Below are 144,179 nucleotides of genomic sequence, written 5' to 3'. Positions count from 1 at the left end.
TATTAAATATTAAGGAAGGAAAATGTTTTTTATAAAGTGTATTTATATTACAAGTGCATAAGTTAAGTATGAAAATATTTACAGGATAAGTGTTAAAATTATAAGTAGAGTAGGACAGAAATGTGCCCTAAGTCCCAAGCAGTGAATTGTGCTAAGTGTTAGAGTTCTAACATAAGGCCTGAGCTCAATTCATGCTAAGTACTAAGGGGCCTAAATTTAAACTACAATGCATGCCAAACAACTAAGTCATTACCTTTTAAAGCCAGAAAGAGAAGTTGATGGTAGGAGAGTTAATAAATAACTGAATAAATTCAAGAGGTACATGCTATAACATTAGCTCTGGACCAGGATTTTAGTGTTTGTCTGTGCAATTAAATATCTGTGTGTTAATATGTGACGTAAATCAGGCATGGTTGTAGGCATACATATATGTACTGGTTGTTTATATGATTACATTAACTATAAACATAATATCTTTAATAAACATATACTATTAGCAAATCACATACAGATTACCATGAATAGGCTAGCGTTACCCATATATGGTGTCATATAGGTAAAGATAGGCCTATGAATGCATAAATTGATACAAATAATGCCTTGGGCCTAGCTAAAGTAATTGTGTCTTGCCCCTGAGTGCTACTAGATAATTGCAGGGCACGTGTCACTCAAAGATTCATAATATGATCTATAAAGTGTTGACTTTATATCAAGCATAGATAGATAGTTGTGGATGCGAAGCATTTCTGTAAAAGTCTCATATGTACGTTCAAAGAATTTGAAAATTGAGGGTCGCATCTCCATAATGTCAATTGTCTTATCCCTTTAGATCCCTGACTTTTACTCCGGGATCTAGAGAGATAAGACAATGACCGTTAAATTGATGTACATCCATAATGATAATACACAAAATTAAGTAGATTTTAATTAGTGGCAAAAACGTTTGGACACTCAACAAAATGGACCAACCAATCAAAATTCAATTAAAGTCCGCAAGGTTGTTAATCCATCGAATGAAATACTATAAAACTTTGGGGACTAGTGTAATGAACAGCCCAATGTCCCCTCCCTCCCTGCTTTTGCTACTTGGGTAGGTAAGTTTCAAATTGTCGAAACCGAAATCGAAAGTTACTGAATTTTATATAAGATTGGTAAAAACCAGGAAGGGAGGAGACATTGGACTGTTATTTTTTACTGGTACCACGTTTTCTCATTTGTTGTTCAAAAACATTTTTAATTTTTGTTGAGTTTTGATTAGTTACAACATTAAGTTCAAACTTTTCAACAATTAATTTTAGTCTATAGAAAAGGAAATTTACTATATCTTAATTTGGGAATATATATAAATTTATTGTTTATTGTCTTATCCGTTTAAATCCTTGATAAATACTTGAACGTAAATCAACAATAATTTATCTGCACATTTTCCTCTAACTAACATAAAAAAAACCATTTGATTTATCCTTGTTAATAACTATTTCAGTATTTTAGTGTTCAGACTGCTACTTTTGTGTTAATTACTGAGGGATAAGACAATGGACATTACGATTATTACATGCCCAATGATAAATAACAAAATATTTAGATATAAATTATGAGTTAAAGAGTTAAGACATTTTTAGTTTGGAACCAAGCAATCAAAGTTTGATAAAAGTACCCAACATTTTCAAGCCAAAAAATAAGATAATGCATAATAAAACATGGGATATCAATTTGATTTGATTGTAATTTTCTCTCTGGTTATAATAAACGAACTGACTAATAAGTAATGTTCATATTAGCAACCTAAATTGACAAAAAAAATTCCCGTGTCACAATATCCACGTATATTCTATATCCATTGACAAGGGGATGTTTCTCTAAAGAAAATGACATAGAGGGTAAGTAGGCAGGGTTAAGACACTGGCTGATAAATTGATAGACATTCTTAAAGATTGATAAACAAAATTACCCTGTTTGTAGTTTATAATTAGTTGTTGAAACTTTTAAACACTCAACTTAATAAATCCACCAATCAAAATTAATTTAAGTCCCCAAAGTTTTAAAGCCAACAAATAAGAATACGTTATTATAAAACTTTGGGGACTAGTATAATATAAAGCCCATTGTCCCCTCACTCTCTGTTAAGTAGGGGAAAATATTTGAGCATTGTTCTTTTGATCCATATGAACAATTATGGACAGTTTATAAATAAAACATGGATATATAAATTGAAGTAAAAATCAGAGGGAAAGTGTTTTTATAGATATATTTATCCTAGGATGTAGGAGGGTTAAGACAACCTACCAAAATAGATTTTGAAAAATCTTTCAATGACCTCTTCAAGGAGATCCATATCAGTCTTTTTATACAGACAGAAAATTAGACTATTTGGTACTTCAGTAAAATACTAGTGACTACGTCTTTAGAGGCCTCTAGGGGTACTTGAGGTAGAGAGGGGGGAGGTTTGAACCCCCCATTTTTTTTCAATTTAAAAAGAATAGTAATAAAAATGATTTTTCTTCGTAAAAAGTTTATACCTTCACAGGACCTATGAGAAGCTACATTGTAAAGAATAACAAAATCGGTTCAGCGGTTAGCGAGATCCTTCATTACACACATAGATCTTTTTACTTTATTATAAGTATTATTTCTTTTTGGTTAGGTATTTTATTTTATATTTGGTTGATTTATTTAAAAATTTCCCCATATTTTGTATTATTATTAATAATATGTCATAAATGGATCAATGCTTCTTTTCAGTTAATGGATATATTATATACGTGGATATTATGACAGGGGAAAAATTGTATTAAATTTAGGTTGCTAATATGGACACCATTTACTGGTCAGTTCTTTCATCCATTAGGAGAGGATAGGCTAAAGGTAGTGGGTGGGGTATATCATTTTTTTAGCCATATGCAAGTTTCACTTTATTAGAGTACATGAAAATCTGATGCAACATCCAATTAATAATATATCGATTTTTCAGTTATATACATTTGAATAGAATCCATTTTAAGGGATAAGACAATGGACGATAAATCAATAAAGGTACCCAACGATTAATAAGACAATAAAAAAACTAGAAGATACGTATTCGAAGGCGTAAGGAAAGTAGGAAAATAGTCTAAGCTATCGAAATCTTAAGCTACAGACAAAAAAAACCTTACTATATGGTAAGGGGAGGGGAAGGGGGAAAGTCAGTTCCCCCTTGCCCCTCTGGTGTGCTGCAGCTGATAAACAATGACACAGGACAATGCCTTTATCTAGATTCTATGTATAGCCCGCTTCTCTTGGGATCGTCAACTGTTGGTTTACCACATATTAAACATTCGATTGTCCCCTCCCTTCCTAAATATTATCCAAGGTTATTGAAATGTTTCATGATAGTTAGAAGATTAGATGTTATGGATTTAATCAGTTTGGACACATACATGCATTTCAGTAAATAATATGCTTTTGAATTGCAGTTTAGCACGCTCAATCACCTAGGGTAGTAAGAAAGGTAACACCCATTAGACAAATAACTCTTTGATTGCATGACCTTTGTCTAAAACTCCTATTGTGCAAGGTAATGAGTTGCACCTGTTTAAGGGCCAAGGCATTCGCCCTACCTAATCTACCCTATGCACGCAACTGACATAGCAGCAGATGCAACCATTTTTGACATGGTGTCGGGCCGAGATTCTAACCCAGCATCTTCCCAACAATGAGTGGATGCACTACATGTTACGACAAAGTTGCAAGTTATAAAACAAGGATAACAACATCCACAAAAGCGAAGCTTCAAATTCAGAGTGTATGTCTTACAAACATTAATACTCGTAGAGTGTCAGACTTGATAAGTAGAACATTAATTTGTCAGTATAAATAAAATTTTACATAAATTTCTTAAATACAGGATACAGTAAAAATTACATACATTAATTTTTAAGATTTGATTATAGAGATGTCTAGCTAATTATATTGTACCTTGTTGTCCTAGGAAACTATATTCCAAAAATCAGATGAATAGGATAATTATATTATACATAAAGTTTTTGTCAATAATGTTAAAAAAAACATGTTTTAAATGGACTGAGTTTGAAATCAATAGGGCTTTTCTAACTTGTCTTAATTAATGAAAATATCTAACGTGACGGACCTACCCTAATTATAGAATAGCCCCGATTTTAAAAATGAATCAATTAGTTTGCAATAAACATATCCCTCCCAAAGTATTGGATAATAATGGAAAATATCTTAGGATTAGTATGATTAACTTTCCATAGTAATGCAAATAATTCATATTTTTTTTTTTATAAATAATCTTTACATTTTGTTATTCTATACTATATTAGCAACATTTTTAGTAGCGAAGCTACTCTATAATTCACTTTGTCCGTCCGTCAGTCCGTCCGTCAGTCCGTCAGTCCGTAACGCTATGGGGGAAATGCGATTTACTCAGCTCCTATAAAAGATATAATGCTGAAACTTTTTGACAACATTTCCATCATTAAGGAGCACAATTAAGTATAAAACATCGATGGCGCTAGGACCACTTTTTAGCAGGTTTTAGGCTATTTTTGTATTTTTCACATTTTTCTCCATATCTTTGGTGTTTATGGTGCGATTTTCAAAATTTTTTCAGTTTTAGATATATAAATTAAATTTCCAGTCATTTCAAAAAAACAACTATGACGGTCAGACTGCCTTTGCGCAGGTTTTAGGCTATTTTTGTATTTTTCACATTTTTCTCCATATCTTTGCTGTTTATGGTCAGATTTTCAAAAAAATTTTAGTTATAGATATCAAAATTAAATTTCCTGTCCTTTAAAGAAAATAACTATGAACGTCAGACTGCCTTTCAGCAGGTTTTAGGCTATTTTTGGATTTTTCACATTTTTCTGGTACGATTTCCAATTTTTTTTCAGTTATACAATATACATATCAAAATAAAATTTCCTGTTGTTTAAAGAAAACAACCATGACGGTCAGACTTCCTTTTTGCAGGTTTTTGGCTATTTTTATATTCTTTACATTTTCCCCCATATCTTGTGTTTTTGGTCCAATTTTAAAACTTTTTTGGGATATCAGTATCAAAATAATTTTTCCCATTGGTATGAGCATCTTTTGTGTAATTTACTTTGACCGTCATCATTTACAAAATAAAACAGGGTATCGTGATTATTTTCTCCAATAAATCAATTAATAAATACACTTCAAATCTACTTGTACATATTACCATCCATGATTTTATTTTTTGTGCTTCGCTACTTATGGATGTTGTCATCCTTGTTTGTTTTATAAATTCTTTCAATTTTTAACATCTACAAAAACCCCGCCCCTCTCGGAGAGAATCGAACCCGCGACATACGAATAAGGTAACCTAAACTCTATAAATGAGCTAAACTTCCCAAGTACTTGATAATAATGGAAAATATCTTAGGATTAGTATGATTAACTTTCCATAGTAATGCAAATAATCCATATTTTTTATTTAATATCTATATTTGCGACAACTTTTTATTTATAAATTCTTCCAACTTTTAACAACTACAAAAACCCCGCCCCTCTCGGAGAGAATCGAACATGGGACATACAAATAAGGTAACCAACATTCTATAAATGAGCTATACTTCCCAAGTACTTAATAATAATGGATAATGTCTTAGGATTAGTAGGATTAACTTTCCATAGTAATGCAAATAATCCATGATTTTTTAAACGAAGCTTTTCTATAATTCACTGTCTGTATGTCCGTCCCTAATTATGTATGGAAAGTTTGATTTTACTGGCTGTTATTTAAAATAGACAGCTAAAATTTTTGGTGAAGATTCCTTGTTATCACATTTTTATATAACATATGAAGATATTTACTTTATCCATTCGTCTATCTATGTTTTTTGTGCTTTGCTTCATATGGATGTTGTCATTATTAATTATCTGTAAATATGCAACTACTATTGAAATAACGAAGACGTACACACAGACAAACATCATTATTCTTTTTATTAAACGCAACAGGATGTCTGCTTATATGTCGATCTTTGTGTGTTACTTTACCCTCCAAAGAAAAATAGCCCCTATGAAAAATACCCCATCAAATTATTATTTTGGTCCTACGACAAACGCAGAAGTCCCAAACGTCGGAGTGGACAAATGTCAGAGTGGACACTTAACCTAACCTAACCAATTTTAGACCATCTTATAGGTTTTTTAAATGCCTAACCCCTGCGGGGGGCTTATTTGTTTATTCATATCTTAACCTAACCTAATCAGTACAGAAATACTTAATAAAAATTAATATTTCAACACTCCTGCGTTTGTCTACTCCGACGTTTGGGACTCCTGCATTTGTCCTGGAACCATTATTTCCTTTAAAAAAAAAGGAAATTAAGAATTCATTTAACCTCTTCCTCTCTCAACCCTCAAGTACCCTCAGAGGCCTAGTAGCCGCTAGTCTTTATACTTTTATAAATGTCATGTGTGGGTTTTAGACTATTTTCAAACAAAAAATTTTTGTCCCCTTGCATCTAGGGGCGTAGCCGCCAGTATTCACATATTGTACATATATGTTTTATTTCTGTAAATAGTATTTACGTTTTGGCACATTGTTCTGCTTCTAATCTTTACTTTTTACACCTTTTATGTTCATTTCATTAAGCAAAAAAAGGGATAAGACAATAGCCGATGAATTGATGTACATCTAAAATTGAATTGATTGAAACGTTTGAACACTCAACTAATGAAACAATTTCAATAAGTTCCCCAAAGTTGTTAAGCCAACAAATAAGAAACGTTATTATAAAACTTTAAGGACTAGTGAAATAAAAAGCCCATTGTCTCCTCCCTCCTTGACACAGAAGACACAACACCTATTTCTTGTTGTGTTTAATCAATCAATTTGTGACATACATGGCTGTTCATCACATCCTTTTGTATCCCTTTTAATCACAAGTTTTTTGGGGGGAGATATCATAGAGGGAATCATTGACTAGTCCCCAAAGTTTTATAATGACGTTTTTTTTATTCCTTGGCTTAATAACTTTAGGGATTTTTATTGAATTTGATTTGTTGGTTCATTAAGTTAATTAGGTTTAGCTTCCAAACATTTCAACCACTATTTGTAATCTATAGAAGTGGTAATTTGTGTATCATCATTGGGGATGTACATCACTTTATCAGCCATTGTCTTATCCCTTTAGATTCCTGCAAGGGAATAGCAAAAAGAGATACATGTCATTGTCCAATCTTATTGTCAGCCTAAGGAGCTTTTGCAGCCGCCTGTAAGCCGTCAAAAAAAACTGCTATTGATTTTGTTTATTATCAGCGGATCCGCCCATTGAGGCCTTTAGGGGTAGGAATGGGGGGGGGGGGAGTTGACTTTCCACTTTATAATAGTTTTTAAAAGAGAAGTAAATAAAATAGTTTTAAACCTTCCTTACTGGGCCTATTAGAAGCTTCACTGTAAAGGAGAAAAATATCGGTTAAGCGGCTACTTAATTCTTTTGGCAACATAGAAAGATAGACTGACATCAAGTTACTTTTATACAAAGGATAAATTAAACTGGTCTAAAAGTCAAAGAGAGTACATAATGGACTGTATACTGGTACCTAAAGTTTATTGAACATATTATTTCATGTATTAGCTCTGTAACCTTTTTTGTATTTTATTAAATTCCTACTGGATTGGTTTAAACTTTTAGTTTTTAAATTTTTCAATCATTTATCTTGTTCTTCAGACGGGTTGAGTTTGATTCTTATAATTTGGGGATGTCAGCGGAATATATACAGATAATTAAATTTATAATTCTTTCTGTGCAATGAATAATGAAAAATATTTACAAAAAATACAAAATAAAGATAGGGTTTTTGTTTGCTGGCGGACAAAGTAAGTAATGGAGTGTCCAAACGTTTCAACCATTACATATAATCTACAGAAGGGTAATTTTGTGTATCATTAACTGGAATGAACATCAATTTATCGACCATTGTCTTATCTCTTTAGATTCCTGGTCTTATATGTAATTAACCCATTAGTGACGAACCGGCTTTTAACGCCCGGTTCCAGAAAATGCCGAAAAAAAACGGTTCTCAGTTTCAGGATTGCATCATTCTCAGTATGAATCCCCCCTCTACTACCCTGGTTTTCATTTCCCCCTGGAGCAGGCAGTTTTGCTTACTTCCATTTGCGGGTATAGATCAACAAAATTTGAAAACCAAGAAAAACGAGGTGATTTTAAAATACCCCTCCTAACTTTTTTGTTTATGAAGTAAAGTTAGTGATTTTTTTCGTGAAATTTAAAGTTTATTGGCAACTACATTCATTTGTGAATTCGTTTTATTTAAATTATTATTTTTTATATGATTTTTTTATCGTTTTTTTACGTTCTATATTGGCCCGGCTCGGCCCAAGTAAAGATACCCGCAAGTTTTATTGCCAGGCTCGGCGCGAGTAAAGATACCCGTCCACATATAATATCAAAATTTTAAAACTTCTAGGAAACGGGCTTTTTTAACTGAAAAGGGTGGCACCTATAGCCAAAACACTAAATGTGATATAAATCGTTTTGTATCTTACTTGTAGCTCTATCAATTTCATGAGGTTATGTAGTTTTCAATTGCGGATCGTATCGTAGTATTAGCTACTCTACAACTCACTTTGGACGTTCAAAAATTACATTTTTAATTTTTTGGGCCAAATAACCCGGTATTTAGGACAAAACCGGGCTTGAATGCCGGGGGAAAGCACCAAAAAACGCCAAAAACGGTTACCAATGCCGAACGGTTTCTTTACTCGCGCCGAACCGGGTTTTATTGCAACTTTCCTGTGCACGCCACTAGAGCAAAACAAAAAAATTGGAATTCCGTTTTTACCATAACAAAGCTTCCCTGAAATTTTCAGCTCGATCGGTCCATAAAAGTGGCGCTCGGCACTAATGGGTTAAGACAGGCAGACAGTCGGACAAAGTAAGTTATAAAGTATCATTACTATCAAATATATATTTATCTTATTCAGGGAGGGAGGAGACAATTGCCTGTTTATTAAACTAGCTCCAAAAATATTATTAAAACTATTTCTTATTAATTGGATTAACAACTTTGGTGACTTTAATAAATTCTGATTGGTTGGTTCAATAAGTTTAGTGCCAAAACGTTATAACCACTAAATGCAATTTTGTGTATTATCAATAAAGATGTACTTTAATTTATCGGCCATTGTCTTATCCCTTTAGATCACTGATTCAGTTGTAATTAGATATTTTCAAGTATTATAAGTAGGTTAGGCAGAAATACAGACGATCAAAATAAGTTATATTTCTATGAAAACTATCTCTATCTTACCCTGGGAGGGAGGGGACAATGTGCTGTTTATTTCACTAGTCTCCAAAGTTTTATACAAAGTTTTTATGATTGGTTGGCTTAACAACTTTGGTTCCTTGATAAGTTTCGATTGGTTGGTTCAATAAGTTGAGTGTCCAAACGTTTTAACCAGTAAATTTTGTGTATCATCAATAAGGATGTACATCACGCTATCGGCTATTGTCTTATCCCTTTAATCCCTGCAATTATCTGTTGTAATTAAAAATTTCTCAAGTATAGGAAGTATCTCTCTCTTGATTCTATTTCAAAGATCAGTTGAGTGTCTAAACGTTTCAACCACAAAATATAATCTACATAATTTTGTGTATCATACATGGGAATATACAAGATCTTATTGGTTGTTTTATCGCTTTAGATTAGATCCCTGGTCTCCTCTGTTTTAATTAAATATTTGTCAAGTATTGAAAGTATCTCTCTCTTGATTCTATTTCAAAGATCAGTTGAGTGTTTAAACGTTTTAACCACAACATGTAATAAAGGAGGGGTAATTTTGTGTATCATCTTTTGGGATGTACATTACGCTATCGGCTATTGTCTTATCCATTTATATCCCTGATCTTATATGTTGTAATTAAATATTTCTCAAGAATTGAAAATATCTCTCTTGGTTCTATTTCAAAGAACAGTTGAGTGTCTAAACGTTTTAACCACTAAATATAATCTACATAAGAAGTAGTTTTGTGTATCATAAATGGGAATATACATCAATATATTGGCCATTGTCTTATCCCTCTAATCCCTGCAATTATCTGTTCTAATTAAATATTTGTCAAGTATTGGAAAGTATCTCTCTCTCTTGATTCTATTTCAAAGATTAGTTGAGTGTTTAAACGTTTCAACCAAAACATGTAATAAAGGAGGGGTAATTTTGTGTAACATCTTTTGGGATGTACATCACGCTATCGGCTATTGTCTTATCCCTTTAGATCCAAGATTTCATCAGCTCTAATTAAATATTTGACAAGTATTGGAAGTATCTATCTCTTGATTCTATTTCAAAGATCAGTAGAGTGTCTAAACGTTTCAACCACAGCGTATATACTAAAGGAGGGGTAATTTTGTGTATCATCAATTGGGAATGTATATCAATATGTTGGCCATTGTCTTATCCCTTTTAATCCCAGCTCTTATATGTTGTAATTAAATATTTGTCAAGTATTGGAAGTATCTCTCTCTTGATTCTATTTCAAAGATAAGTTGAATGTTTAAACGTTTCAACCACAACATGTATAATAAAGGAGGGGTTATTTTGTGTATCATCAAAAGAGATAGACATAAATTTATCAGTCATTGTTTTATCCCTTTATATCCCTGCATTTATATGTTGTAATTAAATATTTGTCAAGTATTGCAAGTATCTCTCTCTTGATTCTATTTCAAAGATCACTCAATAATCACAGGGATGCATAGGATAGGTAAATTGCACATAATAATTTGTTGTCCAAAGCATATTCTAATGATGTTAAAAATGTTTAAAAACTGTGGCAATGGTCGTGCAATCAAAGGGTTGGATGTGTGTATATATTTTTGATTACAACAACATCTATCTTAAGAGGGAGGTGGTAATCTCCTCAAAATTGTTTTTAAAAACCTTAAAAAGAAAGAAAAGTCATAATGGCAAAATATTTTAGAGACTGTTAGACAGATACACAGATATCCTTACTGACATAGAAGGATTAAACCTTTATTTCTCGACAGGTAAGATGCGGGGTTGGGGTGGATATTGGGCTATTCCCCAAAGTTTTATGATAATGTTTTAATCCTCGTTGAGTTGAGTTTTCCAAACGTTTCAACCAATAATTGTAATTGTTTGTGTATCGTCATTGGGGATGTAATTAATTTATCAGCTATTGTCTTATCCCTTAAGATCCCTGATTTCTGGATAATGGACACTACAATGTTCACAGTTCTTCAATTATCTTCAAATTATTTGGGATACAGGGAAAGGACAATAGTTTCCTGGGTTTAAATCTTGTGCCACAGATACATTTAAAAAATATATTTTCAATGCTTATAACATTAAACTATTTGTTAGTTGGGACCGTGGATTCTTGTGTTTAACAAAACTGGTTTTAATAATATTTTCATTTATATGTTATCTATTATCTATTCCCCGACTCCAATGAATTATCTGCTCTCTTGAGCCTCAAATCTTGTCAGCTTTGTTCTTTAAGTAATCCAGGGAAAAGGGATTGAAGCTTAAGAAAGTGCCATGTGTGACGTCATAAAAATATTCTATCCTTGGATCTTAAGGAATAAGATAGGGCACAATAAATTTCTATACATCCTTTGTAATAATTAACAAAATTACTCCTTCTGCAGATTGACCAAAATATTAGTTTAATAGTTGTGACACTATAAGTTTGAACCAACCATTCAAGATAAGCCACGAAATGAAATAACGTAGCAATAAAACTTTGGATGCAAGTTTTGTTTAAAGTCAAATTATTTTGGTTCAATCTTGTAGCTTTATTCTGAAATCATTAATTAAATGTAATAATGTGTTGGAGATTTATCTCTTATTGATTTACAATAAAAACATGATTAATTAAAATCTAGAGTTGTTTTCAAGATAGATAGATAGATAGATAGTTAGATAGATAGATAGATGGACATCTATAAAGATATATACATTAATTAAATGTAATAATGTGTTGAGATTTCTCTCTTATTGATTTACAATAAGAACATCATTAATTAAAATTTAGAGTTGTTTTCAAGATAAAGATAGATAGTTAGATAGATAGATAGATAGATAGATAGATCGATGGATAGGTATTTAGATAGATATATACATTTATCTGTCATTTTATTTTTACATTTTACAATAAAAGTCCGCATGTTAAAATTGTCCTATCTATTACAAACTTTAGATAATGATTCCTGTAACAGCTAGCTTCGATTTTTCTACCGTTTGATATCGGAGCTTTGCTTTTTAAAAATGTTGTAATCCTTGTTTTATAAAATTTTGTAGGCGTAATTGTCAGGAATCTAAAGGGATAATACAATGGCCGATAAATTGATGTACAATCCCCAATAATGATACACAAAATTAACCCTTTTGTAGATTATAGTTAGTTGATGAAACATTTGGACACTCAACTTAATAAAACAACCAATAAAAAATCACCAAAATCCCCAAAGTTAATAAGCCAACGAATAGTAAAACGTTATAACCTTGGGGACTAGTGTAATAAACAGCCCAATGTCCCCTCCCTCCCAGCAGTAATTGTAATTTGGCAAGGTATAAGCCTTTGTCCTCAAGGATGTTAATTACTCCCTATCATTATAACCATCTATATCACTTAAAATAGATAGAATTAATTTATATCCTTATATAAAACTAGCGGCTGCGCCCCTAGTGGCCTCTAGGGCCCATCCCTTCCACCAAAAAATTCAATTAAGTTTTTTTAAAAAAGACATTTTCTCAAAAATTACTATAGACCTTCCAAGAAGTTAAGCCAGTTAATAAAAACTGTTATTATAAAACTTTGGGGAATACACAGTATAATTTACAGTCCACTCCCAATGTCCACTCCCCTATTAACGCATGAAGACAGGGATCTAAAGGGATAAGACAATGGCCGACAAATTTATGTACACCATCAATGATTGTATACAAAATTAACTCTTCAGTAAATTACAATTATGGGTTAAAATGTTAGGACACTCAACTTGTTAAGCCAACAAATAAGGAAACGTTATCATAAAACCTTTGGACTAGTATGATAAACAATGTTCATTCTCTTCTTTGATGATACACACAATTACCCCTCAAGTAGATTATAATTAGTGGGAGATATAATAGGACAATCAACTTGATGAATCAACCAATCAAAATTCGATAAAAGTCCCAAAAATTGTTAGCCAACTAATAAGAAACGTTATCATAAAACTTTGGGGACTACATAGTGTATTTACAGTCCAATGTCCTCTCCCTCCCAACTAACGCATGAAGACAGATATAATCCGTCTAGATGACCAAGACATCAAAATAATATGGATGTTTTTACAAAACAACAATGGATTCAGAATTACTATCTGGATGTTGCATCAGATTTTCATGTACTCTAATGACGTGATACTCACGGCTGGCTTAAATAATGATACCCCCACCCTTTTTATCCCCTCCTCTACTCTATTACCGTATGAACGAACTTACCAATAAATAAAATATACCACATGTTATTTATTCTATATTAACTTGTTAAGTCAAATGCGTTTATTACTGTTTTAGGTCCTTTATTTTAATACAAATAAAATAGTAGAAAAGGAACATTTTTTAATATTTTTAATAAGCTGTTTGTTAAAGTGTTTAAATTTGAAATTTTACCAAAACATAGTAATAATGTTTGTGTAATAAAACAAAACTCCTTCTTCCCTATTCATGAAAAATGGCATAGACAAAACCCCACTTTTTATTATATGCTAGAGGCCTCTAGGGGCATTGGGGTTTTAAAGGGGGATCAGGATTTGAACCAACACTTTAGTTGTTTAAAAATAAAACAAAGAAAGTACCTAACTTTTTTTTTACCAATTTTGGGGACTTTTATGGAATTTTGATAGGTTGGTTCATTTAGTTGAGTTTACAACCGTTTCAACTACTAATTGTAATCTACAGAATGGTTATTTTGTGTATTATCATTGGACATATCAATTTATTGTCTAATCCTTCAAGATCCTTGCTTGGTTTATGAAGGGGTTCAGCTTTTAATAAGAAATGATATTACCAAATCTAGTTTGTCAGCTTTTCATGTTATGCTTTGCTCAGAGATCTAAAGGGATAAGAAAATTGACAATAAGTTGCTATACAACCCTAAAGATTACTTATACTGAAGATTATTGTTATTGGTTCAAAGGTTTGAACACCAACAGATTAAAGCCATTTCAACAATAGTACCAAAAGCATTGACGCCAACGAATACAATAAAGTGGTTATACAACATTGGGTTTCAGTAAAAGACGTCCAGGGGGGGGGGGGGGGTAAAGGGCTGATTACCCCACCTCCCAACGAATTTGGGGGTGCAGTAGGCACCCCCAAATTTCAAATGTAAAACAAATTTACCCCTGCCAACAGATTTCAGGGGGTAATTACCCCCCAAGCAAATTTTACCCCCAGGGAAAAAAATAAAAAGCTTGGACGCCCCTTGTTTCAGTATAATCTTTAGTCCAATGTCCCCTCCCTCCCTGGCTTTGTTTGTGTGTCTAAATTATAAAATCTTGACATGATATCTTCAGAGAAAGAGGATATATATTTTCCAGTATGGCTTCGAAACAGATCAATATCCGCTGGATTAGAAGCGGTTCTCAGCTATACTGTAAAATCACATTACTGACAATTTTCCACGAATATTAAATAAAAACTAATACCAGTTTATTTATCTAATAGCGTCGGGATTTTAAACACAATTGAATCCCTACAAAAGAATATAAAGCAATTTGCTAGCAGAAAAAAGGGTCTCCATCACTTGGGCCAAGTAGTTGTCTGGATTATACGTATATGCTCATACGTTTATTTTGTAAAGGACATACTTACCTTCTAGGGAAGTTATATAGATGCATCACTACTTTCATTGTCGCAATAAAGTTGTAAAGGACGCACATTCTTTTTAGTTTGATTATATAGATGCTTCGCTTTAATCATTGTCACAATAAAATTGTAATGGACGAACATACTTTCTAGTTAAGTTATAGAGATGCTTCGCTACTTTCATTATCGCAATAAAATTGTAAAGGACGTACTTACTTTCTAGGGAAGTTATATAGATGCATCACTACTTTCATTGTCGCAATAAAATAGTAAAGGATGAACATACTTTTTTAGTTTGGTTATATGAATGCTTCACTTCTTTCATTGTAGGAATAAAATTGTAAAGGACGTACTTACATTATAAATAAGATATATATCTCTGCTTCGCTACTTTCATTGTCGCAATAAAATTGTAAAGGACGTACTTACTTTCTAGGGAAGTTATATAGATGCTTCACTTCTTTCATTGTAGGAATAAAATTGTAAAGGACGTACTTACTTTCAAGTTAAGTTATATAGTTGCTTCGCTACTTTCATTGTCACAATAAATATTAATAAAATGGCCGAGAAAAGAAAGAAAAGGCAAAGCTTGGATATGATCAGGGATTTTAAGGGATAAGACAATGAACAATAAATATGTGTAAATCCCCAATGATGTTAAATAAAGTTAAACATTCTGTAAATTAAATTATTGGTGGAAACTTCTAATCAAAAATAATTAAAGTACCGAAAATTTACAAGCAAAAAATGAAAGATTGTGTTTATAAAACTTTGGGTACCAGTATAATTTACAGTCCAATGTCCCCTCTTCTCCCTGGGATAAGATTGATTTATACAGAACCTAATATGACATTTATAATCACGGACATTGAGAGAAAGAGGGGTTGATAAAAAAAATCTGCCATTCAAAAGTAATAAAAAAGTTGCAATAGAATGCATCCTTATAATAAAGTAACAGGATCTGTGTATATCTGTTTCTACTGAAGGATCTTGCTAACTGCTGAACTGATATAGTTCTCCTTTACAGTGTTGCTTCTTTTTAGGTTCTAGGAAGGTTTAAAACTATTTTTGGGGAAGGTACCACCACCTCCCCCCCCCCAAAAAAAAAGAAATAATTATGCCATTGGTTATTGTTTAGGTAATTTTACAAATATGATCATCGGTTAGCGAGATCCTTTGGTACATACAAACACACAAGCAGACCTCCTGTTACTTTTATAAAGGATTAATAAAGTAATACAATTCTTAATACGTTGTCTCTGTAAAAAAAATATAGGTACTCGTAGGAAGGGGACGTTGGACTATAAACTTCACTGGTACTTCACTGGTAAGTTAGCTTAAAAACTTTGGGTACACGTATTGAATGTATATTTGTACCCAAACTTTAAAACCCATCAAGTTTTTTTTTCTTTCTAATCATAATTGGAGATGTATTCCAATTTATTGTCTTAATATCCCTGCTGAAGTAGAGTAGACCAAAATTAATATTCCTGGTTATTTATTATTCATTGTCTTATCCCCTAATATCCCTGCAGAAGTAGAGTAGGCCAGAATTAATATTCCTGGTTATTTATTATCCATTGTCTTATCCCCTAATATCCCTGTAGAAGTAGAGTGGGCCAGAATTATTATTCCTGGTTATTTATTATCCATTGTCTTATCCCCTAATATCCCTGCAGAAGTAGAGTAGGCCAGAATTATTATTCCTGGTTATTTAATATCCATTGTCTTATCCCCTAATATCCCTGTAGAAGTAGAGTGGGCCAGAATTATTATTCCTGGTTATTTATTATTCATTGTCTTATCCCCTAATATCCCTGCAGAAGTAGAGTAGGCCAGAATTAATATTCCTGGTTATTTATTATCCATTGTCTTATCCCCTAATATCCCTGTAGAAGTAGAGTGGGCCAGAATTATTATTCCTGGTTATTTATTATCCATTGTCTTATCCCCTAATATCCCTGCAGAAGTAGAGTAGGCCAGAATTAATATTCCTGGTTATTTATTATCCATTGTCTTATCCCCTAATATCCCTGTAGAAGTAGAGTAGGCCAGAATTATTATTCCTGGTTATTTATTATCCATTGTCTTATCCCCTAATATCCCTGTAGAAGTAGAGTAGGCCAGAATTATTATTCCTGGTTATTTATTATTCATTGTCTTATCCCCTAATATCCCTGTAGAAGTAGAGTGGGCCAGAATTATTATTCCTGGTTATTTATTATTCATTGTCTTATCCCCTAATATCCCTGTAGAAGTAGAGTGGGCCAGAATTAATATTCCTGGTTATTTATTATTCATTGTCTTATCCCCTAATATCCCTGTAGAAGTAGAGTAGGCCAGAATTAATATTCCTGGTTATTTATTATCCATTGTCTTATCCCCTAATATCCCTGTAGAAGTAGAGTAGGCCAGAATTATTATTCCTGGTTATTTATTATTCATTGTCTTATCCCCTAATATCCCTGTAGAAGTAGAGTAGGCCAGAATTATTATTCCTGGTTATTTATTATTCATTGTCTTATCCCCTAATATCCCTGTAGAAGTAGAGTGGGCCAGAATTAATATTCCTGGTTATTTATTATCCATTGTCTTATCCCCTAATATCCCTGTAGAAGTAGAGTGGGCCAGAATTATTATTCCTGGTTATTTATTATCCATTGTCTTATCCCCTAATATCCCTGCAGAAGTAGAGTAGGCCAGAATTAATATTCCTGGTTATTTATTATCCATTGTCTTATCCCCTAATATCCCTGTAGAAGTAGAGTAGGCCAGAATTATTATTCCTGGTTATTTATTATTCATTGTCTTATCCCCTAATATCCCTGTAGAAGTAGAGTGGGCCAGAATTATTATTCCTGGTTATTTATTATTCATTGTCTTATCCCCTAATATCCCTGTAGAAGTAGAGTGGGCCAGAATTAATATTCCTGGTTATTTATTATTCATTGTCTTATCCCCTAATATCCCTGTAGAAGTAGAGTAGGCCAGAATTAATATTCCTGGTTATTTATTATCCATTGTCTTATCCCCTAATATCCCTGTAGAAGTAGAGTAGGCCAGAATTATTATTCCTGGTTATTTATTATTCATTGTCTTATCCCCTAATATCCCTGTAGAAGTAGAGTAGGCCAGAATTATTATTCCTGGTTATTTATTATTCATTGTCTTATCCCCTAATATCCCTGTAGAAGTAGAGTGGGCCAGAATTATTATTCCTGGTTATTTATTATTCATTGTCTTATCCCCTAATATCCCTGCAGAAGTAGAGTAGGCCAGAATTAATATTCCTGGTTATTTATTATCCATTGTCTTATCCCCTAATATCCCTGTAGAAGTAGAGTAGGCCAGAATTATTATTCCTGGTTATTTATTATTCATTGTCTTATCCCCTAATATCCCTGTAGAAGTAGAGTAGGCCAGAATTATTATTCCTGGTTATTTATTATCCATTGTCTTATCCCCTAATATCCCTGTAGAAGTAGAGTGGGCCAGAATTATTATTCCTGGTTATTTATTATCCATTGTCTTATCCCCTAATATCCCTGCAGAAGTAGAGTAGGCCAGAATTAATATTCCTGGTTATTTATTATCCATTGTCTTATCCCCTAATATCCCTGTAGAAGTAGAGTAGGCCAGAATTATTATTCCTGGTTATTTATTATTCATTGTCTTATCCCCTAATATCCCTGCAGAAGTAGAGTAGGCCAGAATTATTATTCCTGGTTATTTATTATTCATTGTCTTATCCCCTAATATCCCTGTAGAAGTAGAGTAGGCCAGAATTAATATTCCTGGTTATTTATTATCCATTGTCTTATCCCCTAATATCCCTGCAGAAGTAGAGTAGGCCAGAATTATTATTCCTGGTTATTTATTATTCATTGTCTTATCCCCTAATATCCCTGTAGAAGTAGAGTAGGCCAGAATTATTATTCCTGGTTATTTATTATTCATTGTCTTATCCCCTAATATCCCTGTAGAAGTAGAGTGGGCCAGAATTATTATTCCTGGTTATTTATTATTCATTGTCTTATCCCCTAATATCCCTGCAGAAGTAGAGTAGGCCAGAATTAATATTCCTGGTTATTTATTATCCATTGTCTTATCCCCTAATATCCCTGTAGAAGTAGAGTAGGCCAGAATTATTATTCCTGGTTATTTATTATTCATTGTCTTATCCCCTAATATCCCTGTAGAAGTAGAGTAGGCCAGAATTATTATTCCTGGTTATTTATTATCCATTGTCTTATCCCCTAATATCCCTGTAGAAGTAGAGTGGGCCAGAATTATTATTCCTGGTTATTTATTATTCATTGTCTTATCCCCTAATATCCCTGTAGAAGTAGAGTGGGCCAGAATTAATATTCCTGGTTATTTATTATTCATTGTCTTATCCCCTAATATCCCTGTAGAAGTAGAGTAGGCCAGAATTATTATTCCTGGTTATTTATTATCCATTGTCTTATCCCCTAATATCCCTGTAGAAGTAGAGTGGGCCGGAATTAATATTCCTGGTTATTTGGCAGTTAGGACAGATTGATAACAGCCAGGGATCTTCAGGGATAAGACAATGAATAATAAATAAATATATATTCCTGGTTATTTGGCAGTTAGGACAGATTGATAACAGCCAGGGATCTACAGGGATAATACAATGGATAATAAATAAATATATATTCCTGGTTATTTGGCAGTTAGGACAGATTGATAACAGCCAGGGATCTACAGGGATAATACAATGGATAATAAATAAATATATATTCCTGGTTATTTGACAGTTAGGACAGATTGATAACAGCCAGGGATCTACAGGGATAAGACAATGGATAATACATAAATATATATTCCTGGTTATTTGGCAGTTAGGACAGATTGATAACAGCCAGGGATCTTCAGGGATAAGACAATGGATAATAAATAAATATATATTCCTGGTTATTTGACAGTTAGGACAGATTGATAACAGCCAGGGATCTACAGGGATAAGACAATGGATAATAAATAAATATATATTCCTGGTTATTTGACAGTTAGGACAGATTGATAACAGCCAGGGATCTACAGGGATAAGACAATGGATAATAAATAAATATATATTCCTGGTTATTTGACAGTTAGGACAGATTGATAACAGCCAGGGATCTACAGGGATAAGACAATGGATAATAAATAAATATATATTCCTGGTTATTTGACAGTTAGGACAGATTGATAACAGCCAGGGATCTACAGGGATAAGACAATGGATAATAAATAAATATATATTCCTGGTTATTTGACAGTTAGGACAGATTGATAACAGCCAGGGATCTACAGGGATAAGACAATGGATAATAAATAAATATATATTCCTGGTTATTTGACAGTTAGGACAGATTGATAACAGCCAGGGATCTACAGGGATAAGACAATGGATAATACATAAATATATATTCCTGGTTATTTGGCAGTTAGGACAGATTGATAACAGCCAGGGATCTTCAGGGATAAGACAATGGACGATAAATTGATATATATTCACAATAGTGATAAGTCAAGATTACCTTTTCTGAAGTTTGAAAGCTAAGAGCAACCAATCAAAATTCAATTTAAGTACCCAAAGTTTTTGAGCCAACAAACATGTAAACTTGGTTAGAAACTTTGGGTGCCAATGTTATTTACAGTCTAATGTACCCTCCCTCCATGTTAAGCAACACAAGCATATATTTATTATTAGTAGCTATGCTTTTCTATAATTAGGGTTAGTCCGTCCGTCCACATGTCCATCTATATTATTGTAAAGTTAGGCAAATTTGAATTGTCCTAGAGATTTTAAACATAGTATGATAATTCCTCTAATAATTAGTTATTTAGAAAGTGTAGCAATCATAAAAAAATTAACTGTCTATATATCTATTTATGCATGAAATACTTTTATATCCATCTATTTATTTATCAAACTATCTATTTATCTATCTAGATATCTATCTATCTATCTATCCATCTATCTATCTATGAATATATCTATTTCTTAGTTATTAACCTGTCAATCTAAGATCACATAGTTAAATATAATAGTTATTTCTCGCATCGTATTATAAACGGCTTTTTCGCGGATATTGAATGTACAATTATAAGATTAAAACCAGTTTTTTTAGCCCCGAGGTACCGGCTAAAAAAACTGGTTCTAATCTTATGATTGTATTTTTTTTAAATTCGTAGAAAGCTGGATATAATACGATGCTAGACATATTTTTTTCGTATGGATGAGAACTGGTTCTTATCCACCGGATTCGAATGAATACGAGAACACCTTTTATTCCATTATTTATCTATCTGTTTATCCATCTATCAATCTGTCTATCTATCAATCAATCCATCTATCTATCTGTCTATCAATATATCTATTGATAAGTTATCAACATGTCAATCTAAGATTACTTTATGTAAATATAAAACCATTTAGTCCATTATTTATCTATCTATCTAACATTCATCAATCCATCTATCTATCAATCTATCTATCTATTTATTGGTTAGTTATCAACCTGTCAATCTAAGATCGCTTTAGGTAAATATAAAACCTTTTAATCCATTATTTGTCTATCTATCTAACATTAATCAATCCATCTATCTATCAATCAAAATATTTATTGATAAGTTATCAACCTGTCAATCTAAGATCACTTTAGGTTAATATAAAACCATTTAATCCATTATTTATCTATCTATCTATCAATCAATCTATCTATCAATCTGTCTATCCATCTATTGATAAGTTATCAACATGTCAATCTAAGATCACTTTAGGTAAATATAAAACCTTTTAATCCATTATTTGTCGCTTAGCAATTATGTTTGACATATTTGATGTTTGTACAAAACGAATAATAAATAAATAGAAATACATTTTTATTTTTTTTATAAAGTAAAGCTTTTGAAAGATAAAAGAACGTCATACGTGGATATATTAATAGGTGAAATTTTGTCGTCAATTTGATTTGCTAATATATACTTCATTTATTGGTCAGTTTGTTCATCCAGCAGGAGGTGTGGAATGTGTGGTAAAAGGGGGTAGGTGATGAGAATCTTTATCTTAGCCAGCTGCGATTGTCACATTTATTAGAGTTCATTTAAATCTAGTACAACATCCAAGTAATAATATATCGATTCTGATAAATATATTATATAATCAGTTTGAATATAACAAAGCATTTGATTTCAATTAGGTAATATAATATTCAATGAAACAGATTATTGTCCAAAGGATTTGAACCGGTTCTCGGCTATAAAATGAAAATTCATGTGTAATTCGTATTACAAACAATTTTCCACTAATATTAAAATAAAAAAAAATATTATATTCAGGGAAAATTATGCTTAACTGTTGTATTTTGAAAACATTCTAATCGTTACATAAAGTGTATTTATACATACATACAATATTTTATTTCCATTATTATGTAACTGGACAAAGTTTCTAAAAAATCAGCCATGTGACGTCATAAATTGAGGGAGATGAGAGGAGAATTGGGAAAGAAAACCCCTAAAAAGAGATGAATAATCACTCATTTTTATGACGTTACATGGCTACTTTTTGAGACACTTTGTCCAGTTACGTTATAATTCACTTGTGGTAATGGATATAGAACATGAATGATATTATGACAAGAGAAAAATTGTCGTCAATTTAGGTGTTAACAAAGTTATCATTTATTGGTCAGTTAAAACAGTAGTAATGGAGGGGGTTAAGGGGTTGGATGCTACAAGTTTCACTTTATTAGAGTATATTATAGATTATGATATCCAAGTAATGATAAATCCATTCTTGTTGCTACGCCAATAGCCTTGCAGTAATATTAGTGATTTTATCCTGAAAATTAATATTCTAAAATATAAAGTGGTAAGGTTTTTTCGTCTGATCCTAGAAATCTCAACTGGTACTGTACAGATAGTGTTCTCTATCGTCTACGTCTCTAACGCCAGGTCCAACAATCTAGGATAACAAAAGGGAGCCAAATCTCTCCAGTTCTGTCCATAAACCTGAGGTACAAAAAAAACAACTCATGATTACACGGCTTTTATTGGACTCCTAACTGGCAAGATCAAATATATTTATTCCCAATTCTTATTTTTTTTCAATTAATACCCTGCTAGAAAAAAGAGAAATGTTTAACATATCTAGCTGTCATTTGGGATTCTTGAAGAACAAAGCTTTTATATAATTAAGGTCGGTCAGTAACAGACATATATATTCATGAATTCAAACATGTTAGAATTGTCATATCAAATTCAAATGAAACTGATTGATATCCGTTGGATTAGGCCCAGTTCTGATCATGTTTAGCATTATATTACGGACATTATCCATGTATATTAAACTAACAATCATAAATTAAAACTAGATTCATGCATTGAATTTTATTATCCGCGGAAATATGTTTATTATACAATGTGACAAATACCTATTTAACTTTCTTAAATATTCTTAAAAACGTCTTTAAGAAGTTACATTAAAAGAGTGAGGTTACGATTATTTGCTCGACTAAGCTCTTTGAGGGAAACTACCCTAATACCATATTAAAGAGTAGCTTTTCTCAGAGAGAGAGAGACAGGACAATGGGATATTACACTAGTCCTTAATGTTTTATTATTCGTTGGCTTAATAACTTAGGGAAGTTTAATGAATTTTGATTGGTTGTATTATTCAGTTAAGTGTTTACCACTATTTTAAGCTACAAAAGGGGCAAATTTGTGTATGATCATTGGGGATATACATCAATCAATCGGCCATTGACGTATTCCTGAAATAAACAAGGATGGCAACATCTATAAAAGCGAAGCACTGAAACGGTAGGACAAACGGACATTAACACTTGTATAGCGTCTAAACTGAATAATCAGAATATAAAAGTAAGAGTTGAAGCAAAATTGTAAGTAAATTTGTTGAAAAACCACTTGATACAGGATAATGTTTATGGACATACTTACATTTTTAGGACTTGATTATAGAGTTGCTTTGCTTATAATATTGTTCTTTGTTGTCCCAGGAATCAATATACCAAAAATCAGATCAATCGGATAATTAGATCTCATAAAAATTTGTTGTTAAAAAAGTAGAAAAATCAACATGTTTGAAATGGACATACGGACATTATGGTAATGATTATAGAGTTGCTACGCTTTCTAAATCGTACCTAACTACTACAGGAATCATCATGCAAAGTTTGAAATCGATAGGACTATTCTAACATGCTTAAATTAACGAATAAAAGCTATCTATCTCGGACGGACGTACGGACGAACGGACCTACCCTAATTATAGAAAAGCTTCGCTTTTAAAAAGGAAGTGTCACCCACTAAAAGTTTTTGTTTACATTATATAAAACACAATGAATTCAGATTTTCCCCATCAATAGGTTTCGACAACAACCAATATAATAAAGTTATTACAGCTAAAGGTTTAACCCCTAAATTTTATTCTAAAGCGTATCTTTTGTTATTATTAGGGTCGGTCTGTATGTCTGTTAGAGAGAGTTAACTCTTTTCTGTTAATTTAAACAGGTTAGAATTGTCTAATTAATTTTAAACTTTGCATAATGATTCCTAAAACAGTATGGAATAATTTAGGAAGCATAGAAACTCTATAATCATTACCAGAAAGTCTGTACGTCCATCATTTATAATTTAAAATATTCTGATTTTTACTTTTTTTACATTAAATTTTGTGTGTATTATAATTATAAAATTGGTAAAGTAATATTACTTCACATGTTTTTACAGGAAAATAGGATACACAATATTTTATGCTTTATATAATCGCTTTTTTTCTTATATTATGAATTAAACATTGAATATATAATACATTCATTTGTATTAATAGTCCCCAAGTTAATATAGATTTACCATAATAGGTTTTAAGGAGAAATTTAATGTACTTTTTAAAATGTATTTCCATTTAGATGAATGAGTTTAAATGGGATCTAGTATGAATTTTTTTATTCTAAAGCCATATTTTAAATGTATGAACCTCTATATTCAATAGTTTTATTGCTTCTAAAAGTCCCCAAGTTAATGTAAAATCATTATAATGGGTTTAAAGGGGAACCAGGATATACTCTTTAGTCGTATTTTAGATGTATGAACCTCTAAATCTAATATATTTATTTTTAATATTTTAATAAAAGTCTCCAAGTAAATGTAAATCACCATAAGGGGATTCTAAATTGTAATTTTATTTTTATTTTTAGATCTTTGGACCTCTAGTTCTAATACATTTATTTTTACTAAAAGTCCCCAAGTAAATGTAATATCATTATAATGGGTTTAAAGGGGAACTAGGATGTACTCAATGTCAATCTTGATTTTTCTATACAGGTAGACATGGGGGGCGGTGTAGGGGGGGGGGGTCGGGGTACGCCTACTTTTATTTCACTAGGGGAACATTCAGAGAGGGAGGGGACATTGGGATTTTTTTTTCACTAGTCCCAAAAGTTTTCTGATTACGATTGGTATTCGTTTTGTTAACAATTTTGGGGAATTTTATTGAATTTTAATTGGTTGGTTCATTAAGTTAAGTGTTAAAACGTTTCAACCACTGTATAATTGTAATATGTAGAATGGGTAATTTGTGTATCATAATAGGGGATTTACATCAATTTATTGGCGATTGTATTTGTCCTATCCTTTTAGATCCTTAGAAACATTATATTGGTCTTAAAGACAATGGATGATAAATTATTTTACATCCCCATTGATGATAAATAGAATCAACCCCTCTAAAGATTCAAATACTGGTGGAAACGTTTGTACACTACTAATTTAGAACTTAACTATCAAAGCCAACATTATTGTCCTAGGAATTAGTATTATAATAATGAAATGAATATTGTAATACAATGTAAAAATTGTTGCTATACAGATTTAAAATAAACATGAACATCTGGACATCATGTTACCAATTATAGAGATGCTACGCTTTCTTATTCATGTCTTCCTAATACAGGAATAACCATGCCAAATTTGAAAGTTTTAGGACAATTCTAACAAGCTAAATCTTTTTAAAATGTTGAACAGAAAAAGAAAATAATGTAAAAAAGCAGGGCTCGGCAGCCGCGTGTTCATTCGCAACCGATAAATATCAGATGGATTAGAACCGGTTCTCTTTCATAAGAAAAAACTTAGTCTAGCATCGTATTATATCCAGTTTTCTATGAATATAAAATGTACAATCATAAGATTAAAACAAGTTTTTTTAGCCACGAGATGCCGACGGCGTTGGCTTATATCTTATAATATAACTAGCGGCTTCGCCCCTAGCCTCTAGGGGCTTTGCCCCAAGAGGAAATTTAAAAAAATCAAGTACTACTGGTGCTGCCGCCAGTAGTTTTATGTGAACTAACTTCCCCATAAGAAAAAAAAATGTGGGAAAATAGGTACCTACGCAAGAAAACAAATTTGGGGGGGGGGGAATTTTTTTTATGGGGGTTGGGGGTGTCCCATTCCCCAAGAAAATAGCCTAAAACCACCACGGGACCAGAAGGTATATTCCCTAAAGAGTAGAATCTGATCGGTTCAGTGGTTACCGAGATCTTAAAGTACAGACGGACAAACAGACAGACATCGTTCTACTTTGTATTATAGATAATATAAAGCTATTTATAATACGATGCTAGAAATTAATTAGAATATTAGACCAAACAATATTGCAATCCCTCTTTAAAAATTAAATTAAAGTATTTAAACAAGTTGACGCACGGCTGCCGAGCTCTGAAAAAAAGGACCATAAATGTATCAACTCTGTGTAAGAAGAGTTTATGATAAATGTTAGAGGAATAAACAATGGATATAGGATATATATGGATGTATTAACAGGGGAAATATTCTAATAATGACCTCTTTTATTAGTCAGTACGTTATCTAGTACGATCGGAGGGGAGTGGGTATCGTTATTTTAGCCAGCCGTAAATATTACTTTAACAGAGTACATGGAGATCTGGTGCAATATCCAAGTAATTATATATCGATTGAATAAACTCTTTTTTCTTGTAGTACACAGTAAATACACTTATAGAGAAGTTGTAAAATAGCAAATACGATTTTCCTACAGATAAGAACCATTTGATATTTAAAGGGGGGTAAAAAGTGTATTGAAGCAATTATCAATTTAGTAGTATTTTTTACAACCCCTTATCACCCTTACACAATCCAATGGTTTATAGCATATTAGCATATGAGTATAAGAATGGAGGGGTGAGGGGTTAAATAACGGTATGTCCTTGAGGTAGGGACCCTATGCCGATTGGATCAATTGGATCTGTGGATTTCAGGCTATAGCGTTGGAAATGTTAACAAGCTAAGTAGCACACAAGAACAGAAAGGAATTTGGTAGCAGACAAAAAGAGCCTTCATCACCTGGGATAGGGATAGGTAGTCTAAATTTTACATCTTTACTTACATATTTATTCTTATGACTAAACGTATTATGTTCATATAATACATCAAAATTGTTAGACAACTTTTTATAATAATCTTTGGCTAATATGTAAAATGTCGTTTTAATGATATATTATTATGAATATAGGATGGGATGCTTTTAGGAAGGGAGGGGACATTAGAATGTAAATTATACTGGTACCCAAAGTTAAATAATAGTGTAATGTTATTCGTTGAGTCAAAATTGTTGGGTACTTTGATTGGTTATATTATACTATAGACAATTTTTATCAAATATTAAAATAAAACTCTAAAATTATTATCAATTTTGTTTTTCATTACAATATTTAGTTTCTTATATAATGGAGGGATATGCCATCAATATTAAGTGTATAATCTACAATTCTTTCTTCCCTCATTTTTCTTTTGATATTGAAACTATTTAGGTAATCTAAGAAGAAGATATGTCTATATATGATATACTTAATACACATCATTCATATGCTTAATCCCAGTGAGAGGCTTTAACCCAGTGGGGCATATACCTGTTGTGCCCTAACCCAGCGGGAAATACTCAAAACTCAATATATCTGAACTTATAAATTAAATTAAAAAAACCCAGACCTATTTTAAATTTTGTTTCCAAATAAGAGAAGGGTGGGATATAAATTATACTATGTAATTTATAGATATTTGATAGCATGAGCTTCTAAAGGCAAAACAAAACACAAAAATTATAGGGGGATAATTTATTATCCATTGTTGTATCCCTTACTAAAATTTAGTAGTGACTAGCAGAGTAATAATAGTTTCCAGTGTTGCTTAGAAACTCTAGCACCTCCTGTAATATTAAAGGTCCCCTCAGCGGCTGCAAATAACCAAACCTCATCTGATTAAGATGTGGAAGTGGGCCTGACTAATAATAGTTTTAAAAATCATTTTATAAAATGAGAAAAAAATATAGGCATGTCATATAAAGTAGAGATAACACATATATGCAAATGTTAAGTATTTATTTCAATTAAATGACAGTAACAATTTTATTGATAAATTCAAATGGCCCTGATAGTTTAAAATGTTCATGGGTTACTAAATTAGCTTCATGTCCAATTATTGCCCTGAAAAAAAAATTTTTATTTATTATTTCATAAATATATTTATAATTTTTTTATTGTAATCTGTCATTGTCATCAACCCTTAACGGTTGGGGGAGGGGGGGGGGAATCGTTCTTCTAGTTTCAAAAATTAAGGAAATTACAGCAGTATAGATTTTTATGTAAAAAAGGACCTAACAAGGATGACAACATCCATAAAAGCGAAGCACTGAAACTGTAGGACAGACGGACATCAACACTTGCAAAATTGTAAGTAAATTTGTTGAAAAACTGCTTAATACAGGATAATGTTTATGGACATACTTACATTTTTAGGACCTGATTATAGAGTTGCTTTGCTTATAATATTTTACTTTCTTGTCCCAGGAATCATTATACCAAAATTCAGAACAATCAGATAATTAGATCACATAAAAATTAACATGTTCAAAATGTACGTACGGACATTCTGGTAATGATTATAGAGTTGCTACGCTTTCTAAACCATACCTAACTACTACAGGAATTATCATGCAAAGTTAGAAATCGATTCTAACATGCCTAAACTAATGAAAAAAGCTATCCATTACAGACGTACGGATGGACCCACCCTAATTATAGAAAAGCTTTGCTTTTAACAATTTCGGAAAAATTGTTCTTCTAGTTTTAAAAATTGAGAAAATTACAGCAGTATAGATTTTATGTAAAAAGGATCTGAAAACAAAGGTTATTAAATAAAAGGGTGGAGGAAGTGACAAATGACTTTGACTCACTTAGAATAGGAAATCAAACAGGGGACCTGCAGATTTTTTTTAGCTGGGATTCAATGCCAACACTCTCCCCCCCCCCCCCTCAACAAGGTCCGTTAAGGGGCCCGACTGTTAAGGGTTAATAAGATCTTATATTAAATACCTGGTTTTTGACATACAAAATAAAATTTGTTGTAGCATTTTTCGTCAATCCATTTGTATTCTGAGTCCTGTGGGATCCATAAAAGCTAAAATTATTTCAGATAAATTATAAAGGTCTACTGAGGTGAGGTAGGGGAACGTTAAAAGCACCCCAATTCCCTTCTAAGTTTTTTTTTCTATTAAATTTTCTGCGTGTAAATGATTTAGTGGGTGCATTATTTGCCAAGTGTACCACTTTTCTGCACTACCTCTCCGATTTTGTTAATACTCTATATTTTGGTCTGTTGGGTCATTCAAGGATGCTGGATGGCCAAAAAAAAGTTTCAGAGTCCCTGGATGTCTAAACATCTAGCTATCTATGAAGGTAGGTAACAAAAATTTAAAAAACACAATTTTAAAAATTGATTTTTTCATCAATTGTACATCCAACCTATACATTTTATACACCAAAATGATCGCGCGTTTATTCATGTTAAAAGCGCACATAAAGCTATTTTGGCCAAAACTCTAATTTTACAAGGTGTCCAACAAAAAGTGTATTTTGGATATCTAGCGTAATACCCAAAATACCTGTCCTAAAAATAATGGGATAATGCAACTTTTAATGTTCAATTTATGGATTTACAATAATAGTATAGTTTTTTTTTACAAAAACTTAATTTTCTCACAAATCATGAGTTATTTTTTTATAAAAGAAATGATGCAATTTATAATAATAAAACATTTTTTGAATATTAAAAGTTGCATTATCCCAATAAGCCCCCTCCAACCCCCTCTCTCCTTCTTTATCCCAGTTCATATGTTCTACCTTCCCTATTTCCTCCTTATATCTCCCCCCACCTCCCAAAATAAAATTCACGAAACCTCCGTGATTTTTTTATCTATCTATCTATCGATCTATCTATGTAATTTGTAGATTTGTTCTTACAAACATTTTCTAAATTCAATCATTTAAGCAACTTTTTGCTTTTTCTGCCAAAAAAACAGTCTAGAAATTTATATCTACAAAACACACATCCCCGGCTTGAGATTTGGAGGTTTTGTGAATAACATTTTTTATGAAAAAGAACTTTGAGGTTTCGTGAATAATACTTTTTTTTAATACATTTCTTTTTTTACAATTGAACCTTGAAGTTTCGTGTAGCTCATATATAGAACATGAGTCTTCTTATCCAGTTGTCCCGGGTTCAAATCTTCTCCGAGAGGGGCGGGCTTTTTATCGATTTTAAAAATTGGAAGAATTTATAGAATAAAAGTTGTCGCAAATATAGGTATTAGATAAATGTGAGCGGATTTTTAAAAATATCTACATCCTGGAGGACACAGAGTATAGAGTAAAAATATTTTTTTATTAATTAATCATTACAGGGGTGGGGGGGGAGAGGGGGGTATCAAGAACCCATTGAGTGCCCGATCATTTAGGGTTAAAGAAAAAAAAATGCTTACTTTGGCACAGTGCTCATTTCCACGTTCATATCCATTGTTAGGGTCTGATGAATACCAATCAGTGTAATCAACTAAAAGATATTAGCTGTATTAAATAAATAAATTTAGATCAATAAGTTTTATACTAATTTAGATATATCTTCCTGATAATTTCTGAAAATTATTTGAAGAATAATAATATCACCAAGAAAAGTAAAAATCTTACATTTAGTTTCACCAAGCCATACAAATCCCTCTTCAAAAGGTTTTTTGTCTATATTTTGACCACCTATCCAAAAATCAACCATATCATCATTTACCACAACTGCAAGAGCTAAAATATAAAAATTATTTTTTATTTGATTTTTTATTTTTTAGTTACCTTTTTATATATTTATATAAAAAAATCATCTAATTATATTATATATTATAAAAATCTGAAGATTGCGTAAGCATGAAACTTTAAGTTAAAGATAATTAAAATTGAAGCAAAAACGTTGTTTTACTATAAAATATATATATATATTCAACGACCCCCCCTCTATTATCTCAGTTCCTATTAGAGCTAGAGGGTTAAATTTTTTTGTGCAAGTCCCCTGTTTAATAATGAATTTCCAATTTTCTTATTTTTGAAGCTAGAAGAAAATTTTTTTTGTAGAAAATGTTTATATTTATGTAAATTTTTTGTTAGAAATATCAAAATATAAATTTCAGCGGCCGCAGCTGTACTTGGCAGCTGCCAGCCGCCGCAGTCGGCGGGAAAACGGCGGCGGATCTTTATCTTTAATACATTATGTTAACATATAAGAAAAGCTTAAGTTTAAAATTTGAAGTCTCTAAGTCAAAAAGCCACAGTAGCCGTTTAAAGATTTCTGGAGACCTGGAGAATCAGGACCTGCAGGATCACACCTTGAACCTGAAATTGACTTCAAAACCTGTATTTAACCCATTAGTGCCGAACCGGGCATCAAAACCCGGTTCCGAAAAATGGAAAAAAAAACGGTTTCCGGCTTCATAATTGCATCATTCTCAGAATGAATCCCCCCTCTACTACCCTGACTTTCATTTCCCCCTGGAGCAGGCAGTTTAGCTTACTTCCGTTTGCTGGTATAGCTCAACAAAATTTGAAAATCATGAAAATTCAAAATACCCCTTCTAACTTTTTTGTTTTTATAGTAAAGTCGCTGATTTTTTTTGTGAAATCTAATGTTTATTGACAAGTACATCTATTTGTGAATTCGTTTTATTCAAATTATAATTTTTTATATGATTTTTTTATCGTTTTTTTATGACCTATTATGACCCGGTTCGGCTTGGCCATAAATACCCGAAAATTTTAAAACCTGGCTCAGTTTCGGTTTTTATTACCCGGTTTTAATGTTTCAACCAATAAAAATAACAGTTTACGTCATTAGTAAGGGTTTGAGCCACCCTAATAACCCTAGTAATCTCTATAGGTGTCACCCAATAGTTTTATGCTCGTTTTCTGATATGTAACACCCAAATTTTATATGTTCTTTTTTTGTAGTGTGTGTCTTTTAAAACTTCGAGCAACGGGTTTTTTTACCCGAAACGGCGGCACCTATAGCCGAAACACTAAATTTGAAATAAATCGCTTCGTATTATACTTGTAGCTCTTTAGATTACATGAGGTTGTGTAGTTTTCAATTACGGATCGTATCAAAGTTCTAAAAAGTGTTCATCTCACTTTTGACGTTCAAAAATTACATTTTTCGATTTTTGGTCAAAATAACCGGGTTCATACAGGTCAACCGGGTTTTAAAACTGGGGGAAAGCACCAAAAACGGGTGTTAATGCCTGATTGGTATTTATGGCCAAGCCGAACCGGGTTTTTTTGCAACTTTCCTGTGCACGCCACTAGAGCAAAACAAAAAAATACGAATTCCGTTTTGACCATTATAAAGCTTCCCTGAAACTTACAGCTCGATCGGCCCATAAAAGTGGCGCTTGGCACTAATGGGTTAATATGAGGATGTACAACTAGATGATATTGTAGTATTTTAATAAGATAAAATGCTTTGTTTAAGATAAAAAAATATTTTTGCTCTTTACCTGGATGACACTGTCAGGTTTGCTGGCATCCTGTGTCCGCCAGAATGGAGATATGCACAACTTTCCAACTCTCAGTTATGTGCCCCCCCCCCCCTGATCGTTAAGGGTTAAACTTCTTATTTAGTATAAAGTGAAAACAAAACAATATTTTTTTATGTTTATCGTAAGGTCAACTTTTTGAGAAAACAATTTTACCTTTAACAAAGGTATTTTCTGTTGGAGTGTCCAAAACAGCTAATTGTGAGTTTAATCTCTCACAAGCTCTCACCGCTTCTACCCATGTATGTAGATTGCTTGAGAGCATGTAGCACATTCCTAAGGTGATCATATCTAAGTTTAGAGCCATAAATTGTTCAGGCAAACAAAAAAGTATGTTGCAACTATATGAGAATCAAAGTCTGTTTAAATTTGTTTTCAATGGATAACCCTGTATGTATGATTATGACTATTTCACCCTTAACGAGTTTTTCTATCTCATTCTGTGTTTAAAAGATAGAGGACTATAGATAACTGTCTTTTTGTTATATAATTGTGGGTAGATATTTTTAGAATATTTTCATCTTTTGAAAGTTAATTGAGGATTAACTTACCTTTCCTCCTTCTCTTATGTTATCATCTAAAAATCCAAAGCATCATTTGCTTATAATGGGAGGCGATACACTAACATCCAAGTATATATAGTTAAGTAACAGACAACCAACCCTAACTGTGTATGTTAATGAGTTGCCCATGTCTCTGGACAAAGGCACTCCCCCTACTCTAAATATTATGTTAGTCTTTAGTTATGATGTAGTGTCTGGCCAACTATTAAACCCATCACTTCCCCAATAATGAGCAGATGGCTACGTGTTGAGCCACAGTTGCAGGAAAAAAATTGAGAATTAAGAATTAGGGAATAATTGATAATTAACCTGTTGTAGGATTTGCGTACCATCCCTCTTCACATCCTGCATTCACAAACTCCACTTTAACAAAAAAATTAAAACTAGTAAAGAGGACTAGGCATGAACTACAGCAAGTTATTTTAAGCAGTGAATCTTGAAAGTTTGAAAACTTAAATAAAGGGTGTGCAAATAAATGCGGACATTTTTAAAATTGAAATTGCGCGGCTTGTGTTAATAGTAGAAAAATGTTACGCATATCGTTAGAACCGCTAGGAAGTCTATTGTTTGGAAATATAAGAACGTTTCCTCTGCTACGTATAGTTACAGAGCTACGTGATAAAATGTCCCAACTGATGTAAAACTTGACTTGCGAGTAAATCATTAAAGATTAAATTAAAGGGTATGCAAATAAAAATACGTACATTTTTAAAATTCTAATTGTTCGGCTTGTGTTAATGGTAGAAACATGTTATGCATACCGTTAGAACTGCTATGAAGTCTATTTTTTGGAAATATAAGAACTATTCATGTGCTACCTATAATTTATGAGCTATGTGGTAGAATGTCCCAACTGACAAAACTCAAAAAAAAAATTTTCCACTTTTCTCACATTTATCAATACAGCTCCTAAACTAAAAATAGCACAAAAATCGTAATTATATTTCTAATAAATTTTTGCACACCCTTTTTATTATCTTTAATGATTTACTCGCAAGTCAAGTTTTAATTTAGTTATACATTCTACTACGTAGCTCCTAAACTATAAGTAGCACAGTAATGGTTCTTATATTTCCATAAATAGACTTCATAGCGATTCTAACGGTATGCATAACATTGTTCTACTATTAACACAAGCCGCGAAATTTGAATTTTAAAAAGGTGCTACTTTTATATACATTAATCTTTAATGATTTTCTCGCAACTCAAGTTTTAACTTTTTAAGGCAGTTGGGACATTTTACCACATCGCTCCTAAACTATACGTAGCACAGGAATCGTTTTTATATTTCCAAAAAATATACTTCCTAACGGTTCTAACGATATGCGTAACATATTTCTACTATTAACACAAGCCGCGCAATTTCAATTTTAAAAATATCTGCATTTTTTTGCACACCCTTTAATAAACCTAAAGCACTAAAACCAACAAATTCCAGATTAGTTTTACATTATTTTAAAAATTCCCTCCTAGAGATGCTTAAATTACCTTGAGCCAAGACTGGCATCAGCAGAAGAAAAGCACGAAGGGCCGAAATCATTGTGATTTGCCTAGGTAATTAAGTTGAAGTCTTTAATTTAGTTATAAATTAAAACGATTAAAGTATAAACCTTTTATAAAAGGGCTCTGTAATTTTTTGATTGTTGTCAATTTCTCTTGGGTGGTACCCTCATCTTAATTAGCTATACACTTTCCAGGAATATTCTGTACAGACAAACAAACAGACAGAGATCCTTTTCCTTTATTAAAAGGAATACTTTGATTAATTGGAAATCATTAATTCTTTGATAAAGGGATATTATTGTTCTTCTAACTTAAAAAAATTTTAAGTACAATTTAAAAGCAAAAATGTTTTGAAACATAGGTTGCTGCGACCCCCTCCCCTCCCCCCAAACTTTTAATAATTAATCTAATAAAATACTTACCCACTGATTGAGAACTTCCAATTGATAACAAATAAGTTGCATTTGCATTTTATATATTTCTTTATCTTTCTTTTAATAATATTTTATTAGTTGCAAAGCTACTCTATAATTCACAATGTCCGTCCGTCTCTCCGTCCGTCTGTCCGTCTTTTTAGCCGGTTTTAGGTTATTTTTATATTTCCAAATTTGTCCCATATCTTTGGTGTTTATTGTCTGATTTTCAATTTTTTTTCATTTAAAGAAATCAAAATTAAATTTTCCGTCATTTGAAGAAAACAATGATGACGGTCAGACTGCCTTTTGCAGGTTTTTGTCCACTTATATATTTTTCAGATTTTCCCCCATATCTTTGATGTTTATGGTCTGATTTTCGGAATTTTTTCATTTAAAGATATCAAAATTAAATTTCCTGTCGTTTGAAGAAAACAACAATGATGTTCAGACTGCCTTTTTGCAGGTATTTGGCTATTTTTTTATATTTTTTTTTCAGATTTTTCCCCATATCTTTGGTGTTTATGGTCGATTTTTAAAAATTTTTCATTTAAAGATATCAAAATTAAATTTCCTGTCGTTTGAAGAAAACAACAATGGTGGTCAGACGGGTCTTGGACAAAGTAGCTTCGAACAAAGTAGCTTCAGACAAAGTAGCTTCAGGACAAAGTAGCCTCCACTGTTAATAAAGGTCATGGCCGCAGCGCTAAGCCCCCTGGCCTGCCTAGCCACGGGCTTTTGGCCCCTTAGCCTATAACCTAACCTAACCTAACCTAAACATTGTAAAAACATCATTTTAAAAATTGTAAAAATCTGCCAACTACTATTTTCAAAATCCACATAATTCCAAACCACCTATGTATATCAGTTGAGGATATTTTACTTAAATAAATGTCCTGAGGCTAACATAGGTTAGGTTAGGTTAGATTATAGGCTAGGGGGCCGAGCGCCCGCGTCTACGTAGGCCAGGGGGCCGAGCGCTGCGGCCATGAACTTTATTACTATTGGAGACTATTTTCTTAGGAAGCTACTTTTCTTAAGTAAATGTCCTGAAGCTACTTTGTCCTTAAGCTACTTTGTCCTTCAGCTTCTTTGTCCTGAAGCTACTTTGTCGGAAGCTACTTTGTCCAAAGCTACTTTGATCAAGATCCGGTCAGACTGCCTTTTGCAGGTTTTTTGCCATTTTTATATTTTTCACACTTTTCCCCATATCTTTGGTGTTTATGGTCCGATTTTCGGAATTTTTTCATTTAAAGATAACAAAATTAAATTTCCTGTCATTTGAAGAAAACACCAATGATGTTCAGACTGGATTTTTTCAGGTATTTGGCAATTTTTATATTTTTCCCCATATCTTTAGTGTTTATGGTCCGATTTTCACAAATTTTTCATTTAAAGATATCAAAATTAAATTTCCTGTCGTTTGAAGAAAACAGCAATGACGATCAGACTGTCTTTTTGCAGGTTTTTGGCTATTTTTATATTTTTCACGTTTTTGGGAGATAATTGGTTCCAGGAATATTTTTACAAGACTTGCCCAAGAACCCTAGGAAAAATTTTTAAAAATTGCTAAGAATTCTCAAAATTCACATTATTTTGTATTATTTTTATGCTTAAATTTTGTTATGTTTGTCCTTATCTAAACTTAAACTTAAAATTTGTTCTCTTGAGATAAGGTACGTATAACTATAATCATAATATTTTGACATTGTGCAAACAGTGCATTTAAACAAATTTTTGTAATTACGTTTAAAATGATAAAATTAACTGAAGGAATTAACTATTTTGTGTGAAAAATAAGAATATTATGTGTATTTATATCAGAGGGAATTATTTTTTTGGGTCAGCTGAGCTACATTTCAAATCAATGAGGACATATTGTTTTTAACTTTATATTTGATTACTTAGATCTTATACTGGATTATCAGGTACTCTAATCAAGTGAATCTTGTAGCTGGCTAAAATACCTATACCCCAACCCACCATCTTTACCCCATTTCAATGTATTGGATTAACGAACTGACCAATAGATAAAGTCCATGTTAGCAACCTAAATTGCCAACAATGTTCCCCCTGTCATAGTATTCATGTATATTCTATATCCATTATTGATTAAGATATGCAAATTCAAGACAAATCTTATTTCATACACTTTATTTATTTACATAAGTTGTTTATCAACAAGGCTGACAACATTGATAAAAGCGAAGTTGTGAAACGGTAGGACAAATCAACATTAACACTTGTAGAGTGTCAGAACAAAACAGCAAAACCTAGGTATCTGTATTCTAAAAATTAGATGAATATAATAAATTTATTACATACAAAATTTTTGTTAAAAAACTAAAAAATCATATTCACTTTCTGATAACGATATCAGAGTTGCTTCGTTTTCTAAATTGTACGAAAAGAGCTAACCATTACGTACGGACCAACCATATTTATAAGAAAGCTTCGCTTTTAATAAGGGAAGAAAAAACGGGTATAGTCCCTTTCGTAACATCGCTCCTTATGGGGCGATTCTTCGTATTTTTCACAGTAGCTTTTCTCCAATTTCTAGCCCCTGAAGGGGGCTCTAACCGTGCGGGGCCAATTACCTAACCTTGTGGAGCAATCACCTAACCCAATATAACCTAACCTAACCTAAAATAACATATAAAAAGACATTTTAAAAATACGATGAATTTCCACTTATGGGGCGATGTTATGAAAGTGACTATTCCCGAAAAAACTAGCAACTATATCCCTAGAGGCCTGTAAAGGAGCACCAAATCGGTTCAGCGGTTAACAAGATCCTTTGCTTCACACAAACAAACATCCTATTAATTTACATGCTAATAATAAGCTAGGGATAATAAGGAAAAATTCATGTTAACAAAATTACTTGTCGAATCTAAAGGTAGAAGACAATGGCAGATAAATTGGTGTAAATCCCCAATGGTTATAAACAAATTTACCCCTTCTAAAGATTACAATTATATTACAACTTAAGGAATCAACCAATCAAAATTCAATAAAAGTCCCCAAAGATGTCATAATAAATAATACATTATAATAAAACTTTGGGGACTAGTGTAAAACACAGCCCAATGTCCCCTCCCTCCCTTAAAAAACTTGTCAATAATTGATATTATTTTAAACTAACTATAAAAGACGTATTTGCAGGAAATATAAATCACTAGAGAATTATACCATAAAGGGAGTAGACATTCGACTGTAAAAAATGCTGGTACCCAAAGTTGGCTCAAAAACTTTGGGTACTTTCCAAGAATTTTGATTAATTCGTTCAAATAAATGTAATCTACACAAGGGGTAATTTATATTATCATCATTGGGTAGGTATTTCAATTTATCGTCCATTGTCTTATCCCTTAAGATCCCTGTCTACAGACGTTAAATTATATCTTTGTAAAAATAAGGTAATACAACTTTTATTATTAAGTTTATGATTACCAGGGATCTAAAGGGATAAGACTTTGAGCGATAACATAAATTTTCTGGAGAAAAAAATATTTAATTAAAAGTTTGGACACTTCTACTTTGAGCCAAGCTATGATTTAAGTGCCCAATTTTTTAAGATTACTAATGACAGAGCTTTGGAAACTATTAAAATTTAGAGTCCAATGTCTCCTTCCTTCCTGAAATATGATGACTATTAGTAGTGCAACAACTCTATAAGCCTTCTGTCCTCCTGTCTGACCAAGACACTGACATACATACAACTATTAGGACTTGGGCATGTTAAAATCATGATGATTTTAAAAGTTTTCCAGTATGGCTTCACTAATACTAAGCTAAACTGAAAAATCATGTAAAGCATTGTATTACAGACAACTTTTCATTAATATTAAAATAAAAATATAAAATTAATACTAGTATTGTTAGCTCCAAGGGGCCGGGCCAACGGCTCCGGCTAACAAAACTGGTTTCAATCCTTTTTTTTCTTCATTTTAATATCCACGGAAAGCTGTTTTCAAAATGATGCAATCAATAACTATTACACTAACTTTAACTGATTTATTTATCCTACTGATCTATTTATTTACAATATGGATTTCTATGATGATTAGGCAACACTTAAATTAGGTAATAAAGTATCGTTCGTTTGTCTGTTTGGCTTGTTGAGCTTCGCTTTTCAGGATGTGGTCAACCTTGTTTTTCTTAGTATTTAGATTCTTGGAATAATTCTATATCTTACAAAGTAAACAAAAAATAAATTCTTTTCACTTTAAACAAATAAGTCAATCAAATAAGAAAAACGACGATGAAAATATCCATAGAAAATGAAGCTTTTTAAAATAAATTTTTTGATCTATTTTGCTTGTTGGCTGTATAGATAGATAGAAAGATAGATAGTTAGATAGACAGTTAGATGATAGATAAATAAAGAAAAAACAATAAATAGCTTCCACTATAAATCTGGATGAACCCAGAGCGAGAGGGGACTATGGGCTGTTTTTTACACTAGGCCCCAAACGTTTTATTATTCGTGGCTTAACAACTTTGGGGACTTAGAATTTTGATTAGTTGCTTAATTAAGTTGAGTGTTCAATCGTTTCAACCATTAATCTAATCTACAAAAGGGGTAATTTTGTGTACATAATTGGGTATGTACATCAATTTAACGGCCATTGTCTTATCCCTTCAGATCCCTGGGATTAGCTCTTTTTTTTAGTTTTTAAATACATAGATAGATATATACTAAACCTTATTCCTGTGATAGATAGATCGACAGACAAAAATATAGCTAGATAGATGAGTATGTAGAAAATAAAAAAAGAAATACACAAAGTAGATGCCAATATAAATCTGGATTAACCTTTTCATTTTCCCCGTCTAAGATATATCAAGAAAAAAAGGAGGGGGGGGGGGGGGTGATTGCAAGATTCATCTTGAGAAAAAACATAAAATAGTTGCTTATCGCATCGCATTATAGACAGTTTTTTTAAAAATGAAAAATTGTAAGATAATTAGTTTTAAATCTTCAGATTATAAAAACCCTTGACCTGATTTCCTTTTCAGGGAAGCTTAAATAACTCCCTGAATGCGTTTAGGCTATTTTATTTTTAGATTTAATCCTTGTAATAGTTTAAAGTTATTTTTCTGCCCCTTCCATACTTTTTTTTGAATACAGAGCCCATAGTTGCTAGGGTTGCATCCGATATTAAGTAAAAATAGACAGGGATCTAAAGGGATAAGACAATGGCCGAGAAATTAATGTACAATGTACATCCCCAATGATGACACACAAAATTACCCCTTCTGTAGACAGCAAATAGTGAATAAAACGTTTGGACATTCAACTTAACGAACCAACCGGACCAATCAAAATTCAATAAAAATCCTCAAGGTTGCTAAGCCATTGAATAATATAACTTTATTATAAGACTTGGGAGACCAGTGTAACAAACAGCCCAATGTCCCCTCCCTCCCCGATGTATAGACCTACAATCAAGACTGCAAATCTCAAAGAAAATGGAAGTATTAGAGCAACTATATATATGGATGTATATCAACTAAAGATATGGTCTAATAGAGGTATTATATTAGATAGATAATCCAATTTTTATGTGTTTTTACTTTGTGCACATTTGTATAGTTGTATATTTAATTGTAGTTGTATATTTATATTTTATATTGTATATTTATATTTTATATTGTATATAAAAGTAACATGCTGTCTATGTTTTTGTCAGTAAGGTATATTGTTAACCACAGAACTGATATTGTTCTCCATTACAGTGAAGCTTCTTACGTGCCTAATAAAAATTAAAAGAAAAAGAAATTACTCCTACCGTTCAATTGAATATGGAGGGTCAACTTCCTCCTCCCCCCTTCCTATCAAATTACCCTAGAGGCCTCTAGGTGTGTTTTCTTTAGTTTATACATATAAAAAAACTAGTGGCTTCGTTCCTAGCTTCTATAGAATCAGTCTTAAAGCTTTAAAGATATTACCAATTCTCCTCTGTGACAAAAATTAAACTCAGGATAAAAGCTATTTTTAAACATTTTTTTTAATAAATTGCAAAGTTTACACCCAATTTCCATACCTCTTACTTGATTTTGTTTACAAAAAGCAAAATTTTTGGTTGTAAGTATAATTCTATTTTAAGGTAATAGCCTAAAACCACCATAGGACGTACCAGTAAGTATAATCCCTTGAGAGAAGAGCCCTGTCGGTTCAGCGGTTACCAAGATCTAAAGCTTCAGAGACACAGATATATATTTATTAAAGAATCTATATCTAGTATATATATATAAAGTAGGTAGGGGAAATTTGTTGATTAATTGATGCACTTTTTTGATAGCTATCACCCTTGTACCATTCAATGTAGATCAACTAAAAATTTATTGCCCATTTGTTCCCTAATTTCCAAAATTATACAACAGATAACTCAACTTGCAAAAGCTATTTTTAGCTACTCCGTTCAAAGTGAAAAGCAATATAATGTATATACGATTTATACATTATACATTAAAAATTTTAGTTTTTCAAATTTTGATTTTTTTTGAAAGTTTGAAGCTTTTTTAGCTAGTAGTAAATATTGAGATAGGATGAGGTTGCTATTTACACAATCAGAAACTAAGTTTCAGCTGACCTCAATGTACATTACTATCCATTAATCTGATCACAGGATAATTCAGGGACAGATTTTGTACAGGAAAGAATTTGTACATGTGAGTCCTTAGTTTTTGATAGCAATCACCCTTGTACTATTCAATGTATATTACTATACATTAATCTGATCACAGGCTAATTCAGTGACATATTTTGTACAGAAAAGATTTTGAACATTGAGTCCTTAGTTTTGGATAGCAATCAACCTTGTACTATTCAATGTTCTATTACTATCAATTAATCTAATCACAGGATAATTCAAGGCCAGATTTTGTACAGGAAAGATTTTGTACAGGAAAGATTTTGTACATGTGAGTCCTTAGTTTTGGATAGCAATCATCCTTGTACCATTCAATGTACTATTACTATCAATTAATCTGATCACAGGATAATTCAGAGCCAGATTTTGTACAGAAAATATTTTTGTACATTGGAGTCATTAGTTTTTGATAGCAATCACCCTTGTAGCATTCAATGTACTATTACTATCCAATCTGATCACAGGCTAACTATGGGCCAGATTTTGTACAGGAAATATGTTGTACATGTGAGTCCTTAGTTTTGAAAGCAATCACACTTGTAGCATTCAATGTATATTTCTATCCATTAATCTTAACAAAGGATAATTCAATGACAGATTTTGTACAGGAACTATGTTGTACATGTGAGTCCTTGATTTTTCATAGGAATCACCCTTGTAGCATTCAATGTACTATTACTAACCATTAATCTGATCATAGGATAGTACAGGGCAGATTTTGTAAAGGAAAGATTATGTACATTAAAGTCCTTATCTTTTCATTGCAATCACCCTTGTAGCATTCAATGTATTATTACTATCAATTAATCTGATCACAGGCTAATTTGGTGACAGATTTTGTACAGGAAATATTTTGTACATGCAAGTCCTTAGTTTTGGATAGCAATCAACCTTGTAGCATTCAATGTATTATTACTATCAATTAATCTGATCACAGGCTAATTCAATGACAGATTTTGTACAGAATTTAGTTTTTTTATAGCAATCAACATTGGACCATTGAATGTACTATTACTACTATCCATTAATCTGATCACATGATAATTCAGTGACAGATTTTGTACAGGAAAGATTTTTGTACATGCAAGTCCTTAGTTTTGGATAGCAATCAACCTTGTAGCATTCAATGTATTATTACTATCACACGCTTGGTTTTTTATTAAATGAATAAGTTAGGGTACAATGTTTGGCACTTTCGATATAAGTAAATGATAATAAAAAACCCATAGAATGCGATAATAACTTCAGAAAAATCGAAGAAAATAGTTTTAATACTTAATTAACGTTTTTAAGTTTTTCTTCAAAAAGTTTAGATAAGATGCCTTTAAAAGTCGTCTATGATTTTGTCAGGGATAAAAATGTAACTTTAAAATAAGAATTACAACATATTTTTTCAATTAGTACAAAGTAAAATTTTGAACATTTTATTGATCAGTATATTTTTTAAAATGTGAAGTAGAAACCTGAATATTTTATCATGAAAATTGTGTTATGATTTGATTGTCTGCTAGATTACAAGAAAAAAGATACTGACAGTACTTGTTGGTTCTTTAAAAATAATTAGGTAGATTACTTTCAGAACCCCTCTTTTTGCAACGTTATTTCAATAGAACAGAGCCGTAGTCTTAGTGTACTCAATATCTAGACAGCCAACCATTGTTTTAGAATTGTTCAATTTTTTTAACTTCTGATAAAAACAGAATTAATGGTATTTTTGTAAATATCATACCTCCAAGAAATGGCTATACTTCCCAATCATATGTTGTGTGATATTTAAGAGGAATTATTTTGATATAATGTCATTAAAATATTCGTTAAAAAAAGTGCTATTCTAGCTTATACTTTACATTTTAATGTGTATGATAATTCAAATAAAAGATAATGAAGATTTATATTATATTTAATTGTTATAATTATAAAGAAAAACCTGGAAACAGTAAAAAAATGACTTTATTTTATTGACGTAGGGAAAATTTTGTCAAATATTTGAATAAAAAAACAATATGAAACAAAATAAATTATTTTTAATATAGTCACAAAAAGGCTTAATGAGTTTAGGAAATATTTCATTTACTAATCATGTCATTTAAACTCTATTCCACAGAATACAGTGTAAAAAGATGTTCTCGTTTTAATTTTAAGTAATTTGAAATGCATTTTAATACCTTTTAATGATTTATTTTTTGAAACATCTTTTTATAAAATGTTATTGATTTTTGAAGTTATATGTTAAAATGTTTTGAAATTTTGTTAACATTTTGTTTTAAATGTAGAAAATTGGTAATTCTAAACATTCAAAAAATGATTTTATTAAATTTTCATCACTTAAATTGCATGTTTGATGAAATTTTCAACTGATAATTCAAGAAAAATCGTTTAAGTTTTATTATATTTTACTTTGAAATGTTAAAAAAATATAATTATTGTCAAAAATGTGGAAGTTATACTTTCCTCAAAAAAAAGACCTAAAACATGCAAATTAACACGTGTAATGAGATTTTTTTTCTTTAAGGTTTAATTTTAAGTAATTATTGATATTTTTTGTAAAAAGGATTTTATATAAAAAGTTTTAAAACTCGAGTTATGTAGTGGTTCTAAAAAAGGTTGCGAATTTATGCAATTTTCTTGCAAAAAAAATTTTCTAGGATTTTAAAAATAGCAAAGGGTGTTATTAGACTTACTTACAGATACAATTGCAAAGTCATTTTGGCCAAACACTAAAATAAAGTTTTGACATCTGAGGGTCCAACCGTGATCAATTAATCTGATCACAGGCTAATTCAATGACAGATTTTGTACAGAATTTAGTTTTTTTATAGCAATCAACATTGGACCATTGAATGTACTATTACTACTATCCATTAATCTGATCACATGATAATTCAGTGACAGATTTTGTACAGGAAAGATTTTTGTACATGCGAGTTCTTAGTTTTGGATAGCAATCAACCTTGTACTATTCAATGTTCTATTACTATCAATTAATCTAATCACAGGATAATTCAAGGCCAGATTTTGTACAGGAAAGATTTTGTACATGTGAGTCCTTAGTTTTGGATAGCAATCATCCTTGTACCATTCAATGTACTATTACTATCAATTAATCTGATCACAGGCTAATTCAGTGACAGATTTTGTACAGGAAAGATTTTGAACATTGAGTCCTTAGTTTTGGATAGCAATCAACCTTGTACTATTAAATGTACTATTACTATCCATTAATCTGATCACAGGATAATTCAGTGCCAGATTTTGTACAGGAAATATCTTTGTACATGTGAGTCCGTAGTTTTTGATAGCAATCACCCTTGTACTATTCAATGTATATTACTATACATTAATCTGATCACAGGCTAATTCAGTGACATATTTTGTACAGGAAAGATTTTGAACATTGAGTCCTTAGTTTTGGATAGCAATCAACCTTGTACTATTCAATGTACTATTACTATCCATTAATCTGATCACAGGATAATTCATGGCCAGATTTTGTACAGGAAATATTTTGTACACGTGAGTCCTTTTTTTTATAGCAATCACCCTTGTACTATTCAATGTAGTATTAGTATCCATTAATCTGATCACAGGATAATTCAAGGCCAAATTTTGAACAGGAAAAATGTTGTACATGTGAGTCCTTAGTTTTTTATAGCAATCACCCTTATACCATTCAATGTACTATTACTATCCATTAGTCTGATCACAGGCTAATTTAGTGACAGATTTTGTACAGAATTTAGTTTTTTATAGCAATTACTCTTGCACCATTCAATGTATATTACTATCTATTAATCTGATCACAGGATAATTTAGGGCCAAATTTTGTACAGGAAAGATTATGCAGTCCATAGGTTTTATAGAGATTTTAAAACAAAACTTTAAAAGGTGTATTTTGTATTTTAAACCTTAAAGCGTTCATTTTTGTACTACTGGATGTCTGTCATCATTTTTACCGCATGATCACAGTGTTATTGTTAATAATCCACTTTATACTAAAAAATTTACACATTGTGTTTTGCGTTAGGTCCTTCCACTAGGCAACATATTTGATATTTCTTGTGTATTAGAATAAATAAAATAAAACTATATAAACAATTCAATATACCTATGTAAATATTCGTATCATATAATTGTGTTTTAATATGTTGACTGAAATAAATATTTTGATATCTATATATTACCATAGGCTACGCCACTAGAGGTCACAAGGGTTACTTATACTTTCACATGTATAGTATATAAATAAAACGTAATTTGGCGGGTGAGAGCGGGGGTGGGGTACCATCTTTTTAAAAAAATATACAAACATTCACATAACCCATAGGAAGCTTTACTATAAAGAAGAATCTTACAGGTTCAGCGGTTAGTAAGATCCTTCTCTGAACACAGACTGACGCCTTCAAAAGACAAACAGACAGACGGGTAATAACAAGAGAGTTACATTGAAGCACGGGCTAACAAAACTATATAGTAATAAGTTGATTATTTTTTAAAGTTGACTGCGTTACATGATTTTTCGGTATGGCCAAGAACCGGTTCTAATCCAGCGGATATCAAACGGTTTGGAAGCCATACTGGAAAATGCATTGCTACATTATTCATAGTGGTTTAAATTCAATTCACAATTTTTGTTTCGAAAGTAGCAGTTTATATAAAACAACTTAAATTCACGGTATTAGCGTTCTTGTCCACACCGTGCTAGAGACGTTAAAAATGGATCCTACTACTGCTATGTCTAGCATGTTACACTAATAGTGAGAATAGTTGGAATACCTTGGCCCACAAACAGGCGCAACAATGAACAGTTAGAACTTCCAGACAAAGTTCGTGAAATCAAAGGGTTAACAGGGGAGAAATAATTCTTACTGCTGCTATGTAAGGCTTATGACAATAAATAGATTTATTGGAAAAGCTAAATTAGCAGAATATTCATATAAAAGTTTAAACAAAATTATAAATTGAGACAGACCGACCCTAATGACTAAAAAGCTTCACTTTTAATAAACATAAATTGTTGTTCACATTCAAAAGTATTTTTTTGTTTCTTCATTATTGAAAATCGTTGGCACTCTGTAATAATGTTTTAAATGCATTTTCGTTCTGGCATATGTTGTCATCCTTGTTTTTATAGATTTTGTTAGAATACCATTTAGAATATATGCAGGGATGTTAAGGGATAAGACAATGGACGAGTAGTTTATGTGTACTGATATGTGATAATAAACAAACCTTAATTTGTAAAGTTTGGGTCCTATTAGTTAGAAACTATCAATTAAATAAAATCCAATAAAAGTTTTTAAGCGAATGAGGTAACGTTGTCATAAAACTTTGGGTACCAATGTAATTTGCAGTCCAATGTCCCCTCCCTCCCTGAATTAAATGTCTCGAGACAGTTTGGGGTCAACGAAAGTTAACTTTTTTATAAACAGCCATTTTGCTCTCTAGAACATGGGGTAGGGTGGGGTGATTTTTTCAAAGCTTTTTTTCTTTGTTTTTTGATATAATTATTTTGAAAAAGGATTACTAGGTTTATTAGGTATAACCGTATAAGCGAATCCTCTCTATATGCAAGTATTGAAATAAAAGTATATCCATATTAAACACCTTGTGTTTAGGTAATTTTGGGATGGATTTATAAGAAATTTTACAGTATGATACAATTTAGAAAGCGTTGCAACTCTATAATCATTACCAGAACGTGGTTATGTCCATTAAAAACAAGCTGGGTCTCCACCACTTGGGTCAGGTAGTTGTCTGGATTATGTAATATCTATATTATATTTATGAAGTTGAATGACCAAACGTTTTAACCACTTATTATGATCTACAGAAGGGGTTAATTTGGTGCATCAGCTTTAGGGGATGTACAAAAATTTATTGGCCATTGTCTTATCCCTTTAGATCCCTGGTATTTACCCCAACTCTATCATATATAAAGTTGGCTTTGATGACTATTGAATTGATTTACATCCCCAATGATGATAAAAAAAATTACCCCCACTCAACCCTATATAAAGTTGGCTTTGATCTAAAATTCAGTTTAAAATGTAAATAAATGCACACACCACCTTTTTGTGAGTCTACCCAATACCAGGTATTTTAAAGGATAAGACAATGGCCGTTAAATTGGTATACATCCCCAATGATGATAAATTCAATTACCCCTTCTGCAGAATTAATGATTGAAAAAAATTGAACAATACTTGTTTGTAACCAACTATTTAAATGTTGAACAAAAGTACCCAAAGTTTTAGTGACAACGAATATGAAAATGTGGTTATAAAACTTTGTGTACCAGTGAAATTTACGGTCCAATGTCCCCTCCCTCCCTGATTATTATATAGACCTGTTATTCTTTTTAGTTTTAAAAAGAGAACAAGTAAAAAAATGTGGGGAAGTATTTCTTTTGGGAGAGTGGAGGGACCCTACCCTAAAACTAATTAAAAACCTTCGCAAGACCTATGAAAAATCGAAATGTTATTTTTATTCGATACAAATCATTACAAATTTATGTGACCTAATACTTTTATGTTTAATTGGGATGTGGAATAAAAATAGATGAAATTATACTGTCATAGAATTTTAATCTAGAGAGAGAGAGAGAGAGAGAGAGGGATAGAGAGTAAGAGAGGAAAGGAGAAAGAGAGAGATAAAGAGGAAAAGAGAGAGAGAGAAAGAAAGATAATGAGAAAGAAAGAGAGAGAGAGAAGAAGAGCGAGAGAAAAAGATAGAGGGAGAGAGAGACAGAGGAAGAGAGAAAGAGAGAGAAAGAGAGAGAGAGAGAGAAAGAGTAAGAGAGAAAGAGTGAGAGATAGAGAGTGAGAAAGAAAGAGAGAGAAAGAGAGAGAGAGAGATAAAGGGGGAAAAGAGAGAGAGAGTATAATGTTAAGTAACAACCAATAGACAACAAATATTTTTGTCTAGAAGTCCTAACTGTGTATGCTAATGCGTTGCTCCTCCTTTGGGCCTAGGGCCCCCCTACTCTAACTATATTAAGCTATGATGCGGTGTTAGGCAAGATTCAAGCCCATCATATCACCTTTCCGACGACGAGAAATGGATTTTTTTTACGCGGATCTTACACAATATTATCCTGTACTTTAAGAAAGTTTAACTTGGAGCTGGCTAAAAGAACAGTCCTACCATCCACCCCCTATATTCCTTCCCCTCCCTCCTACAACATGAACAAACTGACCAATAAATGATATCCATGTTAGCAAATAAACTTATTTTGTTTGTTTTACTAAAACATAAGTTTGTAAAACTATTTAAGAACATAATTTACACAGTTCTTAGACCACACACTAAACTTTATCTATCTATCTAAACTATTAAAGAAAGAAGATAATTTACACTGCTCTTAGACCATACACTAAACTTTATCTATCTATCTATCCATCTATCTACCTATCTATTTATCTATCTATCTATCTCAAACTAATTTATCTATTTATGTACATATAAAAGTAACATGGTGTTTGTCTGTATATCTGTATGTAGCGAAGGATCTCGATAGCCGTTGAAAGACTGGGCTCTCCTTAACAGAAAACATTATTATAGGTCTAGTAAAGGTGTATATATTACGGGAGAAGATTTAAACATCATTCCTTAAAATTTTGAAAATAAAAGAAGGTGAAATGACACCCATTCCCATTTTTAGTTAAGGTTCTCCAAGTGGTTTGAATAGGCGAAGCTGCTAGTATGTTGATATAAAGATAGATAGATATTTCTTGGTACTAATGTTAAACAGGGAACTAAAGGATAAGATAATGGACGATGCAATTATGTCCCCTATGATGATAAAAATACCAACCCTTCTGTTATATGGATTAAAATTATTGGTTTCAAAGAATGAATACTTCAAGTTTTAAACTAACCTATCAAAGTTCAAAAATAATATCCAAAGCTTATAAGCCAACGAATAAGATAACACAGTTATACAATTTTAGTTACCAAATAAATTAACTGTCCAATCCATTATCCCAGAGAGAGAGAGAGGGGACAATGGGCTGCTTCACTAGTCCCCAATGTTTTATAGTAATGCTTTCTTATTCGTTGGCTTACCAACTTTGGGAATTTTAGTGAATTTGATTGGTTGATTCATAAAGTTAATTTTTAAAACGTTTCAACCACTAATTTTAATCCATATAAGGGGCAATTTTGTGTATTATCATTGGGTTTTACATTAATTTATCGGCCATTGTCCCCTCCCTCCCTGTGTTATGTTATGGGTACTGCACACCAGGATTAGAAATGGATTAGTGGAAGTCTGTTAATGCCATCCATCTTTTACCTGATGTTTTATAATTCAGGTACCTATACACTTGTACCTGCTCTAAGAATTCATAAAGCCCCCATTCCACTACACAAGCACTAATATTTACTATCCACTGTCCCCTCCCACCCTGGGTTATGTTATGGGTACCGCACAGGATTAGAAATGGATTAGTGGAGGTCTGTTAATGCCATCCATCCATTCCCAGATATTTTATAATTCAGGTACCTATAATATTTACTATCCACTGTCCCCTCCCTCCCTGGTTTATGTTATGGGTACCAGACACAGGATTAGAAATGGATTAGTGGAAGTCTGTTAATACCATCCATCCCTTTCCACGATGTTTTATAATTCAGGTACCTATACACTTGTACCTGCTCTAAGAATTCATAAAGCCCCCATTCCACTACACAAGCACTAATATTTACTATCCACTGTCCCCTCCCACCCTGGTTTATGTTATGGGTACCACACACAGGATTATAAATGGATTAGTGGAAGTCTGTTAATACCATCCATCCTTTACCAGATGTTTTATAATTCAGGTACCTATAATATTTACTATCCACTGTCCCCTCCCACCCTGGGTTATGTTATGGGTACCACACACAGGATTATAAATGAATTAGTGGAGGTCTGTTAATACCATCCATCCTTTACCTGATTTTTTATAATTCAGGTACCTATACACTCGTACCTGCTCTAAGAATTCATAAAGCCCCCATTCCACTACACAAGCATTAATATTTACTATCCACTGTCCCCTCCCTCCCTGTGTTATGTTATGGGTACCGCAGCACTGGATTAGAAATGGATTAGTTGAAGTCTGTTAATGCCATCCATCCTTTACCTGATGTTTTATAATTCAGGTACCTATAATATTTACTATCCACTGTCCCCTCCCTTCCTGAGTTATGTTATGGGTACCGCAACACAGGATTAGAAATAGATTAGTTGAAGTCTGTTAATACCATCCATCCTTTACCTGATGTTTTATAATTCAGGTACCTATAATATTTACTATCCACTGTCCCCTCCCACCCTGGATTATGTTATGAGTACTACCGCACCGGATTAGAAATGGATTAGTGGAAGTCTGTTAATGCCAACCATCCCAGATGTTTTATAAATTAATGGATTAATAAAATACGTGGATATTGTAAAAGGTTCCTGAATATCCTGTTAAAATGATTCTCATAGCTGGCCAATATATCAAAACCCTGGATCTTGGACAAAGTAGCTTCGGACAAAGTAGCTTCAGGACAAAGTAGCTTCAGGACAAAGTAGCCTCCTAATGAAAGTAGCCTCCACTGTTAATAAAGGTCGTGGCGGCAGCACTCGGCCCCCTGGCCTGCCTAGCCGCAGGCGCTCGGCCCCCTAGCCTATAACCTAACCTTACCTAAACAAAAAATTGTAAAAACATTATTAAAAATTGTAAAAACAATATTAAAAATTGTAAAAATCTATCAACCACTGTTTGCAAAATCCACGAAATTCTAAACCACCTATGTAATATCAGTTGCGGCTATATTGTAGACTATTTTTCTTATGAAGCTACTTTTCTTAAGTAAATGTCCTGAAGATATTTTGTCCTGAAGCTACTTTGTCCGAAGCTACTTTGTCTGAAGCTACTTTGTCCGAAGCTACTTTGTCCAAGATCCGAAACCCCCCATCAACCCTCTCCCCTACTACTGGAGGAACGTACTGACCAATATATGAAAACTATATTAGATATCTAAATTGACAACAACATTTCTGCTGGCATAATATCCACGTATACTATATGTACCTATCTAAAAATTACAGGCATCAAGAAGTCTAAAAATCTACACAAGTTTTCTATTATTAGGGCCTGTACGTATGTCTTTCGTAATGGAGAGCTCTTTTCGTTAATTTAGGCATATTAAAATTGTCCTATCGATTTTTAATTTTACTACATTGAATAATTAAAAAAAAGCTTATATTAAAATGTAAGACTAAGAGTTTGTCTTTACACACTAAACAAGGGAATTTTTCATGGCCATTTAATCCTTCCCCCCAAAATTTTTGAAGAATAATCCCACCCTCCATTCACAGGATTAATTCTGTAATCCTGTTACCACACTTTCTCCTCCATTTTAAGGGATATGACAATGGCCGATAAATTTATGTACATCCCCAATGATGATACACAAAATTATCCATATTCTAGATTACAATTAGTAGTTGAAACGTTTGGACACTCAACTTAATGAACCAACCAATTAAAATTCATTGAAAGTCCCCAAAGTTGTAAACGAATAAGAGAACATTATTATTAATGTTTGAGGACTTGTGTAATAGGCAGCCAAATGTCACCTTTGATTGCATAACCTTTTCTGAAATTCCCATAAAACCAGTAGAAATCATTCTTAACGAATTTAGTTATGTTGTAGTGTCTAGCCGAGATTTTAATCCACACCTCCCCGAAGCCATGGTCGCGGTATACAATATACCATAGCTAAAGAATAGCAGCAATGGATATAGAATATACGTGGATGTATTGAAAGGGGGAAATTTGTCCTCAATTTACCTTGCTAATATGTACCTAATTTATTGGTCAGTTCGATCATCCAGTAGGAAGAGAGGGGATGGGGTATATCCAGCTATGAGGAACACTTTATTAGAGTAAATTAAATTCTGGTGTAACATCCAAGTAATAATAAATCCATTGTAATAACTAATATAAAAAAAAGTTTATTATCCATTTATTGCCATTAAAAAACAAGTTTTTATAGTAAATTTTAATTAAATCTATCATAAAGGACCATTTTTCTTTTTCATAGATTTAAAAATCACAAAGAAGGTGTATCAACTTTTTTTTTATAGCTAGCCGGTTCTTTTAGTAAGTAGTAGATGTAAAATTTTTCATAGAATTCAGATATGCAATCGGTTTTTTTGTAGACCTCTTATTTTTTAAGTAATTTAAGTTTTAAAAAAAAAATTAAGTCGATTTTAAGGTACTAAAATGCAACAAAAAAAAGAAAGAAAATGGCCATTATGAACAAAAATAGTAAGATCTTTAATTTGACACCTTACTTTTTCAATTCTGTCAGGTAATTATTGAAAAAATTGATTTTTTTAAACCCACGAGAATAAAAACTTTGAACTTAATTTTATCATTTCACAGGTAAAAAATATGGGTTCATATATACCTTTAGAATCAGAAAAATATTACGAATCCATTGTAAGCAAAATTGAAAAAAAAATTTACAATATAGTATATAAACTACAATAAAAGGAATTATATGAAAATATCATATTATATTATACAGGCAACGTCTTAATTCTTGAATTGAGTATAAAAATGGGAAGGGGGTAAAGAGGGGGTAAAAAAGGGAAGACGAAAGTGTTGCCTGAACAAAAAATATAATTGGCCATTTGTTTATTTTTTATTTTTTTTACTTTTTTCAATTTTGTTTACAATGGATTCGTAATATTTTTCTGATTCTAAAGGTATATATGAACCCATATTTTTTTAACCTGTGAAATGATAAAATTAAGTTCAAAGTTTTTATTCTCGTGGGTTTAAAAAAATCAATTTTTTCAATAATTACCTGACAAAATTCAAAAAGTAAGGTGTCAAATTAAAGATCTTACTATTTTTGTACATAATGGACATTTTCTTCCTTTTTTTTGTTGCGTTTTAGTACCTTAAAATCGACTTAATCTTTTTTTTAAAAACTTAAATTACTTAAAAAATAAGAGGTCTACAAAAAAACCGATTGCATATCTGAATTCTATGAAAAATTTTACATCTACTACTTACTAAAAGAACTGGCTAGCTATAAAAAAAGTTGATACACCTTCTTTTCTTATTAAGAAATTGATAATAAAACTAAATATAAGGAAGAAGGATAAAATGAATATTTTTAAAAAATTAAATAGATAAGAAAATATTATTTCGTAAGTAAGGCAAAAAAGTATCATAAGTAACGCAGTTATTGAATTTTTTTTTGTGAGTAAAAAAATTTCCATTAAAACAGCACATCGTATTATAGACAGCTTTCCGCAGATATTAAAATGCAAAATTATAGGACTAAAACCAGTTTCATTAGCCCAGAAGGACAGAAGACCCGTGCAAACATAACGTGTATTAATCTTATTTTCTTTTATTTTAATATTCATGGAAAATTGTATGTAATACAAAGCTATAAAAAAAATGTACAAACGGCCAAATCTTAATTGCAAAGTAGCTAGGCTGATAAAGGAATTGACTAGAAAATATCACATAATAAAATTAATATAATATATGAATAAATAATTAGTAACAAATAAATAAATTTAATATAAAATTGTGTTTTTTTTTTATTTTCATAAATACTTTCAAAGGTAACTGCTTCTTCCTTCAAGAAATTTTATTACAGGTTATTTCTTTTACTTTTTTATGTACTAACAGCTGCCCCCCAAGCATCTAATGGTTATTCTTCTGAAGAAAATTGTCTAAAACCATCTAATGATATCAATTTTAAAATGAAATAGGATAAAATCATCTAAGGACCTATTTAAAAATTTACTTAAATGGAGAACTTGATAAGTAAAGAGGTTAGTACTATTTTAAGGGAAAAACAAAAAACCTAAAGTTTTGATAATAAGAAAGATTTAATATTTTCAAATTGAAACAAAAATCTAAAGTTTTGATAATAAGATAGCTTTATTATTTTCAAATTGAAACAAAATATTCTTGCAAAGAAGGAGCAGATATGATTTCATTTAAACTAATCATAATTCCTGAATCAAAATCAAATAATCAAATTTTTTGAAGCTTGTTCTTAACATATTTTTGGGAATAGGAGAAAAAAATATAAATTTTGTACTCTTTATAATATACACAAATACATGAAGTAGTAGTTATGCTTAGGTTCATTTCTCAAAAAATCATTAGTACATAAAAAAATTATTTTTCACAACATTCAGTTTTCTTTTTTTTCACAACTCTTAGTTTTAAACAGTCTTTTTTTATGTTTAATTTTGTGTGTGTGTTTGCAGAGATCTAAAGGGATAAGATAATGGGCTGTAGATTGCTGTACATCCCCAATGATAATACAAAAAATTACCCTTTTGGTAGATTACAATTGGTAGTTGCAATGTTTGAACTTTCTTTCTTAATGTTCCAACCAATCAATATAAATGTCCCCAACAAAAAAATAACTATATATACTTTGGGGACTAGGGTAATAAACATCCCAATGTCTCCTCCCTCCCTGTTGTAATATATTGAAATGAATGATTTTTAGAGACTGTTTAAAAAATATCATAACACAAATAATTGTTTGTCACAGTGAGAATATTATTTCAGTATTGTTTTTTTTTCACATTTTTCACAACAAATTCCATAAATACATTTCATTGTTTTTTTTCATATCCATTTATTAAATTTTGGTATTTTTTCATTGTTTTATCTTAACAATTGTGTAAGTGCCAGTAGTAAGGATATTAGAATTTGTATTGAAAATGGGAGTTTAGTTTGTGCAGCTTGGTTCAGCATGTGTTTCCATTCGAGGTCACTAGCCAGTGGCGCTGAAATAGATAAGATACATTATTTAATAGAAATAAAGATACATTGAGAGATTTGATATTTTTATGTATATGGAGATAAATTATTAAAATGATTCTTTGTTATTTGAATGGATCAATAATAATGTAATAATTAGTAAAATTATTAAAAATAAATAGATGACTAACTGGATACATGTATCAATGAATAGATGAATTGGTGGATTGATTAATGGATGGATAAATTTATTAATATATGGATGGATCAATAGATAGATGAATTGAGGGATATTGGATGATTAAATGAATGGAAGTATCAATCAATGGATGAATGAATTGATATATGGATTAATGAATTGATGGATCAATAGATGGATTATTGAAGGTATAATGAATGGATTAATGAATGAACGAATTGATGGATTGTTTGTGGGATGTATGGATGGAAGATGGCTGAATAAATGGCTGGATAGATGAATGGATGGATGAATGGAGAAATTAAAGGATAGACGAATGGATGGATGGATGGATAGATGAATAGATAAATGTATAGAAGAATGAATTAATTGATTGATGAATAGATGAATGGATAAATGGATAGATGAATGGATGGATGAATAGATTATGGAAGGATGAATGGATTATTGAAAGGATGGAACAATAGATAGATGATTAGATGAATGAATTAATTGACAAACAGATAGATGGATGGATGGACAAAAGGATAAATGGATGGGTAAATTGATTTATTAATAGATAGGTAAATGAACAGATGAATGGATGGATGAATGATTAGATATTTAGATGGATGTATAGATTGATGGATGGATATATTTATGGATGAATAGATAAATGACTTAATAGATAAATATATGTATAAATAATTTAATGAATAGATTAATGTAGTACCTGGCCTTGTAGTGTAGAAAGTAAAAAGTCTGCTAGGTTCACTCCAACCAAACTTATTTCTGGCCTGAATATTAAAAAAATTTATAAAAAAATTCTTTAGTTAATATAGACCTCCAACACCCAACTCCAACAATTAAAATTAATTTTACTAGTGTTAGCATAACAAAAAATTTTAAAAGCAAAGCTTTTCTATAACTAGGGTCGGTCCGTCCATCCGTACGTCCGTCCGTTACGGATAGCTTTTTTCGTTAATTTAGGCATGTTAGAATTGTCCTATCGATTTCACTTTGTTACTTTTTAGCAACAAATTTGTATGTGATCTAATTATCTGATTGATCCTTTATCAATTAGGCATCTAATGGCTAATGATTTTTGCCGAACCATTTTTCAATCGATTAAAAAACATTCAAGATATGAAAAACTTAAAACTATGACACAGACAAACAAACAGAAGTCAAACTTTTTAGAAATCATTGTTTTGGATTTACCAGGGGCCATACAAATGACAATAAAGGCTTAACAAAACTTTAAAATGAGGGAAATAAAGGAACTCTAACCAATTATAGGATGTTGTCATTTATTCATGATACAATTATTCTAAAAACATGTGTTACAAAAGTCAACAAATTAAATTCTCCATGTAGACATATCTTATCCATGTTAACACTTAACCCTTCTTCTTAATTTATATCGATATAAGCACCCTGTTTTATTATATAGAGCTAGAGGGAAAGAATTTTTTTTTGTGTTTAAAAACAAATAACCTATAATTAAAAGTTGTTAGGTTTGTTTTGTCTGAATTTTAAGATTTCAAAAACTACTGAACTGATTGAGAAATTCTTTTTAGTGATAATTTACATGGGATCCAAGAATAGTTATTTTTAAATTTAAGTCTTAGGATAGTTTTAAGCTATTTTTATTTTACCTGCACAAGACATTCATACTCGGAATCATCTTCCAACCCAGATATCTAAACAAAAAATAATATTTGCTACTTTATATCTCTAAAACGGCTGTAACAAGAAAGTTACTAGTAATCTTTATGAAAGTATTACATAGGTTTTTGGCTAATTTTCAATGAAGGAAAAAACAATTTAAATTTTTCCTTTAAAGTGCCTGATGAGGTTTTACCCCCCCACCCCCCCCCTTACTGATTTTTAAAATAAATTGAAAGTAACAACCTGATGGGAGGAAGGGGACAATGGTATGTAAATTACACCGGTAATTTATGTCTTATAACCACGTCATCTTATTATTTAGCTCAAGGGCTTTGTAAATTTTTATTGAATTTTTACTTTTAACCAGTAATGTATACATTTATTAAATATGGATTTTTTTTTCCTAAGGGTAAATTTGTTTATCATCATATTAAGTGTCCTTAGAGGCCACTAGGGGCATAGTTGCCAGTTATAAGTATTCAATTACCTTGTAGCTCCTAAGATGTGTGAATCCCATGTTAGATAAATCTCCAGGTATTATTACATTTGTCCAGTCACCTTCTCCAGTTGGAAACTTGGTAGAATCCATTGGCTAAAATAATAATTGAATAAATCTTCAGGAAACTTGGTAGAATCCATTGGCTAAAATAACAATTGGATAAATCTCATGGTATTATTATATTTGTCCAGTCACCTTCTCCAGTTGGAAACTTGGTAGAATCCATTGGCTAAAATAATAATTGAATAAATCTCCAGGAAACTTGGAAGAATCCATTGGCTAAAATTATAATTGGATAAATCTCCAGGTATAATTACATTTGTCCAGTCTCCTTCTCCAGTTGGAAACTTGGTGGAATCCATTGGCTAAAATAATAATTGGATAAATCTCCAGGTATAATTACATTTGTCCAGTCTCCTTCTCCAGTTGAAAACTTGGTGGAATCCATTGGCTAAAATAATAATTGGATAGATCCCCAGGAAACATGGTAGAATCCATTGGCTAAAATAACAATTGAATAAATCTCCAGGTATTATTACATTTGTCCAGTCACCTTCTCCAGTTGGAAACTTGGTAGAATCCATTGGCTAAAATAATAATTGGATAAATCTCCAGATATTATTACATTTGTCCAGTCACCTTCTCCAGTTGGAAACTTGGTAGAATCCATTGGCTAAAATAATAATTGGATAAATCTCTAGGAATAATTACATTAGTCCAGTCATCTTCTCCAGTTGGAAACTTAGTAGAATCCATTGGCTAAAATAACAATTGGATAAATCTCCAGGTATTATTATATTAGTCCAGTCACTTTCTCCAGTTGGAAACTTGGTAGAATCCATTGGCTAAAATAATAATTGAATAAATCTCCAGGAAACTTGGTAGAGTCCATTGGCTAAAATAATAATTGGATAAATCTCCAGGTATAATTACATTTGTCCAGTCACCTTCTCCAGTTGGAAACTTGGTAGAATCCATTGGCTAAAATAATAATTGGATATATCTCCAGGAAACTTGATAGAATCCATTGGCTAATAAAATAATTGGATAAATCTCCTGATATAATTCATCCAGTCACCTTCTCCAGTTGGAAACTTTGTAGAATCCATTGGCTAAAATAATAATTGAATAAATCTCCAGGAAACTTGGTAGAATCCATTGGCTAAAATAATAATTAGATAAATATCCAGGTATAATTACATTGTTCCAGTCACCTTCTCCAGTTGGAAACTTTGAGGAATCCATTGGCTAAAATAAATAAGTTTAGTTATGGATAAACATACAGATATTGATATAAGTTTTAAAATCCTCTTGCTTTTTTTAATACTATATAATAACTAGCAGCTGCGTCCCTAGCATCAAGGACGTCCAAGCTTATTTTTGAGGAGGGTACACAACCTAGATATATATCTAACCCGCCCCCTACCAAAAAAAAATCTAGTGGGAAAAAGACCGCGACAATTCCACCCACCCCCCAACAAAAAATGGGTGGGGTAACTTTGGTATAAGTGGGTAAATACAACCCTTAAATTCGTAATATCCCCTTTTACCCTACTTCCAATTATACGTCCTCACATAGAAATCTAAATTATAAGGAGCAAGGAAAAAAATAGCCTAAAACCATTCAAAGAATCAAATAAAGGAGCAAAAAACCACCCTAAAACTAACATTAACTCAATTATTCAAATACGAATTGTAATCTTGAGCAACAGACAAAAACCTTACTACTTTATAGAATAGGTTAATCCAATGGTTAAAAATCAATTAGATTACAATGAGATAGAAAAAGATACAAATTTTTGCAGAAAATAATTAAAAAATTCTAAAATTAAAAGAAACTATTTTCTAAAAGAAAGAAAAAAGGAAATAGGTTAATTTTCTTAAAGAATAGAAAGGACATACCTAACATACTTTTGTAAATACAAAATATTTTAAGATACATGTTCTGTTAGATAAATAGACATATAGTTATAAGATAGATAGACATATAATTATAAGATATATAGACATATAGTTAGATAGATAGAAAGAGATAGCCTTAAATAAAAGTAACAGGATATATGTCAGTGTGTATGTTTGTTTGTCTGTATGTATCGAAGGATCTCTTTAACCACTGAACTAATATGGTTCTCCTTTACAGTGTAGGTTATCATAGGTCCAGTTAAGGTTTTTAACCCTTAACGGTCGGGGGGGGGGGGGCGTTGAACGCCCCCCCATCCGGTTTTTTTTATCTCATTTTCTGTGTGTGAAAGATAAAGAGCCCAAACTGCTTGACTTTTTAAGTATGGGTATGACACATAACTGAGAGTTGGAATTTTTTGAAAATCTCCATCCTGGCGGGCACAGGATGCCAGCAAACCTGGCAGGGTCATCCAGGTACAGAACAAAAATATTTTTTTTGACTTAAACAAAGCATTTTATCTTACCAAATTACTAAAATACCCTTTAGTAGTACATCCTCATCTTAAATACAGGTGTTCAAGTCAATTTCAGGTTCTAGGTATGATCCTCCAGGTCCTGATCCTCCAGGTCTCCAGAAATCTTTAAAAGGCTCCTGTGGCCGCAATTTTTGACTTAGAGACTTCAAATTTTAAACTTTTAAACTAAGCTTTTCTTAAAAGTCTAGATAATGTATTAAAATTTCATAAAGATCCGCCGCCGTTTTCCCGCCGACCGCCGACTGCGGCGGCTGGCAGCTGCAAAGTACAGCTGCGGCCGCTGAAATTTATATTTTGATATTTCAAATATAAAATTTATATAAAAATAAACATTTTCTGCAAAAAAATTGTTCTTCTAGCTTTAAAAATAAAAAAATTACAGCCGTTTGAAATTTTTAAGTAAAAAAGGACCTAAAAACAAAGGTTGTTAAATAAAAGGGTGAAGGAAGCGAAAATTGACTTAGACTTATAAAAGGTCGGAAATTCATCATAACACAGGGGACTTGCACAAAATGTTTTAGCCCTCTAGCTCTAATAGGAACTGAGATAATAAGTGGGGGCGTTGAACACCCCCCCCCCCCCCCGACTGATTAAGGTGCGGCAAGGGGCCCGACTGTTAAGGGTTAACAATTTTGGGTGAGGTTACCACCATCCTTTCAAGAGGAATTGCCCCTAGAAAAAAATTAAGCTCCTCAATGATTTTTGTTCACTTTGACTTTTTTACTATACAATTGAAAGTGAGTGGGGGGAATCAACTACCTAACCCAATCTTAAGTGCACAGAGAGGCGTCTAGGGGCGTAGCCGTTAGTAGATATATGTATAAGTAAATGCAGTTGATGTCACAACTTTGGTTTGAGTTATGGCATATGAGATTTAAAGATAGAGGGATACAATGAAAACAGATAACAAAATATAGTAAATTTTCTAGTTACAATAAATAATTTATAAAATATACTAAACAGATTTATTTTAAAAAAATAGATTGAGAACATACTAATCAAATGAGAGTGGCATATATCAATTTAATTATAGACTAGTCAGATGGTTATACAGATAGATAGATAAATAGACAAATAGATGAATATGCAGACATGTAGATAGATATGCAGATGGATAGACATTTAGATGGGTAAACAGATAGATAGATAGACAGATAAATATATAGACATATATTTACAGATAAAAAGAGATAGATAAATAGACAGATAGATAAATAGAGATATAAATAAATAGACAAATAGATGATTTACATAGATAGATAGGTAAATATACAAATAGAGAAGTAGAAAGATAGATAGACAGATAGATAGTTAATGCAGTTGATGTCCCAAGTTAGATTCAACATATGACAGAAAATCTTTTTCTTTACAATTCAAAATACAGATAGATAGATAGACAGATAGATAGATAGATAGATAGACAGATAGATAGTAGATGCAGTTGATGTCCCAAGTTAGATTCAACATATGACAGAAAATCTTTTTCTTTACAATTCAAAATACAGATAGATAGATAGACAGATAGATAGATAGATAGATATACAGATAGATAGTAGATGCAGTTGATGTCCCAAGTTAGATTCAACATATGACAGAAAATCTTTTTCTTTACAATTCAAAATGCACCCTTCTTCATTTGAGATGTTTTGCAAAAACAACAAATAAAGATCTAAAAAATCTAAAATTGTTATGAATTTGATTTGGCTATAGAAAACATTCAGAAAACTATATTCAATCGATATTATACTACCTGGATGTTGCACCAGATTTTTATGTACTCTAATAAAGTGAATCTCACAGCTGGCTTAAACTAACGATTCTGCCTTTCCACTAACTTCACTCTATTCCCTTCCTTCTTATTGGACAAATCGACCAAAAAATTAGTTCCATTTTAGCTAAATTGACCAAAAAAAATATTATTAATTTTGTAAATATTATTAATTCTCTCTGAATTATTGGCCAATGTTTGAGAGATCTAAATAGACACAGACACATCAATATAATAAGACATTTAGTTTATTTCCTATTTAATTTTATTTTGTTGCAACGTGTAAAGAAAAAATCTCTTTTCACAGGAAAAAAAAGTTTTCTTGCAAAATTTTGCGTGTGTTCTTTTCTAGTTATCTTAGAGGTGCTACAAATATTTAAAACTTAATAACAGCCGTCTATCTTCAATACCAGCTGATAAAATCATATTTCACACATACCATTACAGACTGACTGACGGACGGTCAGACAATGTTAACTATAGAGTAACATCACTACTAAAAAAATCAGAGGACATTTTTTTTTCTAAAGTGGGCGTAGTGGCCTCTCTTAGTATAGCCCAAAACCAACCCAATCCCAATGCTAATTCTTGAAAAAGGGGGGGGGGGGTTGAGTTATGAACACCAAAAACCTTCCCAGGACCTGTAGGAAGCTTCACTGTAAAGGAACACTGGTTTTAGTATATCCTGCTCTAAACACAAACAAACAACCATCCTGTTATTTAATATAAGGATGTATAGTACAAATCTATCTATCTACCTTTTTCCTGTCATTCTTTCATCCCATCCAATCTCCATTTAGGAAAATCTCAATATTGGATATAGGATATACGTGGATATATTGACAAGGGGAACATTTGTCCTCAATTTAGCTTGCTAATATGAACCTCTTTTATTGGTCAGTTCAATCAACAAAAAGGAAGGGAAAGGAGGTTTAAAGGTACTTATTGTAGCCAGCTGCGAGCATCACCTTATCAGAGTACATAAAAATCTGATGCTACATCCAAGTAATAATATATCCATTTACTCAATAGTAATTCTATTACCAAAATGTTGACCCTATGTTCTTTACAATTTTTCTTCAACATTAACCTATTTTCTATCTATCCTTCTATCTAGCTATCTATCTCTAAGTCTATATATATATATATCTAATAATCATAATAGTACATTTTACTACAACATTTACCTATTTTCTATATAGCTATCTCTATGTATATTTATCCACCTATCTATTCATCTATTCATCTATCTATCTACCCATCTATCTATCTATCTAACTACCTAACTATCTATCTAAACGTACCCCATGATATGGTTTAATTTTTCTGTATAGCAGTCTATGTTCTTCTATTAACCCTTACAGATCGGGCCCCAATTCCCACCTTAATAGATCGGGGGGGGGGGGGGGGGAGGGGGGGGCTCAAAGAGCCCCCTCCTCTATCTCGGCTCCTGGTACAGATAAAGACGTAAAATTTTTTTCTGGTGGTTCATGTGTATTTTTAGAGAAAATTACTTTTTCTAGTCATAGCAGTCAGACCGCTCCTTAGCCGCTTTTTAGCGGCCAGCCGCTAAATTTTAAAACAGCTGTAGAGCGGCCAATTTTGCAGCTAGGATGACCAAATTTTAGGACGAACTTTTATTTTTCATAACAAAAAAATTACTTTTTCTGATCATCGCCGAAAAACGGCAAATAACAGAAACCGCCATTTTCAGCGGTTAAGGCGGTAAAACGGCGGTTGGCGGCGCAAATTAATATTTTTATCTGTTTATTATTGCTGAAGGATTTACCAAAAAAATTATAGGTCTCTAGCTGTAATAGAAGCCACGAAATTCATGATATATGTCTGTAGTAAAAGCCGGACAAAAATCGGTCATAAAGTCGGCCAGGGAGCGGTCAAACGGTCATAACACCACTTTTCTCAGATGGTCATTGATATCTAAGTATTCACCTAAAAAATTTTAGGTTTCTACCTTATACACAAAAGTCATAATGTAGAAATTAAGATTTATTTAGAATTTTTTCTAATTTTTTTGCTACCCAACCGACTTTGACCGAACACCACGACCGACACAGACCAGTTATCCTAATAAAATCAACTCTTGCCGACGTATAATTACTAAACTTAAAAAGTCATGAAGTTACAGCTCTCCATCTTACCTACAAAAAAAATGAGATTGAAAAAACTAGAGGGGGGGGGGCTCTTTGAGCCCCCCCCCCCCCGATCTGTAAGGGTTAAGCTGTAATTGTCTATATAACTATCTATCTATCTACCCATCTATCTATCTATCTAAACTCACCCCATGATATGGTTTAATTTTTCTGTACAATAGTCTATGTTCTTCTATTGAGCTATAGCTGTCTATCTATCTATCTATAGGTCTATCTATCTATCTATCTAAACTCACCCCATGATATAATTCAATTTTCCTGTACAACAGTTTATGTTCTTCTTTTGGGACTATAGCTGTCTATCTATCTATCTATAGGTCTAACTATCTATCTATCTAAACTCACTCCATGATATGGTTTAATTTTCCTGTACAGCAGTCTATGTTCTTCTATGGGGCTGTAACTGTCTACCTAACTAACTATCTATCTATCTACCCATCTATCTATCTACCTTATATATCTATCTATCTATGGTTTATCTAACTATCTATCTTTCTATCTATTTATTTAACTAACTATCTATCTTTCTATTTAAGCTCACCCCATGATATGATTTAATTTTTAAAAGCGAAGCTTTTCTATAATTAGGGTCGGTCCGTCCGTCCGTACGTCCGTCCGTCCGTACGTCCGTCCGTCCGTCCGAGATAGATAGCTTTTATTCGTTAATTTAGGCATGTTAGAATTGTCCTATCGATTTCAAACTTTGCATGATGATTCCTGTAGTAGTTGGGTACGATTTAGAAAGCGTAGCAACTCTATAATCATTACCAGAATGTCTGTACGTCCATTTTAAACATGTTGATTTTTCTACTTTTTTAACAACAAATTTTCAAGTGTTTTAATTATCCGTTTGATCTGATTTTTGGTATATTGATTCCTGGGACAACAAAGAACAATATTATAAGCGAAGCAACTCTATAATCAAGTCCAAAAATGTAAGTATGTCCATAAACATTATCCTGTTTTTAAGCAGTTTTTCAACAAATTTGCCTACAATTTTGATTCGACATTTATTCATTTATGTTCCGATTTTTCAGTTCAGATACTATACAAGTGTTAATGTCCGATTGTCCTACCGTTTCAGTGCTTCGCTTTTATGGATGTTGTCATCCTTGTTTTGTATAACAGTCTATGTTCTTCTATTGGGCTATAGCTGTCTATCTATCTATCTATGGGTCTAACTAATTATCTATCTAAACTCACCCCATGATATGGTTTAATTTTTCTGTATAACAGTCTATGTTCTTCTATTGGGCTATAACTGTCCACAGACCATGTTAGCATATAAGTCTAAAATAAATATTAATTATATTTGTACCCAAAGTTTTACTTTTATTGGATTATCCTTGGTTGATTTTAGTGTCTAAACTTTTTAACCTATAATTCTAACTTAAAGTAGGGTTAATTTTGTTATCATCAAGATATATAAAAAATGAGTGGTTTCAAAGTTTAAGGAGGCAGAGGTATAAACACCCCTTTACCCCCAACCTTGAAAATGTACTAATCTTAGAGTAAGACGCAAGAGGGGGAAGGGGTTAAAGTGTCACAATCCCAAAGATCTTGTGCCGACTCTCAATTAAGTCTTTGAAAATCAACCAATAGTGTCGAAAATATTAACACAGTCAATGAGCAGAAAACAATTTGCTAGCAGACGAAAATGATCCTTGGAAAAGGGAGAAGGTAGTTATCTGTATATTCATCTATACCATAGATCTGTTCTTTGAATATACATATTAGGAAAATTTGTTAAAAATCTTAAGTTTATAAGGAGATAAAAGCATAAATATAAAATGTGTACAAATATTTTGAAATATGGCAGAAATGTTGAATTTTATTATTTTAGCACATTTCTACAGAATATGGTGTAGTTATTTTTAAATATAGGACACATGTAATCTTTAGTTTATAGGTTTAGAATTGAGTTCTCAGCCATAGTGAAAATTCATGTATATCATTGTATTACAGACAATTTTTCACGAGCATTGAAGTCAAAATCATAAAATCAATACCAGTTTTATTAACCCCTTTCCCTCTTATTCAAAATGTGGGTTATAGTCCCTTTCGTGACAACGCACCTTAAGGGGCGATTCTTCGTATTTTTCACAGTAGCTTTATCCTTATTCTAGATCCTGCGGGGGGGCTCTAACCCTGCGGGGCCAAATGTCTAACCCAGTGGGGCAATCACCTAACCCAATATAACCTAACATAACCTATAAAAAGCCATTTTAAAAATACGACGAATCGCCCCTTAAGGAGCGTTGCAACGAAAGGGACTATTCCCAAAATTTGTTATAAAAAAATAGGTAATATTAGGTTACCTATCTTTCTTTCTATCTGTCTATCTTTCTAGCTATCAATCTAACTATCTATATATCTCCCTATCAATCTTTCTATCCTTCTATTTTTCTATCTATCTACCTTTTCTTTGCTGGTATTAGGTTTAGATCTGAAGACAGGTGAGGTTGGTCTTCCATGTACTTCTATATGTTTCCTAAATTAGATACAGAATATTTGTGGATGTTATGACTGTAAAATTTATCGTGCTAACATGGAACTAATTTATTGGTTAGAGCGTTTATCCAGTTCGAGGGAAGGGAATGGGGTAAATAGGTTGGAAGGGGGAAATTGCTATCTTAGCTCGCTGCGTGTTACAGTTCATTAGAGAATCTAAATAATTATTCAAACATCCATTTTTCCTAAAAATTAAGAAATAATTATATTTTAATCTTATACATTGAAGACAATATTAAAAACTTATAAGATTTTTTATTAGTTAGGAGAAATTTTTAAACAAAATACCAAAGCCTTAAGCTTTTAGAGAAGGTTCAAATAGATGGAAAAATATTACTTACTTGAAAGTCCCCATAGTATTTTCAGCAATACAAGAATAATTTCCAAAATCCAATCCAGATCTTATATTCCTAAACATCAAGAATAGTTTTACATAAAAGTAATAAGATGTCTGTCTATCTGTATAGTTTTATCTAGCTAACCATTAGAACGATATGGTTCTCCTGAAATTTAAAGCTTCTTATATCTAATTAGAAATTTTAAGGGATGTCACCTCCTTCCTAGCAAGAGAGAGAACAAAAATTGACACAGACTGACAGATAGACATAAATGTGTCTCTGTAGCTTAAGATATCGTTAACCAACGTTTTCTTTCTTCTATTAAAGGAAGCCTGCAAGAAATACCACGCTTTAACTGCTGAAAGGCTGCCACAAGTAGACCAAATACCCCAAATTTGAAGCCTTCAGCTTCTATAACAAAAAAGTTCTAGGCATTTTAAAATGACATTTTATGTACAATGAAAATTTTGAAAGAATTGCAATGCTCATGTTGAAAACTTTGAAATTAACTAGGTGGCATAGAAACAAAATTATAAGCTTATTTTTGTCAAAAATTTAGGTTTCCAGTAACTAATTATATTTTTACAATAAAAATACCCATTTTTATAGTCAAAATAATTAAAAAAATTATGTTTTACTTGCGTTGTACCGAATGTACTGTAGCCAATCAGAAGGCTGAATCAACTTAACAACCAATCACAGCTAAGCTTGTATTAGTTTACCCCTTTGTTTCCGCTATGATTTTCGTTTAAAAATGCAATTTAAATCGAATTTTTTTCATAGATTTTGACTATGAAATGTGGTGTTTTTATTGTAAAAATATAATTAGTTACATGCAATCTAAGTTTCTGACAAAGATAAGGTCATAATTTTGTGTCTACGCGACGTAATTTAATATTGTTTTTTCTTTTATTAGCATTGGAAATCTTTCAACAATTCCATTGTACATAAAATGCTATTTTGAAATGCCTAGAACTTTTTTGTTATTGAAGCTGAAGGCTTTAAATTTGGGGTATTGGGTCTTCTTGTGGCAGTCTTTCAGCAGTTAAAGCGTGGTATTTCTTGCAGGCGTCCTTTAAAGGTTTAATGAAAGCATATAACTATTTTGGGGATGTTAAAAAATCACCTATATAAACCATTGTCTTAGAAGTTAATTAATCGCATAACATTTCAGACATATAGACCGATTTTATGTTATAAAGAAGCTTCTCTTTTAAATGAACAGACAAAAAGTCATACAAAAATTTTCTCTCTCTAAAGGTCACGTGAAAAAAATGCCATTTTGGATGATTAATAATTAAAGAACCAAAAACAGATTTAAATTATTAATATTAATAAAAAGTTAATACATAAAGTTTTTATATCTGCTTTTTTTTGTAAAGGTTATATTATAAAGTTAGTTATACAATTCTATTACAATAAACGAAATACTTATATTACCTTGTTGTCCCAGAAATCATTATTTAAAATATTAGATAAATACGATGATTATATCATACAAAGGTGGTTGTTAAAAAGTAAAAATCTGCATATTTAAAATGGATCTACAATTTTTTTGAAACGATTATAGAGATGCTAAGCTTTCTAAATTTTACCTAAATGTTATAGGAATCACTATTCAAAGCTTAAATTTATATAACAAATCTTTCATGTATTAATTAACGAAAAGTGCTATCCGTTACGGACGAACTGTCCGACCTTTATTATAGAAAAGCTATAATTTAAAAAAAATATAAACAAACCTTAGAATGAGTGTATGTCTGTTATAGGCTGATGTAAAGCTAACAGCTGGACTATCTGTAAGCATACTAGCTCCCTTATACCATTTCACCTATATAATTATATTATTTATATATCTTAGTATAACTATATATCTATCTATCTATCTATCTATATAAGCTGATGTAAATCTAACAGCTGGACTATCTGTAAGCATACTAGCTCCTTTATACCCTTTCACCTATATAATTATATTATTTATATATCTTAGTATAACTATATGTCTATCTATCTATCTATATAGGCAGATGTAAAGCTAACAGCTGGACTATCTGTAAGCATACTAGCTCCCTTATACCATTTCACCTATATAATTATATTATATTTATATATCTTAGTATAACTATATGTCTATCTATCTATCTATATAAGCAAATGTAAAGCTAACAGCTGGACTATCTGTAAGCATACTAGCTCCCTTATACCATTTCACCTATATAATTATATTATATTTATATATCTTAGTATAACTATATGTCTATCTATCTATCTATATAAGCAAATGTAAAGCTAACAGCTGGACTATCTGTAAGCATACTAGCTCCCTTATACCATTTCACCTATATAATTATATTACTTATATATCTTAGTATAACTATATGTCTATCTATCTATCTATATAAGTAGATGTAAAGCTAACAGCTGGACTATCTGTAAGCATACTAGCTCCTTTATACCATTTCACCTATATAATTATATTATATTTATATATCTTAGTATAACTATATGTCTATCTATCTATCTATATAAGCAAATGTAAAGCTAACAGCTGGACTATCTGTAAGCATACTAGCTCCCTTATACCATTTCACCTATATAATTATATTATATTTATATATCTTAGTATAACTATATGTCTATCTATCTATCTATATAAGCAAATGTAAAGCTAACAGCTGGACTATCTGTAAGCATACTAGCTCCCTTATACCATTTCACCTATATAATTATATTATATTTATATATCTTAGTATAACTATATGTCTATCTATCTATCTATATAAGCAAATGTAAAGCTAACAGCTGGACTATCTGTAAGCATACTAGCTCCCTTATACCATTTCACCTATATAATTATATTACTTATATATCTTAGTATAACTATATGTCTATCTATCTATCTATATAAGTAGATGTAAAGCTAACAGCTGGACTATCTGTAAGCATACTAGCTCCTTTATACCATTTCACCTATATAATTATATTATATTTATATATCTTAGTATAACTATATGTCTATCTATCTATCTATATAAGCAAATGTAAAGCTAACAGCTGGACTATCTGTAAGCATACTAGCTCCCTTATACCATTTCACCTATATAATTATATTACTTATATATCTTAGTATAACTATATGTCTATCTATCTATCTATATAAGTAGATGTAAAGCTAACAGCTGGACTATCTGTAAGCATACTAGCCCCTTTATACCATTTCACCTATATGATTATATTATATATATATTACCCTGTCCCGTTTTAGAAAAATTTTGTTAAAATTTTTGCCCCCAGCCATAATATGGTTGATTTATGCAAAATAATGACCCATGCAAAATATTTTTTCTGTAATGCAAAAATTGCGATGGTACAAGCACTGCAAAATTTTCAAAATTTGCAAAAAGACCTGTTTTTAAACCTCTTGTACCATCTCAATTTTAAAGATTTTTAAAAAATTTCAATTCTAGTGTTACAAAATAAACCTCAAATTTACCAAAAAAAATGGGGGCAGTCTCAATTCTAACATATGAAGGACAAAGGTGTAGCAAGTAATCTTTCAAAGTAAAAATTGCCAGATTTCATACACAAATAATAGGGTTAGGCCGGATTGGATGGATACAGATATCCGGCTGATCTATAATTCTGGATATCAAGTATTTAGGTTTATATTGACACACTAGAATTGAAATTTCATAAAAATCTTTAAAATTGAGATGAAACAAAAGCTTTAAAAACGGACTTTTTGCAGATTTTAAAAAGTTTGTACAATCTCAATTTTAAAGATTTTTACGAAATTTAAATTCTAGTGTGTCAATATAACCCTAAATACTTGATATCCAGAATTATGAATCAGCCGGATATCTGTATCTATCGATTCCAGCCCAACCCCATTATTTATGTATGAAATCTGGCAATTTTTACTTTGGAAAATTACTTGCTACACCTTTTTCCATTATATGTTAGAATTGAGACTGCCCCCATTTTTTGGGTAAATTTCAGGTTTATATAGACACACTAGAATTGAAATTTTGTAAAAATCTTTAAAATTGAGATGGTACAAGAGGTTTAAAAATTTTTAAAAATTTTAAAATCTTTGCAGTGCTTGTACCATCGCAATTTTTGCATTACAGAAAAAATATTTTGCATGGTTCAATATTTTGCATAAATCAACTATATTATGGCTGGGGGCAAAAATTTTAACAAAATTTTTCAAATCCGGGACAGGCTAATATATATCCTAGTATAACTATATGTCTATCTATCTTTCTATTTATCTATCTATCTATATATCTATTTATCTATCTATCTATCTATCTATCTATCTATCTATCAATCTCTGTATCTATCTATCTACCTGGGGGGGAGGGTTACCCTCCACAATACAAGTGAGATGGGCCTCCTTATTCTCCCCTGTATGCACTTTGTTGGTCTCCAGCTCTATCTCCGGGGGGTCTAAAAATAAATAAATCCTTTTTAAACGTAAGATTTAAAATAAAATAGTAATTTCATGTTTACCTAACTTATTTAAAAGTAACAGGATGTTTGTCTTTCTGTCTGTGTGCATATATGGTTTTCCTTTATAGGGCATTTGTTTATAGGTCCAGGTAAGGTTTATAGCTAAACCTACACCTCAAAATAAATAAAATGGCTTAAAACCATACCGGGGCCTTTGTGACGTTTTCTTAAGATTGAGAACTCAATCTATTTGGTTAATTGTTTTTTTTTGTAACTTTATAAAATTTTAATTATTTGGTTAAAAACTAATTGTGTTCATACTTTTCAACCAATTATTTCAATCTACAGAATGGGTAAATGTTTATCAACAAGCAACATTGGGAATGTAAATCAATTTAACGTTAATTGTGTTATCCCTTTAGATTCATTTATAAATTGATATATGAAGTTCAAGTACAATCAAACGTTTTGTTGAAGTCTAACCTACATAAATTACAACTTTATACTAACGCACAGAAACCCTTTGTAATGGTTAACAAAGCATTTTCAGTATGGCTTCAAAACAGATTTATATCCGCTTTTATATTAATGATTTGGATCTACTGCAGTTCATGGTAAAATATTGCTGGTAACGAATGCTTCCTGTTTCCTGGCAATATTCAAAGATTCCTGGATCTAGCACAACAAGAAATATTTCTGGAGCTACCAATGTTTCATTTTCCTGGTTGCTGGCAATGTATGCATATTCCTGGCCACTGCCATGTTTGAAATATTCCTGTTAAAAAGCAATATTTCCCTTTTTAATTCCCATTTCCCTTTTATTAAACTTACCCCACAGTTTAAAGGTTGGACACCAAAAATTCCATATAAATGGGCACGATGTATACATGCACACCAATAATAATTGGAGAGATTGAAGGGAAAGGGGAGAGGGGAGTATAAATATTGCAGAATTATGTTACTTATAAACAGTATGATTAGAAATTTACTATTGGTTGGTACACCAAGAAAATGGCTCGGACAAAGGTACAATAATAAAAATATGAGAGGCTTTATAGAACATGTATGGCTTCCATTTAGCATGAAAGTTAAATATTCAGAATTTGGGTAGGCATATTATATAATTAGCCAGGAATTACGCAGAATGAAGGCCGTATAAATATTAAGAAATCGAAAATTTAATCTTGAGTTTGTTTAGTTTTGTAAGTGGGAAGTATATATTAAACATTTTGGAGAAATGAAGCAGTTAGGCAATATGAAAGTGACTTGATGTTTGTCTATGTTAAGTTTTTTAACTTTTTTTCCTGAGAAAGAAACTATCCTAAAATCAAAACTGAAACGCTTGCCTGCTATTTCATAAATATTATAGATTTAAATGCTATACTTTATTATACTACTAGAGGCTACGCCCCTAATACCAAGGGGCTCTATTTAAGAAGGGATATGGATTGGTAGAAAAATAGCCTAAAATCATACCTAGACTTTTTTATATAGATGAAATAGCTTAAAACCATCCTATGACCTATAAGAAGCTTCATTGAAAAGGAGGACCATATCGGTTCTGCAGTTAGCGAGATCCTTTACTATAGACAAAAAAAATCTTACAATAGGATAGACTAGCGGTTGCGCCAATAGCATCAAGAGCACGTATAAAAAGCATGAAACCATTATAACACATTAATGAAGCGGCGTTTTTTTATAAATTTTTTTCACACTGTTTTTTTTAAATTAATAGGTTTTAAGTTTTGAAATTCTACAGGTGTTCAAGTTTGTTGGTTTTACTGTTTAAATTCAGAGCCTCACTTAGAAAAAAATCAGTAATTACCAATACGATTATAATTACAAATATATCTCCCCCACTTTTCAATGTATTATAAAAATAAATAAGCATTAAGCGCGCCCAAATTTTGGCGCGAAAGTTGATATTAAGATAGAAACAGTTAAATTTAAAGGTAAAGATCCCATTCTCTTTAATCCTTCCCTTTCCTCTATTAGGAATGCACATAAAATAATTGAAATTACTGTCCCTTATTAATTATTGCTGTTTACCCCCTATTAAGAAATTGTGAAAAAGGGTATGGGGTAAAAACTCCTGTAAGCCAGTAATCTTCTGTCATTGCTGGTAAGTTGGAAAATTTGCAGATTGCCAGCTAACAGGAACCTAGGAGTTAGGGGAATTTGCGTGCTGCTGGATCCAGGAATCTTGTAATATTGCCAGGAACCAGGAAGCATTCGTTACCAGCAATATTTTACCATGAACTGCAGTAGATCCAATGATTTTAATACTAATGAGATACTAGATGCTAGTGACGCATTGTCAGCAGAATACTATTGTTTCAATTTGAAGAACAGAATCTTGAAGAACAAAGTATCTTCTTACATTTCTCATATTACGTTCTTATTTCTTTTAACACAGGCTAGTGGCTGCTACCCGAGATTTAGGTTTTTAAATTTAAATAAATATGTACAATAATTTCCCTAGAGGCCTCTAGGGGCACCTGAGGAGGGGGGAGTCGAATTTAATAACCCAATTTCTTATTTTAGATTTTGTTTTCAAAAAAAAAAAAAATTGGGGGGGGTGAAAATCTTTTTTTTTTTTTGGGGGGGGAGGGAGGGTGCCCACCGCCTCATTTTTAATTTTAGTTAAAAAAATTTAGTTTTATTTTTTGGGAGGGAGTTATTTTTCATTTTTTGGGGGGGTAGGGGGTGTCCCATCCCCCAAGAAATAGTTAAACCTTCCCAGGACCTATGAGAAGCTACCATGTCAAGAAGAACCTGATCGGTTCAGCGGTTAGCGAGATCCTTCGGTACAAACAAACACACAGACGCACAAACATCCTGTTACTTAAGTATAAGGACAAGTGCCTTTTAGTCGAACCCTGCCTATTTACAATTAATATAGTTTAAAAAGCTTTTTTTTTGGGAATTAATTTTTCCTGGGGGTTAACTTTTCTTGGGTTGGTACCCTCCAAAATCATTCTTGGACCTAATATAGCTTTACTCTAAAGGAGAACCAAATTGATCAAGCGTTAGCTATATTTTAAGATACAGGCTCACATACACACAAACAGACATTGTGATAATTGTACAAACAATCTCACGCCCCCCCAAAAAAAAAAAAATACTTACATAAAACTTGCAGATTAATCTCAGCACGGGCTGCTTGTCCGATTCCGTTCTGGGCGCTACAGATATACACCCCAGCGTCAGTCTAGATAGATAGATAGATTTGATTGGTTTGTTTATTAAGTTGGGTGTCCAAACGTTTCAACAACCTCGAATTCTAACCTACAGATGCGGTATTTTTGTGTATTATGATTGAGGATAATCATCAATTTATCGGCCATTGTCTTATCCTTTAGATCCTTGGTAAATTATCTAAATATTAGTATTTGGTAATCTATCTACTTATCTATCTATCTTTGATATAGATTGAATAATAAGACTATCCCCCCACAGTTTTAATCTCATCACTTGGTATTCTATCTACCTATCTATATATCTATGTATCAATCTATTTCTCTATCTATCTTTCTATCTATCTATTTACCTTTGATATAGAATGTATGATAAGACTATCCCCGACAGTTTTTATTTCATCGCTCGGCAATCGACCATCCTAAAAATAGATATAGAATATAAGACAGGGGAAAATTTGTCGTCAATTTAGGTTTCCAACATAGAAATCATTTAATGGTCAGTTGTTTCATCTAGTAGTAAAGTGGTGGTCGTTAATTTAGACAGCTACAAAAATGATCATGAATTGACAATCGGTCAAAGTGTCTTTTAAGAATTACCTACAAACAAAGTTAGTTGCATCGCAGCCAGGAAAATCACGTTACAGACTGACGAACATATAGGGTTTATTATAGAGTAGACATTAAATTTAGACAACATTTTTACATATAAAAGTAGCAGGATCTGTGTGTGTGTATCTGTCTTTATGTTTGTACCGAAGAATCTTGCTGAACTGATACGATTCTCTTTTATAATGTAGCTTCTCAGAGGTCCTAGAAAGGTGGTTTATATTTGGAAAGTATACCACCACCAACCCAAGATAAAACTTTCTTAGAAAGCCTCTATCCCCCCCAAAAAAAGGTTTTACTTTTCTTGGTGAAACTAAAATTTAAAATGGGGGTGGGGGTGGGGGGGGGGGAGGTTACGTTTCTCCCCCTCCTACTTCATGTGCTTCTAAAGGCTTATAATGACGTTGCTGCTAATTAACAATATTAAAAAAAAAGGTAAAAATTATTTTAATAAAAAATACCTTCTTAGTCCACTCAACGCTGGGGGCGGGGTTACCCGTGGCGGTACATTTCAACGCCACCCGCCTACCCCGTTTCACCGTGTACTGGCCGTCTGACGGTTCTGGCGTTATACTTGGAGGCACTGAAATAGACAGATAGATAGATAGATAGATAGATAGATAGATAGATAGATAGATAGATAGATAGAGCTCGCCGCTAAGACCAACTTTGAAGTCTATGTAAACATGAATAATCATAACGAAAATGATGAGTCAAAAATCACTAAGTTGGATCTTGTGAGCGGTACCAATGAGGGTAGTATCAAACACTTGGGAATTCAATTGGACGAGAAAATGAAGTTTTCTTATCATCTTGAAAAAGTCTATAGCAAAGTCTCTAAAATAATTTATAGTATGAAAGTAATGCGTCATTTGTTGGACAAGAAACACTTAAAGCTACTCTATTCTTCTTATATTAAGTCGAATATCGAATATTGTTGTCTCCTGTTCACTGCCTGTCCTATGTATCTGTTAGCACCAATCATTAAGTTGCAGAAGCAAGCCATTAGAATAATCGAAAATTTACCTAGCAGAGCTCACACAGCTGAATTCTTTAAATCTAATGGCATACTTCCATTTAACCTGTTAATTGAATTCAATGTTTGTAAATTTATGCACGCCTATAAATTAGGCAATTTTCCCAAAATTTTCGAAAACACCTGGAATTTTGTTCAAGACAGACATACGTATGGCACTAGGAACAGGAACAACTTTGCTTACGAACCGGGCACCAATAGAAACTTTCTCCTGCACGCCCCTCTTAACTCTTTCCCAACTATATTCAACAACCTTCCACTTGAAATTAAACTAATTGATAATAAAAATATTTTTAAGAAAAAATGTTTTACTTATTACCTAAACAAGATTGAGTTTTAAAAAAGCAAATATTTTAAAAAAGCAAATATTTTATTTTTGAAATTAAACTGATTGATAATAAAATTATTCTCAAGAAAGATATTTTACTTACTTATTACTTACTTTCTTAAAAAAAAAGCAAATACTTTATTTTTTCTCTTCCTCTATTTAACAATTTTTTGTTCTAACTAAGTTTCTATTCGTATCTTTAGCCCTCGACTTTTTGTAAGCACTTAATTTCTATACCAAAAAAATAATAAAACAGCATTTCTTTAACCTCAAATCTCAACGAGTAGGTTCCGTAGGAACCGACATACATACCTATGTATAGAGTAGCTTTAGCATAGTTTGTTTCTTATCCACTTTATTCATTTTACATTTTATATTTTGACTTTGACTTCTTCTATTATATTATATATTTTTTATCAAGCAACTAACGAATCGCGCAACCTCTACCTCTATTTTATCTAATAAAAAAATAACAAAGTTTTTTCATAATTTTGACCAAAAATATATTTATTTATTCAAATTTAGATATCGAAAATTTTGTTTAATATATGACTATCGCTGACTGGACTGGTTAAGCTCATGTAGTGGGCATAGCCATCTACTCGTCGTAGTCGCTGGAGTCATCGACGTCGTCGGGTTCCTGTTGGAGGAGCTCCTCCACAAGGTCCTGCTGGACGGTGACCAAGCGGTCCATGGTGGCGATGGAATCCATGTTGGCCTGGAAGGAGCGGGCGTACGTGGGCATTACTGAAATTAGCCTCACGACTAACCCATAGTTGGAGTACATCATGCGGAGGATCTCCTCATCGATGGCATCTTGGCGGAATCTCCTCCACATAAGTCTGTCGCCCTCGTACACGACGCCCATTAACCTCCTCTTGACCATAAACCAGAGGTCCAGACAGCGCCTGTCTACCCCCGGAAATGGGAGTAGATCAGGCACTGCCGCGAGGTTCAGCAGCTGCTGGACGCCGTGCACGGGTGCAGGATCATCGATTTCATCGCTTGAGTTCAACATGGCGATGAGCTCCTGCACCTGGTCTTGGAGGGGAACATCTTCTTCTCCTCCAGCCTCCTCCGGAACTTCCGGCGCCCCATCCGGTAAAGCACCTTGGCCTTGTCCAACTTCCTCTTCTTGATCTGACATTTCTGAGACAATTGAACTTTGACCCTACCCACCCCCATATTTATACCCCCCTTGTGTCTTAATACCATACATTATTCAATCTTAATTTAACTTATTAATTAATAAATAACTTTCCCTACTTCCGATTTCCCGCGTATTCCCCCTATGCTTTACAACCAATTGTCTCCCCCCCGCCCCCTCTTTTGCTTTATTCTTTTGCTTTATTCTGCCGTGCTTTACCGGAAAACCACTCTTCCCCCCTCCCCCTATTTTTCTCCCCCCCAGTATATACCAAACGATAGGCGCCGCTCCGTCTGTCTAGCTGGAAGTCACGGCCGCGCACAAACCACCCACCACTCCCCTTCTAGTTTTTTCCCCCCCTCCTCCCCCTAACCTGTTGAATTCCCTGACCCATCTCCCTTATTTTAACCAGTTTCTCACTTCACTTTTTTTTATGCTAATGAAAATTAATCCATAGCGAAATATTAACAGACATCCTATTACTCTATACATCCTTCATAAAAAATAAAAGTTCATAGCAAGATATCTAGGATTTATTAAACAAATCAATGAATTTATGATAATTTATGATATTTTAATACTTTTACTTTTTTGGATAAAACTAAACTGTATTATTCTTCAAAAACAATTTTATATTTCAATAGCCATATCAGTAACTTTTTGCAGTTTTTTTCTGTTGATTCATTGTTGATTTTTGTTGATTTTTGTGAACATCATGTGGACATTTCCGCGGGTGTTTTTGCGGATATTTTTGCGGATATCTTGTATATAAAGTCGTAGAGAACTTGACCGTAACTGGTTCAAACCGGAAATGGCCAACTTCTGGAACTATAGCTGGAGACAGGCCCCCTCTTGAGCAGTTATCCGCTCAGCAATTTCACCCAATTTAGCTTCATGAAACTCCATGTCCTTGTTTGGGTTGTATAGTGTGAGGGCCAACTCGGTTTCTAAATAACCCTGTTGGTATAGAAGACGGGCTACCTCACGACGTACTTCGTCACTGACATTGTCACCATTAACTATATTGAGAAGTCGTTCATATGTTATTGTCAATCTATTGCGTAGCGGCTGCCACATTTGTTGGTATTCTTCCTCTCCGAACATTTCGTGTCTAAACAATAGTAAGATTTAAACCTCACTAAAGCAAAGCTATAACCAAATTACGCGCGCAATAGCACGCCACAGTCTTTTTTAACATGACCCACTTTCACCCTTTTACCTTCAAAAAGGGGTGGAATCAATGGATTAATGATACGTTTTCGCCTTCCCTTAAAACCCCCTCCCCCCCCCCCCTCTTCCTCTCCCATTTTGTTGCCCCATTCACAGCCATGCTGTGACCAGTTCTCAAAACACAAAAATCAGATTCCGGAGGAATCGAACCATACATATTTAGGGACACACTCCCATTATCAAAATACCAAAATCAGATTCCGTAGGAATCGCATATGACCTATTCTTAGGATTTTTTATATCCATTCTCAAAAATAAAAATCAGATTCCGTAGGAATCGAAACCAACCATTACACCTTGTTCACTTAAGTACACGATATGATTATTATTAGGGTATTCTTGTCCTTTTTTGGACTTTTCTTTGGTTTTTTTTTGGATTTTTTGGATTGGACCAAGTGTTATCGCGAAATTTGCCGTTATCCTGTAATTATTGGTGTGGAGATGTCCTTAAAACCCGGACAAAACTCCACTCTATAATGAAAATAATTTGATATAAAGGAAACTGTCTATTTGGAGCTGAAAAGGGATCTCAACGGGAATAGCGACTCCTTATGGAGGTTTTGGTTCCTTAATTGTTCCGAATTCACGCTTGGAGAAGTTGCAACTGATAGTAGGAGGATGTCTGAAATACACAGCAAGATATTGTTTCATTGTTAAGATTATTATTTATTTGCACATATAACATTGTATCGGCTTGGCAAGCGTCAAAGTACACCAGTGGCTCCACAACCCTTAAAGGGTTATGCCAACTATCTGGTACAATGTTGCATGGAATTTTTATTGTAAAATATTGTCTCCATTCAATTTAAACTGGCCTGGTAACTAGGTGGAGATGAAGTTCGGCCAATTCCATGCTAGGTACTTAATAATTGTTATTATGTATATTATTATCTAACCTGCACCAAACACAACAAACCAGATGAATCAAACAAATCAAGCATAGTAACATAATTTATAATATATATCTAATAAAATATGTTGTACCTTTGAGGAAAATAAATCTTATCTTATCTTATCTTATCTTATAGAGAGATAGATAGATAGATAGATAGATAGATAGATAGATAGATAGATAGATAGATAGATAGATAGATAGATAGATAGATAGATAGATAGATAGATAGATAGATAGATAGATAGATAGATAGATAGATAGATAGATAGATAGATAGATAGATAGATAGATAGATTGATAGATAGATAGATAGATAGATAGATAGATAGATAGATAGATAGATAGATAGATAGATAGATAGATAGATAGATAGATAGATAGATAGATAGATAGATAGATAGATAGATAGATAGATAGATAGATAGATAGATAGATAGATAGATAGATAGATAGATAGATAGATAGATAGATAGATAGATAGATAGATAGATAGATAGATAGATAGATAGATGGATAGATGCTAAAATTAATCTTATGTGTGGTGTAAAATAAAGCAGAACAACCATACATAGATAGATAGATAAATATATATAGATAGAAAGATAGATGGATAGATAGATAGATAGATAGATAGATAAATAGATAGATAGATAGATAGATAGATAGATAGTTAGATAGATAGATAGATAGATAGATACATGCTAAAATTAATCTTATGTGTGGTGTAAAATAAAGCAGAACAACCCATATATGTACCAGACAATTTAGTGTTCTGACAATCCTACGAAAATTCCTAAAGCCTTTTATTTAGCGAAGACAGTAATATGTTGTTATGATTGTACAAATTTTCAAAATAGCATAAACCATTCCCTTAATACTTACTGATCTGAAATTGTTGGTTAATTATTGTTATTGACTTTATTAAGACAAATATCATGTTGTTTATCATTTTTATATTGGTTAACAAGTGTAAACACTTATGTCTAAATTATACAATACACATTTTAATTTAGAAATGTGTTGCTTCTGGCCTATCCTTTCTTTAACAATTCTCTTTTTCTCAAGAAAATATTTTAACTTTGAAGAAAAAGGAGAAAAAATTATAGATGTATAAATAGATAGATTAGAGAGACTGATAAAATAAAGGAAATGAGAGAAAAAGATATATAGATAGAGAGAGAGAGTGAGAGAGAAAGAAAGAAAGAAAGAGAGAAAGATATAGAGTTATAGAGAGAGAAGGAGAAAGAAGGGATATGAGAAAGAAAGAGAGACAAGAGAGAGAGAGATAGAAAGAGAGAAAGAAAGAGAGAGAGAGAGAGAGAGAGAGAGAGAGAGAGAGAGAGAGAGAGAGAGAGAGAGAGAGAGAGAGAGAGAGAGAAAGAAGGAGAGAGAGAGAGAAAAAGATATAAAGTATAAAACTTTCAAATAAAAATAATTAATAATCATATTTATGATTGTTGTCATCCTTGTTTAAAAATGCTGCTTCTGTTTGTATGCTATGTAGATTGTCAGGGAGTGAGGGGACATTGAGCTTTTTATATCACTAGTCCCCAAAGTTTAATAATGAAATTTCATCTTTGTTAGCTAGAAAACTTTATATAATTTTTTATAATTTAGTTCGTTAAGTTGAGTATCCAAACGTTTAAATCACTGATTCTTACCTATAGAAGGGTTAATGTCATATATTATCATAAGGGATGTACATTAATTTATTGGCCATTGTCTTATCCTTTTAAATCCCAGAGATTTTGTCCATTTGTAGATAAGAGGGGATATTTGATTTTGACATCTTATATTTAAATATGGATAGATAGATATATAGATAGAAAGAAAATAGATAAATGGATAGATAGATAGATGAAAATATGGATATATAGCAAGATGGATAGATAGAAAATAGATAAATGGATTGATAGATAGATGAAAATATGGATAGATAGCAAGATGGATAGATAGAAAATAGATAAATGGATTGATAGATAGATGAAAATATGGATAGATAGCAAGATAGATAGATAAAAAATAGATAAATGGATAGATAGATAGATGAAAATATGGATAGATAGCAAGATGGATAGATAGAAAATAGATAAATGGATAGATAGATAGATAAATAAATAGATAGTTAAAGGGATAGATAGATGGATGAATAGATGGATAATAATATATAGATAGATGGATACATAGCAAGATAGATAGAAAATATACAAATATAAAATCATAGAAAAGTAGATGATTCAGTTTTGTAAAAGGGAAGATTTACAAATCAACTTTTAAAATCTTGAAAAAATTAAAATAGTATTAATTGTAATATCTTATTTCTAAAATTAAATTCTTGTATAAACTACGATTCTTCTTAGTCTTAATTATGAAATTGACGTGGTAGTCAGGGATCTTAAGGGATAAGACAATGGTAGTTAAATTGATGTACATCCCCGATGATGATACTCTAAATATCTTATTTCTAAAGTATAATTCTTCTTGGTCTTAATTATGAAATTGAGATTAAAGCAAGAACGTGGTAGCCAGGGATAAAAGGGAAAAGACAATGGTAGATAAATTGATGTACATACCCAATGATGATGCTCAAAATTACCCTTTCTGTAGATTACAATTAGTGGTTGAAAAAATTTGGATATTCAACCTAATGAACCAATTAATGAAAGTCCTAAAAGTTGTTAGAAAAACGAATAGGAAAACATTATTATAAAACTTTGGGGACTAGCGTAATGAACAGTCCATTGTCCCCTCCCTCCCTGTGTGTATAGTGGTAGACATCATACAAAGAATTAAACATAATTCCTTTCTCTCTCTCTCTCTTTCTCTTTTTATGTAAAAAAGCGAAGCTTTTCTAAATGATGGACAAAAGCCTGCATATTATATGGCAGTTGCACAAAATTGAAATTGTCCTAATAAATTAAAACCTTTTTGACGATTGATGTAAAAGATTTATATAATCTAGATAGTAAATAATAATTCTGCCCTTTTGGGGTAACAAACCAAGTATTAATTCTATGTTTCTTATTTTAATATTCGTGGAAAATTGTTTTCTACTCGATGATGACCTTTCAGTATTATAATCCAACGGATTTTAATTGGTTTCGAAGACATAATGGAAATAATATGATTCCTAATTTCGATGTACGTTTGTTTGCTTTTTTGGATGGTATAGTCCTTGTTTTCTTGAACTCTCTAGTAATTAAAGAAATTAAATAGAAGATAACCTGGAGACTAAAATAACATATATTTTTAACCCACTTTTTTATTATTGATAAAGATTCAATATTATTCACTTTGTCTCTCCGTATGTCAGTTAGTTCGCAATGCTATGGGTGAAATAAAAAAATACTCTTTCTAAAGATTAAAACTATTAGTTGGGATGTTTGAAAACTTAAAAATACCCAAAAATTACTAAACCAACAAATAAGTTAAGAAATATGTAAAACATGGGTACCAGGGTAAATTAAAAGTACATTTTTTCCTTCCTACTTGCTAGTTTTCAGGTGAAAAAGGGGTTTAAAGAGGAACAAGTAACGTATAAAACATGAAACAAATTCAGAGAGAGAGGGGACAATGGGCTGTTTATTACAATAGTCCCCAATGTTTTATAATAACATTTTCTTATTCGTTGGTTTAACAACTTTGTTGACTTTAGCAAATTTTGATTGGTTGGTTTATTTAGTTAAGTGTTTAAACGTTTCAACCACTATTTTTAATCTAAAGGAGGATCAAATTTGTTTGTTATCATTAGGGATTTTTTCGGCTATTGTTCTATCCCTTCAGCTCCCTGAAAAAGGGGTTTAAAAAGAAACAAGTAACTTGAACAAAAAAATATTCTACAAATTACACTTCTCTAAATTAGAAGAAGAAAATTATACTTCATGTTAGAATTAACATATTAAACTTACTTAACTCTTTAAATAACACATATCTTAATATTTTTTTTATAAAAAATCTAATATCGATACTCAATGAATTCAAAACTTTGGGTACTTTTATTAAACTTTGGGTATCATTGTAAAGGGGTTACAAAACAGAACAAGTAACTTGAACACAAAAATACAACAAATTACAATTCCCTAAATTAGAAGAAGAAAATTATATTTTATGTTGGAATTAACATATTAAACATAATATTTTAATATAATTTTCATATTTATCTTGGTACCAAACTACTTGCTACTACTGGTACCAAAAGTTGTATTTACACATCATCTCATACTCATTCACTTTATTGGTTTGTTTAAACTTTTCTACCAATAATTTAATCTACAGAGGGGGTAACTTTTCATAATTTTGTGGACTATTGTTCTATCCCTTCCATCCCTGAGAACAGAACTTACTTCAACCAGGAATGAAGGGGATATGAGACTGTAAATTATACTGGTACCCAAAGTTTTAAAAACACGTTCTCTCATTCATTGGACAATTTAAGAAACTTCTTGATTGGCTGATTTATACCTTCAGTGTCAAAACTGTTTCATCAATAGTTTAAATCTACAGAAGGAGTGATTTTGTTTACTATAGTTGTTTTTTCCTTGTCATTTATAATAAAGGGAACATGGGTCTTATATAATTATAAAGTTAACCAAAGTTTTATTTGTCGTTTTTTAGGCTTTAAATTAAACTGGTTCCCAAAATTTTTGATTACTTTGTTCTATATCTACCAACCCTGAGTCCAAAACTCACTTACACACACCCACTATGTGCAAAAAAGGGCTTTAAATTATACTGGTACCCAAAGTTTTACTTGTTTTTTTTTTGGGTACCTGCCTTCACTGATGACAAAATTAACTTATACCCACCACTACGTGCAAAAAACGCATTAAATCATTAAATTTTTTTGGGTACTGTAAAGGCTTTAAATTATGCTGGTACCCAAAGTTTTTTTTTGTTGTTTTTGGGTACTTTTCCTGGCATCCCTGAGGCCAAAACTCACTTACACCCACCACTATGTGCAAGAAAGGGCTTTAAATTATGCTGGTACCCAAAGTTTTTTGTTGTTGTTTTTGTGGTACTTTCCCTGGCATCCCTGAGGCCAAAACTCACTTACATCCACCGCTACGTAAAAAGAGGTCTTTAAATTATGCTGGTACCCAAAGTGTTATTTATTGTTTTGGGTACTTTGGGTACTTTGTTCAATACCTAAGACTATACTCACTTACACAAAGCAACTACGTGCAAAAAAGGGCTTTAAATTATACTGGTACCCAAATTGGGTACTTTGTTCTATACCTACCATCCCTGACTCACTTACTTACACCCACTATGTGCAAAAAAGGGCTTTAAATGCAATAAAATAGATTTGATTTGCTCAATAAAATCACAGAAAATTGTTGTTACACAAAATAAAGGTTGCCCCCATAAAACAACGCCTTTCTTTTTGTCCCTAAAATAGCTATTTTTTTTATAAAAATAGAATTTAATTTTTGTTAGTTTACACAAATTGCTTGATCTTTTTTATTATATCTTTCTTTCTCGTTTTTATATCTCTCTCTTCTTCTCTATCTCTATCTCTCACACTCTCTTTATCTACCAATCTCTCTCTCTCCCTCTGATTCTCTATTCTTTTATATCTATCTTTCTTAAGTATACATCTTGTTATCTATCTATATCTCTTTCTGTCTATCTAACAACAATACATTGAGTATTTTTACTTTTAGTTAATGCTAAATTTCTTCATTTTTTTATGTTGTAATGCAAGAGAACTCTATTTGCCTTTTAAAAAGGGCGTTCAAGTAGGGGAAATATTTATGTGCACGTCAGGGATTGTAAGGGATAAGACAATGGACGATAATTTAAGCTGCACTCCCCAAAATATTGTAAATATGATTTTAGATGGACAGTTTGGGACCAATATATCAAGATATAATAAAGTTATCAAAGCCAAGGAATGAAAGAATGGGTTTATAAAACTTTGGGTACCTATATAATTTCAGTCCAATGTTCTCCCCATGAGTGAGGTAGGGGACAATATGCTGTTTACTACACTAGTACCAAAAGTTGTGTACTAATGTTTTCTTATTGGTTAGCTTAACAGCTTTGGAGACTTTTATTGAATTCAATTGGTTAGTTCATTTAGTTGAGCATTTAAAGTTTTAGCCACTAATTGTAATCTAGGGATAATTTTGTGCATTATCATTAGGAATGTACATCAATTTATCGGTCATTGTCTTATCCCTTTAGATCCCTGTCCCCCCTGGTTTAAGTAGAGGGAAAAAATGTCAGGGGGTAGCAAATTTGATGCTATAAAAATGTACTTTGAAAAGGGTAGGGAAAATATATATGTTTATACAGTTAAGTTAAATTTTGAAATAAAATGCATAATTTACCCTATAAGAATAATTAAGTAAATAAAACAAACCAATTTAAAAATAAATATATAATCTTAATTTAATAGCAACTAACGGTTGCGCTCTAGAAAATTGCATTTTTTCGGGATGATTTCTCTTGGGAGAGTTGATGTACCTTAACAAAAAAAATAGTTAAAAACCTTCCCTAGACATATTTAAAGTTAAATATTATAAAGGAGAGCCATATTGGTCCCGCGGTTAAGGAAATACTTTATAGAAACACTCATAGAGATAAACATCCTGTTACTTTTAGAATTAGGAGAAATAATGAATATAGTTTCAAACACAAAATTTCTAAATTAAGTTGATAATAGTTATTTATCACATCTTATTATAGATAGCTTTCCGCGGATATTAAAATAAAAAAAATATAAGATTAGAACCGATTGTTTTTCCCGAGGGGCCTTTTGGGATTATAAAACGGGTGTTGATTTCATTATTTTTATACTAATATTAGTAGAAAATTTTTTGTAATACAATGCTATACATGATATTCCAGTAAAATTCGTTCTAATCCAGCGGATATTTATCGGTTTCAAAGCCATACTGGAATTTTTTTTCTTTTTTTGTATAAACTCCGAAAAATCGGGGAAGGGAAAAAACCATAAAAATTCGCCAATCTTGATAGAAGTAAGAGTCTTTAATATATTCAGATATATAGAAGGATAGGAAGATATTTATTTATTCAGGGAGGGAGGGGACAGTAAATTATTCTGTCCAAGTTGTCCCCAAGTTCCAAACACAATTAAAAACTTCATGAACGCTTATTAAGTATTGATTGTTTGGTACACTTTTTATTTATAATTTTAAGCTACAGAAGGGGGTAAGTTTGTTTATCAATATTGGGGATTGTTTATACCTTTGTTTTATCCCTTAAGATCCCTGTAGTCATGTTTCTTTGTCCAATAAGATATAAAAAACTGCTGCTTTTGTAAGGTTTTTTTCGCTATTTTTAAAAGAAATCAGCAATCTTTTTTTTATCAAATCAAATCTTTACAACTTTTTTCTTGCTCACTTTAAATGGCGTGTTAGAAATAGTTATCTGCGACCCGATTATTATTCATTGTCCTCTCCCTATAACCATGGTTTTGTCAGAGAGAGAGAGGATAATGGGCTGTTTATTACACTAGTCCCAAAGTCTTATAATTACATTTTCTTATTCGTTGGCTTAACAACTTTGGGGGCATTTACTGAAATTTGATTGATTGATTTATTGTTAAGTGTTCAAACGTTTCAGCCACTAATTTTTAACTACAGAAGTTGTTAATTTTGTGTTTCTTTATTGGGGATGTACACCAAATGTCTGACATTGTCTTTTCCCTTTAGATCAATAATTTTTAGAAGTCTTAATAACTTAACAACCTCACAGCGTATATCATAGAAGCATTCTATTTTATGAATATTATCATCCTTGTTAAATCGATTTTATTTTTGTAAACAAATGTATTTATTATTACTTACACCAGATTATCATGTATTCTCATTAAGTAAAACTTGTGGCTAGCTAAAAAAAGTCCCCCCTTTTTATCACAATTTCTCCCCTCCATTTGGTTGAAAAAAAGGACCAAAATGATGACCAAGTTTTTCCCCTGTCATAATACAGTTAGGGAGTTGAATCCATTTTTATAGAAGCAGAAACATAATCTATGATTATGGTTTGGACCCTATAAAACTGTAATCTACCCTTCCACTTTCCCCTCTCTTGGTGAAGATATCTTCAACGCCGATACGATTTTTGAAATGTAAGATTCCACTTTCAATAGAGGCGAAACTGGAATCATACATTAATGTTTACATATCAGCGTATTCATAAACATTGATTTCCTTATTTATATCGACATAATAGTAATGTATCATTCTACTTTCAATAGAGACAAAACTGGAATGATACATTCAAGATAACATATCATATATTTAAATCGACATAGTAGAAATTGTACATATTAGTTAGTTTTTTTTTATATTTTTATTAGTTTGAAGTTTTTAAGAAAAAAAGGACCTAAAAATAAAGGTTGCTAACACTTAACAATCAGGCCCATTTCCGGACCTTAGTAGTTTAATCCCCCCCCCCCACATATCATCTCAGATCCTATTAGAGTTAGATGGCAAAAAAAATTGTGCATGTTCCCTGTTAAATAATAAATTTCCGACTTTAAGTGAGACAAAGTCATTTTTTGCTTACTTCACCCTTTCATTTAACAACTTTCTTTTTAAGGTTAATTAAAATGTTAAATGGATGTAATTTCCTTATTTTTGAAGCTAGAACAATTTTTTCAGAAAATCTTTATCTTAAAGTAAATTCTATATTAGAAATCTCAAAACATAAATTTTCTTATTCGTTTGCTTAACAACTTTGGGCACTTTTACTGAATTATTTAATATTTTTTATTTTTTTATTTTTTATTTTAAAAATTTTTTTTTTAAAATTACCTCATGGGGCAAAGCTCCTAGAGGCTAGGGGCGAAGCTGCTAGTACTTAATAACCTAACCATTCAAAATCCAATAAAAGTCCCCAAAGTTGTTAAGCCAGCCAATAAGAAAACGTTATTGTAAAACTTTGGGGACTAGTGTAATAAACAGTCCATTGTTCACCTCTCTCTATGCTAGTTCCCAAAGTTTTACAATAACGTTTTCATTTTTGTTTGCTTAACATCTTTGGGGACTTTTACTGAATTTTAATTGGTTAGTTAATTTAGTATAGTGTCGAAACGTTTCAACCACTGATGGCAAATTACAGTAGGGGTATTTTTGGGAATGTACATCTTTTATCGGCTATTGTCTTAAACCCATCAGATCCCTGGTGGCGATAAACTTGAATTAAAGTACTTAGAGGTTTTGGACCAGCTAGGAAGGTAATTTCAGTCCAATGTTCCCTACCTGGGGCTATAGCACTTACACATCCAGCAAATTTACAGTTGATGTATTTTTGGCAAAATGTTTTCTTCCTTTTTTTCATGCCATAAATACATCCAACACAGGCAAAAATACATCCAATATTTTAATACATATGTCAAAAATACATCTGACACTGGCATTTACACATCCATACTTTTTCAATAATATGTCATAAATACATCCAACACTGGCAAATATACATCTGGAATAATTTATAAAAATATTTATTTATTTACAATTAATTAGATTTCGTACAGTATTTTAGTTACTCTCCCCCTATTTACTTCCCTTTTTCTCAAGATGCTCCCTACAAAACATCAATACATTTGCGCAGGTGGTCAAATTATTGTGGATAAAACCACTCAAGTACATTCCCTGCTATTTTTTTAGGATTTTTGGGAAACATATAAAAGGTTTTAATCTTTTCCACCAATAAATATTCAATTATTTTTAATTGCTCCCTACAAAATATCAATACATTTGCGCAGGTGGTCAAATTATTGTGGATAAAACCACTCAAGTACATTCCCTGCTATTTTTTTAGGATTTTTGGGAAACATACAAAAGGTTTTAATCTTTTCCACCAATAAATATTTAATTATTTTCAATTGATTCATGTTTAAAAGTTTGTTTATGTTTATTTTAAATATCTACTACACCCTTCTTTCCTTTTTAGTTATAACAACAAGATGAACAACTTCGAGCTCTATTGAAGTATTGTTTTTTATTAGGTTTAGCTTTAAGCATTTTAAGATTTAAATATATCAAGTTATGCTTTACTACATAATAAGTTCTTAGTTTCAATAAATTACAATTCAGTTAAATAACTAAAGATAAAATAACAGATTTCATTGTTTCAATAAATAAAATACAAACATTTGATAAAATAAATCTTAATTAAAATATTGTAGTTATGACTAAGCCTTCTAAATTTTCTAGAAAAATTCTAAAATAGAGTTGTGAGATTTGGGTAGGGTAAGGTTTAAAAAAAGGGATAAATAGTTTGGAAAACATAAAATTTTTATTATGTTCAGAATAATATATAAAATATTAAAATATAACTTTGCAGTGTATTTTAAACACAAGGATTAATATTCATTGAATGTACATTATGCTTTTAAATAATCAGACCTACATAGCTGTTGCTTAAATTGAGTTTATCCTATATTCCTGCTTATTTTTATTAGATTCAAAATGATGTGCTTTTTGAATGAGCCTTAATACATCCATTCCCCAATTACTCCCTCCAATATTTTTCTCCTATCCCCAATTTTTCTATAAATTTAAACTATCTTAATTCTCTTAATTTAGAAGCTACTCTTTAGTTTACAAATTTATCCATCTTTGTACATGGTTTATTTACTGGTTGATTTATTAACTGTTTATTTGTATTTAAAAAAAGATATCATAAAGAACATGTCCTTATAAAAACGACAACCTGACATATATATTATAATTTAAATCTTTATAATGCTTTTTATTTTAACCTGACAAATATATTATAACTCAATTAATATAAAAGTTGTTTTCTTATTATTTTAGATTAAATTTCTATAGATGTATAAATGCCAGTGTTGGATGTATTTATGACATATAATTGAAAACGTATGGATGTGTAAATGCCAGTGTCAGATGTATCTTCGACATATGTATAAAAATATTGGATGTACTTTTGCCAGTGTTGGATGTATTTATGGCTTGAGAATCGATTTTACTGTCATTTATACAGTAAAAATTCAGTTTGTCATAAATACATCCATTGCACTGGCAAAAACACATCCACTGTAAATTTGCTGGATGTGTAAATGGCAGTCCCCCCCCCCCCCCCCTACCTCCCTGGGTACAATAAAGTTGTATACAGGGAGGGAAAAATGGACGAAAAATTAAATAAAGTCTGTCTATAATAACATGAGAAAACAGAATGAGAAGGACAGTAGCACCCTGTAATCGATATCAGAAAGTCCTGAATGTCCATTTAAAACATTTGACGAAGCTTTTTATATCATCTATAATACAAAGTAGCTTGATGTCTGTCCGTCTGTCCGTCCGTCTGTCCCTTAAGATCTTGGTAACCACTGAACCAATTGGATTCTACTCTTCAGGGTATATACCTATTGGTCCTGTGGTGGTTTTAAGCTATTTTCTTGGGGGGTGGGACACATTGGTTGATGAAAACTGGCATTGTCAAAACTAAACAGCCAAGATTAGTTGTTTATTGCATCTGTTTTTCCAGTTTTGTTAGTCCTGAAGGGGCGAAGGCCCAGTCTAACAAAACTGGTGTTCATATTACAACTTTTTACTTTACTATTTGTAGAAAAATGTCTATAATACAATACATTATACAATATATGGTTTAAGTATGGATTAGACGGGTCTGATCCAGCGGATATTAATTGGTTTCGTAGCCATACTGGAAAATCATAAAAAATCATGGACAGAAAGTGAATTGTAGAGTACCATCGCATTTTATTCTTTTTTAGTTAGTATTCGTATCCAGAGAGGGAGGAGACAACTGACTGCTTATTACAATAGTACACAAAGTTTTACAACAATGTTTTCTTATTCATTGGCTTTGGGGATTTTTACTGAATTTTGATTGGTTGATTAAATTGTGTTTATAAACGTTGGAACCACTAATTTTAATCTACAGAAGGGGTTATTTAGAGCGTCATCATTATGGATGTGCATTAATTTATCGGCCATTGTCTTATCTCTTTATATCCCTGATATGTTTCATAATTTTATTTGTTAGCTTTACTTAAAGGGACTGTGAACGAGAATATTTCTCATCAGATTATCAAACCTTAACATCATCTCATTAATATAATATCAAATATAGGGCAAAACTGTCTCTCGTTCTTTTAAAAACGGCTTTTTCCGACGATTTTTACTATGTCCAAGTTTGGGGAAAAAATTTCCGGACTATATAAATGTGCAGTTAATTGTCTTTTTTTCCTTCTATAGCTAAAACTAAACTTTTTAACATAGTTCTCTATTTTTCCTAACGGTTAAGCTGACTTTTAACAATATCCTTGCTGTAAACCAATGTATAGTTACTTAAAAATTGATAAAATAAGTAATATTTTTATTGAAAACCAAATACAATAACAAAGCTAGAAACAGGTTATTTTATTAGTATCCAAGTAACTTTAGATGGCCCATCTCTCGCCCACCTTTAATTACAAATTTGTAAATAATAAAGGTGCAATATTTCTTTATAAACCAGGAATAAGGTATAACCAACAAGGAAATTAATTCGAAAATTGATTTGGGGGGCAAAATAACGCAACCTTTATTAAATTGCCTATTTCAGCTGTCGTTGGGGGGCAAAATTTGTATTTCACAATCGAGAAATTATAGGGTAATTGCGGCATTCTCTTAATATTAAGATCTATTTGTAAACAAAAAACATATTGATTGCAGACAATAGTTTGTAGGAATAATAAAGAAGGACTGTCCACAAGCAGAAAAAAATTTAAAGAAGATTTCATGTTGAAATCATCATGATCAAAATTCTGACCTCTAACCATTAAGCTATTCTACACTTTTTTTTGTGCTCCTTTAGTGGTGACTCTTTTAGTTTTCTTTCCCATTTTTTGCATCTCAAAACGCTATATATGTACCCAATTTTAGAATATTTAGAGGTTAAAATTTTCAAAGGGCTTTGATCGCCATGCTGTCATATTAAACCTGTCTATAATCAAACAGAAAAAAAAGTTTAGGAATATAGTTAAATATATTTGGACACACCTTACAAAAAAATTCTAGTTTTAGAGATTTATTTTAATAGAAATAATAAATCTAGATGGTCAATCTGGCCTTTCAATCTGTCCAACTGTAAACATTTTTGTTTATTTATACCTTTATACGAACAACAAAAATGTTATGTTTTACGCTTCATATTATACAAGGGAAGAATTTTTTTACCTAGCGTTATCCTAAAAAATGTGACTTTTTACAGCAAACTAAATAAAAAAATAACTGCCCTTTAACTTTTGCATCAAAATATGTACACTATCTAACCATTTATTGTCTTGTTGTTTCTTTACTTTTTGCCTATTGTCTGATTTTATGATTATGTATCTCTGTATATCTAATATACAGTATGACCCTCGAAAAAGTATATTTTAGGGTATACAGCCCTTATTTCTTAATGTATCATAAAAAATAGCATATGTCCTTGTACTCTGTACATTTCCACACAAACATATATAAAAATTTTAATTTTACCTCCATTAACACCGGAGATTTTTAGAGCTAAAGTTTTGAAAAAGTGACTGAGAAAAAGAATTTTTTTTTGTTTCCCACTATTTTTGGATGGTTACATTACGTCTTTCTGGTAACTGAAGAAAGATAAACAAAGAAAAACAAGTTAACTAATTATTTCTTTTTTTATTCCACCAAAAAATATAAATTTTTAAAGGCAAAAAATACTACTGAATGAATTGATTATTTGCAAATTTCAGGCTATTTATTTACCATTATTTTTGAAAAGGATTAATTATGACAGTTGCTCCGCCCCCTTTTTTTGATATCTCAATCACTTAATAGGGGATTAATTAAGCTTTTTAGACTAAAAAATCATTATAATGTAATTTTATTTTCCTTATAACTTTTTTGTTATTAAAGTTAGGATTATGAAACAAAAAAAATATTCCTGCTATATTCATAAAGATTTATTTGGTTTTTTAATCTAAAACAATTTTGCCTCATATGTAAGTTTTTCAAAATATCATTACACAAAAAAGTCTCAAAAAATATGTGTAAAAAATGCTTTTAACTTAAAACCTAAATTTTTTATTTCATTTTTTTATAAAGTTTCTGCTAGTAACAAAAATAATAGGATTTCTATCTTAATTTTGCCAAAAAGTTAATGGAGGTAAAATTATTTTTTTTATATATGCTTGTGTGGAAATGTACAGAGAACACAGAGATATGCTATTTTTGATGATACATTAAGAAATAAGGGCTGTATACCCTAAAAGATACTTTTTCGAGGGTCATGCTGTAGAAAATCTTCGATGTTAACAACCAATTAAAACTTAACACGCACATCACAATAATTGATATAATAAAAAGTGTGGATATATTGACAGGAGAAAATTGTTGTCAATTTGGGTTATTTTTTTATTTTAGATAAGATTTATTCTTAAAAGAAGAACAATAATAAATGAATTAAATAAATATCATGCCCATTTAATGTACAGTCAAATTTTATGGATATGGTTATTTTATATGAAAATTTCATCTTTCTTATAGTACTCATTTATTTGTCAGTTCGTTCATCCAGTAGGAGGGGAGGGGTTGGGTTTAGGATGTTGATGGGGGTATCATTGTTTTAGCCAGATGCAAGTATAATTTTATTAGAGTACATGCAGATCTGGTGCAATATCCATTTAATAATATATCAATTACAATAGTTTGAATGTTTTAGTACTAACAATTGTATCATCTAAACAACAGGTTTTAAACAAGTATGGTGAAATAGGGTTATATAATTAATTCGCTTGTTGGTTATAGCTAGCTGTTTATAAACAGTCTGATAAAAGTGTAAACTTATTCTTCAAAGTGGGTTATTTATTGTCCAACACAATAAAAAAGGATATCATTATTTTAAATAACCTATGAGATTCAACCCTTTGTAGACTTTGAGGTATTTTTTTGTCAATAATACAAATTTAAGATAGATCTTTATTACCTAATTACTACCTACAAACATTTTAAGAAACAAAAATGTTCAGATTTTCCTTGTTTTTTCCTTTTTCCCTCCCAAAATACCATAAAATCAATGCATTATTTCTCGATATTTTTGTTAATAGAACGTTTTTGGTTGATCAATGTAGTGAAATGTGCTTAGAAAATTTACGATTTGATAATCATTTGAAAATTTTTATGTTCACACTCCCTTTAAGTGAAAGCTTTTCATTACATTAAGTTTTAAGTCTTAAGTATGTGTTATAACATATAACATAGGCCAAAGTTAAACTTTATCTGAGAGTGATAGGACAATGGCAGATTGGTTATCACACCTTTTTACATAAAAATGAAATGGTTTTGCAAGGGTAATTAATATTCCATCGTCCTTTACCATTATCCCAAAGTTAATTAAATCTATAAGGCCTTTGAATCTAATTTATTAAGCTATTTGAAATATATTTAAATCTATTTTTACAGTTTTAAAGAATCCTGAGATAAGAATTACCTTTACATAAATTCAATCCACCTACAATGAAAGCCAAAATAGACAGGCAAAATTTCTGGATTCTATGTTGTACTTCAGTTTGAATTTTCATTGGTTTGAAATAAATGCACATTTAAAATAACCTTTGTTTATTTTTTGTTATTTATGAATCATTCCAGTAATACAGCAAAGGAATTTTTCAACCATATGATTTCTAAAAAGCTATATTTGTCTTAAGAAATGCAAATTTTATCTCTTTCCTGTCAAAATTTTTACATGTTTCTACCAATAACTTAGCCAGATTGTTCTTCTGCAGTTATTCTATTCGGCAAGAGAGTGTTCCACCTGACCCATCCAACAATCCTGACAGACCAGCAAATGGACAAGTTGATCTTCGACACAAACAAACTGACCATCTATCTAGCACAGCACTTCAAGGGGAGGGTGTTTATTCCAGGACCCTTCCCAAGACACATCTCTCAATGCTGTGGTTTGCAAGAACACTCTGTGCTAGACAGCGAAAATCAGAGAATCTCCATGACTGGTTACACCAACCTCCTTAACCAATACCTACAGTCAAGCCTGATCCTATCTGACAGATGCGAGTTCCTGGTTTACCAGAACATTTTTGGTAGGAACTTCAACAAACACAGCCTAGTTGATGGAGTACACCTTACAGCTTCAGCCTATAAATCGTGTGCCAACTTTTTCCTGGGAGCTTTTCAGCGGAAACCGAGAAGACAAGCTGATAATACCTTGAAGATGACAACTTTCAACAGTTATCTGACCGCAAAAGGACTGCTGACCAGAAATGACACCGACAACAAAGAACCAATGGAAGGCGCAATAGATGATGCCATCAATCTAGCAAAATAAACTATTGTAATCTTTTTTTTAACCTGATTTTATTCGTGCTTTTATTCATTATCCTATTATCGTTTTAATTATTTATTTATTTTAATAATAAATTTTAATAATAATAATATTCTATTGGCTGATTTAGAGATGGTGTCTCTAAATTTTCACGATTCTTAATAAGTAAAGAATTCTATACCTTAATGTTTAAGATCAAAAAGAAAACAAATAAAACACTAAGACAAGTTAACCAAATTCAAGTCAAATCACAACTGCTGCATTGATTTCACATTAAAGAAAGCCTGCAAGAAATACCACGCTTTAACTGCTGAAAGACTGCCACAAGTAGACCCAATGCCCAAAATTTTAAGCCTTCAGCTTCTATAACAAAAAAAGTGTTAGGCGTTTTAAAATGACATTTATGTGCAATGAAAATTTTGAAAGAATCTAAATGCTAATGTTAGAAATTTTGAAATTAAACTACGTGGCCTAGAAACAAAATTATAAGCCTATTTTTGGCATAAATTTAGGTTGCCAGTAACTAATTATATTTTTACAATAAAAATATCCATTTTTATAGTCACAATCATTAAAAAAATTAAGTTTAACTTGTGTTATACCAAGTGTACTGTACCCAATCAGAAGGCTGAATCAGCTAAGCAACCAAACACAGCTGAGCTTGTATTAGTTTACCCCTTTGTTTCCTCTATGATTTTTGTTTACAAATGCAATTTAAATCGAATTTTTTTCATAGATTTTGACTATGAAATTTGGTGTTTTTATTTTAAAAATCTAATCAGTTACCAGCAATCTAAGTTTCTGACAAAGATAAAGTTATAATCTTTTGTCTAGGCGACGTAATTCAATATTGTTTTTTCTTTTATGAGCATTGAAAATCTTTCAAAATTTTCATTGTACATAACATGCTATTTTGAAATGCCTATAACTTTTTTGTTATTGAAGCTGAAGACTTTAAATTTGGGGTATTGGGTCTACTTGTGGCAGTCTTTTAGCAGTTAAAGCGTGGTATTTCTTGCAGGCGTCCTTTAAGGGTCTCAAAGTTGGACAAAAAAAATTTTTTTTGAAAATTTTTCAGTAGGTGTTAAAGATTGACCTACACAAAAATTGGTAAGACCTAGAACTAATCTGTAAAAACCTTTTTAACTAAGAATTGTTTATACTTTTCAAATCGGTTGAGAACTTTAAAATAGAGTTAATATTTTTTTCAAAAATGACCAGAGTTGGTGGCGGGGCATTTTCAGGTAATTTAAAAAAAAAATTTAAATATGATTTTTAAGGTCAATTTTTAGGTTTTCCAAAATTCAATATGGGCTTTTTAAGAATTAGGCCCATAAGTGGGTAGGACAGTGTTTTTTTATGAAAATATTTTATTTTTAAAGAAAATTTTTGCAAAAAAATTAAAATTTCACATCTTTAAAAAAAAAAATTTTTGACATAGAAGGAATAGTCTAATCCTTATGAATTTTTTTGTGGATAATCCCTCTAATCTAACCTAATTATGTCTGATTGGCTGTTTTTCATTGATTTTTTTTAGGTTGAAAAAAACGTAATTGGTTTAGCCCCCCTGTGGGGTATTAATCGGTAACGACTTTGAGTCCAATTATATCAAACTTCTAAAAGTCCTAGGATAACCTGATAGTCTTTTCCATAAGCTTTCTAATGGTCTTGGTTTCATTAGAAAATATTTTCTTTCTCCAAAAACTGAAAAATTTCCAGTTTAGCCCGCCCTCACCCTAATGCAAGAAAATTTAACTCTTTCATTTTGTACAAAAATAATTAAATATAAATTTTTGATTAATTGTTTATAAGAAATTGATCAAAGTTTTTGTTTATTAGGCTTAAATACCAAATCATGCCTTTTGTTGATAAATTACTTTCAAGCAATCAATCAAAATTTTTGCTATTATCCAAATCATGGTAATTTTACGAAAAAATACTCATATTCAATCAATAAAAATTATTGCTAATTTGGCTCATATACCAAATCATGCTGTATTATGATAAAATACTTATAAGTAATCAATTTGATTGATTGATTGATTAGCCATAGTTTTGTATGGTTTTGACCTGGAGTAGGCTGAGACACTTTTCCATAGAAGTAGGGCTTTCAAGCTCCATGTTGAAGCACATTTTGTCTTGACTTGCTCTCATGAAATCTACTCTTACCTTACCCTTGCCGAATATGGCAGATGTCCCAAATTAAAGGACGTCTGCAAGAAATAACACGCTTTAACTGCTGAAAGACTGCCACAAGAAGATCCAATACCCCAAATTTAAAGCCTTCAGCTTCAATAACAAAAAAGTTCTAGTCATTTCAAAATAGCATTTTATGTACAATAGAATTGTTGAAAGATTTCCAATGCTCATAAAAGAAAAAAACAATATTAAATTACGTCGCCTAGACACAAAATCATAACCTTATCTTTGTCAGAAACTTAGATTGCATGTAACTAATTATATTTTTACAATAAAAACACCACATTTCATAGTCAAAATCTATGAAAAAAATTCGATTTAAATTGCATTTTTAAACGAAAATCATAGCGGAAACAAAGGGGTAAACTAATACAAGCTTAGCTGTGATTGGTTGTTAAGCTGATTCAGCCTTCTGATTGGCTACAGTACATTCGGTACAATGCAAGTAAAACTTATTTTTTTTTTAAGATTTTGACTATAAAAATGGGTATTTTTATTGTAAAAATATAATTAGTTACTGGAAACCTAAATTTTTGACAAAAATAAGCTTATAATTTTGTTTCTAGGCCACGTAATTTAATTTCAAAGTTTTCAACATGAGCATTGCAATTCTTTCAAAATTTTCATTGTACATATAATGTCATTTTAAAATGCCTAGAACTTTTTTGTTATAGAAGCTGAAGGCTTCAAATTTGGGGTATTTGGTTTACTTGTGGCAGTCTTTCAGCAGTTAAAGCGTGGTATTTCTTGCAGGCTTCCTTTAAGTCACGGTAATGAATGAAGCTCTCCAAAGAGGAGCTTGGGTTAAGGGTAGTACTGTAAGTAAGTGAGTATTGGGTATCCAAACTTACTCAATAATCCCCTTATTACACAACCAGGGGATGATGCATGATTAATGTTGCGAATGAGAAATTAGAGTCAACCTACAGAGAATTGAACTTGAACTCTCACCACTGTAGCTCAGTGTGCTACCAGTAAGCATGACACCCCTACTAAGTAATCAATGAAAATTATGTGGCTTATATATATACAAAATCATACTATTTTTTGATAAATTACTTATAAGCAATCAATGAGAATTATTGCTTATTTGGCTTATATACCAAATCATGCCTTTCTATGTTAAATTTCTTTTAACAACTTACAGTCGGGCCCCTTGCCGCACCTTAATCGGTCGGGGGGGGGCGCCCCCCCTAATTATCTCAGTTCCTAATAGAGCTAGAGAGCTAAATTTTTTTGTGCAAGTCCCCTGTTTGATAGTGAATTTCCGTCCTTTTATAAGTCTAAGTCAATTTTTGCTTCCTTCACCCTTTTATTTTACAACCTTTGTTTTTAGGTCTTTTTTTACTAAAAAATTTCAAACGGCTGTAATTTTTTTATTTTTGAAGCTAGAAGATCATTTTTTTTCCAGAAAATGTTTATCTTTATGTAAATTTTACATTAGATATATCAAAATATAAATTTCAGCGGCCGCAGCTGTACTTGACAGCTGCCAGCCGCCGCAGTCGGCGAGAAAACGGCGGAGGATCTTAATGAAATTTTAATACGTTATGTAGACTTATAAGAAAAGCTTAAGTTTAAAATTTGAAGTCTCTAAGTCAAAAATTGCGGCCACAGGAGCCTTTTAAAGATTTCTGGAGACCTGGAGGATCATGACCTGCAGGATCATACCTGGAACCTGAAAGTGACTTGAACTCCTGTATTTCATTTAAGGATGTACTACTAGAGGATATTTTAGTATTTTGGTATGATAAAATGCTTTGTTTTAGTCAAAAAATTATTTTTGCTCTTTACCTGGATGACCCTGCCAGGTTTGCTGGCATCCTGTGCCCGCAAGGATGGAGATATTCGAAAAATTCCAACTCTCAGTTATGTGTCACACCCATACTTAAAAAGTCACGCAGTTTGGGCTCTTTATCTTTCACACACAGAAAATGAGATAGAAAAAACCGGATGGGGGGGGCGTTCAACGCCCCCCCCCCCGACCGTTAAGGGTTAAGCAATCGATGAAAATTTTGCTCTTTTGGATTATATCGGCCAAATCTTCAATTTTCGTCATAAACTGCTTACAGGAAGGAAGGGATTAAGGGGGGGGGGGGGAAGTTCTGACACATTTGCGTAAACCTGGTGTATAGGCTTTATCTTTGGACTGAGAGGATAGGTTATTAGGGATAAAATCATTCTTATATGATGAATTTCCCCCAGATTTAAGATTTTTTGGATAGGCCTCCAGGTTCCGGAGCTCCAGGCCTCCAGGTGGTCTCTCTACAGGTAAAAATGAAAAAAAAAATTTTTAAGAGTTAGAAGTCAGCTTATGAGACAAAATATGTATGTTTTTCTTCAAATATGTGAATAACAATCAAAAAGAAGCATATTTTGTTTTATAAGTTAACCTTTAACTCTTCAAAAAAATCTTATTTTTAATTTTTATCTGTACAGAGACCACCTGGAGGCCTTAAGCTCCGGAACCTGGAGGCCTATCCAAAAAATCTTAAATCTGGGAGAAATTCATCATATAAGAATGATTTTATTCCTAATAACCTATCCTCTCAGTCCAAAGATAAAGCCTATACACCAGGTTTACGCAAATGTGTCAGAACTCCCCCCCCCCCCTTATTACTCCTCCTTCTTTTTCTTCACTTCAACCGATACAAGCAACTTTTACTATAAATTATATTTACTCCATCCACTTTTAACACACAAATCATACCAAATTGTTCAGTAATTGATCAGTAATTTACCACAAAAATGCACAATTAGATAAGTAATTAACCTTTTAGTGCTTACTTACACGGTGAGAGATTACTAGGGAAATATTAAGATGAAATAAATTGAACAAAAAAATTACAAATATATACAATTGAATTAATTAATAAACGACTTTCTTAAAATAATTTTGATTACTCATTTGATACACTTTTAAAAGTATTTTTTTAAATAAACAAAACAACTTTTATAAAAGGCTCTTTGTATGTTTTGTTTAATCAATTTAGAATATACAACAATGTTTAAATTATATATAAAATCTATGCTTTTTTTCACATTTGACATAATTTTTAACTAGTATGGTACATTTCTATTATGTCGATGTTAAACAAGTAATGGAAGATTACAGAAACATAGATATTAAAAATGTAAACCATGATTCCAGTTTCGCCTCTATTGAAAGTGGAATCTTACATTTCAAAAATCATATCGGCGTTGAAGATATCTTCACCAAGAGAGGCAAAAGTGGAATCTTACATTTCAAAAATCGTATCGGCGTTGAAGATATCTTCACCAAGAGAGGGGAAAGTGGAAGGGTAGATTACAGTTTTAGAGGGTCCAAACCATAATCATAGATTATGTTTCTGCTTCTATAAAAATGGATTCAACTCCCTGTAATATCCACGTATATTCTATATCCATTTGTAAACAACAATTTGCTAGCACGTACTATATGGAAATTGTTATAGGATATCTGTAAAAATTGTTATTGTGATTGTGTTCATATTAAACATATAAAAAGAATATTGTAGGGTTTTTAAGGGGTAAGACAATGGCCGACAAATTTATGTCCCTCCCCAATGATGATGCACAAAATTACATCTTCTGTAAATTGCAATAAGTCATTGAAAAATTTGGGAACTCAACTATATGAACCAAATAATAAGAATTAAATAAAAGTCCTCAAAGTTATTAAGCCAACTATACTACTAATTTAAATTGCATTTTTCTCCATTTCAAAATATTGCAAAAAAAAGGAAATATTTCAAGTAATAAATAACTAAAGATTTAGTAATCTCTTTTGTCAATAAAATAAAATAAATATATAATTAGATTTATAGATAGATTAAATGGATAGAAAGATAGATATTGAGCCTTTTAGATAGCTGAAACAGTATGGTTATTCTTTACAATGAAGCTTTCTTTATGTCCAGGAAAGGTTTAAAACCTTTTTTTGGGGTAAGGTACATTCACCCTCCTTAAAGATATCACCCCAATCATCCAAAAACATATTTATTTAAAATTCACTACTTTTCCTAAAGTGCCTATTTAGGCCTCTAGGGGCACTTGAGGTTTTTAGTTTTTAATAGAAAAAGTAAAAAAAATGATAACTTTTTTCTAAGGTTACATAGGGGTTAGCGAGATACAGACACACAGAGAAAGATCATGTTACTTTATTACAAAGATAGATGGATAGAAAGATATAAATTTGTAAAATGTAAAATGTAAATCCTTGTTGTCAATAAAATAAAAGAAAATGCCTGTTTTGAATCCTTTTCTATATATTGACACTATTCCATAGAAAAAAATAGAATATTAAACTGTTTTGAATCCTTTCTATATATTGATACTATTCCATAGAATAAGATATTAGAATATTATATTGTTTATGATACTTTCTTTATGATATTAGAATGTGTTCTTGAAAGGAGGAAACATTGGATACTAGTGTGGTAATACGACAACCAGACGGACAGGCAGTTTACAGAATTGCTACGCTGTGACTTATCATAACAAACCCTCTGCACTAATCTTATTATATCACCATTCATCTCATGACCGATGTTGACCCCGCTATCCAGCGGTCAAACTGGCCTGCCTAAATGTGGGGAGGGGCTCAAACACGCAGCTATCACGCGCCCCTCACGCGATTATACAACCGGGAGGCGCTGCCTCCCCTTTTACCACAGCTGCCCCCACAGCCTGTCTACCGCCGGGAGCTAAGCCCTTGCGTCCCACACCCCCTTCAAACCTAACCATTGTTATAATCTGTTGTATATATATAGTAAACATTCATTGTAAATATTATTCAGTTAAATATATAATTTCTGTATGACTAAATCCTGCTAGTTTGTTTTGGTAGAATAATTCAAGGCTAAGGCTCGTTGGACTCGAACTTGCAACCCTGTGAGCTGAAACGTTCGGCTTACCACATCTTGGTGTCAGCGTGTTTCAATTGAGCCTTACAGAAATTAGCCTATTCTACCTCTGATTGGACCCTTTGGCAAGTAAGGGGACAATCAGCCGCCAACTGAGAAGCCAACTGACCCGTGAGACGGCCTTTTAGGTCGAATTTCCATCATTTTGAACGCAATATGTGGGCCTTTGGCCTACGGCAAGCAGATTTAGCCTGCTAAAAGCGCCAGTTAAGACGCTTTTTCCGTGCCGTGTAGGAGTAGCGCTAGGTGCGCAGCCACGGTAATCGGATAATTTAGCTCAAACGGCTACAGAACTGAGTCTAAATTGGCAAGTGTAGCTGGGACAAGCCCCAGGACACCCAATCCAAACCTACGAGACAGACAGCTGGGTGCTGGTCTCCTTGAGAAGGCAATGTGTGGCTGCGAAGCTTCAGCACACAAGTAAGGCCTACCACTGCGACGGAAAGCAGAATTTGAGCCACAGGCATGGCAGGACGGGACATTCCCTGCCGCTGCCTTCCAGGATTCGAACCCGAGGCGCTGTAGGACGGGCCATTCCCTGCCGCCATCTTTCGGGATTCGAACCAGCGGCGCTGTAGGACGGGACATTCCTTGCCGCCGCCACCCCTCTGAACCTTGCAGGACGGACATTCCCTGCTGCCAGTTCTTCCAGAATCACACATAGAGCTCCTAGTGATAACAACACATAAGTGTGTATAAATGTCAACCAAGTGATAAAAAGAAATATAAAATTTGTTGACCCAGTGATAATTGAAAAGCTCTAGTGATTCGAAGCTACAGTCTAAGCCACCATGGTAAGCGATAACACCATAGCTGCGGTTCGGCCACCACCGAAGTTTCTGCCAACCCCAGCCGAACGAGAGGCCCCCTTGTCTCAAGGGCAGGACCTCCACTTCCCCTGCCATATCAGGGTGAGGTTTCCCACTCCTGACCCTGCCCAGCATGTACAGGTTGATGCCATGGTCGATTCTGGCAACCGTGTACCAGGGTCTGCTGTAATTTCTGAACACCTCATGCACGCAATGGGCGTGCAACGCATGTTGATTCCAGACAACACCCAAATCCTGACTGCTAACGAGGAAGGCCAGCCCCTCCAGGTAATAGGAAAATTGAAAGAATTATATATGGCAGTCTCACACACCCTTATACTCCATCTGTACCACGTGACTGTGGTACGGAATCTCTCACACCCTCGGAACTAGGCTCTGTTTCGACATGCAACCCCCTTGCTTGTGGGTGCATGGGGAGTTCATCCCACTCCGTGGCGTCCCCATCGACCGGGAGACAGCCGAGAGAGAGTTGAGTTACGAGGGGCCGCTGCCAGGCCCACTGCCAGAGCAGCCGCGTGTGGTCGAGAAAGGCACGCACTGGGTGGACACTGCACTCAACGCCCATAGGGGGACCAACCTGCTAGCCATGGGGTTGCCCCCAGTGCCCAAGGTGCCGCTGGAGAACCTGCCAACAACGTTCCCTGAGATGGCCAGCCCTCCAGAACCAATCTTCTCCGCCGACACCTTCATCAACGGCCAGCTGTGTCCACCTGGCCCCCTCTACCTGGGACCCCCAGCCATTCAGCCAGCCAAGTCCGAGTCCAGACCCGTCAAGTCGCGGTCTGATGCACCCGGAGCCACACTCAACTCCCAGGAATCAGCCTCTCCCGGCGCCGTGCCCGTCAAGTCGTGGCCGGCCGTCTCCGGAGCCACGCATGGCTCCGCTGCCTCAGCCTCTCCTAGCGCTGAGCCCGTCAAGTCGCGGCCGGACGCCCACGGAGCCCAGGCTGGTCCCAGCGCCCCGGCCTCTCCCAGCACCGAGCCCGTCAAATCGTGGCCGGACGCCCTCGGAGCCACACCTGGCTCCGACACGTCAGCCCCTCCCGAGGCCGAGCCCGTCAAGTCGCGGCCGGTGGGTCCCGGAGCCAAAGCTGACCCCGCACCAGCCACGTATAGGCTAAGCGCTGTCACTCCAACTGACGGCCAGCCACCCCAACTCCGCACGGCCAAGCGGGTGTTCTTGCCTGGCCGCGGTGTCATGGCTGTCCCTGTTGAATTAGTAGGACACCGTACCAAGGATGCCATCCAACTAGCTGCCCCAGAACAGAGGTTTGGGGAGGATCTTGTCATCCCAGAAGGCCTGTATGCCCACAGGCCTGGCTCCGCCAGTGTGTTTCGAGTGCTGGTGGTAAATGAAGGGGAGACGCCCCTCCTGCTGGACGCTGGCCTCCCAGTGGCTGGGGAGCTAGTCAAGCCTGACATTTTAGAGGTTTCTGATAAGCCTCCCCCTCGTCTCCACTCGTTCCAAGAGCCTGTTGAGCCCCCAGATATGCAGGAGCTGTGGGAGGCCCTTGAGATGGAAGACAACGAGTTCCTGCGCAAGGACCCCTTGCTCAAAAAGGAGGTTTGGACCCTGTTATCAGAATACAGGGACGTCTTCTCCAACTCTACCCCCGGCTGCACGGACGTAGTAGAGCTGCAGCTGCGCCTCAAACCTGGGACCCAGCCGATCAGCCAGAGATTTAGGGATCTGAACCCGCGGCAGGAGGCTGAGCTGGAGAAACAACTGGACACCTGGCTACTAGAGGGAGTCATAGAGCCTTCAGACTCCGCCTGGAGCAGCCCCCTGGTGCCCATCAAGAAGAAGGACGGGAGCACCCGCTGGGCCGTCGACTACAGAGCCCTCAACAAGTGCCTGGAACTGGATAGCTACCCTTTGCCCAGGATCCAGCAGTTGGTAGAACGAGCTGGAGGACACCGCGTCTACAGTGCCCTAGACGCCGTGGCCGCGTACTACACCATCCGTGTGTCTGAGGACAGCCGGCCCTGCACCGCCTTCACCACCCCCAGGGCTTGTATCAATGGAAAAGGATGCCCTTTGGCCTTGCTACGGCACCGTCTGTCTACTCCAGATTTATTGCAGGGGTCCTAAATCCACTAGGCACAGCCAACCTCCAGTCATATCTTGACGACGTCCTGACCTTCCACCAGGATACCTGGGCCCACCTGGCTAGGCTCCGGGAGGTCTTGGAAGCCCACCGCAGGGGAGGAATCCGCCTCAAGCCAGCTAAGACCAAGCTGTTTCGAGCCAAGGTGGATTATCTGGGCCACACCCTCAGCCGTGAGGGGATAGCCATGCAAGAGGATTATATTGACCGTATCCTGGACTGGCCGGCCCCCAGCACCCCCAAGGATTTGCTGGCGCTTCTGGGGTTCTTTGGATACTACCGCCTGTTCATCCCAGAGTATGCCGACCTCACCTACGAGATGAATCGGCAGAAGACGGCCAAGGCCCTAGCCTGGACGCCTGAGATGGAAGCCCAGCTGCTACAGCTCAAGGACAAGTTCCGCCAAGCCCCCATCCGAGCGCCGCCCAGGTTTGACTTGCCGGCGGTATTCCAGCTCACCACAGACTTCAGCAGCCGCGCCATCTCTGCCATTCTGAGTCAATGCCAGGACGGCAAGGAGAGGCTGATTGCCGTCATGGGGCGCAAGACAACCGACCCCAAGACTCGCTACCCGTCCTGGAAGGGAGAGATGGCCGCCATTATGTATGGAATCCGGAAATTTCACGGCATCTTGTCCTACCGCAGCTTCCAGATCAACACTGATTCCTCAGCCTTGCTACAGATGAAGTCGCTGAACACATCCACAGGGATGGTGGCCCGCTGGCAGGAGGAGCTAGCGGCCCTAGATTTCACTGTCTGCCACCGTCCTGGCACCCAGAACACCAACGCCGACGCCCTCAGCTGCCGGGAGGACGCCAACATGCCGACAGCTACCGCCAAAGAATTAGCAGAGCAGGCTGAGTACATCCACAACCTTTGCCAGCTAGGGGAGTCCGCAGCTAGCCGGCCCCCTGCCGCACGACTGGACCCGGCTAGAGTATTAGAAGCCCAGACACAGGACCCTTTCCTGCTCCGTGTCCGCCAGTGGGTGGCTGATGGCAGAGCCCCAACTAAGGCTGAGCTGCGCGGCAAGGAACGAGACGAGCAGCAGTACGCCAGCCGCTTCACAGCCCTGGGACTTGACGAGCATGGCTGCCTCACCACCACTGACCAGACCCTGACAGGGGAAAGAACAAGATACCTGCTGCCTTCGGCCCTCCAGCAGGACGCGTTCTTTCTAGCCCATGGGACCCCCATGGCCGGGCACTTTGGAATGGACGCTACTATCGCCCGCGTCGCCATGCATTTCTGGTGGCCCAACCTGTCCCGTGACGTCCGCCTGATGGTTCAGACTTGTCCTGAGTGTGTCCAGAAGGTTACCAAGGAAAGGCTGAAGCTAGGAATACATGTGCCCTCCCGCCAGGGGTATCCACAGCAAGTCCTGTTTATTGACCTGGTGGGGCCGCTGCCAGAGACCCCAGCTGGAAACCGCTATATCCTCACCTGTCAAGACGGGTTCAGCCGGTTTGTCAGCCTCTACGCCATCCCCAACAAGCACACCCTCACGGTGGCTGAAGCCCTGCTGCACCGCCACCTGGCCACGTTCGGATGCCCACTGAAGATCCACTCCGACAACGGGATGGAGTTCACCGGCCAGGTATTCAAGGAGCTGGCCTCCAAGCTTGAGATTGGCCTGACACATCCACCACCCTACAACCCGCAGTCCAACCGAGTGGAAAGGTTCCATCAGACGCTCAACACAGGCATGCGTCTGTTCCTAGACAGAGACGACAACAACTGGGAGCCACACTTGCCTGCCATTGCCTTCGCCTACAACACCAAGGCCTGCAGATCCACCGGCGTGACCCCGTTCCTGGCCTACTTTGGGAGAGAGGCCAAACTTCCGGTGGACATGGTGCTCCGGCTGCCAGACACAGAATATGCCTCGGTTCCAGCCAACGTCCAAGCTCTCCTGCAACGCTACCATGCAGTGTATGACGCCATCCAGCAGTGAGAGGAGGGAACCATCCGGAGGAGCGCGGCAGCCTACGAAGGCACGGCCAAGTAAGAGGTTGGAGACTTGGTCTTGTACCTGGCCCCCCGCCTGGTGCCAGGGAAGGCAGCCAAGATTACCAAGAGATGGACTGGCCCCTGGAAGGTAGTGCGGCAAGCTACAGACGTCCATTATGTCATCAAACCTGCCTCTCCAACCGCCAGGATCTCGGAAGTCACCGCGCATGTAGGCCGACTGCGCAAATACACTGGAGATGTGACTGCCCACCAGATTCCAACAGACATACAAGGCGACCTGGACGGCGACGAGGATGCCACCGAGCTGCCGGTCGGAGCTGCGGCGCCACCAGCTGGTGACCCAGGACAGTTCCCAGTGTACCAGCCAGCCGCAGCCGCCCCACAGCCTAGCGGCCAGGATCGTGACCCAGTAGAAGAGAACCTGCAGGATCAACCCAACGAACCACCGCCGCCGCCGCCAGCTCCAGAGCCACCCAGAGATGCCATCTGGAATCCTGATACGGACATGGAGAACCTGCCGGCCAGCAGCGAGCCTGTAGGAGGAGAAGCGGCCACTGCGATGGAAGAGACAGCCCCAGAGGACGACGCTGAAGCGATGTGCCCCCTGTTGATGACAGCCATCCCCATCCGGGTAGGAGCTAGGAGGCCAAGCAACCTGGATCAAGCAGGCGCCCCCATGGAACTTTATGCGCCTTCCTCCATCGTCATTCCCCCCTTGGGAACCACCAGAGTTAGCCTAGGCCTCCGTGTCCAGCTACCCGCTGAGGCAGAGTTAGTCCTGCAGACAAGGCAAAATTTCCAGCGACAGGGCTTGGCCGTCGCCAACCCACGGCTGGAAGCCAACCAGGAGTTGACAATGCTGATATCCAACCACAGCCAGACAGAGCAGCGACTGTCCTGCGGAGCCTGTGTAGCCCGAGCTGTCCTCCACCGAGCTGTGCCCCAGGAAGAGCCTGTCCTGCGCAGACATAGGTTGTCGTATCCCCAGGTTCAAGGCCTGGTGGCTCGAGAGCCCCGCAACCCTTGAAGGGGAGGTTGTGGTAATACGACAACCAGACGGACAGGCAGTTTACAGAATTGCTACGCTGTGACTTATCATAACAAACCCTCTGCACTAATCTTATTATATCACCATTCATCTCATGACCGATGTTGACCCCGCTATCCAGCGGTCAAACTGGCCTGCCTAAATGTGGGGAGGGGCTCAAACACGCAGCTATCACGCGCCCCTCACGCGATTATACAACCGGGAGGCGCTGCCTCCCCTTTTACCACAGCTGCCCCCACAGCCTGTCTACCGCCGGGAGCTAAGCCCTTGCGTCCCACACCCCCTTCAAACCTAACCATTGTTATAATCTGTTGTATATATATAGTAAACATTCATTGTAAATATTATTCAGTTAAATATATAATTTCTGTATGACTAAATCCTGCTAGTTTGTTTTGGTAGAATAATTCAAGGCTAAGGCTCGTTGGACTCGAACTCGCAACCCTGTGAGCTGAAACGTTCGGCTTACCACACTAGTACTCAAAGTTTATATCCACTTTTTTTTATACGTTGTCTCAAAAATTTTGAGTATTGATTGGTTCGTTCAAAAGAAGTCCAAACTTTTAATTCAATAATTTAGGGGTTAGGGGTAATTTTATTTATCAACATTGGGAATGTTGATATTATTTCATCTTCCATTGTCTTATGATTTAAGATCCCTTATTACGAATTTCTATACTATTTTTCTATGGTTTTATATTCAAATAAGCTTTGTATAGTAAAAAGATTTCTTGTATTTCCAATAAAGTTGCCTGACATTATACTAAACTTTAAAAGGACTGTCCTCCTGATATTATACTAAACTTTAAAAGGACTGTCCTCCTGATATTATACTAAACTTTAAAAGGACTGTCCTCCTGATATAATACTAAAGTATAAAAGGATTGTCATTCTTATATTTTACTAAAGTTTAAAAAGATTGTCCTCCTGACATTATAATAAAGTTTAAAAGGACTGTCCTCCTGACATTATACTAAACCTTAAAAGGACTGTCCTCCTGATATAATACTAAAATATAAAAGGATTTTCATTCTTATATTATACTAAAGTTTAAAAGGATTGTCCTCCTGACATTATAATAAATTTTAAAAGGACTGTCATTGTACTTAGATTAAAAGAACTGTCCTTCTGACAGTTTAAAATGACTGTTCTCCTAAAATTAAAGTTGAAAAGGACTGTCCTTTTCAATTTAAGTATAAATTTACATTTTAATAATGAGAAGGAAATGCCTTGAGCAACAAACATGCATAACATAAAATTCTGGCTTATAAATATAACATGAACATTTTTAAGGGTAAATTTGTTCTTCAAGCCAAAAAAACTATAAAAAAAATACAGCCATTTAAAAAGGTCCTAAAAACAAATGTAGCTATATAAATGAATATGAGAGATTAAATATAAACAATATCATATTTTTAGTTTCAAAACTTTTTTTGTAAAAGAAATATTGAGAGGGAGGGATTACTTTTAGTATTTACACTTATAAAACATTTACAAGAAATAGAGAAATATCAGGGATATAAAGGGATAAAACAATGGCCGATTAATTGATTTACATCCCCAATGATGATTCTCTGTAGATTACAATTTGTGGTTGCAATGTTTAAACACTTAATTTATTGAAAAGACCAATCAAGATTCAATAAAAGTCCCCATAGTTGTTAAGTAAACGAATAAGAAAATGTTATTATAAAACCTTGGGGACTAGTGTATTTATTAGCTTAATGTCCCTTGCCTCCCTGTTAGAAATACAATATTCAAAAATCAATAGTGGTTAAAAAATTTAGGAGCAAGGCAACCCTAGAAATTTAATGTGTTGTCCGTTTGTTTGTCTGTTCCATTAATAATTAGTCAACAAAAAGCTATCCTAAAGTTTTATTATAACATTTTCTTATTCTTTAACAACTTTTGGGGGCCTTTATTGAATTTGATTGGTTGGTTCATTAAGTTGAGCGTAAACACACACCACTAATCTAAAGAAGGGTCTTTTGTGTAGCATCATTGGGGATGTACATAAATTTATTGGCAATTGTCTTATCGTTTTCGATACCTGCGAAATTTCTCCTTCTGTAGATTAAATTTAGTGTTGGATAAGTTTGGACATTATTAGTTTGTACGAACCAATCAAAATAAAACCAACGAATAAATGAACTGTGTGACAATCTACAATCTAATAACAATTTCCTCACTAACTTTTTTTCTTTATATTAAGACTTTTGATTTATTGTTATTGCTGCATTACATATGGACAAAGTTGTCCTTGTATATTCTTTGTCTAAAGGTATTTTCTTTGTTTTTTAGATTTTTAAAGAAATTATTCAGTGGTTAAGTTTTTTTGTTTTAAATAAAAAAAATTATAAAGACTAGATATCTAAAGGGATAAAACATTTGTAAATTAATTGATCTACATCCCCAATGGTGATACAAAAAACTAACCCTTCGGTAGAATACAATCTTTGATTGAAACGTTTGGACACTCAACTTAACCCTTAACGGTCGGGGGGGGGGGCGTTGAATGCCTCCCCCTCTTGTTTTTTCTATCTCATTTTCTGTGTGTGAAAGATAAAGAGCCCAAACTGCCTGACTTTTTAAGTATGGGTATGACACAACTGAGAGTTGAAATTTTTTGAATATCTCCAGCCTGGCGGGCACAGGATGCCAGCAAGCCTAGCAGGGTCATCCAGGTAAAGAGCAAAAATATTTTTTTGACTATAACAAAGCATTTTATCATACCAAAATACTAAAATATCCCCTAGTAGTACATCCTGATATGAAATACAGGTGTTCAAGTCACTTTCAGGTTCCAGGTATGATCCTGCAGGTACTGATCCTCCAGGTCTCCTGAAATCTTTAAAAGGCTCCTGTGGCCGCAATTTTTGACTTAGAGACCGCCGACTGCGGTGGGTGGCAGCTGCCAATTACAGCTGCGGCCTCTGAAATTTATATTTTGATATTTATAATGTAAAATTTACATAAAGATAAACATTTTCTGGAAAAAATTTGTTCTTTTAGCTTCAAAAATAAGAAAATTACAGCCGTTTGAAATTTTTAAGTAAAAAAAGACCTAAAAACAAAGGTTGTTAAAAAAAAGGGAAAAAAAAGCGAAAATTGACTTAGACTTATAAAAGGTCGGAAAAAAAATTAGCCCTCTAGCTCTATAGCAACTGAGATAATAGGGGGAGGGGGTGTTGCCCCCCCCCCCCCCTGACCGATTAAGGTGCGGCAAGGGGCCCGACTGTAAAGGGTTAATGAACCAACTAATCAAAATTTAGTAAAAGTGCCCAAAGTTGTTAAGCTAACTAATAGGAAAACGTTTTTATGAAAGTTTGGTTTAATAAACAGGTCAATATTCCCTCCAACCCTGCATTGAGTAAATTAACTACTAAAAATGTAAGATGTCAAAAATGTTCGTGCTTTTTTTTGCAATTTTTTTCGTCTGAATAATCTATTTGTAAAGACGTATATAAAAATTGCAGGGGGGCAGGGGACATTGGACTGTTCATTGTACTAGTCCCCAAAGTTTTATAATAACTTTTTTTATTCGTTGGCCTAACAATATTTCAACTACTTATTGTAATCTAAAAAAGGGGTACTTCTTAGTATTATAATTGAGAATGTACATCAATTTATCTTATCCCTTTATATCCCTGCGTCTATAAAAATGTGTAAAAGGTTATGAAGTTTGAAGTTAGTTCTCAACTGTTTTTGATGCTCTGGAATAAACTTTATATAAAGGAGAAGAGAGAGAAACACGCTCTTTCATCTTATAATTATGCATTTATGACATGGGGGGGGGGGGAGGACATTGGACTATTTTTTAAACAAGTCCTCAAAGTTTTACAATAACGTTTCCCTATTCGTTGGTTTAACAACTTTGGGTACTTTTATTAAATTTTGATTGAAATAACTCTTTCATCTTATAATTATTAATTATGCATTTATGGGGAGGGGAGAAGTCAAGAATAGGTAAACCTAACAACAATAAACTACAATTATGAAAAATTTAATCGGCTGGAATAATTTTTAAAGTTATTTTTTTTATTTTCATCTTGTAGTAGTGCATATTGAATTGAGGAGCCGGCTCCGAGAGCCAGTCGGCACCTTTTGGTTTATTCTTATATAAAAGTCTGTCAGTCTTATCGCTAATCCCTGGACCAATATGGTTTTTCTTTCCGTTGAAGGCCAAGGGAAGATTTATGACTATTTTTTTATGAGGGGGGAGGGGGAAGTATATGCAATCTCCCAAGAGAAATCGACCCTAAAAATATATATTCACTTCTCATTTAAAAAAAAAACATTTATTAATAAAAGTAGCATGTCGACTTAAAATCTTTACCCATTCTCTAAATTGCCTCTAAAGACCTCAAGCAGTTAAATTTATCTATTTATCATCTAAATACAGCCTCCTAGCGGCTAAAATGTTACCTAAAATCTTGTAATCTTTGTATTGAGCCTCCTAGCGGCATAAATGTTATCTAAAATCTGTAATTGAAATAACAGGGCCATCAGTGCTGATATAGCAGTTATAGTGTCCCCTTATCATTTAAATTGAGCCTCCTGGCGGCCAAAATGTTATCTAAAATCTTTTATCTTTTAAATTTAGCCATCTAACGACAAAAATATTATCTAAAATCTGAAGATCATGGGTGACTGAAATTACTGGGCCATCAGTGCTGATATAATAGGAATACTATCCCTTTATCATTTAAATTGAGCCTCCTGGCGGCCAAAATGTTATCTAAAATCTTTTATCTTTATATTGAGCCTCCTAGCGACAAAATTCTTACCTAAAATTTGAAGATCATGTGTAACTGAAATGACAGGCCCATCAGTACTGATATAGCAGGTATACTGTCCCCCGTCATGGGGCTGGATGTTCTGGATCCGCAGGTTGTAGTCAACCAAACTGATCATTTACATTTTGTCACAATCAAATAAAACAAAATAATTGAGTTAAAGTTTCTATACAATTCACCTTGTTGTTAGTCTTTCTGTCTTTCTATCTAATGTATATTTTGTTAACTTATATTAAATTTCCCCATAGTATTATTCATGTGAAGCATTACTTTACTTTTTTTAAAATTAAAGAGTAGAGAGAATGTTATTTTGCTTTTGTTTTAATTAGTATAATTTATTATTTAAGCAAGTGTTGAACTAATTAATATTTAAAACAAATGTTACATTGTTTGATTTTAGTTGGCTTTATTTTAAGGTATGTTAAATAACTTGATATGTAACTAATTAATAACTTTATACATTTAAAAATAAAATTTACATTAGCCTAATCTTATTCTTATCTTAGTATGTTAATTGCAAATGTTTAAGAAGTTATATGGTAGATAGGTACATTACCTTTTAATAAATTGGACCTTTAAAAAAAACATATATCTAAAAAATTTTATATACAACTAAATATTTAAAATGGTTGAAAAATACTCTAACAGAATCTCTCATATTACAGACATCTAAAAAGTTAATTCTTAAGATGTTTGAATGTTTCCCCCCCTCATGAATATAAACTTGTTATCAGGGAGGGAGGGGACAATGGGGCTGTTTACTACACTAGTCCCTAAAGTTTTAAAATAGCTTTCTCATATTTGTTGGCTTAAGAACTTTATAGACTTTTACTGAAATTCTATTGGTTAGATCATCAAGTTGAGTGTACAAACATTTTAACTACTTCTTGTACACTACATAAAGGGTAATTTTGTGTATTATCATTTGAAATGTACATCAATTTATCTGCCATTGTCTTATCCCTTTAGATCCCCGACTTGCTATACCTGAAGAAGAAAAGAAAAGGTGTAAAGTTTGTTTTTAATTTAGTTTGACAAGCTAGTTGGCTGGATCAAAGCACAACAGAGGTAATTTAGAGTATGTTTTAATTTAGTTTTACAAGCTAGTTGGTTAGACCAAAGTTCACTAGAGGTAAATTAGAATAAGTTATGAGAGATTTTAGCCTTAGGGAACTGAACCCTCACTCTTTCCTAATGTTTCTTTTGATTTCTGATTCAAAAAATATTTTAGCTTAAGATAAATTACAAATATCATATTTTTCATTCTTTTTGTTCAGAAAATTAAAACCATTTTCTTTCTCATACTATATTTTCAATCTTTCATAGACCAATGAACAGTCTAAAATTTAAAACTCTAATATCCAGGTATAACAGGCAACCAGCAGACCCATTCTTATTCCTTTTCAATATTCCTTTTCTTAGCTAATACACTATGTACCTATGATTTGATTTTATTGTAAAATTTAAAGGATTTTTTTTCAAACTCATCTAATAAATGCTTTAAAAATCAATATTGTTATTTATTGATGTATTTACAAATTTTAATGATTTTTACATAAAAAGTATTATGCAAAATTGATTTTTGCACTGATTTTGGCTTATTGTGTTATTGTTTAGATATAACTCTAACAATCTTTCTCTCTCTCTTCCCCCCCCCTCTCTCTCTCTCTTTCTCTCTTTCTCTCTCTCTCTTTCTCTTTCTCTCTCTCTCTTTCTCTCTCTCTCTCTTGTGAAGCTGGCTTAATTAGAATTTATCTGAATATCTACTGCCAGTCAATTTGGCACTTCTAAAATTTAATTTACACTCCCCTTCTCCCTCCATCTCTTTCTCAATAAAACCAACAATAGTATATCCCATTCCCTTCTCTCTTTCTCTCCCTCTCTACAATTTTCCCTACCACTCTAATTGATATTTATGCAAAAGAAAAACAGTTTTTATTGTTGTTTATCAGATTACAATCTGAAAAGTAACTCTTATTCAATCAATGCCATTTTTTTACATGTACTGGGTTTTAGTTGGCAGATTTACACCCTAACTTTTAAAATCAACAAGGATGACAACATCCATTAAAGCAAAGCTCTAAAATCAGAAATCTAAGATTTTTGTAGTTTCAGAACTTAATAAGCAGAACATTAATTTGTAAGTCTAAACAAAATTAAATATAAATTAGATGCAAAAATGCTTAAATACAGTAAAAGGACATATTTTTATTTTTAGGATTTGATCTCAGAGATGCCTCGCCTTTAATATTATACCTTGTATTCTTTGGGATTATTATTCCAAAAATCCAAAAATAAATAGAATAATTATATTATACAAAAGTGTGTAGCAAAAAAGTTGAAAATCATGGCCTTTCTGGTAATGAACTGTTATGCTTTTTTAATCATACCTAACTGTTGAGTTTAAAATCGATAGGACAATTCTAACATGTTATCCTTGTTTTATTAATTTGAATTATGACAAAATGTTCCTTAATCTTGTATCTGGTTTGACCATCATTTTGCCAGCAGTTAAGATATCTTGGTCATCCTTCTTCCACAGCACAACGTAGTTTCCAAGATTCTAAAATAAATATTCGTGTATATTAAGTAACAGAATGTTTGTCTGTCTGTCTATACCACGTAGTTTCCAAGATTTTAAAATATAAATTTTCTTGTATATTAAGTAACATCATGTCTGTCTGTTTGTCATGGTCATCCCCCTTCCACCATACCACGTAGTTTCCAAGATTCTAAAGTATAAATATTCTTGTATAATAAGTAACAGGATGTATGTCTGTCTGTCTATCTGTCCGTCTGTCTGTAACAGGATTCTTCCACAATACCCGTAGTTTCCAAGATTCTAAAATAGAAATAGTCTTGTATAATAAGTAACATGATGTCTATCTGTTTGTCTGTCTGTCTGTCTCTAGAAGGATTCTTCCACAATACCACGTAGTTTCCAAGATTCTAAAATATAGAATATTCTAGTATAATAAGTAACAGGATGTATGTTTGTTTGTCTGTTTGTATGTCTGTCTGTCCGTCTGTCTGTAACAGGATTCTTTCAAAATACCACTTAGTTTCCAAGATTCTAAAATAAATAAATATTCTAGTATTTTAAGTCTCTGTCTCTCCGTCTGAAAGTAACTTTTGAAATTACAGTATATTAATTCAAAAATCTAAATGCTTTTAAAATCCTTCTTATTTTTGTTCTGTGGTATCCTGATTTTAATTGCATGATAAATTACTAAAACATATTTTAAATATTTTTGGGTAATTTTGTATAAATTTTAAAAACACAGGAAAAGACATTGGGCTCTTTATTACAATAGTCCCAAAAGTTTTATAAAACCTTGGGGCCTTTATTGAATTTTGATTGGTTTGTTTATTCAGTTAAGTGTCCAAACATTTCAACCACTAAATGTAATCTGTAATGTGTGAGAATGTACCTCAATTTATCCGTAATTGTCTTATCCCTTAGATCCCTGCTAAAACCAAGTTCTGAGGGTGAGAGAAGTTACAAATATTGTCTCTCATTTAGTTTGTGGCAGGGATATATAGGGATAAGACAACGACCGATAAATTGATGTATTACATCCCCAATGTTAATACACAAAATACCCCTTCTGTAGATTAAAATTAGTGGCTGAGACATATGGACACTCAATTTAATAAACAAACCAATCAAAATTCATTAAAAAATCATTAAAAGTGTTGAGGCCAACAAATAAGAAAACTTTATTATAAAACTTTGGGGACTTGTGTAATAAACAGCCCATTGTCCCCCCTCTCTCTCTCTCTGAGGTTGTGTTTGTAGCCAAGAATCTTATTGAGTTGTTCCTTAACACATTAAATAAATGATATTCAATTGGTGCAGATGAGCCACAAGCCATTTATATAACCACAAAGCCACGAACACAACAAAAAGTTTTTTTTTTAAAGAATGAAAAAGAATATTAATGTAAATAGTGTACTTATTTTACATATATTTAAACGTATAGTAAAAAATTTTACTAGAATAGCTTATTCATATTTTTCTTAATGAAATGAGATAATCATTTATTAATGAATGTTTATATTAAATAAAATGTTTTTTTGTCCCAAAAAAAATTTTAATTTGATTTGAATTATTGTTAATTTGACTTTAACATTGAGTTTGATTTACCAATTTCAATTAAACTTTATATGACTACACATTGTTATAAAAAACCTTAAATTCGGTGTTTATGTGCAACATTTTTCTTAAAGTACTTAATAATTCATTACCTTTTAAGATTAACACTGTGAGATCAAATGGAATTATATGCCAAAAATTATAATTTATCTAAAATTCCAATTTGATGTATTTTTTCCACTCTGTTGCTAAAAAAAAAGTGTCATGTGTAAAAAAATGAAAATTGTGCTTTTTCTAAAATTCTAATTTGATGTATTATTTCCCCACTGTGTTGATATATAAAAAGTGTAATGTGTATACCGCAGAGCCCCATTGAAAATGTGTAAAAAAATATGAAAATTGTGCTTTCTCTAAAATTAAAATTTGATGTATTTTTTCCCACTGTGTTGCTATATAAAAAGTGTCATGTGTAAAAAAAATGAAAATTGTGCTTTTTCTAAAATTCTAATTTGATGTATTATTTCCCCACTGTGTTGATATATAAAAAGTGTAATGTGTATACCGCAGAGCCCCATTGATCTTTCACACACTTTTCCCACAGGGATCTAAAGGGATAAGACAATGACCGATTAAGTGATGTATATCCCCAATGAGGACAAACAAAATTACCCCTTCTGTAGCGCAAAATTTTTGTTTGAAACTTTTGAACACTCAATTTAATAAATCAACCCATCAAAATTCATAAAAAGTCCCAACCCAAAGATGTTAAGACAACGAATAAGAAAACGTTATTATAATACTTTGGGGACTAGAGGATATAACCCAATGACTCCTACATCTCTGCTTTTCCTCACTTCCAAGGCACGGCTTGCAAAATTATTAGAATATTTATTTATCGCATAATGAAAAGATGAATCATTCAAAATATGGTTTAATATTCTTTGCTTCCTCAAGAAAATTTGTCTAAAATTAGAAAAAATATTTTTTTATTTTTCCACCATCATTTAAGGTCTTTTATTTAAGCCTATTACATACAATAAAAACTTATCACCAGACCAATTGAGTTTTTCATTTTCGGGAAGCCTAATATAGGTCCCTGGTTGGTTTTAAAGTTATGATTATTTTTAGATTTAACCCTTTACAGTCGGGCCCCTTGCCGCACCTTAATCGGTCGGGGGGGGGGGGGCTTTCAACGCCCCCCCTAATTATCTCAGTTCCTATTAGAGCTAGAGGGCTAAATTTTTTTGTGCAAGTCCCCTGTTTGGTAATGAATTTCCGACCTTTTATAAGTCTAAGTCAATTTTCGCTTCCTTCACCCTTTTATTTAACAACCTTTGTTTTTAGGTCTTTTTTTACTTAAAAATTTCAAACGGCTGTAATTTTCTTATTTTTGAAGCTAGAAGAAAAATTTTTTCCCAGAAAATGTTTATCTTTATGTAAATTTTACATTAGAAATATCAAAATATAAATTTCAGCGGCCGCAGCTGTACTTGGCAGCTGCCAGCCGCCGCAGTCGGCGGTCGGCGGGAAAACGGCAGCGGATCTTCATGAAATTTTAATACGTTATATAGACATGTAAGAAAAGCTTAAGTTTAAAATTTGAAGTCTCTAAGTCAAAAATTGCGGCCACAGGAGCCATTTAAAGATTTTTGGAGACCTGGAGGATCAGGACCTGCAGGATCATACCTGGAACCTGAAAGTGACTTGAACACCTGTATTTTATATAAGGATGTACTACTAGAGGATTTTTTAGTATTTTGGTATGGTAAAATGCTTTGTTTTAGTCAAAAAAATATTTTTGCTCTTTACCTGGATGACCCTGCCAGGTTTGCTGGCATCCTGTGCTCGCCAGGATGGAGATATTCAAAAAATTCCAACTCTCAGTTATGTGTCATACCCATACTTAAAAAGTCAAGCAGTTTGGGCTCTTTATCTTTCACACACAGAAAATGAGATAGAAAAAACCGGAGGGGGGGGGCGTTAAACGCCCCCCCCCCCCCGACCGTTAAGGGTTAAGTCTAGGGATGGTTTTAGACTATTTTTCTAGTTTCCCTTCCCTTTTAAATAGAGAGCTCTTAAATGCTATAGCTACTAATCTGATTAATAACCGCTGTATTATAAAAAATCCACGAATATAAAAAAAAATATGAAATCAATATCCTGGGGGACCGAAGGCCCGTTAAAACATAACTGGTTTTAATCTTATAATTTTTCCTTTTAATATCAACGTAAAGCTGTCTATAATACGATGCGATAAATAACTATTCTATTTTTGTTTTTAAGAAACTTGTCACTTCTCTGTCTAAATGGCTGGAAAGTTTTAAGATAAGAAAAAGAAAATGTAAATTTTGTAAGTTTATCAACAAAATATGCATATTAGATGACTGGATATAGTATATATGTGGATATATTGACAGGAGAAAATTTGTCGTCACTTTAAGTTGCTTACATAGACCTCATTTATTATTCAGTTTGTTCATCCAGTAGGAGGGGAGGAGAAGGGGCAAGGAGGGTGGAGATGGGTATCGTTATTTTAGCCAGCTGCGAGCATTATTTTATTAGAGTACATGAAAATTTTGCGCAACATCCAAGTAATAATATATTGATTATTAGATGTGTAGCTTTACATCCTTATATAAAAGTAAGAGGATCTATGTCTGTCTGTGTGTACCAAAGGATCTCGCTAACCGCTGAACCATTATGGTCCTCCTTTACAGTGTAGATTTTCATAGGTCCTTGTATGGTTTATACCTATTTTGAGGGAGGGTACCAAAAATTCCACCTCAAATTTACTTGTTATTGTCCAATTTGCATACTTTTTTTTGTAAAAATAGCCTAAAACCAGAATAATCCATAAACTAATTCTTGTATAAACAAAAAGTTAGTTTAAACAGGGAGGGAGAGAACTAGTACTTAAAATTTTAGTAAATGTTATTTTAAGTTGGCTAAAAAAAATTTTGCAACTAATATCAAACTTTTATTGTAGTGTTCAAACTTTTAACCAACAATATTATTTTACATAAGGGGTAGTTTTGTTTATCATTATTGAGAATGTATATGAATTTATCATCCATGGTCTTATCCATTAAGATCCATGGGCTGAAATAAAAAAAATTGTGTGAATGCTTAATTTAATTATATTTGACAAGGGTGTTTTCTGTATACTCTAAATAAACACTAATTTTATTAATATAACATGTTAGTTATTAAACTATTCAATATTTTTATTCTAATTCTAAAGTATAGTTTTTATTTCATTTTTTAGAAGCGCAACTAGTTAAAAATAGGGGTAGGTAAAAGTTTCTAAAGGGATAAGATAATGGATGATAAATTGATATACATCCCCATTGATGATAAATAAATTAAACTCTTTAAAGTTAATAATTTGTATAAAAAAAGCATTATATTTGTGGTTATTTTCCCTCGTACTTTTAGTTTTTTATCTATAATTTTTATTAAAACTTACGGATTAACCTTCATCTTACAAAAAAATATTAATCAATTTGATTTATTAATAAAAAGTACGTTTTTATATTATATCCTTATAAAATCATACTTTCAATCTAATTCATTTTTTTTATAAAATTTGAGAAATACGCATAATTGATAAGTATACTTAAAAACAAGGATGACAACATTCATAAAAGCGAAGCTCTGAAACGATATGACAGACGAACATTAACTTTTGTAGAGTGTCAGAACTGAATATACAAAATATGAAAATATAAGGTTTGACAAAATTATACGTAAATTTGTTGCAAAACTTCTTAAATACAGAATTCTGACATTTTTGATAATTAATTATAGAGATGCTTCGCGCATAATATTGTACCTTATTGTAATAGGAAACAGTAATCAAAAAATCAGATCTATCGGATGTTTTTATCACATAAAAAATTGTTTTTAAAAAAGTAAAAAAGCGACATGTTTAAAATGGACGTACGGACATTCTGGTAACGATTATAGAGTTGCTACGCTTTTTAAATCGTACCTAACTACTACAGGAATCACCATGCAAATCGATAGGACAATTTTAACAGGCCTAAATTAACGAATAAAAGCTAACTATCTCGGACGGACGTACGGACGTACGGACGGACGGACGTACGGACTGACAGACGGACGGACCGACCCTAATTATAGAAAAGCTTCGCTTTTAAAAAAAATTCAATATATAATATCAATTTACTAAGTTTTGGGACAACAAGAATAAGATAATGTGTTTATAAAACTTTGGGGATCAGTATAATCTCTTATGTAATAAACTTTATTTTTTCAAAAAGCTTTGCTTTGTATTAATCATATTTGAATACTAGCGAATGCGCCCCTAGCATCTAGGGGATCTATGTGGAATGGATATAGAAAGACAGAAAATAGCCTAAAACCATTTTTAGATTTAATCATAAAAATAAAACAGCCTAAAACTATCTCAGGACCTATAAGAAGCCTTAAGGAGAATCATATCGGTTCAGGGGTAAGCATGATCCATTGCTACAGACTAAAAAAGCTTACTACTTTATATATCAGTTTGTATAACAGAATTATTCCTTATATAAAAGTTACAGGATGTCTATCTTAGTGTGTTTGAGTGTGTACTTTAAGACCTCGCTAAGAATCATATAGTTTGAGGTAAGGTTTAGTACTATTTTTGTGGGGGGGGGGGAGGAGGGTACCTCCATCCTACAAAGTGAAATTGGTCCAGTAACAAAATGCGCCATTCTCCCTATTAAAATATCCCCATGGCCTCTAGGGGCGTAGCCGCTGGTAGTAGGTAATAAAATAGATAGACACATATCTTTCCATATTAACTCATTGTCCATAAATGTTTTTACATTCCTAAATATACTCTCACAAATAACAGGGATCTCAAGAGATAAGACAATGGCCGAGAAATTGATGTACATCCCCAATGAAGATACACAAAATAACCCTTCTGTAGATTACAATTAGTGGTTGAAAGTTTGGAAACTCAACTTAACGAACCAACCAATCAAATACAACACAAGTCTTCAAAGTAGTTTGGCCAACGAATCAGAAAACGTTATCATACAACTTTGGGTACCAGTGTAATTAACAGTCCAATGTCCCCTCCCTTCCTGGATTCATGTAGACCAATTTATTTTTGTGCTCTGTGTGTAAAAATAAAACAAAATATATTCAATTGTCTTTTGTGGCCTGAATTTTAGATTGGTGCTCTAACATAACTGCTCTTTATTTCACTAGTCCCCAAAGTTTTTTAACAACTTTGGGGACTTTTATGGAATTTTGTTTGGCTGGTTAATTAAGTTGAGAGTCCAAATATTTTATCCACAAATTGTAGCCTATAAGGTGTCATTTTGTGTATCCTAATTGTCTTATTTCTCTATTGTCTTATTTCTTTATATCCCTGGCTTAGAATACACAATAGAATCATACTATCAATTTAAAACTAGCTATTCTTGTCTAGTAATTCAATTTTGCTTTACATTCTTATATAAAAGTAACAGGATGTTTATATTTGTTTCTGTCGCTTTATAGGTTCAGGGAAGATTTAGGGGAGGATATTTCCACCATCCAAAGAAAAATCAAATGCAAATAAAATTCAGAAATCGAGGGAGGGGAAATTGAATAGCTAATTATAATGGTACCCAAAGTTTCATTGGCTTACAAATTTCAGTGACTGTAATTAGATATTGATTGGTTGGTACAAACCAGCAGTGTCAAATTTTTTCAACCAATAATTTAGATCTACAGAAAGAGGTAACTTTGTTTCTCATAATTTTATGTGTGTTTGATTTAAATTAGTGTCAGTTGTTTTTTTTTCTACCGTGTTAATTTTTTATTCAGTTTTATAGAAAAATGCGGGGTTGGGCACTTTTTATGTATCTACATTACATGGGGTTTTTTTAAAACTATTTTTGACACCATGGAAACTGTCCCAATTTTGTATAACTTTTGCGGAACATGTTCCAGTTACGTCATATTTTTCTTTCCCGAAAAAGGGAAGGGGGGAAGAAAATCTCTTCAAAAGAGATGGGGAAAACCCCCTTTTCTCCCATCTCTTTTTTCTTCCCCCCTTCCCTTTTTTTTCTTTCCCCCTTCCCTTTTTCGGGAAAGAAAAATATGACGTAACTGGAACATGTTCCGCAAAAGTTATACAAAATTGGGACAGTTTCCATGGTGTCCTATTTTTTTTATAATTTCTAATCGTGAGTGAACGTAAATTTATCTACCTTTATTTAAGATAAACGACTGAAATTAAGTTTTATTAATCAACAACTTTGTGGTCTATATTGAATTTTGATTGGTTGGTTCATTAAGTTGAATGTTTAAACGTTTCAATCACTTATTGTAATCTACAGAGGGGTAATTTTGTGTATCATCATTATGGGTGTACATCAGTTTATCGGCCATTGTCCTATCCCTTTAAACCCTTGCGTAAATAGACTATCTTATTTTCAAGTTAAAGTCTAAGGTTTAATTTAGGGACCCGTTCTTTCGTTCGTTTTTTCTTTTTCTTTATTTGCATCTTACTGTACTTGTGTTTTATGCAATTTTGTAATATATAAACTAAAAATTATGCATGTTATTCATAATTTTATAAAAATAATTTTGTAATGTAGATACTAAATTTATTCATGTATTCATAATTTTATAGCTGCCCACAAACAATGCATACATAGCAGTTAATTTTATTTATTATGTTAAAACATCCTCGTTTTTAATTTGCAACTGAAAAGTATGTAAAAAAAACTTTAAATTTGCATAATTGAGAAAATACAAGCATGCATTATTATTAACATTTTTTACTTATTAAGGTTTTTTATGTTCTCGCTGGTTGTAATGGAAATGAAAAGTGCCACGGCAGTAGAATTAAACCCCCCACTCCTCACAAAAAGGCTAAGGGTGAAGAAACTAGTACTTTATAAAATACTTAAGGTTAAGCCCCAAGAGGCCTCTAGGATAAGGTTAGAGGGAGTCGAGCCTCCCTTAAAATAGTTATGAAACTTAACTGTACATTGAAAAGGAGAAACATATCGGTCCAGTGATTAAAGACATCCTTGTATTTGTAAAATTCTCTTAAACCTGTTTTTATCCAGCGGAAATGAACCGGATTGAAACGGATTGCCTGTGGATTGCAACAAAAGCGTAGCTTCCTCCCCAACGGCTTTCTTGTATGTGTTGGCCTTTTTTATTTATTATCCGCGGAAAACTGTCTATTGTACGATGCTTTGCATAACTAAAACTGATTTTTATCCAGCGGAAAAGAACCGGATTGAAATTTACCTGTGGATTGCACCATAGGGTAGCTTCCTCCCCGACAGCTTTCTGGTATGTGTTGGCTTTTGTGTGGATGAGGGGGTGTTGGGGGGACCCGAACTCGCTAGCATAGCTGCTACAACCTACAATAATTATGGTTGAAATGTTTGAACACTCAACTTAATGAACCAACTAATCGAAATTAATAAAGTCAATAAAGTTTTAAAGCCAACGAATAAGAAAAACGTTATTATAAAACTTTGGGTACAAGTGTAATTTACAGTCCAATGTTCCCTCCCTCTCTGGGATGAGGGGGACCCGAACTCGCTAGCATAACTGGTACATTTGGTCATAATTAAGAACACTTTGACTATAATGTTACATCTTAACATAATAGATTTATTACATTACATGGTCAATTCAACAATAACTTCACAAAGCAAAGATTAAACATATTATTTTGTTTGTACCCAAGGATCTCGAAAACCGCTGAACCGATATAGTTTTCCTTTATAATTTAGCCTATCATAGGTTTTCGGAAGATTTATAACTATTTGGGGGAATGTTGTTTTACTTTTTCTTTGTAGAACAAAAATATTCTTTTGGACTAAAAATTACTTTTCATTACAAAAAATAACGATAATAAGATAAAACCTATTATAATAAAAAAAATTAATTAAATCCGAATATGATATTAGATTCTTCTATAATTCTAATTCTGTATTTGATTTAAGAATATACCCAGAAGAAGCGCAGCAAAAACAATTTATAATTTCATTTAGCCGTAATAACGTACAGATTTAAAGACTGGATTAATAAAGTGGAATAACAAAGCGAGGAAAGGGGCATGGTTCTGCAAATTATAATAGTCCCCAAATCATTTTGTTTATCATAATTGAGGTTGGGATATCAATGAACTGCCCATTGTCTTATCCCTTAAGATCCCTGGTAAAAAAAAGACTTACACAAAGAGAGATAATCTACGCTCCTTTCAGAGGTTAATAATAATAAATGAAAACCTAGTTGAATGAAAGTGGTGGTTTTCGGCTATTTTCTTGGGGGACCAGATGGGACACCCCCAACCCCCCAAATATTGGAAAAATCCCCCCCTTTTTTTAAATTATTTAAAACTTGTGGGGGCATCTCCAGGGGTAATTATTTTTTCTCTTTTATTACCTCTTGGGGCAAGGCCCTTGAGGCTAGGGGCGGAGCCGCTAGTGTTTCATAATTTATAAGAGCAGAATATCAAGGGATGATGGGGACATTGGGTTGTTCATTACACCATTCCCCAAAGTATTATAATAACGTTAGCTCAACCAAATTTTGAAACTTAAATTGAATTTAGATTGGTTGGTTTATTGAGTGTCCAAAAGTTACAACCACTAATGGTAATCTACAGAAGTGGTATTTTTTGGTATATTTTTGAGGGATTTACAATATGAAAGGAGAAAAATTGATTTATCATCCATTGTTCAATCCCTAACGACCTGGCTTTTCCTTTTATTAACTAATTAAAAGGAAATCATAATTCTCTTTATTAAAATAGTAAAGGTATAAGGCCAGATCGTATGAAAAGTGGGTTACATCCTAGCCCCCAAGGAATATAATATGTTTTCGTATTCGTTGGCTTTGGGGTTTTTGAGGACTTTAAAAAGGATTTTGTCTGGATTGTTCATTAAGTTAAGTGTTCAAACGTTTCAAGCACTAATAATACTCTACAAAAGGGGTATTTTTGTGTATCATCAATGCGTATGTACATCTATTATAATTTATAGTCCAACATTCGGGATATATATACTTCATCAGCCATTGTCTTATCCCTTTAGATCATTGTGTTTCCTTAGCCTTATCCTATTATAAAAGTAGTAAGGTATTTTTTATGTCTGATGCATAAGATTTCAATAACCACTGAACCAGTTGAGTTTTCTATTTTAGGAAAGCTTCATATAGATCCTTGAGTTGTTTTATGTTTTTTTTTTATTTTTAGATTTAATTCTTGTGGGTATTAGGGTATTTTCTGCTCCTTTCTAACTTACCCCTTTAAATAAAGAGCCCTTAAAAGTATCATAAAGTTTTCTTCTTTACAGTTAAGCAAATGATTACTTAATTTTTTTTAATGATTATAAAAATCCTCTAAAATCTAGTAACTTTATTTTATTAAAAGAAAGAGAAGAAAAAAATCTCTTTTGTCGCTGTTTTTAATCATAGTTTCTTATTATTAAAAAGATGTAGAATTAATATTCTTTTTTATTAAAATATTAATATTTCTTTTTATTAAAGAAGTTATAATTTGATTTTTTTATAAATAGGTTAAAATATTTTTTTAAAAATTATTGGATAGATAGATTTAAGCAGGGTTCGGAAGCCGCGCCTCAGCCGCGCATAAGCCTCAGTTTTAAACCTGCTTGTGAGCAGAAAAAGAAATTTCAGAAAACAGGATTGTCTGCTAAAGAGACAGTTTTATACATCCAGCTGAATTTTATAGTGATAAAATGACGATTTCACTGAGGCTTACACGCGGCTTACGCGCGGCTTCCGATCCCTGGATTTAAGAAATCAATGCCTTAAATGGATAAAATAATGGCCGATAAATAGATGTACATCATCAATGTTGATAAAAAAAATTACCTCTGCTGTAGATTACAATTAGTGGTTGAATCGTTTGGACACTCAACTTGAGAACCAACTAATCAAAATTTAATAAAAGTCCTTAAAGTTGTTGAGCCAGCGAATAAGAAAACATAAAAAAGATAAACAAAACTTTTTGGGACTAATAAACAGCTGGATGTCCAATGTATGATATAGATAGATGTATAAAACTAAATTGATAGTTAATATAATATGTTGTTAGTTACAGAGATAGATCAATAAATTGGTATAAAGACTTATGACTTGATAGATAAAAACGAATAAGATAATGCCCTAGGGCAATCACACTATGATGGATAGATAGATAAATGAAAAGACACTTAGTTAGGGGGTGAATGAATGAGATACCACCCCTAGGACAATCACAGTATGATAGTTAGATAGATAGATAGATAAATTAATGGATTAATAGAGAGATATATAAATGAAAATACACTTAGTTAGGGGGTGAATGAATGAGATACCACCCATAGGACAATCACAGTATGATAGTTAGATAGATAGATAGATAAATTAATGGATTAATAGAGAGATATATAAATGAAAATACACTTAGTTAGGGGGTGAATGAATGAGATACCACCCATAGGACAATCACAGTATGATAGTTAGATAGATAGATAGATAAATTAATGGATTAATAGAGAGATATATAAATGAAAATACACTTAGTTAGGGGGTGAATGAATGAGATACCACCCATAGGACAATCACAGTATGATAGTTAGATTGATAGATAGATAGATATATAGATATATAAATGAAAAGACACTTAGTTAGAGGGGTGAATGAATGACATATCGCCCCAGGGCAACAAGATTCAGTTAAAAGATGGAAAGAAAAAACGAGGGGACACTTTTCTCCCTAGAGACAAGTGTTTCTTTAAAACAATGAATATAATATTTTTTTATAGCACGGCTATTTTAACAATAAATTGCTCATGAAACTATGAATTCAATTTGTGTTTTGTCAATAATGTACATGGACGAAAAACATTCCTGATGATGAGGGCAGTTTTGCCCTCAAAGCGTTGACTAAATTTAAAAGTTTGATGCCTTGAGTTTTTAATTCTGAGGATGTTGGGTCCGTAACCATTCGTCCTACTTATGAATTGATCTAATACAGTAAACTAGCATCTAGGGGCTAGGATTAAAATTATGATTATAAATTCATTTCAATATTTGGCTTTTATTAATTATTACGTATTTATGTTACTAATTATGCTTTTATCAATTACTTAATTATCTAATAAAATATCTCTGCCATTTTCATATTTTTCCCAAAGTGCGTAAACATACTTTTCTTGTGGGTGAAGTTAAGAGAGCAAAAAATACACTTGACTTTTTTGTTTTAATTTTTAGTCTTTTTATTGGGGAAAATACCAAGAATCTAAAACGATAAGACAATGACCGATGGATTAATGTTCATAACCAATGATGATCCACAAAATTACCTATTTTAGATAATATTAGACTGGTCCCCAAAGTCTTATTATATCAATTTCGTACAAGTTTGCAGACGATATTGAATTTTAGTTGCTTCATGATTCTTAACGTTGAGTGTTCCAACGTTTCAACCACGAATTGCAATCTTTATAAGGGATAATTTTGTGTAGTATTTTAGAGGACGAATTTAAACTTATCGGCCTATGTCTTTTCCCTTTGGATCCCTGCTTTCCCCCTCTTTCTCCCTCTCTGACCCCTTTCCGGACCTAAATATCAGCTCCTATTTGAGTTAGAGGGCTTAGTTATTTTTTCATGTCCCCTGATTAAAATGAATTTTCGACCATAAGTGAATGAAAGTCATTTTTCGCTTCACTCACCCTTGTATTTTACCACCTTTGTTTTTAGGTCCTTAAAATTTTTAAACGGCTGTAATTAAATTATTTTTAAAGCTAGTAGAACAATATTTTTGAGAAAAAGACTGTCTTCAACTAGATTAGATTTTCTTTAAGATATAATTCTGATTTCCAGAAAAAATATTAATGTTAATTATAAGTGGAAAAGAGAGAAAAAAAGAGGGGGGAATATAGAAAATAAGATAAGATGAGAATTAAATAAAATCTACTTGCATCTACACTTGATTGTTTGGAACAATGCTCGAACATTTCAACCCATAATTTTAATCTACAGTATAGGGGTACTTTTGTTTATCACTATTTGTGGGGGTAAGTATCAATTTATTGTCCATTGTCTTATCCTGTAATGCCTGGAGGTATATGACAATTGACAGAAATAGACAGGGATCTAAAGGGATAAGACAATTCCCGTTACATTTTTTTACATCCTTAATGATGATACAAAAAATACAACTTCTGTAGATTACAATTAGTGGTTGAAATATTTCTTCTCCCAATTTAATGAAAGTGCCCAATGGTGAATAAGAAAACGTTGTTATTAAACATTGTATATAATACACAGCTCATTGTCCCCTCTCTCTGGATTATTACACAAGTCCCCAAAGTTTTATAATGACGTTTTGTTATTTGTTTGCTTAACAACTTTGAAGACTTTTATTAAATTTTTATTAGTTAGTTCATTAGGTTGAGTTTTCAAACATTTCAACCACTAGTTTAAATTTACAGAAGGAAAATTGTGTGTAGCATTATTGGGTATAAACATCAATTAATCGGCCATTGTCTTATCCCTCTAGATCCCTATAAAGGATAGAGGAGGGGTTAAGATGATTGAAAAGGAGGGGAAAATAATAGGTAGTCAATTATTACAGCCAAGAAAAATAATAAAAATAGCGCAACAAGAAATAGAGAGAGAGATATAAAGAGATAGAGAGAAAGAAAGAAAGATAGAAAATGAAAGAGATAGAGAAAGAAATAAAGAGAAAAAATAAATAGGATTGCTAAAATGGATACTTTTATTGGTCAGTTCGTTCATTAATTTTTTTTTGCAGTTTTCTGTGGATACTTTGATGGACATGAGAACATGGTTTTTCTTTGATTAAATAAACGGAAATCTCTGTCCTTTGATTAGATACACTTATAGATAGATAGATATATATATACTAGAGTTGGCTCGATATAATTATCTCCCTATTGGCTAGTTTTTATATGCATATCTATTTCTCAATAAATCTATTTTCCTCACCCGGCATTACTATCTAAAAGAAAGTAAATATTTAATAATTTAAATGATTTTTAAAAGATTTTTTTAAATTATATTTTTTTCTTTACATTACCATCACCAAAGGGTTAATGATGATGATTACAATTTTAGTTTAATATTTGAACACACAAAATGTCGCCACAATCGAATTCTTTTAAAACATAGTTTTCTTAAATTTATCATATTATAAATTTAAATTTTCTTTTTTATGATTAGAAATTAAATACATCAATATAAGGTAAATAGCAACATGAAATGAAAAAAATGAATTTATTTTTAATAAGGTAAAATAATGGGTCTTATCGTTCTGGGCAATGAGAGTTTATTATGGATTATTGGAGCACTATGAGTTTTAATCATATATTCCTTGGAAAACTTGAGCTCGTTTATAGACATTTATTTCCTATATAGATCTGACATGGATCTTGAAGCAATTAAGCAGGCCGTTTTGTACATGTTAAAAATTGGAAGATTTCATTAAATAAAAGTAATCGCAAATATACTTAGTAAATAGAGAGAGAAACAAACAGATTAATAGATAGAAAAGTAGATAGTTTAATATAGAAAGGTAGATAGATAAATATATATTAGCCTCGGATAGCCTTTACAGGCGGGAAACACCACGAGATGTTATTTTAGTGTATCTCAGAACGAAATCTTGCTTAATGGATGGTAAAATGGCCATGCGTCCACCAGACAACCAACCCTTTGATTACAATAAATTGTATGGTAACGTGTTGCGCCTGTTTTTGGGCCAAGTCAACGTCCCTAAGTATGACGAGATTCGAACCTATCATCTACCCAACGACAAGATGGATACATAAAAAAGTTTATTGGAATTTTATTAAAATTATAGGATAAAATAATAAAATCAATATATCTAGAAGGTCATATTATTTTTCGACTTAAGTTTATAAAAAATCAATAAAAGTTTAATAATGCATAGTAAATATAAGGTTATATTCAAATTAGAAAATTTGTTTTGATAAAAAATCAATATTTTCAACAAGGGGATTTAATCGAAAATCAGATACTAGTTATTTATCGCATCGTATTATTATATACAGTTTTCCGCGGAAATTAAAATAAAAAAGAAGATAAAACCAGTTTCGTTAGCCCTGAGGGGCCGAAGACAAAGGTTAACAAAACTGGTATTAATTCTTTACAGAGCGTACCTAATTGTTATATGAATCATCATTCAAAGTTTAAAATCGATAGGGCAATTCTAACATGCCTTTATTACAAATAAAAGATAGATAGATAGACAAATAAACAAAAGATGGATGGCTAGATAGATAAAATGATATTAATTATTACAGAAAAGAAAAGGCTAAACCGGCTAAGTACCTTCAAAACTCGCGGGGATTAACCCCCTCCCCCCCTCTTCCTTCTCCTGTTTATCATACCTATCTCTTAAGGGAATTGCCATGCCAATTTTTAAATCTATAGGAAAATTCTAATGCCTTAATCACAAAAAGAGGTACTCTTTATGATTGATAAAAATAAAAAGATTGATAGATATATAAACAAAAGTTATATTGATGGATAGATAGATAAAATGATATTAATTAATACTGAAAAGAAAAGACTAAACCGGCTAAGTACCTTCAAAACTCGCGGGGATTAACCCCCCCCCCCCTCTTCCTTCTCCTGTATATCATACCTATCTCTTAAGGGAATTGCCATGCCAATTTTTAAATCTATAGGAAAATTCTAACATGTCTTAATCACAAAAAGAGGTACTCTTTATGATTGATAAAAATAAAAAGATTGATAGATATATAAACAAAAGTTATATGGATGGATAGATAGATAAAATGATATTAATTAATACAGAAAAGAAAAGGCTAAACCGGCTAAGTACCTTTAAAACTCGCGGGGATTAACCCCCCCCCCCCCTCTTCCTTCTCCTGTATATCATACCTATCTCTTAAGGGAATTGCCATGCCAATTTTTAAATCTATAGGAAAATTCTAACATGCCTTAATCACAAAAAGAGGTACTCTTTATGATTGATAAAAATAAAAAGATTGATAGATATATAAACAAAAGTTATATGGATGGATAGATAGATAAAATGATATTTATTGATACAGAAAAGAAACGGCTAAACCGGCTAAGTACCTTTAAAACTCTCTGAGATTATACCCTCCCCCCCCCCCTCTTTATCATCTATATATTATAAATCCCCTAGTTATAAATGTTTATATGATGTAATCAAAGAAAAAATATATTACTTATTTTGTTCGTCTGTTTGTTTATTTGTCTGTCTGTCTGTTTGTCTGTCTGTCCATTTGTCTGTCTGTTTATATGTCAATCTGTCCATTTGTCCGTCTGTCTTTCTTTATGTTTGTCTATCTGTCCGTCAGTTAGCAAGCAAAATGGTAAACATAGTTTAATTAAATAATTTGAAAATAAAATTTTTATACTTAATACGATTTTTAAGCTCCTTTAGCTATCCTTATCCGCTAAACCGATATGGTTCTCCTTTACAGGGTAGCTTCTCATAAGTCCTGAGAATGTTTATAATTATTTATAAAGCAAAAAAATGTTGTACTTTTTCTTTATAAATCTAAAATAAAAAATCAATCCCCTTCCTTCTTTCAATTGCCCCACAAGCCTCTAATATATGTTGTATATTGACCTTAAAGTCTATTTAACAATTTATGTGTTTTGCTACTTTAGATGTTGTCATTCTTGTTTTGTACTATGGTAAATACACTTTAATTATTCTCTACATTAAAGGAACACTATTTATATCACATCTTGTTGCGCTTTCAATCAAGAGGTGGGGTGTATTCAATTTAGTCAAATTGGCTGTTTTCGCATTTATTTTATGTCTCTATTCAATTTGGAAAATTTTCCAAGAGAATATGTTTTATTGCCCTTACATTATCTTCTTTAAAGCAATAAAGTTATTTTCCCAGCTGCAAAATAATAAATTTTGATTATCTCATAAAAAATAATTATAAAGTTATGTTAAGTTTTACGTCTTAAAGAAAGACTTCTGACATTTGTTGTGAAGATTCACATCATCAATGACCAACTACTATATAATCAACTTTGCCTGTTTGTCTGTTATTCTAATATATATTTAAAGATTTTTTTTTTATAATTTACAAAAAAAAAGAATAAATTATAAATTGGCAATTTTGTGTAAACTTCGCTACTTAATCTCTGGCAAAGTCAGGGAGAGAGGGTTACTTTGGACTGTAAATTATACTGGTACCCAAAGTTTTAATATCTCATTCTTTAAAACTTTAGGTACTTTAATCTTAATATTGGTCGGATACAAGTGTCCAAACTTTTATCTACATATAGAGCAACTTTTGTTTTATTATAATTGCGGATTTACATCAATTTATTATTTATTGTCTTATCCCTTTAGATCCCTGGTCAAAGTGAACAAAACAGATTATATCCAAACTTTACTCTCAAAAATGTCCAACTTTTAAAACAGCAAATATGATTATTATTAATTTATCCTATATACTGAAGTAATAAGGTTTTTGCCGAAGCTTAAGTTTATAGAAATTGCTGTTGGGTATGTTTGTTTTAGGAAAGATTTGTAATGTATTGGGGTGGCTTTATGCTATTTTTCTTACCTAAACTAGAGGCTAGGGGCGAAGTGAGGTTTTTACGTCTTTGTTGATACATCTTTAATTTAAGGATGACAAATTGTCCTATCGATTTCAATCTTGGCATAGTAGAGTCTGTAATTGTTAGGTACACTTAAGAAAGCACAGTTCTATACCTAATCGTTCGTCCATTTAAAACATGATAAATTTTAACTTTTTTGAAAACAATTTTTTACGTGATTTGATTATCATATTCGTCTGATTTTTTGTAATACTGATTTCTATTAATATGCTACTTTTCAAACACTTTTTTGTAGTTTTCAAAGAACATGCTACTTTATGTATGTTAATCAGATATAAGTAAGTAATCTATGCTTTCTCATTTAGAATATTATATATACAGGGATCTAAAGGGATAAGACAACGACTTATAAATTAATGTACATCCCCAATGATTACACACAAAATAACTCCTACTGTAGATCACAATAAGAGGTAGAAACGCCTGGATACTCAAGTTATGAACAAACCAATCATCAATTCCAAAAGTCCCCAAAGCTGTTAAGCCAACAAATAAGAAAACAAGTGTAATAAACAACCCAATGTCCCCACCTTCCATGATTTATTAATATACTCCCAATGAAGATAAACAAAATTAATTGTTGAAGGTCTAGACACTTCAGGTAAAGAACCAACATATTAAAATTTAACAAGAGTACCCAAAGTTTTTGAGCCAATACATGTTTACTTATTGATGTATAACATTGTGAGCGAGGCATCTTTATAATCTAATCCTAAATATAAAAATATTATATGTATCCTTTAATCATATAATTTTGCAACAAATTGTGTATACCATTTTGTTCTGGCACTCTACAATGTGTAATGTTCGTTTGTCCTACCGTATGATTTTTATGGATGTTGTCATCCTTGTTTATTATAGTTTATAGAATATTTATACTTCCTTCTATGATTAAATGTATATTTACAGAAGATTTACATACATATTTAATCATCCTTTTAGTAGATATAAATATGTAGGGAGGGAGGGGACATTGGACTCTAAATTTTACTAGTCCTTGAAGTTTTATAGTAACCTTTTTTTTTGTTGGCTTAAAACTTTTTGTACTTCTATTAAATTTTGATTGATTGGTTCATTAAGTTGAGTGTCCCGACTTTACTTATGATATGTATCTGAAGAAGGGTCAGAATACTTTTATGGAAGTTTTATTGGTTGGTTCAAGTATTATCCAAGTACTTTTACAATGATAATTTCAATCTACAGAAGGAGTAATTATTACATCATTATTCATCGTCTAACCCTTAAAGATAAAGAAGAGGCTTTATAATCCTATTATTTAAAGTAGCAAGGTCTATAGCTTAGGATTTATATATCTACTGAACCGATTGAGTTTTCTATTGTATGTGGCTATTTAGGTTATTTTGTTCCATTAAACTAGTTTTACGTCCTTTAACACCTATTTTATTAAAAAGCTACAAGCGCAGCCACTAGCATCTTGAAAGTTTAATTAACAATATGCACATGAATCTTAGCAGGACATATTCAGGGATCTAAAAGGAAAAGACAATGGTCTACAAAATTATGATTTACACAACTACCCATTATGTAGATTCAAACTACTGGTAAAAAAAAATATGTATGATTTTCAGTCCAATGTCCCCTCCCTCCCTTCCTACCCATCTCACCAAGAAGGAAGGTAAATTTGGGCTGTGTATTATACTAGTCCCCAAAGTTTATAATAACGTTTTCATTTAAGTTGTCTCAACAACTTTAAATCGAGTGTCCTAACGTGTCAACCTATATTAGTAATCCACAAAATGTGTAGTTTTGTGTATATTAATACTGAAGATATGCATCAATTTATCGGCCATTGTCCTATCCCTTTAGATCCCTGGCAACAATCTTACACTTTACATAATGTTTCTCTTTTATTTCTTTTTTCCTGTTTTTCGCGTACTTCTTATTGTCCATAATCACATATTTTCCAGGGATTAAAAGGAATAAGACAATGGCCGATAAATTGATGTAAATCCCCAAAATTATCACTTCTGTAGGTTACAATTAAGGTTATAACGTTTGTATATTCTATTTAATGATCTAACAAATCAAAATCTAATTAAAGTCTCAAAAGTTATTAAGCCAACGAATAAGAAAACGTTATTATAAAACTTTGGGGACTAGAGTAATAAACAGCCCAATGTCCTTTTCCTCCTTGCATATTCCCCCTTATATTCGGACAATCCCCCCCTCTAAATACTTAGCCCTAAACCCCCCCAAACCCCCACCTTGTTTATAATCTCCCTAGGGGGTATCTATTGTTGTATACATTGGGAGGGACCAGTCAATGGATATAATAACAATGGATAACACAACATTGTATCCACAAATCTATAATTATTTTTAAAAATTAATTAAAATAATTTTTCATTTCTTGCAATTATATGAATAACATAGCTATAGTATAATACATGTATATACAGATAACTACCTCTCCCCCTTTTTCGTCTGCTAGCATATTGTTTTCTGCTACTTGGCTGTGTTAATACTCCTGTTACCATTTGTTGATTTTCAAATTGACACAAGGTCATTGCGATACGGAAATACAGTATATACAATATTCAACCCTTTCTTTCTCCCTCTAATGTTTTATATACTCTAACATTTGTAAGTATAAAGGGGTTTCATTATGTTCCCTTTCTTACTGTGTATGAACTCCATTGTTATTATATCCAATAGCTGGGCGTATAAAGCATCTAGCAATCACTGGCACGTGGTTTACACGGCTATTTCATTAGACTCTAGCGGGACAAAGTGTCCAAAAAATCAGCCATTTGACGTCATAAAAATGAGGTATTATCCATCTCTTTTTTATGGGTTTTCTTTCCCACTTCTTCCCTGATAGATCCCTGATTATTTTTGGACTATTTTGATAGTAAATTAAAGGTTAGGGATGGTTTTAGGCTATATTTATGCCCTTTCCTGCCTATTTGTGATCCTAGAAGCAAGAGACGCAGTACAAAAAATCATAGATGGACATACAGACAAAGTGATTTAAAGATAATATGTTTAAAGAAAATCATGTTTCTCCGTACCTTATTTTAAATTATAGTATACATGAATTACCAATATAAATTTATATCTTAATTATATACAAAAAAATATTATTGAAAAAAAACTATTTTTTTCTTTTGATTAATGAACCAGTGTAAATGTCAATATTACACAATACATAATCACCACCCTTGCTTTTATTATTATTTAGAGCTATTTATCTATTTATCTATCTATCTATCTATCTATCTATCTATCTATCTATCTATCTATCTATCTATCTATCTATCTATCTATCTATCTATCTATCTATCTATCTATCTATCTATCCATCTATCTATCTATCTATCTATCTATCTATCTATCTATCTATCTATCTATCTATCTATCTATCTATCTATCTATCTATCTATCTATCTATCTATATATCTATATATCTATATATCTATCTATCTATCTATCTATCTATCTATCTATCTATCTATCTATCTATTTATCCATCTATCCATCGAATTCATCTATTTATCAAGCTATATATCTATCCATCTAACAATCAAAAGCAAAAAAATCATTTCTCTATCTATTTATGCATATATATAATTGTCTAGAGGTGGTTTTAGGCTATATTCCTGACATATCTCTTTATCCCCTAGAAGCTAAGGACAAAGCAACTAATAACTAATATAATATTTAATAAAAGCAAGGCGTGCCCCGACTTTTTCATTTACTATTATTAATATTTGCTCAGGAAGGGAGGGGTTAATGGTCTCAAAAGTTTTATATTCGCTGGGTATCACTTTTGGGGAGTTTTATTGAGTTGTGATTGGTTGGTTCATTAAATTGGTGTCCAAATATTTTAACCAATACTTGTAATCTGCAGAAGAGGTAATTTGTGAATCACCATTGGGTATGTACATCAATTTAGCGGCCATTGCCTTATCCCTTTATATCCCTGATATTTGCTACTATCAAAGAATAAATAAAAGAACAAAGCTACTCTAAAAGTATAATAAATTAAAAGAATCTCTGTCTGTGTCTGTGTGTACCGAAGGATCTCGCCAGCCGCTGAACCGATATGGTTCTACTTTAAAGGGAATCTTCTCATATGTCTTGGTAGGATTTAAAACGAAATTGGGGGAGGGAACCACTACCATCAAAGGAGAAATCGCCTCTAGAAAAAAATCATCCACACCAAAAAAATTTCTTTTTCGAACTAACATTTTAAATGGGGGCTGGTCGACTTTAAAATAAAATGAATTGGGTTGTCGTACCCCCCCCCTTTCAATTGCCCCTAAAGGCCTCTATATATGGTACATGTTTGTGAAGTCATTGGGGATAACAAATTAAATGATAACTTTATCTAGATCCCCAATTATTGTAAACAAAATTGCTTTAGAATACAATTATAGGCTAGCTTGTTTTACCCAATCAAAGAATCTAAATCCACTAATGAGAGAAAGTGCTGCAATTAAAAAAAAAATACGACAGACAAACGAATATTTATTGTAAATCTTTATTTCTTATCCTATTAACTATTAGGGATCTAAAAGTGTAAGACAATGGCCGATAAATTCCCTCTCCTCTAGATTACAATTATTGGTTGAAACAGTTGGACACGCAACTTAGTGAATCAACCAATCAAAATTTATTAAAAGTTCCCAAATTCAACAAATAAGAAAACGTCTTAAAGAATATTGCCCCCGTCCTTACTGAATAATTATGCAATATTTCTTATTATGTTTTATTTCCTATTATATTTCTAGCAAACAACAAAAATCTAGGTAAAACATATTCTATTATAAAAAGAAGTAAGAGTTTTTTTTGTCTGAAGCTTAAGATCTAAATAACTACTGATGCAACTGGGTTCTAAATTTTTGCTTAGTTTAAGGCTATTTTATTTTCAGATTATTAGCCACTAGTTAATGGTATAGCAACTATATAATATATATGTATGAAAGTAAGACTTTAATAAAACCCATCCCCCACATTTTAAGCATGAAAAATCGTTAATTGTTCAAATACAGAACAGCCATACTGAAAAATAATGTATCGTACCGTATTACAAACACTTTTCTAAAAAAATAACTATTCTAATATATTACGTTGTATTATAGGAATATAAAAAAATAGGTACATACATATAAGGCATTGATCTTTCATTATTACTTTATCATTATACAAAGATTTACATATGTTTCATAATATTTATTTATATGTACAAGCGGCTACACCCCTAGGGCCTTTTTAAAGGGGTTGGGTTAAGTCGATCGTCCACTTTCTATTTTAATTTTTAGAAAATTAGGAGGACTATTTTTCTTGGAGGGTGACGATTTTCCCTTCCGATGTTCAAATCTTTATGTACCTATAAGAAGCTTTTGTGTAAAGGAGAACTATATCGCATTAATGATCAGCACAGATAGCTATCATGTTATTTTTAAAAGCGAAGCTAATCTATAATTAGGGCCGGTCTGTACGTCCGTCACAGAGGGATAGCTTTTTTCGTTAATTTAGGCATGTTAGAATTGTCCTATCGATTCTAAACTTTGTATGGGGATTCCTTTAGTAGTTAGATACGATTTAGAAAGCGTAGCAACTCTATAATCATTACTAGAATGTTAAACGTGTTGATTTTTAAAAATTTTTAACGACAAATATTTATGTGATCTAATCATCCGATTGATCTGATTTTTGGTATGTTGATTCCTGGGACAACTAAGCATAATGTTATAAGCGAATCAACTCTATAATCAAGTCCTAAAAATGTAAGTATGTCCATAAACATTATCATGTATCAAGCAGTTTTTCAACAAATTTACTTACAATTTTGTTCGACTCTTATATTCTGATTATTCAGATCTGACACTATAAAAGTGTTAATGTCTGTTTGTTCTACCGTTTCAGTGCTTCGCTTTTATGGATGTTGTCATCCTTGTTATATTAGGGTTATATTGATTTATTATGGCCTTTAGATCGTTGTCAGGGTGGTGAGATACCCAACACCGCTGCAAACCAAAAACGATTAAAAAGGTTTCTACTGCTGCTATTTCAGTATAGTTATAGTGTGGGAAATATCTTGGACCAAAACAGTCGCAACTAATTATTATGCACAGTTAGGACTTTATGACAAGGTCGTGTAATCAAAGAGTTGAATATTTGTTGGGTAACCCAATACCCATCTAGCGAATGCATTCTTTACATCGCAATTGTAAGACGCGGAGTATGGTGCGCGAAGAGGTCTAGAACCCAAAGCAACACCAAGCCCCCTAGAGTTCATCATTATCCATTATCTTATCCCTTAATATCCCTGCAGCATAAAATATAATTAATTACCTGTAACAAGTGAAAGAACAATTTGAACAAGGACGGATGGATTCAATTGAATATTCATTTTTTCAAAGACTTTTTTTTGTGTCACTAAAAAAAATCAGTTCAAAATATTATTAGATCATGTCTTAATGACATAGAATAAATTTATTTATTTTATAATTCACTTTAAGCTCGGTTTAATAATTATTATCTTATTTTGTACATCAATTTTACTAGTTCTTCCATTATATATCTGAAAATAAATAGAATATTTTATTAAAGATACATTTAAAAAAAATATTTTTAATGTATTTTTTTCTAGGGGCGATTTCTCCTTGGAGGTACCCTAGATCAAAATAGTTGTAAACCTTCCTTGGACTCATAATACGCTTGCCAGTAAAAAAAGACGATATCGGTTCAGTGGTTCAGACATTCTGTCACTTTTATGTAAGGATATCAAACATGTTTTGTTATGTTATTTATTGATTAAATTGTTCTTTTTATTGGTTTATACATTGATCGTTGGGACAATTAATTTCTTTTTTTTTATATTTCGTTTATCGATATATAATTACTTGGATGTTGTACCAGATTTTCTTGTACTTTAATAAAGTGATACTAACAGTTGACTGAAATACCCCCCCTTCTACTGGTTTAATTAACGTACCAATAAATGAGGTCCATATTTACAACTCAAATTAACGACGAATTCTATATCCATTATTTGGTTGAACATTATTCATTATTGGATTGACCCTCCTTACAAGCCAATATAATTCTGACTAATTGGTGTTTTCTAATTTTAACAGAAAAAATAGAAATTGACAAAATTTGGATGCTGAAATAGCAGATGTTGAATTTTTTGGGGAGAGAGGGAACATAAGTCAGTAAATTACACTGGTGCCCAAAGTTTTATAACCACTTTGTTTGTTGGGGCAAAATCATTGAGTACTTTTATTAAATTTTTATTGATTAGTTCAAAACTTACAGTATCTAAACATTCGAATCAATAATTTTAAATTACAGGAAAGGTAATTTTCAGATATATAGTAATTTGTCATCATTGTCTTATCCCTTAAGATCCCTGATAATCACTAAACTATTTATGAAATAGCATTTGTGAATATATATTTAATGTTAGTTTGACCTAAGAATAGTATTTGATCAAATGACCTTTCATAAACAATTTTAAATTCTACATTTTAGATTTTAGATTCTACATATATGTAAGAATTAGAGACTTTGATTGCACGATTTTTGTCTGTATGTTTATTAATCCTTTTATTAAATACTCTGTATTCGAAGAGAGGGGCAAGAAAAATAGCTTAAAAACATCCAAATCTTTAACCTTAAATAAAGAATGTCCTAAAATTAGCTATGTGGAGCTTCCCAAAATAAGAAAACTCAATCAGTACAGTTGTTATGAGATCCTAAGTTTCAGACAAAAACCTTACATCTTTATATGTTACAGGTTTTTTCCCCTGTTTTGTTTTCAAACTAACTAAGTATGGTAAAACATTGTATATGGAATACGTGGATATATTGACAGGAGAAAATGTGTCGTCAATTTATCTTGGTAACATGGACATCACTTATTGAGGGGGAGTATGGTGGATATTGTTGTTTTAGCAAGCTGCTGGTATCACTTTATAAGAGTACATAAAAACCTGGTGCAACATCCAAGTAATAATATATCCATTTTAGTAAAACACATTGTAACATAATCAATTCATTTATTGGTTCACAGGCTTTATATATTTGGCCAATAAACAAACTAAGAACTATATTTTCATTTATCTATCTACCTATCTAATAATAAATACTTATCTATCTATTTATATATCTATCTGCTTTTTTGTTCTATTTAGGACTGTTTTTTGTAAATTTAGGTATGTTAGCATTGTCCTATTAAGTTCAAACTTGAAAATGCAATGGCAAGAACGTCCATGAGAAGAGAAGCATTAACAAAGAAAGGTTTTTTGAGTTGAAGTTAATAAATCACGCAATATGACATTTCAGTTTAATCCATTTATTTTTGTACATCAACAAACAAGGTCCCAAACAATTAGTGTCCAAATTTTCGACCCAAAACTTTGTAGGATAAGTTTGTAAGTATGTTTGAGGGTGAAAACAAATTATCTTCCATTGTCTTATCTCTTAAGTTTCCTGTTATTTATTTAAAATTTATTTAATTTCTTAATTTGAAATTTAATATCAAGTTACACTTTAATGATTTAATTAATCTAATTAATTATGTAATTTTTGGTTAATCAGATTTCAATATCAATTAATATGCATATGAAATTTATCTATAGATTTCAAGTTTTATAACTTAACACACTTATATAAATCTGCTTCAATAGAACTTAGGAACTATGGTCTTATCTGACAACATTTTATTTTATGGGGAAATAGTCAGCGTTATGATAATATAATTAAAATATTTTAAAAGTCACTTAGCTATTAAGCTTATTCCTGAAACAAGCAGGCACTATTTACACACGAATTTAGTCAAATATTGAATGAAATTTTAAGCTTTGCTTTTTTAAAATTATGCCGTCCTTGTTTTTAATTAAATTTTGACCTCCTTCAACACAAATAAGTACTTTAAAAACTAAAATACTTTTAATAGACTGTAATATACTTGTAAAGGCCGCAATTATTTAACAATTTCAACCCAACAAAATTGGACTTACTTCAAGTG

At 32.7% G+C, this 144,179-nt stretch overlaps 2 protein-coding genes across 2 annotated transcripts; both read right to left on the bottom strand.

Moving 5' to 3' along the window:
* Positions 1–28,291: 28,291 nt before the first annotated feature.
* Positions 28,292–35,363, bottom strand: LOC145327955 (perlucin-like). The gene is made up of 8 exons (XM_080171476.1): positions 35,326–35,363; positions 34,889–34,950; positions 33,710–33,763; positions 32,994–33,113; positions 30,952–31,059; positions 30,747–30,817; positions 29,302–29,386; positions 28,292–28,413 (listed from the first exon to the last, which is right to left on the bottom strand). Exons 2-8 carry the CDS (start codon positions 34,938–34,940, stop codon positions 28,406–28,408), a joined length of 498 nt encoding a protein of 165 aa, XP_080027602.1. The 5' UTR covers positions 34,941–34,950; positions 35,326–35,363; the 3' UTR covers positions 28,292–28,405.
* A 19,825-nt stretch (positions 35,364–55,188) lies between these two features.
* Positions 55,189–141,724, bottom strand: LOC145327954 (lachesin-like). The gene is made up of 16 exons (XM_080171475.1): positions 141,500–141,724; positions 125,778–125,893; positions 116,889–116,978; positions 114,407–114,527; positions 76,062–76,183; positions 75,345–75,413; positions 74,924–75,005; positions 71,694–71,791; positions 69,082–69,170; positions 67,343–67,411; positions 66,909–66,981; positions 65,694–65,780; positions 58,102–58,206; positions 57,602–57,646; positions 56,677–56,740; positions 55,189–55,791 (listed from the first exon to the last, which is right to left on the bottom strand). Exons 1-16 carry the CDS (start codon positions 141,555–141,557, stop codon positions 55,670–55,672), a joined length of 1,410 nt encoding a protein of 469 aa, XP_080027601.1. The 5' UTR covers positions 141,558–141,724; the 3' UTR covers positions 55,189–55,669.
* Between the last annotated feature and the right edge of the window lie 2,455 nt (positions 141,725–144,179).

The sequence above is a fragment of the Acartia tonsa genome, chromosome 9, assembly GCF_053477335.1.
Source record: "Acartia tonsa isolate MP-2025a chromosome 9, ASM5347733v1, whole genome shotgun sequence".
NCBI lineage: Eukaryota > Metazoa > Arthropoda > Copepoda > Calanoida > Acartiidae > Acartia > Acartia tonsa.
This window is presented reverse-complemented; position numbering and strand designations above follow the sequence as displayed.

What these genes read in the sequence shown, in the direction of transcription:
- LOC145327955 (XM_080171476.1), bottom strand. Translation starts at nt 34,940, where the DNA reads ATGATTTCGGCCCTTCGTGCTTTTCTTCTGCTGATGCCAGTCTTGGCT. An exon ending in GATGCCAGTCTTGGCTCAAG is followed by an intron (nt 33,764 to 34,888) that starts GTAATTTAAGCA and finishes TTTTTGTTAAAG; the next exon opens with TGGAGTTTGTGAATGCAGGA. An exon ending in AGAAAATACCTTTGTTAAAG is followed by an intron (nt 31,060 to 32,993) that starts GTAAAATTGTTT and finishes TTTATATTTTAG; the next exon opens with CTCTTGCAGTTGTGGTAAAT.
- LOC145327954 (XM_080171475.1), bottom strand. Translation starts at nt 141,557, where the DNA reads ATGAATATTCAATTGAATCCATCCGTCCTTGTTCAAATTGTTCTTTCA. An exon ending in GCGTTGAGTGGACTAAGAAG is followed by an intron (nt 75,414 to 76,061) that starts GTATTTTTTATT and finishes ATCTATTTTTAG; the next exon opens with GATGGTCGATTGCCGAGCGA. An exon ending in AAATTAAACCATATCATGGG is followed by an intron (nt 58,207 to 65,693) that starts GTGAGTTTAGAT and finishes TTATTATTTTAG; the next exon opens with CCAATGGATTCTACCAAGTT.